The sequence below is a fragment of the Pteronotus mesoamericanus genome, unplaced genomic scaffold (assembly GCF_021234165.1).
Source record: "Pteronotus mesoamericanus isolate MK-2021 breed Mesoamerican mustached bat unplaced genomic scaffold, CSHL_Meso_final contig_42, whole genome shotgun sequence".
In the NCBI taxonomy this organism is placed as follows: Eukaryota; Metazoa; Chordata; class Mammalia; order Chiroptera; family Mormoopidae; genus Pteronotus; species Pteronotus mesoamericanus.
Genome location: NW_026555157.1, coordinates 1,210,443 through 1,332,338, shown reverse-complemented (window position 1 = coordinate 1,332,338; position 121,896 = coordinate 1,210,443). Strand labels below are relative to the sequence as shown.

General features: G+C 37.5%; 2 protein-coding genes and 1 pseudogene across 3 annotated transcripts; 1 reads left to right on the top strand and 2 right to left on the bottom strand.

The window, feature by feature from the left end:
- Window positions 1–1,067: 1,067 nt before the first annotated feature.
- On the bottom strand, window positions 1,068–27,592 carry NAA50 (N-alpha-acetyltransferase 50, NatE catalytic subunit). Of its 2 annotated transcripts, none has more exons than XM_054577290.1 (5): window positions 27,272–27,592; window positions 3,552–3,688; window positions 3,023–3,142; window positions 2,533–2,599; window positions 1,068–1,805 (listed from the first exon to the last, which is right to left on the bottom strand). In XM_054577290.1, exons 1-5 carry the CDS (start codon window positions 27,277–27,279, stop codon window positions 1,628–1,630), a joined length of 510 nt encoding a protein of 169 aa, XP_054433265.1. In that variant the 5' UTR covers window positions 27,280–27,592; the 3' UTR covers window positions 1,068–1,627. The 2 variants fall into 2 exon arrangements, with proteins under 2 accessions (XP_054433265.1, XP_054433266.1); XM_054577291.1 differs by having other exon boundaries at window positions 3,552–3,685.
- Window positions 27,593–28,357: 765 nt separating this feature from the next.
- Window positions 28,358–88,773, top strand: ATP6V1A (ATPase H+ transporting V1 subunit A). The gene is made up of 15 exons (XM_054577289.1): window positions 28,358–28,431; window positions 56,639–56,733; window positions 58,892–59,020; window positions 62,073–62,287; window positions 62,546–62,683; window positions 64,530–64,681; window positions 68,650–68,812; window positions 69,327–69,435; window positions 74,620–74,742; window positions 74,838–74,952; window positions 75,541–75,604; window positions 77,173–77,376; window positions 78,822–78,916; window positions 83,598–83,769; window positions 86,100–88,773. Exons 2-15 carry the CDS (start codon window positions 56,649–56,651, stop codon window positions 86,190–86,192), a joined length of 1,857 nt encoding a protein of 618 aa, XP_054433264.1. The 5' UTR covers window positions 28,358–28,431; window positions 56,639–56,648; the 3' UTR covers window positions 86,193–88,773.
- Window positions 88,774–99,985: 11,212 nt separating this feature from the next.
- LOC129073561 (ferritin, heavy subunit-like) lies at window positions 99,986–100,506 on the bottom strand (annotated as a pseudogene).
- Window positions 100,507–121,896: the final 21,390 nt, after the last annotated feature.

The window sequence follows — 121,896 nt, the reverse complement described above, 5'->3', positions numbered from 1 at the left end:
TGCCATTTAACATATTTGAAGAGATTAGACTTTCATAGCAGAAGTTACATAAGATAAATATTATGAATCAACCTTGTTTTTAAAGTCAAATGACAGAATCTTCAAACTCTGTGCATTGTTTTAAAGTCTAATGAGATCATTTGCTGAGCCACCAATATTGGCAAAGCAGAAAAATTTATATATTGGAGATGGGACTATGGAAGAAAACATGAGAATTTCAGTTGTCTCCTATCTTACAAAAAGTCATCAACCCATCAAAATCACTCCTTATTCATCAGAAAATGATCTGGCATAAACCAGTCCTGTCAGTGGAGGAGGTCACAGTGATATTTGCATTAGTAACACTTCTAGACTTTTACTTTTCCAAGAATAGAAATAATATGTTTAACAATTCTCCCTCCCCCAAATCCTTAAACTCAATATCATAGGCACAGAATGTAAGCGAATCTGGGATATTCTCTAACAGATAAGCAATAGCACAGCTATGTTATTCTCAAAAATACTGTCTATATATTCTTTTCTATATAATCAAATGCTCAGTGGCCACATTTTTAACAGCTTGCATTAGCTGATATTAAATGCATTTACTGTGCCACAAGTCCGTCTAAGCTTCCCTTTAGGTATATTTTACTATGTCCAAGAGACAACACCTGCGTCAGCATTCTTTAAGGGGACTCACCTATAAGAACATTAACTCCATTTTTAAAGTTAGACTAACTACTGTAGGTTTACTGAAGAAAAAGGACAGGGAGGGGAAAAAAGTAAATCACAGCAAACCTTTTTAGGTCAGTTAAAGGCCATTATCTCTAGCTGGGATATTAAAAAAAAATTAATTTCACCAGCTCACACTCTAGAAGTTAATGCCACTATTAACAATCAACAGCAGGAAAAATAAACCTGCTAACAACCAGCCAACTCATTATCAAAAAGCAGTTTAACTCAAATACTGAGACCAAAGTCTAATAACACTACCTCCCCAAACTATCCCACCCACCCTCAGCCACCAGTAAGGAAGGAAGGAATAACTGCTTTAAAAAAAAAAAAAAAAAAAAAAAAAAAAAGGCTTAGTATTTCTTACAAGGATAACAATGGTCCAACTCCTGAGATAGTACTTAGAAGGACAAAAGGTGGAGTTGAAGGCAATGTCTGGGGATTAGTATCCCACAAACAGTCTTGAGAAACCCAAAGTACCACAAACACACTAAACTTGTCTATGATTAGAGAACAAGATATTGCTGCTGCTTTTTTGTATTTTGATATATACAACATTTTGTAGGCTCTGCACTTCAATGTGAAAGCAGGACATAAAAACAAGCTAAAAATAAACTGAAATTAATACCCAAATTTTTGGGACCAAATATCATAACTGTGAAACTAAACAGATTTATATAGTCTCCTTCCTATAATCAACCCACCTCACAACAATGAGAGAACTAAAACAATCCAAACATGATTAATTTTGAAAGTCCTCGAAAGTATTAAAACTTTTAGAAGGGAAGGAAAAACAAGAACAAGAGTGGGAAAAGCTTTAAAAGAAACTGGGGGGCAGGAGGAGTGGGTTGGGAATCAATGGGCCTCTTTTTTATTTGGCGACAAGCAAGTGCAAGGAAGTCCATTTGTAATGTGTTCAGTTGTCTGTCTTTTGCATGTCTGCATTCTGGCCAGAAGGGACTTTGAGGTTTTTCTGCAGCACATGAGCATCTGCAGGCTCTATCCTTTTATAGTAGTTCTTCTTGGTCTCAATAATCTCAAAGCCAAACTTCCTGTAGAAATCAATTGCTGATTCATTGCTGATCTGGACATGCCTGAAATATGAGAGGATATCAGAAAACAAAACAAAAAAAGGTAAGATTTCTTCAGCTTTTATGCATTCTTCAGAGATAGCAGGGAAAAAAATATTTAAAAAAATTTAAAAATTCAGTCTCAAATGCCTGAATACATCCCTCTTTGTAACTTATATATAAAAACATGCTGTATTTTGAAAATAATTTGAACTTTCTCAATTACTCCTCAAATAGCATTATATAACTTAAATCTCTCCTGCTGTCAGAGTGAATATGAGAATTTTAATGTCTATGTTATAAACAATCCATTGTTATGACCTATCCTTAGCTCTTAATCTGGGCTCTCTTAAAATCAAAATATAACATCAGCCAGATAATCTCTGATTTCAATTATTGAACTCTGCTGCTAATGAGCACATTAACTACAAGACTTCAGCAAAACGCAGAGCGCAAACAGCACAGAAAAGTAATATTAATAGATTAATTCTTAAATTTAAGACTTGAGTTTTAATCTTGATTTCATCCCTATGACTTTGGAATCCCTTCACTCCAACATAGTAAACCAAAACAAGAATATTTTATCTCAGTTTCTTATCTATTATTAAAACGAGACAATAAAACATCATAACCATGACATCCATGTTGTTTCCAGAAGACAATGAAGTGACCAAAACTTGAAGATTCTGTAAAGGTTTCTATTGCCAACTTATTAAACTCTTTTGGTAATATTAAATATAATTTTACTTACAGATAGATGTTGTCAAAAGTGCCGTCTTTTTCACAGATGTTTAAGACATGATTTAACATTTTAGTTCCTATTAACAAGACAAACAAATAAGTAATCTTGTAAAGATCAATCTTTAAATTACACATCTAATGGCCATCTAAACACTTACTGAGTCCTTACAGAATTTGAGGTAAACACTAGACATCCTGCTTTTCCAAACATTTGTTCTCTCTATATTATGTTTATTTCAAACTGCTAGTAGAAAAGTAAACTTTATATACAAGACATTCCAGGTAGAATGAAAACTGAAAAAACAAAAGGGATATTAATAACAAAGCCATATAAGGCTTCCAAATGAATTATGTTAAAAAAATAATTACTTTCACCTTACATAACTCAGTAACCATTTCCCAGTATTCCTAAAAGAACTGATTTGATTTACTGGGTCAGGAATGGTAACAATGTGTTATGCTTCTTTGAAGAAATTTTTTAAAAAAATCAATAATTTTACCTATTCCTAGCCTTCGGTATGGTGCCAGGCATCCTAGTGTCATGATGTAAAGTCTCTTCTGATTCTGTGAATGATCCACCCTACAGCATACTGCACCTACTGCAATATCATTGAAATAGGCTGCCATGGAAAACAAAGATATAATGTTCAACAGACAGAGTAACACATTTTATTTTATCAAATCTTCCCCAGGCCCTCTATAAGGACTAAACTTGCTATCAGCATTAAATTTTTATCAGCTATTTTGAATATCAACAACCTCAAAAGCCCTCTACACCTTCTTAGGCATTTAATTCTCATTGAGAGTAAAGCTAAATATGTGAAAACACACAGAAGATTTAGCATTTCCTTTTAAAATTCAAATATTTTGTCTTGATTTCTGAGATTTTTCTCAGAACCTGGATTACACCCATTTCTTCACTTGTAAAATAAAGAGATTAAATTGGTTAACTCCTTCTGCTCTACAATTAACTAGAGGGACAAGAAAATGAATAAACAAATGAAGGAAGAAAAAGAAAACATATTATACCAAGTTTTGCTAGCTCGCCAACCTCCAGCACATCTTTGTAGAACTTGTCATTATAGCTGACTGGAAAGATGACCTGGTTTAATCTCTTCAGCTGCTTAATATTGTGTGGTGTTACATCTCCCAGCTCGATCCGGCTACTGGAACAAACCAAAAAGTACTCAGTAAAATATAATTAGCAGTATTTGTTAAGATGAATATATTAAAAGGGTATCTTTTAATATATCTTTTTTACATGATTGATAATCCCATTCCTTTCACCATAATTTTATATTCCTATGAAGATAACTATTTATAAGCAGATTTTGCCAGCCATTTCATCCAGATTCAACTTACAGTTTTCATAGACTTGTATACATTTAGAGACAAATACAGTAAACAATTACTAAGAAGTCCAGAATAATATGCTATACAAATGCCCAAATTTTCCATGTAATCTACAGTTCAGAAAATTAAAAACATCTATTACTAATCAAAAAGAATGATGATACCTCATAAGTTTGACAGGTGGTAACAAACGGGGTTCTTATACTCTGCTGGTGGGAATGTCGATGGATATATCTCTGGAAGACAATCTAGTGCTATGTATCAAAAAGCCTAAAAAGTGCATCTCCTTTGTTCAAATAATCCTACTCCAGAAATTTTTTCCTTAGAAAATAGCCCAATATATAAATATGCAAGACTATGTACAATTTATTCATTAAGCCAGGAACCAACTACAGAATCACACGTGGTATGTATTCAAGATACAGATTCTTGAACTCTACCCCACACATTAAGAAGCACAACCTCTAAAACTCAAACAAGAGAATCCACATTTTAAGAACAAAAAACAGCCCTCTCTGGTATGGGCTCAGTGGATTGAGCGCAGACCTGTGAACCAAAGGGTCGCCAGTTAGATTCCCAGTCAGGACACGTACCTGGGTTGCAGGCCAAGTCCCCAGTGGCAGGGGGGTGTGCGAGAGGCAACCACACATTGATGTTTCTCTCCTCTTTCCCCCTCCCTTCCCCTCTCTCTGAAAATAAATAAAATCTTAAAAAAAAATAAAACAAATTACCCCACTTTGAAAACTACAATTCAAAAAATTGGTTCCATGGAAAAAGAGATTAAAGTTAAAAAGTTTCAGATTCATAGTAACAAAGCTATTTTGCCTATAGAGCTATCAACAAAAGGAATTTTTAATAACAAGTCAATTTTACAATAAACTAAAGGTTGATCAATTGTGACATGACAAACCTGAATAGCATCTACATGCCATTAGCACTATTGTTAGTAGATTTTGCTTATATACAGTATTTGTCTTCTTAAAAATCTTAACAGGGGGTGATAAAAACATTAACCACCACCAAATAAAAATGAGTTCAAAAATAAAACAATCTGATGCCAACCAAGCAGCCAGAAAACTATGTAGGTCCTACTCTTTCAGCGCTCGTTCCAGATCACAACTAACATTGGTCAAAAGCAGGAAATACAAACAATATAGCATAATTAATCATTTGCAAAACAGGCACATAGGTTTTGATAACTGTTAAAGAAATGGCTAAACAAGAATGCTACTCATCACACTTTTATAAGAACAAAAAAGAAAAGAAAAATTTGAGTGTCCAATAGGGGACTGGTTAAATAAAGCATGATACGCTTATTAGCACAAAAAGACAGTGTTGATATATGGTTTTGTATATAAAAATTATGACCCAACTTTTGTTAACACATACGAAAATATTCAAAAGCATATTCCAAAAAGAAGTGGTAAAAATTGTAGGTAATTTTTAAAACAAAATCCTCTCAAATGTTAAAATTTAGATAATCAGAAAATAGGACACATTACAGTCCTTTAAAAAAATAAACCTGATTATAGACCATTATGTTCATTTGAGAGTATAGCCTTCCTGCCTCAATTATTTCATTTTATGCTATTTTTTTAATTATTTGTGACCAACTACTCTTAAACATCTTACATGTCTTCTTAGCAGTCACACAAAATTTTAAGATGCAAATATCTTATAAAAAATAGAGATTTCTGCCCTGGCTGATATAGCTTGAGTGCTGGCCTGCGCAGCAAGAGGTTGCCAGTTTGATTCCCAGTCAGGGCACATGTCTGGGTTTCAGGTCATGTCCCCAGTAGCGGGAGCATGAGAGGCAACCACACATTGATATTTCTCTCCCTCTTTTCCTCTCTAAAAATAAATTTTATTTTTAAAATTATATATAGTTTTATTTATATATCTATAAAGAGATTTCTTTTCCACTTTCTAGCCACAAGAGTGAATATGAGTAAACATGGCCTTCTCCCCAGTATCTGTCAAATGAAATAAGTTCCCTTCGTGATATTCATGTCTTCTTTAACTAGGTTACATCTCATTCAGAGTTTCCCTTCTCTTTATAGCACACTCTAACCCTGGCTTTCTGGTTTTTATGGCTAATAAAATGACATTTTACTTAAAACCTTCCCATGATTAAATCTAGTGGGTTCACATACCTACCACCCACTCACAGGTTTTTTATTGGCAGATATTAATTACACTGTAAAATACAGGATCCCTTAAAATACAGAAATCACACCTTACATAAATGTTTATTACTATTTTAAAGAATTCCTCCCATTTAATTAACGTATCTATCACCTCACATATTTATTATTTTGGGTGTATGGGAACATTTAAGTTCTACTCTCTTAGCAAATTTCAATTATACAATACAGTTTCCATGTTATGTATTAGATCCTCAGACCTTATACATTTCGTAGCCAAAAATTTGTACCCTTTTACCAATCTTTCCCCATTCCTCTGCCCTGGCAACCACTTTACGACTGTTTCTGAGCCTTTTTTTTTTAAGATTCCACATATAAATACCATGCAGCACACAGCTATTCTTTAATTTTGTATAGCACCACAAACTGGGTGCAGTAACTTAACCATAATATATCTTTATTAGTTATATTTAATAAAGTATTTCTAGTATCAGTTTATCATTAGTTATAATTAATATAATTATATCAACACCTAAAAAAACCAGTCGGTTGCACTTAAAAAAATTTAGTCTCTGTATGTGATCAAAAATTACATAATTAGGTCTAATACTAAACAACAATAAAAAGAACCTAAACAACCTAGAAGTCAAGCTTCTCAATTATAAGTTAAAGATTTGAATTTAAAAAACATTTTAAGAAGGGCCCTGACTACTGTGGCTCAGTGGGTTGGGCATCGTCCTGCAAACAGAAAGGTCGCAGGTTGATGCCTAGTCAGCGTACATACCTGGGTTGTGGGCGTGAGAGTGGCCATCAATCTATGTTTCTCTCCCTCCCTCCCCCTCTTTTAAAAAAACAAAATCTTAAAAAAAAAAAAAATTTAAGAATGCTTTCTATGTAATTACTGCACTTCAAGTATATTTGTAATTTTTAGAATGAAAATAACCAGGTATTTTTTGTTTTCATATAGAAGGAAAAGGTGGTTGTAGTGCAGTGTGCTATACTGAATCTAATAAAAGTTATTAACTACTAAAAAGGTTTCCATTAGGGTAGACAGATCAAGCCTAAATATAGAACACAATATTAAATCATTAGGGAATAGGCAACTTAATCTTTCCCTGCTTAATTTTAAAATATGCATGTCTTCCACCACAGAAATGACTTAGAATGTGAAAATATCCTGTAAGACATGACCAGAAGTAACTATGATATATAGTCTTCCAATATTTTTCTATGAACAGATATACATATTTTAGAACATAATTGGATACTATAAAATTATTTGTTAGCTATTTAAGAAAGGAATTAATCAAGTGTGATTATTAATGAACTGCCAGGATATGCTATAAACAGAATTTTAAAGTGTCCATTAAGTGTAACTGTCAGCAAATTTCATCTTCAAATACAGTTTCTCATGAACATGATATGTTTGATTGAAATGGAATACTTCTGTAATCCTGATCACTTAGCTCTGAATTATTTTAAGAAGTGGATATTCTAAATATATCAGAGTAATATCATCAACTTATAAATATAATTTAGCAAAGAACATGTAGCATCAAAAGCAAAGAGGGCTATGTAGAAATGTCAAGAAAATGAGAACATCACTTAACTGTAAACAACCAAAAAGCTATTAAAAGAAAAAAAAATTAAATTACAAGAATTCTATCGGTAAATCTAAAATGTTCTAGACCTCTTGTTAACATCAAAGTTGCTTATTCAAAACATAAATCAGTTATTTCAATATTTGAACACCTATCTGCTAACAAGCCTGAAATGCAAAGGACTTAACACCTACTAGGAAATACAGGTATATACAATACAATGTGCTAGTAATACTACATGCACACAAAGTGCAAAAATAATAGCAGAATAGAAGTGATACTGGGAAAGGTTGTGAAGCAGGACAAGGAGTTTGTTTTGTGGGAGGGTTAAGAAATGCATTCTAAGGAAAGGGTAGAACATGAACAATATAGCCAATGATGAATTCCCAAAACTACAGGCAATGTGATATGGTAAGACAAAGTGTGCTTTGTGGAGCTGGGGTTGGAGAGGAAGAGCCCATTTTATGAGGAGCTTGCATATCAAGACAATACTTGGTTGTCTTTTCGATCTACACTTACCTTGGTGACCTCAATCTCAGCCTATGGCTTTAATACTGCCAACTTCCAGATTTCTGTCCCTGGTCTATAGCAGGGGGTGTCCAATCTACAGCCCACAGGTCACATGAGGCTCATGATGGCTATGAATGCATTCCAACATAAAATCATAAATTTATTTAAAACAGTATGAGATTTCTTTGTGATTACGTGTCACAATGTAATGTGTGGCCCAAGAACATTCTTCTTCTTCCAGTATGGCCAAGAGATGCCAAAAGGTTGGACACCCCTGGTCTAGAGGAAAACTCCTAAACTCCAAAGAATCTCTAGTATACACCTCAAATTAAACATAGTTCAAAACTAGATTTGATCTTCCCTCTTAAATGTTTCACCTGCAAGTTTCCCTGTCAGGTCTCCACATCCTTGGTTGCAGGTTCTCCTCTTACCTCCTTAAGTCGTTGTTCAAATGATACCTCAGGAAGGGTCATTCTGACACACCTGTTTTACTGTCCTTGTAATATTCTTGATAGGCTTTCTTATCAATCAAGCTTATGTTGGCTTCAAAGAAAATTTAGAGATGTTCCTTCTTGCTCTTTAGTTCTGTCAGTGTTTGATTCATTTATGTTCAAGTTATGCTACTAAGAGCAAAAATATTTGAGGCTGTTGTGACTCGATCCTTTTATCATTTTACCTTTTTGCTATAATAATCTTCGTCTTAAAGACTACTTTGCTCATCAATACAGACATACCATTGTCTTCTAATCTATGTTCCACAGTGTATCTTTTACCATCCTTTTAACTCCTTTGTATGTCTTTTGTAAACAGCATATACTTGAGTCTTGTTCCTTTAATCTGACAATGGGGAGTATTTAGTCTGTTCAGATTTAATATAATTGTTGATGTCTTTTCAAGACCATCTGCAATTTTCTACTTATACTAATCAATAACTGTTCCTTGATTTTTCTAACCTATCTGGGGGATCCATTTTCTTAGCTTTTATTTTTCTTTTATTGATCATTTTTTATTTCCCAATTACGACTGACAAACATTGTATTAGTTTCAGGTATACACCCCAGTGACTAGAAATTATATAACTCATTAAGTAATCATGGTCATAAACCTCATACCTGACACCATAGCACAAAAGCTATTAAAATACTGATTACATTCCCTATGCTATACTTTACATCCCCATGACCATTCTGTTACCAATTTATACTTCTTAATCTCTTCCCCTTTTTCACCCAACCCCTTTCCCATCTGGCAACCATCAAAATGTTCTCTGTATCTATGTCAGTTTCTATTCTGCTTGTTTGTTCATTTTGCTTTCTTTTTTAGATTCAATTGATAGGTATGTATTTATTGTTCATACTTTTGATCTTTTTAAAATCTTTTTCTTAAAGACCCTTTAACATTTTAGGTAGTATTGGTTTGGTGGTGATGGACTCCTGTTAACTTTTTCCTGTATGGGAAATTCTGTATGTCCTTCCATTCTAACTAATAGCTTTGCTGAGTAGAGTATTCCTAGTTGTAGGTCCTTGCTCTTCATCACTTTGAATATTTCCTGCTAATCCCTTTCTGCTTTTCTCTTGCTGCTTTATGATTTTCTCACTGCTTTTAACTTTTTGTATTTTAACTACATGTTCACCATGTTTGGGACTTGCTGTGCTTCATGCACTTGTATGTCTATTCCCTTTGCCAGGCTGGGAAAGTTTTCTGTCATTATTTTTTTCAAATAGTTTTTCAATCCCATGCTCCCTCTCTTCTCCTTCTGGCCACCCCCATGATGCAAACATCGGTACACTTGAAGATGTCCCAGAGACTCCTTATAATACTTTTTTTTTTTTTGATCCTTTGTCCTTTTTGCTGTTCTAATTTGGTCTTTTTTGCTTCCTTATCTTCCAAATTGCTCTTTTTTTCTCAACTTCATGTATTCTGTCGATTCTCTGTAAATTATTCATTTCAGTTAATATATCCTTCATTTCTGACTGGTTCTTTCTTATGGTATCCCATGTCTTCTTATGCTGTTAAAGTTCTCCCTAAGTTCATCTACTCTTCCCTAATTTCACTGAGCATCCTTATAGCCATTGTTTTGAACTCTGCATCTAGTATACTGCTAGTCTCCGTTTGTCTAGTTCTTTTTCTGGAGCTATGTTCTGTTCTTTCATTTGGGATGCATTTGTCTCCTAATTTTGGCAGCCTCCCTGTGTTTGTTCCTGTGTAGGTAGCACTTGGCAGAGTGGCCTAATGTAGTAGGTGTCCTGTACAATCCAGTGGCACAGCCTCCCCATTCACCCAAGCTGGGTACTCCAGGTGCAACCTCTTGTGTGGACTGTGCCCACCCTCCTGTTGTAGTTGAGCCTTGATTGCTGCTGGCATGTGAATGGGAGGGATTTACAACCAGGCCAATCGGCTGCAAGGACTGTCTACGACCACTGTGAAGGATCAGCTGTGCAGGGGTCTACCATACAAAGTAGAACTCAGTTCACCAGGGCTTTGGTGCCCACTGAGTCTTCCCCTTGAGTATGTCACTTGTGGAAGTGGTTGGGTGGTGCTTCACCATGTTCTGAAGTTGTCCACTGGGTGCACTGGCTCTAGGTCAACCTCAGAGGTTCAGGCCAAGGTCAGCCACAGCCTGTGTTCTGCCTGGGGCCACCTGGCATGAGCTATACAGCAACCTGCAGATATCTGCTATTTGTGCTGGGCTTGTAGGTGCCCAGGAGACACAAACCAAGACCAGGTACTGCTAGTGCCTGTCTTGGGGCCACTTAGAGAGATAATGGGCAACACCACAGCCAGATGCTGCTTGTTTGAGAGATTTAGGCAAGTTTGAAGCATGAACCAAGAGCCAAGGTAGGCCATTTGCATGGAAAAAGCCACTGAAAACAGATTGGGTGGGCCCAAAAGTTGGTGAGGAGGGGTTTCAGGGAATCACCAGGTTTGGGCAACAATGATGGTCAGGTTGATGATGACTCAGATATGGCACCCACCTGCTGGCTCTATGGGGGAAGGACTCAGAAAAGGAAAAATGGCCTCTGTCAGCAATTCTGTCTGGGAGAAAGCTGCCCCTCCAGCACCTTGCCCTGATGCCAGGTAATTTACCTCACCCCCATATGTACCTGGTGTCTTTGGAGTTGCTGCCCCAGTGCTGGAACTCATAGGGAGTAATCCAAATAAGTCTGTGTATAAGCCCTTTAAGCCAAATGGCCTGGGACTCCTGCAGCCCTCCATCTCACTCAGCCACAATCCCTGCTGGTTTTTACAGTCAGAAGTTATGGGGAGTTTTCTTCCCAGTACTGGCACCCTTGGCTGGGGGTCCTGGTGTGGGCTGGAACCCCTCGACCTTCGGGGAAACCTTCCATAGCCAAGACATCCCTCCTGATTTTTATCGGCCACATGTACTTGTAGAAGCAGCCTGTTCTGCACCTCTTACTGGCCTCAGTACAGCTTTTTCTTTACATCCTTAGTTGTACAACGTCCATTAACCTAGGTTTTAGGTAGGTTCTGAATGATGTAAGGTAGTTTAGTTGTATTTTTGACGTGGCCTATGCAGGAGAATGCAAGTCAATTTTCCTAACTTTTAAAAACAATGAAGTTTTTTTGGTGTCTGAGACTTGATAAGCACGTACAATCATGTAACCACAAGTACCAAGGTAAAAGAATGCTTCCCATCATTCTAAAAGTCTCCCTCATGACCTTTAAAATTCAACTCTATACCACCACTCCCAAGCAACCATTAACCTGTCTCCCCACAGTTTTGTTTTTAGTATGTCACATAAACAGAATCACAAAATAACCATTTGCTTAGCTCCTTTTATTCGGCAGAGTGTCTTTTGAGATTCACCTTGCTTTTGTACCAATAGTTCATTCCTATTATTGCTGAATAGTATTCCATTATATGAATGTACCACAGTTTATCCTTTTGTGGAAAGGCATTTGGGTGGACTCCAGTTTTTGAAGATTATGAATGAAGAACCTGTACAGGCTCTTGTGCAAACTTGCTTTTATTTCTCAAGTAAACACCTAGGAGAGGGAATGCTGTGTCATAAGTGTATGAGAATTCCAGTTGCTCTACAATCAAACCAGTATTTGGCGCTGTTAACTTTTAAAATTTATGCCACTCTAATATGTGTGCAGTGATATTTCACTGTGGTTTTAATTTGCATGGTCCTAAGAAACACAATTTTGCACATCTTACTCCTTTATTTTGCCATCCATATATCTTCTTTTGTAAAAGAGCTGTTAAACTCTTTTGCCAGTTAAAAATTAAAAAAAATAAAAACTTGGTTCTCTTATTGCATTTAAGTGCTTTTGTGGAAAAATACATGTCCTTTGTAAGCTATGTATGTTGTCAATGATTTTTCCCAGTTTGTGGCTTTTTTCATTTTCCTAAGAGTTTTTCACAGATCAGAAATTTTACATTTTGATGAATTTCTTTCATGGGTCACGCTTTTTGGTGTCAGAAGAAATCTTTGCCTAAGCCACCATAACTAAGATTTATATTCTCTTCTAGAACTTTTACATTTAGGTGAAGAAGTCTGTCCCTACCCCTTTACATCCCTCTCATCTATTTTTCTTTTTTAACAGCCTTCTTGAGGTCTAATTTATTATACTGGGTTAACCAAAAAGTCTGTTTAGTTTTTTTCATAAAATAAGACACATTTTTCATTTTTACCAATAACTTTATTGTTTTAAATATTCTGAGTATGCCAGCTATCTCCAGCATAGTATAACACTGATTGTTCTCAATGTCTCAATTTGATTGTTATCAACTTCAACTAATCCACCTGACCATCATCAAGTGAGCATCGGGGAGCATCGTTTGGCAAGAAATCTTCAGCACAAAACTTTGTAAACCACTTTTTGACACATTTGATCAGCCAGAGCACCTTCTCCATACACTGTACAATTTTTTTTTTTTTTGCATTTCAGTTGCATTTTTACCTGTCTTGAAACAATAAAGTATAATATGCCAAAAATGGTTTTTTCTTCCATTTTCAATATTAAAATGGCTACATAAAAATGCACCAATTTTGGTAAGTTTTTTAAAAACGCACGTTGATATGAAAGCTGTCAAAATAAAATCTAACAGAATGGTTTCAAATGAAGTTTAAGACAACTAAGCGCCTCCAGAGCCACCTTACAGGAAAAAACAAACATTTTGGCCAACCCAATACCATAAAATCCCTGTTTCAATGATTTTTAGACTATCTATAAAGTTGTGCAACCATCATCTCAATTCAGCTTTAGAATGTTCACATCACACCTCAAAATTCCCATATGCACACCTGAAGTAAATCCCATTTCCTAACCAAAGCCAGCTACTGAATCTGCTTTCCACAGATTTGCCTTTTCTGGACATTTCATGTAAATAGGCTCACACATGTGATCTTTTGCAACAGACATCTTTCATAATTTTTAAAAGATTCATCCATGTTACAATGTGTGTCAGCAGTTGAATAGTATCCCATTTTATGGATATACCACATCTTGTTTATCCATTCACCACCCAATAGGCATTTTAACTGTATCTACCCCATGGCTATTATAAATAATGCTATAAATATTGCATACAAGTCTGTGTGTGGACATACGGTTTTATTTTTTTTGGTAGAAACTACCACAGGGATTGCTGGATTATGACAAATACGGTTAACTTTTTGAAGAAACTACCTGTAGTAGGCAGAATAATGGCCCACCAAGAATGTCCATGTTCTAATCCCAGGAACTTTTAATATGTTAATTCACATAGAAAATGGACTTGCAGATACGATTAAGTACTTGAGATGGGAAAATTAATCACACAAGTCCTTAAGAGTCAGAGAAGATAGGATAACAGAAGCAGGCAGGAGATTTGAAGATGCTATGCTACTGCCTTGGAAAATAAAGGGTTATGAACCAACCTGGCCTATAGCAGGGGTCCCAAACTTCCCTCCTCCCTGTCAATGGACACTGGCAGCATTACCACCTTAAGCTCCGCCTCCTGTCTCCAACCCTCAACCCCAGTCTGTGGAAAAATTGCCTTCCACAAAATTGGTCCTTGGTGCCAAAAAGGTTGGGGACCACTGGCCTATAGAAGCTGAGAAAAGAAGAAAACACTTTCCCATCTAGAACCTCTAGAAGAAACATAATTCTGTTGTTATTAGTTTCCTAGAACTGCCTTAACAAATTTAACACAAACTCATTTGTTTAAAACACAAATTTTAGTCTCTTGAAGTCCTGGAGGCTTGAAGCACAAAATCAGGATGTAAGCAGAACCATGCTCTCATGCTCTCGCAGGGTCAGAGCTCTTAGGCTCCAGAGAAGAATCTTTCCTTGACTCTGCCAGCCTCTAGTAGCCTCAGGTACTTCTTGGCTTGTGGCAGCACAACTCTAATTTAGTCTGCCTCCATCTTCGCATGGTCTTCTGTGCATGTATGTGTTCTCTTCTTAAAAGGACACTAGTCCTTTGATTTAGGGTCCATCCTAATTGAATATGACCTCATCTTAATGACTTCCTGCAAACACCCTATTTCTAAAGGTCACCTACTGAGATTCCAGGAAGACATGCATTTTGGGAGGATACTACTTAAAATCACTGTATCTACCAATACCCTGATTTTAGCCCACTGAAGCCCACTTCAGACTTTTGTCTCAAGAGTTAAGGTAACAGATGTGTTGTTTTAAGCCACTAAGTGTAGTAATTTGTTACAGCAGCAATGGAAAACTAATGTATTGTGAAACTGTTTTCCAAAGCATATGCACCATTTACATTTCCACCTGTGACATATTAGGATTCCTCTTCCCACACATCCTTGCCAACACTTTACTGCCTTTCTACCACCATTCTAGTGGTGTGAAGTCATACTTTCATTGAATTTGCATTTCTCTAATGATGCCAAGCATCTTTCTGTATGGTTATTAACCATTTGTACATATCGTTTGATGAAAGGTCTATTTAAATCTTTTGTCCATGGTTGAGGCCTGGGGATAAACCTAGAATTTTTACGTTAACTTGTAAGAAAAGAATTCCAATTTTTAAATTAGACTACGTATCTTACTGAGTTGCAAGAGTTCTTTATATATTCTGGATACAAGTAATTTAATATATACATATATAATTTGTAACTATTCTCTCCTAATTTGTGGCTTGTCTTTTCATCTTCTTAACAATGTACCATAGTAAGTAATGTAAGCTGTTATTAATAATGAAAACTGGAAACTCTCTATACTATCTTCACAAATGTAAATCTAAAACTTTAAAACTACTCTTAATTTAATGCTAAAGTAAGTTTATTGTCTTTTTTTAAAATGAGGAAGAACTATCAGAGTAAGAGATCATAAGACATTTCAGCCAATTGCAATATGTAAACCTTTTTGGATTCTGCATTTAACAAACCTGTTTTTTTAAAAACTTTTTTTAGACTTATGAGAAAAACCAAATATAGACTAGGTATCAGTTCATAATATGATATTTGGTATAAAAGTATTGTAGTTACTTTTTTTTTTTAAAGTCCTTCTATGATACAGATTCATACTGCAGGATTTACAGATAAAGTGGGATAGCACATACCGTGGAAATATTGTGAGTTCAGTCCCAGACCATCGCAGTAAAGCAAGTCACACAAATTTTTGGTTTCCCAGTACATTTAAAAGCTATGTTTCCACCACATGTAGTCTAGTAAGTGTGCAATAGCATTATGTCTATAAAAAAGTACCTGCCTTAATTTAAAAATACTATTAAAATTATGAACCATCATCTGAGCCTTCATCAAGTTGAGACATATGCTTTTTGCTGGTGGAGGGTCTTGCCTTGATGGCTGTTGACTGATCTGGGTGGTAGCTGCTGAAAGTTAAGGTTGCTGTACAAATTTCTTAAAACAAGACAATGCAGTTTTCTGAACGAGTGACTCCTCCTTTCACTATTTCTCTGTAGGACGCAATGCAGTATGACTGCATTTTATATCTAGTATTACTTCTTTCAAAATTGGACCCAATCCTCTCACACCCTACAGCTGCTTTCTCAACTGAGTTTATGTAATATTCCAGATCCTATGCATTTCAATCTTCTCAGCATTTTCACCAGAAGTAGATTCTATCTCAAGAAACCACTTTCTTTGCTCACCCATAAGAAGCAACTACTCTTCTAATTCTAGTTGCTGCTATTTCCGCCCTATCTGCAGTTACTTCCTCCACTAAAGTCCTGAGCCCGTCAAAGTCATCCATGAGGGCTGAAATAAACTTCTCCCAAACTCCTGTTAATGTTGATTGATATTTTGACCTCTTCCCATGAGTCACAAATGTTAATGACACCTAGAATGGTGAATCCTTTCCAAAAGGTTTCTATTTATTTTGCCCAGATTTATCAAATCGAAGGGATCACCATCCATGGGAGCTATAGCTTTACAAAATGTATTTCTTAAATAAGACTCGGAAGTCCAAATTACTCCTTGATCCATGGGCTGCAGAATGGATACTATGTTAGCAAGCATAAAAACAACATTAATCTTGTACATCTCCACCAGAGCACTTCCATGACCAGGTGCAATGTCAATGAGTAATATTTCAAAAATCTTTTTCTGAGCAGTAGGTCTCAATAGTGGGCCTAAAAGGTTCAGTAAACCACTGTGTAAACAGATGTGGTGTCGTCCAGGTTTTACTGTTCCATTTACAGAGCACAGCCGAGTAGAGTTTAACATAATTAATTCCTAAAGGCTCTAAGATTTTCAGAAGAGTAAATAAGCTGTGGCATCACCTTAAAGTCACCTATCATGAGAGTGAGTCTGCCTGTCCTTTGAAGACAGGCATTGACTTCTCTCTAGCTATGAAAGTCCTAGATGATATAATCTTCCAAATATAAGGCTGTTTCATGTATATTGAAAATCTGTTGTTTATCGTGTAGCCACCTTCATTAATTATCTTAGCTAAGTCTTCTGGATAACTTGCTGCTTCACTTTGCACTTTTGTGTTATAGACACTGCTTCTTTCCTTAAACTGCATGAACCACACTCTGCTAGCCTCAAGCTTCCCTTTGCAGCTTCTTCACCACTCTCAGCCTTCATGCAAGTGAAGAGAGTTAGTGCCTTCCTCTGGATCAGGCTTTGGTTTAAGAAAATATTGTGGCTGATTTGATTTTCAATCCAGACTACTAAAACTCTCCCATAATAGCAATAAGGCTGTTTTTCTTATCATTCATGTGTTCAGTGGAGTAGCACTTTTAATTTCTTTGTAGAACTTTTCCTTTACATTCACAACTTGGCTAACTGGTGGAAGATATGTAGCTTTCATTCTATCTCAGCTTTCCACATGCTCTCCTCACTAAGCTTAATCATTTCTAGCTTTTGACCTGGAGAGACATGCAATCTTCCTTTTTCATTTGAACACTTAATAGGCTCTTAGAAGATTAACTGGCCTAATTTCAATACTGTGTCTCAAGGATTATAAAGGCCTGAAGAGAGACATGGGATTTGCCATTTGGTGATGCAGTCAGAACACACATTAACATTTAATACTAAGTTCCCATCTTATATGGGTGTGGTTTAGGGCATGCCAAAACAATCACAACAGTAACATGAAAGATTACTGATCAGATTAACATGAAAGATCACCGATCCCAGATCACCATAACAAATGTAATAGTCATGAGTTTGAAATATTGTAAGAATTACCAAAATGTGACAGAGATAAAAAGTAGGCAAATGCTATTAGAAAAATGGCGCAGAAGGACCTGCTCAACCAGGATTGCCACAAACCTTCATTTTATAAAAATGCAGTACCTGTGAAGTACAATAAAACCAGTTATGCCTGCATATCAAGGATTTCCTTTGAAGTACTCCAGCAAAAAGGGAAAACAAAAAACAAATGGGTCAGGTGAAGATGAAATAACACCACAGGAATTCTGCTTAATGGAATTAGATGCACAATGGCCTACCATACAATTTCCTTTACTTTTGTCATGTGTTCGAAAATTTCCGTAACAAAAAGTAAAACAAGCAAATGTTAGTCATTCCAGAAAGCACTACAAACTACAGTATTTTGAAGTTACATTAAGTTTCACAGCAACTCTGGCTGGGAAAGAACAAAGATTTTATTTACTTGTTTATTTCCTCAACCAAAGACAGAAGGAATAGAGGACGAGAGAAAGACAAACATTAATGTACCCAGACCAGACATCCACGTCTGGACTGGGGATAAACCTGCAACCCAGGCATGTGCTCTAGCTGGGAATTGAATCCACAATCCTTCCTTTGCTGGACAATACTCCAATCACTAAGCCACACTGGCCAGGACACAAAGATGTTATTTTTGACATTAAAACTGATATTAAGAACATACCTGATGCCTCACTTACTCTTTACTATTTAAAAGAAAAAGTAAGAGGTGACAACTTCAAATCTTTAACAAACCACATTTTCTCAATTTCTAGCTGTACTTAGCCCTCAGTTTCTAGAGAAGGTGAATGAAAACTGGATGAGAATGAGCCTTCCATTTTGGTACAGACCTCCCCTTCTATATTCAGCTATATTCAGGATAGCCTGTCATTGCCTTCGCCTTTGATGTAAATGGCCACGTGTCCTGACTTCTAAATGTTACCTAATGTCACTGGAAGCGATGCGGGTGTTAAGTAGATAAAAATTTGATAGTAGAGGAAATGTGCCTTTTTACATTAGTTTAACTGTTAGATTTTACATTAGATCACATTAGATCTCATTTCATAAGAAAATAACCCCCCTTTTGTAACATGTCACTTTGAGAGTCATTTCCTGGAATATAAAAAAATGCATAATATATATCTTCTGACTATGGGAATACAACGCATTACCAAAAAATACCCATAGTGAGAACATACTAAAACAGGAACACTTGTACTTCAGGGGTAAAAGAACAGGAACCCATAAAGGTGTCCGAGAAACAATTTTCACAAGCGTAGGGAAAAAAATATGGAGAAGCAGTGTGCAAATCTAAGAACAAGTTCCAAACCCAGCTACACACCAGAATCATCTTGCCAGTTAAAAATTCTGATTCCCACACCTTACCTTAAAATCTTTAATTTTGTAATTAAGCTTGTTAAGTTAACCATACAAATTTAACACTCACCTAACTCAATAAACTTCTCACTGCATGTGTGTAAATTTCTAAATGTGAGGGTAATAGAGGCTACACATGTGCAGAGAAGTGGAATAGGTCACTGGAAAAAATATGCCATATGTTTAGAATGGATTTCACATGAAATGTTAATCGCTTCCCTTTAAGTAGTATAATATGTTAACAGTATATCTTTAATATGTGTGGCATAGCTAGTATTTTTTTTTGTTCAATTACATTTGTCCCAATTTTGCCTCGTTGCTCTCTCCTACCCTACCCCCACCCCACTCCCACAGTCAACCCCCACCCTATTATCCATGCCCATGGGTCCTTTATACATGTTCCTTGATAGACCCTTCTTCTTTCCCCCTCTCCAACTCTGTTCACTGTCAGTTTGTTCTTTATTGCCATGCCTCTGGTTCTATTCTGCTTGTTTATTTTGTTCATTAGGTTCCACTTACAGGTAAGATCATATGGTATTTGTCTTTTGCCACCTGGCTTATTTCACTTAGCATAACACTCTCCAATTCCATCCATCCTGTTGTGAAACATGGAAGTTCCTTTTTTCTGCTGTGTAGTATTCCATTGTGCATATGTACCACAGTTTTTTGACCCATTCACTTACTGACAGGCACTTAGGCTATTTCCAGCGCTTGACTACTGTACATAACACTGCTATGAACACTGGGATGCATCGGTTCTTCTGAACTAGTGTTTCAGGATTCTTACAGTATAATCCCATCAGTGGGATCACTGGATCAAAAGGCAGTTACATCTTTAGTTTTTTGAGGAAACTCCATACTGTTTTCCACAGTGGCTGCACCAGTGTGCATTCCCACCAACAGTGCACTAGGGTTGCCTTTTCTCTATATCCTCACCAGCACTTGTTTGTTGATTTGTTAATGGAGGTCATTCTGACCAGTGTGGAGTGGTATCTCACTCTGGTTTTAATTTGCATCCTGATGGCTAGTGATGTTGAACATTTTTTCTTTCATATGTCTATGGGCCCTCTGTATGTCCTCCTTGAAGAAGTATCTGTTCAGGTCCTTTGTCCAATTTTTTAATTGGATTGTTTGTCCTCCTGGTGTTGAGTCGTATGACTTCTTTATATATTTTGGAGCACAAACCCTTGTCCAAGGTATCATTGGCAAATATGTGTTACCATATGGTTGGTTCCATTTTCATTCTGCTGATGTTTTCTTTAGCCATGCAGAAGCTTTTTAATTTGATGTAGTCCCACTTGTTGATTCTTCCCTTTATATCCCGTGCCTTAGGAGATATATCAGCAAAAATATTGCTGCGTGGGATATCTGAAATTTTTCTGCCTAGGTTTTCCTCTAGTATTTTTATAATGTCATGGTTTATATTTAAGTCATTTATCCATTTTCATTTTATTTTTGTGTATGGTATAGCATAGCTAGCATTGAGGAGCTGTGACTCAAACTCAAACCAGCCTGACTCAAAACCTAGGTTGTTAATCACTGCACTGGCTGCTTACTTCAGAAAAAGATTTTAATGTAATTTAATAATGTAGACTAATCATTTATTAATTTAAGACCTCCACTCTGTAGACAACCCTCTAATTCTTGGCCTAAAGGTTCAATCGGCCATGTGATCACATCTAAGTGACTGAACAGGTTTAATCAGGTTGGATACTAATATTTAAGTAATAAGACTGTACACAAAGCTTACATTTTTTCTCATTTTACTCATTTACCTTATTCTCATTTACATTATTTGTTTTGTCCCAGGTTCCTACTGGCACTAGAGTTGATAACCCTAACTATAAAAATCTGAGGAGAGTGGTTATTAAAGACCTGAAAGACATGAAATTATTCTCCTCACTCAAGTAAATTCATGCAACGTTATTTTTTCTTGCTTTTCAAATTCACAACAAACCCCACAGCACTTCGTACCGAAAATGTCCACAGAAATGAGTATCAAGTCCTTAGATCTTGAAAATTTGCTACTTGCTTTCCACTTTATAAAAGCCATTAAAATTATGTTGTGCCAGCACCACAAGATCAGTGTGTTACTCCATTACATAATCTTTCAAGCTCAGAATATGGTAATTCTAGGAAACCATAGGTACTTCTTGGCTTATAAAAGAGCACTGTGATAAAACGAGATAATGCATGTTACGTATTCAGCACAGCAACATCAGATAATAAGCACTCAGATGTTTTTAGCGATTACAGGTAATGTTGATTATGCCCATAATTGTAAAAAACAAAATTCAGTGGCAATATTTTCCAAGGCCACAAGGTGGAGACATGACTACATGAAAGTGGGTCCTGCTCTACAAACTGACTTTTAAGGTCATATAGCAAAAAGAGAAAATGAAGTACAGAGAAAGCTATTACAGTCTGTTTTAATTTTAGGTAGGTATTAACTGCATCTTGGCACTAAAGTTTAACTGCTTGGTCACTTCTTGTACAGAGTGTTCGCTCTGCCGATGTCTACAAATTCCCAGTATAGTGCAAGATCAGCTACATAGTATTACATCCCTCAAAGGAGTAATCTTTACTTCTTAGGCCCTTAATATATTAATAACTAATGGGTTCTCTCATCTGAACCAGATTTTACAGCAGAGTTTCTCAATCTTGACACTCGTATTTTGGGTCTGGATAATTCTTTGTTGTACGGGGCTTTTTAGAGCACTGCAGGATATTTAGGCAGAAGCTCTAGCCTCTCTCCATCCCACCTCATGGTAACAACCAAAAATGTCTCCAACGACTACCAGATTTCTAGGATGGAGTAGAAGGTGTGTCCCTGGTTGAGAGTCACTGTTCTAGAGAGGTTTAGCAGGTATCAAAAAAGTGGGTGGATCAGCTCTGCAAGCTGTGTGACTACAAGTATTATGTGTATAAAATCAGCAATTATTTGGTCAGGTACTAGAAATGCTTAACACAGACATGCACACAATCTACTCAAGATTACAGCCTAAAAAGAATCAAATTATTCTTTGAAAAATTTTCCATGGCTATACATATGTTCAATTAGGAGAGCTCCTTCCCAGCTCTGGTTTTTTACTTACTCGTGTTTTTCTTCAAAATCCCTGAATCGAAACATATATTTCTGACTGCTTACTGGTTGTCTCCACAAGAATCTCAAATGCAACATATCAAAATCTGAATGCACCATTCTCTATACAAAATTTAAAAATCTACCTGTAACTGCTATCTTTATTAATAGCTCCACCATTCATCAAATACAGAAAATTTAATTTTAGTTGTACTCTTATGTCCCATTTTAATCCGTTAAGTCTGCTTCATAACCTGTGCCTATAGCTCATAATCTGTGCCTATAGCTTTTGAGCAGTATGGTTCAGGCCATCATTTCAATCCAAAATCTACAGCCTAATGAAGGGTAGTAAGAACAAAGCTAAGGAGAAAAAGTCATCACAATGCAGTCAGAATATTTTTCTAAAAATACAAATCCGAGACTTTACTTCTCTAGTTATAAAATTCTTCAAAGCCTACACACAACCTAACAAATGAACTTGAAAAGAGTCCTTTCATCTCCTAGCTGTGGCCACTGGCCTAACTTCTCCTCTCTCCTTCCCCGTTTTTTGGCCATAGAAAACTACTCAAAAATCCCAGAATCAACCATCTCTTTCCTTCTTGGTTCACCTCCCTAACTTTTTTTTATTAGACTATATATACTATACTTACAGCAGGTGTTTAAAAGTGAGGACATGTGAATTGCTACAAAGAGTAACCGTGCCATGAGGGGGAGGGATGGGAGAGCAAGTCTCAAAAGGCAGACACAAGAGCAAAATGAAGACAACAGCTTTAAAAAATCACAATTCAAACATGATTCTAAAGTTCTGTTTCTTGGTATCACATTGGGCTGACCAAAAAGTGTGTTTAGTTTCTTCTGAAAAGACATTTTTCATTTTCACCAATAACTTTATTGATTTGGATATTTTGAGTATGTCAGCTATCTTCCACTATTGGCTTCTAGTTAGGTGCTACCAGGAGTGCTGCTAAACATCTTCCAATGCATAAGAGAGCTCCAGAGGAAAGAACTACTTGGCCAAAATATCAATAGTACAAGAAACTTTGCAAATCACTTTTGACATGCTTGATCAGTCACAGCACCTTCTCCATACATTGTTTTTTGCATTTATTTGCATTTTTACCTTTCTTGAAATAACAAAGCATAATGTGCTGAAAACATATTTTCTTTCATCTTCAATATTAAAATGGCTGCACAAAAATTCACCAATTTTAAGTTTTTAAATAAATGCACACTGATATGACAGCTGTCACAATACCACTTAGCAAAATTGTTTCAAATGAAATTAAAAGCAACTAAGCACTACTAGAGTCACTGTATAGAAAAAACTAAATAAATTTTTTGGGCAACCCAATAGAAAGTTAGAAGTGACAGAGACCAGGGATGGCAAACATGTGACATAAGTGGCACAGTAGTCATGGCAGATAGTAATGATCAATAAGCCCTGACAGGTGTAGCTCAGTTGGTTGGGTGTTGTACCACAAAGCAAAAGGTCACTGCTTTGATTCCCAGTCAGGGCACACGCCTGGGTTGTAAGCCAGGCCCCTAGTAGGGGGCGCTTGAGAGGCAGCCACACATTCCTGTTTCCCTCCCTCTCTCCCTCCCTTCCTTTCTTTCTAAAAGTAAATAAATAAAATCTTAAAAAAAAAAAAAGGTGAAATCATTTCAACACATAATCAAAATAGCAATTATTACTATTGTCTATTTTACTTTTTCTGAAATCTTTTTTTTGTATGAAGTCTTAAAATCCAGCAGATAACGTTTCTAGCACATCTCTATTCACACATTATTTTCATTGGAAATATCTGATCTGTATTTTCATTTCATAAAATCTATAATAGATCCACACACCCAACTCTGAATATCACTTTTTTTAAATTAAAATTTTAATTAAAATTTAAAATCCAATTTTTCAGTAATACAAGCCACATTTCAACTACTCAAATATAACTGGGCACTATTGTATTGAAGAGGACAGGCCTAACCTTTTGCCACAAAGTTAGGCACTGAAAAAATGCAAACAGGATATGATGGAGAACAGGTCAAGAGAAAGCAGTGTTCTCTGATAGACAAATTATATAATTCTGTAGTTATTAAACTATAATACACACAATTCTCATTGTTGTAATAGAAAGGGAGTTTCTATTAGTCAGTACTGGTATTTTAATGGTTTCTGCAGACTATGCTTTAGAAAAAGAAAAGAAAAAAGGACAAACATTTAAATAATTGAGGTGTATCTTTTAGACTGAACCCACAACCCAGGCATGTGCCGTGACTGGTAATCAAACCAGTGACCTTGACTTTGCGGGACGATACCCAACCAACTGAGCCACAGTGCTCAGGGCAACTTTCCTTCTTTAGTTTGTGCACATGTATTCACATCCTGTTAGACGTTTTATTAGAACTAATTTTTACTACACCTCTTTACTACAGATAAAGGGTAAATAGGTTCAGTTTTACTTTCTATTATATCGACCAATTACACTGCCATCTCAGTCATGTCTGTGTATGGCACACCCTCATGCTTAAACTTCACCTACCCTAAGAGGAACAACAGGTTAAAAAAAAAAAATCAATTTACCAACGACAAATTCAACCTACAACATTGCTGGTTCATAACAACAAGCAACCTCAATACAAAAGTAACATACCGTAACATACCTAGAATTCCTAGATCATCGATACAAATACATGCAGTAGTTAACTGCAAGTGTATGTACTATGGAGAAAAGGCAAATACATGTCAACATAATGGAATGTCCTACTTCTATTAATAAAAACTAAATAATATAGGAAGAAAGGTAAAATAGTAACTAAAGTTTCAAAATGATATGCAATATAGGCAGTGATGTAAAATATTTAAACGAATTGATTTAGGGAAGTTCTGCACCTGTTTCCAATTTTATGTATTTCTATTCAACTTAGCAGTTCAACTAGTTTCCATATACAATAAAACACTTCAGCAAGTAAAATTTCATACAAAAATCATATAATCAAATCAGGACCACTGTTTCATTTCCCAGACCTTTTAACACTGACCACATGGTGCATGTTCATAGAAGTCTGTGAACTTGAGGACCTTAAAATATTTTAAACAATGTCTATTGTCTTCATTTGTTCAGTGGCTTAAATACAAGACTCAGAAGTAAAAAATAAAAAAAAGAAAAAAAATGTTTAAGTCCCATCTTACCTGGGAGTTATTTCATCTGTGACGTTAACGGGACTATTCCTATGAAATCAACTTCAAAGTTTATCGTTAAAACGATGATTTTAAGCTCCCAATCATATATAACACGAACTAGACTTAAGGACTCTTCATTTCAGGCACAGTTGATGGCACAAGATACAGATTCAATAACTAAAAAACTTCCTCTAAATTTGGCCAGTTCCTTTAAATTTCACTCCATCAGGTTGTTACCAATAAAAAATAATTGTCTCACTCATATATTAACTGAAGATAGACTGTGATTAATACCACTGTTTGACCCATTTCTACTGCCAAGTTGAGTATCAAAACATTACACCTTAGTGTGAGTGGAACCAAATATATAGAACAATTTCTTGGAGGTCTTCTTTTATAAATCCGTGCACAGTCTCAACACTGGGAACTCTTCCTCAGCCTCATTTTTATTATTAATATTTTAACAGAACAAGACAAATAAGTATTGAATGCCCAAGAAAATACAAAAATGAGTAGAAAACAGCATCCATACTCAAGAAAAAAAGAAAAATCTCGCCCAATTATATCGGATATCGAAGATACCCAAACTTCCTACATCATAATTCAAATGCAGTAAATACTTCTCATACCCCTCCAACTGGTATCCTGAGTGGAACGCTTTAGAACCGGATGTGAAACAGGAAAATTTCTTTGTGATTTTTAAAGTTTAATTACAAGACATATGAATTTCCAATATTTAAAACAAAATTGGAGTAAAGAATCACGTTATAGAGCTAAGGCCAAATTAAACTCTTGGACCTCTTCTGCAACCTCAAATACAGAAACGCGCCGAGATAACATTTAGTCCCTTGTTTTAGGCAGATTACTTACAATACTGACTTCTATTTCATCCTCAAAAGGGTTGCTGAATACTTGGAAAGGCTTCACTAACTCAAAACATAGTTACAATTCTTTAACTGACTTGCTATAATAGAAAACTCAGGAATCACAGAAAAGCTTTTAACATTGAGAAAGATTCCATTTCTTCCTCTGAGAGTAAATACAAGCTCTCAAACGGTCAATTTAGGCAATATTTTAACACACCGTATTATGTAATTACCATTTTAACAGTATGTAATTTAATAGTAGGTGATTATCTTATCCAAATGAAAACAGTCGAACCAAAATAATCCCTAATTGTATCCAAGAGAGAAACTATGAAATAATACTAAGACTCTGCCAATCATCTACAGAAAGTGTCGGAGTAACTAAGGACCCCCACAGTACAGGGGCAATACTAAACTACTGGAGCAACAGCTCCACCTACTGATCAACAATAGTTCCTTAAACATTTTGGCACCCCAAGTCTACAGTGCTCACGCTCTCTTCCCCCGCCCCCCACTCGGTCTGACCCAACCCAAATCCAGTTGAGTCACTAGCTCTAAATACTCGTCTCCCTCCTCTTTATTCCAAGTCCTTCCTCCACAAGGTCCTGCATAACTCTTAATTGTGAATAAAACTGAAAGATGACAAACACCAAGGCTCCCAGTGTGGAGCCTGGGTCTGAAGGGGACACTGAGACCACCCCACTCCGAGAGGCGGGCTGGGGATGTCTCTATCCTCCGTTTCTGGGTTAAAGACCGCAGTCACCTCACAAGAGCTTTCCCGGTTGCCACACTCAGTTACTATACTCCAGTCAACACACATTCGTCCTGTGGGCCGAGAACCTGGGTTGCCCGGATCTTGCCTCTGCTGGCCCTTTAGCGCGCTACGAGCCCGAGCCGAGCCTCCGCCCCCTCAGTGAGCTGAGAAACCCAGAAATCTCCCTCCCCGGGTCTTCGGCCCGTCTCTCCCCTCCTTCGCAATCTTTCTCTCCCGCCGGCCCGGCCCTGCCCGGCTTCCCTTCCTCACCCTTTCATCTTCCCCTCCTGCTGAGGCCGTTGTTACCACCGCTATCAACGCCGTCGTCGTCTCCGACCTGAGAGCTCTCAGTGTCCTCAGCTTGGGCCACTCAACCCTACTAGCCGACCTCCCAGCTTAGGGCAGGGAACTGAGCTGGTGACGAAGGCCGCGAGAGTGGAGCGCGGCTCTGCGTCTCGGGACGGAGCGGGAGCGTCTCCAGTCGGCGGGCTGGTACTGCCGCTTCTCCACACGTGCACACGGGGTACTCGGCTCCCGCCCGCCGCCGCCGCCAGCCAGACTCGCCGCCGCGTTGTGACCTTTCACCCCGCCCCCTCTACGCGCCGGCGCGTAGGCCGCTTCCCGCGCAGCCTCACTGCTGGCCTCCGCGCACCCTTCCCCCTACACTTTAGGATCTCCATCTTCCTACTGGGCTATGCCCTCTGGCGTCATCTTCCTCCTCCCAACCCTGACGACGCTACTTGTGAGGCTAGCCCGGCAGGCCTTGGCGGTAAAATCCGGATTTTTCCGCCCCTCCTTCGCCTCTCTCGCTTAAGTAAAATCAATATTCCCTGACCCTGGTTTTCCCGGTTGGTAGTCTTCCTGATGACTTTCGAACGCTCCTTTCTCGTAATAAGATTTCATAAAGTATGTTATTTATACAACGCTGTGGGAAACTCCAGTGAATAAGGTTTTTCTTTAGAAACAAACGTAATTAACAAATGGCTGTATAACTTGGCTTCAGTCCACCATATTTCAAGTTTTGAGATCATGTGATTGCCTCAAACCTTCAAGATTGGGATTTTACAGTCGGGTGCCAGAGGGACGGAACTCTTTGGCCATTTCCGGTCCGTAGATCGTGGCGTTAGTGTCACTTCCTTAGCAATGCATTTTTAACCCGTTCCACCTACTCCTTCTACATTGCACTTTGCAACATAATCTTTATGAAAGTTTTTTTTTCTTAAAATTTAATCGCAACAAAATTAATGTTCAAGCAATCTGCAAAAATACAGGGCCCTAAGGTGTACCGCCTCCAGCTGGTGACGGCAGGGCGGATCTCAGGGTCACGTGACCATCTAGGCCCGCCCTTGCGGTGGAAGACTTCCCATTCCTCAGTGACGGAGTCTGTGGGTCCGCGGTCTGCACGGTTTCTGCATCTCGCGCCCTGTCAGGTGAGCGGCGAATTGTAACCGGCGGCAGGTGGGAGTTAAAGAAGGGGTGGGAGGAGAAAGAGAAGGGAGAGTGTGAATGGTGACCTCCGCTATCCAGGGCTTCATTCGCGCTGTCATCCTGCACCGGCAAGGAGCTCATTTCTCCAGTTCTCCTGATCACCCCCCTCTCCGCTCTCAAACTGTTTTCGCCCCTGCGACGTAGGGGTTGAGACATCTACTTTTCCCAGGGTTGGGGGTGAGTGCAGCTATTACGGTTCCCCATTTGGAGTCTTTGGGCTTCTGGTAGTGGGATTAGTTCAGCCGTTCTTGGAGGTCTGCAATAGCCTCTAGATTCCAATTCCCAAAGCCCATTCTTTGTCAGAGGCTCTGCACTGTCTTTACCTTCATCCTGGTACCGGGGAGAGATGAAGTAAGAAAAACCCCGGAGGCGGAGGCGTCTCCGGTGAGACTGGCTTGGGAGGGAATGACACTGCTGTGGCCCTCACTGCGGAGTCACTGTAAAGCCTGCTTCAGAACGAGCTTTCTCAGTAATTCTGAGTGTTTAACTGATTTTCTTGCAAGAGGTGTTCTATGGATGTTCACATGCTTTGGATAAGACTGAAAGCGTAAAAGCGGGCCTTTTACCTTTCTCTGATTTTATGGTGCAGTGAGGGAAAAGATAATTGAAAGCATAAAGATGTAGTAGCTTCAAAACAGGAGGTATAAATACGACAATTTCGATTGAAAGGGAGGGGAGGCGTTGAAAGATGGTGTTACGTTGTCGTGATCTGCAGGAGACTGGCTAGTTTATGGGAAAGTGATTAGGTTTCACAGAGAGGGAACTAATTCTTCAGGAACTAATTGGGCTGGAATAAAATGGAACCAAATGTAATTCACCGTAAATTTAAAGGAAAGAAGGGTAAGTGGAGATATTGCTGACTTCGCGTTTTATGCCTCTGACATTTTCTTTTGCCCTTTTTCCCTAAAATCGCACTTGCCACTCCCAATCAATTCCTTGGCCAGTGGTAAATTCATTTTGAGTAGCACTTGTGCCCCTCCTTAGCTTTCCCCGTTTTTGAAACTCCAAGTGACCTCTTCAGATATTGATGAATAGTATGTTGTGAAAATACAGAGTGTTTTGTGTAGGTTTTTGCCCAACCCAGTGTACTCCCATTCCATTTGCAATGTAGTAACCAATGTTTTAACCCCAAACAATGTGCTATAGGGAAGAGTGTTTTTCAGTTTGGGGTTTAAACTCTTTTATTTGCACTGCAAACTTAGAAAGTCTCTTGGTTCTTTTAAATGGAAAGGCCCGACAAATCACAATTTTGATTTTGAAATGTAAATATTTAAGGTGAAAAATCATATTCATGGTTAAATCTTTTAGTTTTCTTACCAACATAATTGAAGAATCTGTTAAAAAGAGCTGAAAAAATGAAAGAGATGGAATCATCTTTGAGTGGTACATGTGACTGACTTAATTTAGTTTTTCTGTCTTCCAAATTCTCTACAATAAACTGGTCTTATTTTGTCGAGGCAAACAAAAAGTTAAATTCTAGAGTAATTGCAATTTAACAAGACTTCCCCTCCTGCTGTAACATTCCACCAGATTAGACAAATTCCTTAAGTGTGGTAGTGGTTCAAACCAGTCCTGTCTGGGCGAGACCAAAATGGGAAAGAGAAAACCAGCTGAAAAGCTGTGAGTACTAGGGTATAAATGTCAGTGTGAAAGAGGTTGAATGACTCTGCAGTTTTACTTCACTACTTCGCCCAATTTTAGAGAACTTAAGAAAGCAATGACTTAGGGCACTGAAGAAATCTGAAAGTTTAACAGCAGGAATTAGTGACTAAATTGCTATTAAAGTTGAATATGAAGAAGATCCTTAACATTATACACAATTTATACACCCAAACAAGAAATTTGAAGCTTGGAAGTCATTAGGCTAGTTTTATCAGTTTTTCAGTATTGCATGTAGAAATTTTTTTAATGTAAAGGTTATATGTATTTACTTTTAGACAGGGGAAGGGGAAAGAGAGGGAGAGAAGCATCACTGTAACTGCCTCTCGCGTGCCCCCTGCTGGGGACCTGGCCTACAACCCAGGCATATGCCCCCTGACTGGGAATTGAACCGGCAATCCTTTGATTCACAGGCTGGCGCTCAATCCACTGAGCCACACCAGCCAGGGCACATGTAGAAATCTTAACATACATTAGGGAACTGTGCTGTAGTCCAATATTAAATGGCACACAAGGATTTTTGTGTTAAAGTCCCCAATACCTCTTGTGTGTTTACTCTGAGGTGTTAACGTTTCACTGCCTTCATAGGTTATCACCATCATCAAGAATGCTTTCTTTCCCAATGGGCAGACAGCCTATAGATTATACACTAATACATAATATTTTCTATTCCTCTATTTTCACTTGTAGCACATTGTGTTTAGTTACTGTTTCCTAGGCTTTTCCTTAGTAAACTGTAAATCTAGCACTTCAAGGACAGTGTTTCTACTGTGTGTCTTAAGCACCAGGATGCTGAAGTACATGATAGCTACTCACTGAACTGTTTATTGAAAGAGTGTTAGACAACTGGACAAGGAAATTAAACTACCTCTAAAGCTCTTGCAAACCATAGCTCCTTCTAAGGTTTTGCACTAAGTATAAGCTTTCAAATATAAATCAGTAATAATAACCGTCCGAGTCATGGTCAATACAATAAATATAAACCTCAGGTGAACTTTATCAATGCATTGGCCACCTTATTTTCACAATATATTTGGATGATAGTGAAAGGAAGGGGAAAGGAGTGAGTTGTACTTAATGAAAAAGTGGCTTGTACAGGCAACGAGTGATACAGCCCTAGACTAAAAGTCAGAGGATCATCGTTCAGCTCTGCTACTTTAGTTACATGCTCTTAAGTAAAGTTGGAGGTGTGGATTAAAGTTTTTATACTTAGGAACTTTACTGTCAAGGTTACTGTAAATTCAATGAGATTAAACTGTAAATAACCTATGTGAAAGTATATAAAACCTAAGTGGTATTTCGATGTAAAGCAATATAATACAGACTTTATTAGAATAGATTAGAATAGATTGGGTTCATGTTCTGAACCTACCCCTTATTTAAGTTTTGTGACCTTGGACAGTTTACTTAAGCTAAGCTTAAATTTACTCATGTTTAAATCTATCCCATAGGTACTATTAAATTAGATCATGAATACAGAGGGCCTGGTACATACAGGGTGGGGCAAAAGTAGGTTTACAGTTGTGAGAGTATGCAAAACACAGAGTTTATTCTTGTATTATTATTTATTAATGATTGTATTAATTGTATGAATAAATGTAAGCCTACTTCTGCCCCACCAATATTTTGTAAAGGAGACTTAAGACATTTTATAAAATTCAGAAACAACTTTTAAATACGGAGAAAGGAGTAGAATTTGAAATGAGGTTTGGGGGTGTGAGGAAGAACTGCAATTTGTAATGAGATTATTCAAAAAAATAGAGGAGAAAAAGATGTACTTTACCAAAAATTCTAAAGCAGATTTATTAATAGGAGCTGAGAAATATCAACATAAAGCCCATTATTTTGGCAACTGCAATGACTTAATATTTCCTATAAAAAAAGATTTTCCAAAGCATATGATCATTAGTATGTAAGGAAGTAGTTGTTCTATGTCTAAATTATTATCCCTACAAAGGATTATAGAAATATATTAATATTGTACAGGTCTTCAGAACAGGAACTTTTGAGTTTATGCTTATGTCTAAAATATTTGCCTTTCATTTTAAATGTTTTTTATATCTTATTTTTATCCTCATGAAGGAGACATAGGAATGTAGAGAACCTAATGGAGAAATGAACTAGAAAAAAATTTTTCCCTTCCTAGATTGAGATGATTCACGAGGATTAGTGGGTTTGTTTTGGAAAATAGCAATAAATTAAACAATAATTGTGAAGTACAGCCATCATGAGTTGATGTTTCACCTTAATCCTGAGAAAAAAATTATTACTCATTTGTTCTAAGGAAGCATTTTATTAAGAGATTATTGAATATTCTCTTCAATGTCAAGTTCTCTATTATAGTAAAACTGTAGTCAATAACAGTATTTTCTATTTAACTTCTTTCTGTAGAAACTTTAAAAGTTTTACTATTCTCTTTTTTTTATAATGTGAAATGAAAGTGATTTTGGTTTAATAAGTGTATTCTCATATGTAGTATATTCATATTATATGCGTAGTAAACATATATTTAGTGTGTGTGTGCTTGTAAAGACAGCTGAAACAGGTGAACAGATTCATGGTAAGAAATTTTTATTTTTACCAGAAACTAATAAAGCCATGTTTAAAATTAGCTACAATTGTGAATAAAATTACCTAGTAATTATTTTAATTGATTTGAAATTCCCCCTTATATTTGTTCATTAACTTTAATAAATTTCTTTTTAATTTTTTTTAAGATTTTATTTACATATTTTTAGAGAGGAAAAGGGAGGAAGAAAGAGAGGGAGAGAAACATGAATGTGTGGTTGCCTCTCATGCACCCCCTACCAGGGACCTGGACTGCAACCCAGGCATGTGCCCTGAGTGGGAACTGAACTGGTGCTTTGGTGCACAGGCCAATGCTTTAATCCATTGAGCTACACCAGCCAGGGCTGTCTGACTTATTTTACTCAGGACAGTACGCTCTAGGTTCATCCATGTTGTTGCAGATGGCAAGATTTCATTCCTTTTTATGGCTGAATCATATTGCATTATATGTATGCCCTACTTTTTTTTAAAATATATATTTTATTGATTATGCTATTACAGTTGTCCCATTTTATTCTCCCCTTTATTCACCTCTGCCCTGCACCCCCGGTCCCACCAGCATTCCTCCCCTCTTAGTTCATGTCCATGGGTAGTACAAAAAAGTTATTTGGCTTCTCCATTCCCTATGCTATTCTTAACCTCCCCCAGTCTATTTTGTACCTAATATTTAGGCTGCTTATTCCCTGTACCTTTTCCCCCATTCTCCCTTCCCCCACCCCGCTGATCTCCATTTCTGTAATTCTGTTCCTGTTCTGGTTGTTTGCTTAGTTTGTTTTTGTCTTTGTTTTAGATTTAGTTGTTGATAGTTGGGAGTTTGTTGTCATTTTACTGTTCATAGTTTCTGATCTTCATCTTTTTCTTAGGTAAGTACCTTTAACATTTCATAAAATAAGGGCTTGGTGATGATGAACTCCTTTAACTTGACCTTATCTGGGAAGCACTTTATTTGCCCTTCCCTGTTAAATGATAGCTTTGGATAGAGTAATCTTGGGTGTATTCAAAGCCTTTCATGACTTTGAATACTTCTTACCTGCAAGATTTGTTTTGTGAAATCAGCTGATGGTCTTATGGGAACTCCTTTGTACGTGACTCTCTCCTTCTCTCTTGCTGCTTTTAAGATTCTCTTATCTTTAATCTTGGGTAATATAATTATGATTTGCCTTGGTGTGTGCTTCCTTGGGTCCAACTTCTTTGGGACTCTCAGTTGCCTGGATCTCCTGGAAGTCTATTTCCTTGGCCGGATTAAGGAAGTTCTCCTTCATTATTTTTTCTAATAAGTTTTCAAGTCCTTGGTCTTCCTCTTCTATCTTCTGGCACCCCTGTGATTCCTGTGATGCACCCCTATGATCCCTGTGATGTTGGAACATCAAAAGTTATCCCAGAGGTTCCTAAGCCTCTCCTCATTTTTTTGAAATTCTTGTTTCTTCATTCTGTTCTGGTTGAGTGTTTATCTCTTCCTTCTCCCAATTGTTGATTTGATGCCTGGTTTCCTTTCCCTTACTGTTGGTTCCTTGTATATTTTTCTTTATTTTACTTTGCATAGCCTTCGTTTTTTCCTTCATTTTGTGAGCATCCAAATTACCAGTGTTCTGAACTGTGCATCCGATAGGTTGGTTGTCTGTTCATCTATTAATTTTATTTTTGGAGCTTTGATCTGTTCTTTCATTTGGACCTTATTTCTTTGTCTCAGCATACCTGTTACATTGGAAGAGGTGGAGCCTTAGGTATTCACCAGAGGGGGGCAACCCAGGTCACTGTGTTGTGACACTGTATGTGGGGGAGGGGTCCAAGAGAGAACGATGCTGCTTGCTCGGCTCTTCGCTGGCTTTCAGTCACTTTCTCTGCTACCCACAAGAAAATTGGGCCCTTCTGGTGCTGATTCTCAGGTGGGTGTGTTTGTATTCGTTCTAGGACCCTGCGGGTCTCTCCAGTGAACTCTCCTGTGAGGCTGGGAGTTTATCCCACTGCTACATCCCCCACAGGTTTTTACACCCAGAGGTTTTGAGACTTCTTTTCCCACACTGGAACTGTGGGTTGTGCAGTCTGTCTTGCTCCCCAGTTGTTCTTCCCGGTTTATCCACACGCAGATGTGGGACCACCCAGTCTACCAGCTGCAGCCTTGCCCACCTGGCCTTCCAGCTGCTACCTTGTCACGCATCCTTTCCACCCTGGCTGCCCATCTCCATCTCTCCTCTCAGTCTAGATGAATGCTTCTTCTTTTACTCTTTGGTTGCTGGACTTTTACAGTTTGATTTTCTGGCAGTTGTGGTTATTTTTTGTTTTTAAATTTGTTGTCCTTTTGGTTGTGCAAAAAGGCAAAGTTTATCTACCTACACCTCTCTCTTGGCCAGAAGTCAACCTGCCCTACTTCTTTATTCATTCATCTATCGGTGGACAGTTAGGTTGCTTTCATATCTTGGCTGTTTTACATGATTCAGCAGTAAACATATGGGTATATATATCTTCTTGATTTAGTGTTTTGGGTTTAATTGGATAACTACCATGAAGTGGATTTGCTGGGTACTTTGTCGTCTCTTGTAGTAACTTTTTTTTTCCTTTTTAATTTTTTTATTGTATTTTTTCCATTACCATTTATCCCCTTTATTTCCCCTTACCCCCCTCCCCAGACTCGCCACACTCTTGTCTGTGTCCATGAGTCATCTTTCCTTTTAGTTCAATCTGTCCACCCCTAACCTCCCCTCAGAGCAGTCAGCCTGCTCTCTATTTATGAGTCTTTCTTTATTTTGCTTATTTGGTTTGTTCATTAGATTCCACATGTGAGCAAAAACATACAGTATTTGTTTTTCTCTGACTGGCTTTTTTCACTTAGCATAATGTTCTCCAGGTCCATCCGGCTGTCACAAACAGTAAAATTTTCTTCTTTTTTATAGCCATGTAGTTTCCCATTGTGTAAATGTTCCATAGTTATTTTAACCATTCATCTACTGATGGACCCTTGGGCTGCTTCCATATATCAGCAATTATAAATAATGCTGCAATGACATGGGGGTGCTTATGTTTTTTCAGATTAGTGTTTCAGGTTTCTTTGGATAAATTCCCAGAAGTGGAACAGTTGGGTCATAACATACAATCTTCCAAAACTAAATCAGGAAGAATCAGAGTTTGCATAGACAGATTATACCTGATGAAGTCAAAGCAGTAATTTTTTTAAAACTTCCTACAAACAAAAGCCCTGGACTGGATGGCTTCACATGTGAACTTTACCAAACATTCCAAGGAGAGCTAACATTTATCCTCAAACTATTTCAAAAAATTCAAGAGGAGGGAAGACTCCCAAGCTCACTTATGAGGCCAGCATTATCCTAATTCCAAAACCAGATAAATACACTACAAAAAGGAAAAGTATAGGCCTGTATCGCTGATGAACACAAATACTGAAATCCTCAACAAAATATTAGCAAACCTTTGTTTTAAAGTCTGTTTTTTCTGGTGTAAGTATTGCCACTCCAGCTTTTTTTTTTTTTTTTTTTAATTTCCATTTTCATAAAATATCTTTTTTTATCCCTTTCAGTCTATGTGTATCTTCACACCTGAAATGAGTCTTTTGTAGACAGCATATATAAAGGTCTTTTTTGGTATCCATTGAGCCACTATATGTTTTTTGATTAGAGCATTTAATCCATTTTCATTTTGTATTTATTGTCATTTTATTCATATTTTTTAATATCTTTTTTTCTTCTTCTAGAAGACCCTTGTAGTATTTTGATGGTCATGAACTCTTCTAGCTTTTCCTTGTCTGGGAAACTATCTATCCTGACATTCAAAATGAAAGCTTTGCTGAGTAATCTTGGTTGTGGATCCTTGCTTTTCATCACTTTGAATATGTTATGCCAGTACCTTCTGGCCTATAAAGTTTCTTTTTTTTTTTTTTTTTAAGATTTTATTTATTTTTAGGGGGGAGGGAGAAAGAGAGGGAGAAAAATATCAGTGTGTGGCTGTCTCTCAAGCGCCCCCACTGGGGACCTCATCTGCAACCCAGGTATGGATCCTGACTAGGAATCGGACCAACAACCCTTTGGTTCACAGGCCGGCGCTCATTCCACTGAGCCACACCAGCCAGGGCTTGGCCTGTAAAGTTTCTGATGAGAAATCAGCTGGCAGTCTTATGGCATTCCCTTATAAGTAACCCACTGCATTTTTCTTGCTGCTTTTTTCTCTTGGCCTTTAACATTTGGCATTTTAATTGTGATGTGTCTTGGTATGAGCCTCTTTGGGTTCATCTCTTTTGAGACACTATATGCTTCCTGGACTTGTATGTCTATTTCCCTCACCAAGTTAGGAGAAAGTTTTCTGTCATTATTTTTTCAAATAGCTTTTCAATTCCTTGGTCTCTCTTCTTCTTCCAGCACCCCCTTGATGCAAATGTTGGTAAGCTTGATGTTGTGTCTGAGGCTCCTTAAACTATCTCCAATTTTTTGTATTCTTTTTTCTTTTTATTTTTCTGATTGGATGTTTTCTGCTTCGCTGATTTGATCCTTGCTTATGTACCCTACTATTGATTCCCTGTAATATATTGTTCATTTCAGTTAGTCTATTCTTCATTTCTTACTGGTTCTTTTTTTTGTTTCCTGTCTGTATTTTTATTTTTTTAATCTCTTTGTTGAAGTTCTCACTAAGTTTTATCTATTCTTCTAAGTTCAGTGAGCATATCATGGAACCAGTGTTTTGAACTCTGCATCTGTTATTAGATTACTTGTCTTCATTTTGTTTAGTTCTTTTTCTGGAATTCTGTTCTATTCTTTTATTTGAGACATGTATCTTTGTCTCCTCATTTTGGCTGTTTGTTTCTATGTATTAAGTAAAGCTGCTACATTTCCCGGTCTTGGTAAAATGTTCTTATGTAGTAGGTGTCATGTAGGGCCCAGTTGTGCAGCCTCCTCAGTCACTAGAGCTGAGCACTTCAGGTGTACCTCCCGTTGTGGTCTGCATGCTTTTTCCTGTTGTAATTGATTTTGATTATTGTTGGGATATCAATGGGAGGCAATTTACCCCAACGCCCATTGGTTGTAATAACTGGCTGGGACCATAACAGAGTATCAGCTCTTTAGGGCCAACCCCGTGGAGAAGGACTTAATTCAGTGGGGCTCTGGTGCTCGCCAGTCTGCCACTTGTGGAAGTAATTTGTTGGTTCTCTGGTGTGGTCTGAAACTGTCCACTAGTTGTGCTAGCTCTGGGGCCTCCAGGGAGCGGAGGCCCAGGTCAGATGCTGCTTGTGCCCTGCCCCGGGCCACCTGGCATGAGCAACAAAGCTATCTGCAGATGGCTGCTACATTTGCCGGGCTTGGAGGAATCCAGGAGAGGCCAAACAGCAAACCAAGGCCAGCAGCTTTTGCTGCTGGTGGGCCTGGGATCACTTAGCAAGAGGTATGATGCACACAGAGGCCAGGCACTGCTTGTTTGGGGTTTGTGAACCTTTGAGAGATTAGGAAAGTATGCAGCAAGGACCAAGACTGGCCTTTTGTATGATACAGCCACTGAAAATGGCTTGGGTGGGTGTACAAGTTAGATAGGGTGGCATCTCAAGGAATCACTAGGTTTGGGGAACAGTGTTTGTCAGGTTGCTGGAGACTTTGTTGTGGGGAGGGCTCAGCAAACAACAGTAGCCTCTGCCAGCACTTCGATCTGGGAGAAAGGTACCTCCAGCCCTTGCTGGACGATTCATTTCTTCCGGACACCTTTTGAACTGCTGCCTCAGCACTTGAGCTCAGACTGAATGAGTACGAGGAAGTCCATATATACAAGCCCTTTAAAAGGAATGTCTCAGGTTCTAGGAGCATGAATTTCACTCAACCACAATTCCTGCTGGTTTCCATGGCCAGAAGTATGGGAACTTGTCTTCCTGGCATTGAAACCCTGGGCTGACAGGGGTGCCTGGAGTAGGCCTGGGACCCTTCACTCCTTAAGGTGGACGTGCACTATAGTAAGAACCTTCCCGACTATTTGTCTTTCTTTTTCTTTATTTGGCTACATTCAGCTGAATTCAGATGTACTGCCTGAATGATCCAGACATACCAAAACAAAAAACAAACGAACAAAAAAACCCATTCTTTCCCATTGGTTTTTAAAATAAAATCTTCACTTACAAAACTGAAACACTAAAGCATTAATATAGAGAACGCTTGTTTAACTTAATTCACAAAAGCATTAACAGATGAAGTGTCCCTCCTGTAACTATCTCAAGAAAAGCTGAGTTAACACTAACACCAATTGTAAGTACACAGTGGGATACCGAACTGTAAGAACTTAAAACTTTATTCAGATAAAGTTGTAATGGCAGCTAACAAAGCACTGAAGACACTGAGTCCCAACACAGCTTAATATGGGTCACAGAACAGGTCACAGTGACCAGCTTCACCTCACAACACAACAGCGTGGACAGGGTAGGGCAAGAGGACCCAGAGAGGCCTCAGGCGTGTTAACTGTGATGCATAAAACTGAATCTTACAACCTGCCCCATTTTTAAGCACTACAGGTAACTCAGGACCAGCCCATTCCAAGGCTCCGGCCCTCTTACCAGTCTCAATGTGGCTCTTTTATACCTTAGCCACAGGGCTTCTGTTCAACTAGATTTCAGGAGGTTTTGAATGATGAGAGTTCTCTATTTAATTGTATTTTGATGCGGTTGTGGGAGGATGCAAGTTCCAATTTACCTACTCCATCTTGACCAGGATTGTTCATATAAAGGAATTTAATATATGATGCAGTATATGAGGTCTGTCCAGAAAAAGTCCAGCCATTGTTAATATGATGAGAACAGGTTGTACAACATCAATGTAACCTGGCAGCCAAGGAGAAGAGACCAGAAGGTGCATGCATGAACAATGACAACTTCACTGTATGAGTCAGTGGTGGCAGTAGATGCCATTGAGTGAACATGTGTACTGTGTGGCCATTGCATTCAAAATGACTGTGTGAGGACAGCAACAGATCTGCATCAAATTTTGCATTAAGCTTGAAAATTCCTCCATGGAAACTATTCAGATGATTCAGTAGGCTACAGCTCTGGGCAACTGGTGATTGGCAGCTTCATCACAACAACATGCCCACTCATACATCATGTCTTGTGCAGAGTTTTTTGGCTAAACATCAAATCATCCAGATGACTCAGTCTCCCTAAAGCCCAGATTTGGTGCCCTGGGACTCCAGGTTTTACTCACAACTAAATTACCTTTGAAAGGGAAGAGATTTCAGACAGTTGATGAGATCCAGGAAAATACGTCAGGGCAGCTGATGGCGCTTGGGAGAACTGTGTGAGATCCCAAGGTGCCTACTTTGAAGGGGACCGAGGCATCATTGTCCTGTGTACAGTGTTTCTTATGTCTTGTATCTTCTCCAGTAAATGTCTCAATTTTTCATATTACATGGCTGGATTCTTCTGGGCAGACCTCATATATAAGTTTTATTGCTTGGCTTAATTATTTTAGTACTCAATGACTCAACAGTATTTTTAATTAAGTTGAATGAATAATGTACAGATACAATAAAATGATATATTCATACCTATGTATTTTCTCTCTCTCCCTCCATTCCTTTTTCTCCCATGCATTTGTTCATAAAGGTAGCACCTCTTCATATTATTGTGGACCTTAGGTTTTTCACTTACTGATATTATCTTGGAGATCATTCCACACTGATGCAACTAAAGCTGCCTGCCTCATTCTTTTTAATAATAATTGAGTATTCAGTTGTTAATGTGCTGTCATAATATGTAACATTCATTGAGAGATTCAGGCACTTTTCTTAATACTTTAGTTATATTAACTTATGAAAGCCTCATAACAACTTTGTGACATAAGTACTATTTGTATTCCCATTTAACAAATGAAGCAAATTAGACATGGTGTGGTCAGATGCCCACAAAGTCACACAGTTCATAAGTAACAGGACTTGGGATCTGAACACAGGTTGTTTCTTTCTAATGCATTGCTGTCTTAATACTACTAATTAGGCAGCTTCTCATATTACCCCAAGCTATTTAACTAGCCTCCATGTTAATGGACATTCCAGTCTTTTGCTATAAGAAAGTGTTATTTTAAAAAAAGTACTGCTATAATAAATATTTGTTAATAGGATATTTTTTACATATAAGGTAAATCCCTAAAAATGAAAGCTCTGGGTCAAAGGATACATACATTTTGAATTTTGGTGAGTACTGAAAAATTATTCTTTAATTTAGGAATGCCCTAAGGTTCAGGTTTATCTTCAGTATTTTGCTTAAATCTGCCATTTAGCTTGAGTCTTTGGAAAGCTGAATAGGTGAATGCCTTTAACATTTCTAGCAGGTCTGAATAACCTGTGATCTACTATCTTATCTAAGTCAGTGTAACAATGTTAGTATAAGAACAAGATTTTGTTCTTTTTACTTTCAAATACAGGAAGCATCCTAGATAGAACATGAAATGCTCCTTTTGTGATCTGTACATTGAAGTGTTTTATCAATTGAAGTTTGAATGCCTATATATTATTAAAAGAGTAAAGTGCTACAATTGTTAGTAATTGTGAAAATTGTTGATTTTATATCCCAGAACAATTATGTAAGACCTTTCAAACAGCTAAATATGGAATCAGGTAACCAATTACTGTAAACATTGTGATAGCTAGCCAAATGTAGGTGTAACTATATCTCATCTTGTGAAAAATGGGTTTTCAATAATCTATAGGTCCTAGTTTTAGCTAATGCAGAATTAGGCAGTTAAGGGCTTTATTCCGAAGAGTTACAACATCCCCAAATTCTTTGAAATACAACATTCTTCTGTTTAGTCTCCTCTTGTTTCATTTGTTTCAAGAAAGGAAAAAAAAATCTTATTGTTAATCCACAAAGCAGTCTGACACCAACCTTTTTTTTTCTTTTTAATAATTCATTTTTATTGTATTTTTCCCCATTACTGTTTATCCCCACATACCCTTTTCCACCTCCACCGACTCCCCTCCTCTCTGCAATCACCACCAGCACCAACCTCTTCAATGAGCCCAAGCATACACTTAAAATACAGAAACTTGCTCAGATCCCAGTTTGGTGTACCTACAATGCTTGAGTGTAACTTAATAGTACCTGGTATTGTTCAGTGGGGTGTGTGTTTTAGATATAACCTTATCCTCACCCAAAGATAACTGTTGGATAAGGAGGGTGGGGAAAGTACCTATGAATAGGCAGAGAGAAACAGACTATTGATTCTTAATTGTGAACTATTTCTACCTCAAATTAAAGCAGTATAGAACAGCAGACAATAACCCTCCCACTACTTCCACCCTCCAAATGAATCATTGAACTATAGCAACTTTGTTATCCAAAATGTTAGCCTGTGTCTTGGAAGACAGATTCTTCTATGCCTCACAGCTCAAAAGTTTATTCAAGATAGGGTTATGGTTTTCCTGAATTTTCAGCCAGGATACTTCCAGTAAGCCCTCTTCTGAAAACATAGATGAGTAAGTCCTTTAGATGCATATCTATCTGACTTACATACACCTGAGCTATTAAGGGACTATGGAAATTCCCAGGATTTGCTGAATTTGATGGAGCAAGACAGTGCCACACAGCCTTATCAAAAGCCATATAAATTCATTCTGAACAAACAGAAACCTATTTGGATGTTTTCAGCTGTTCGCCCTACAGTGCTTCTAGGGTTAAGGTCCTCTTATCAGCTTCGTAAGTCATCTTATAACTGTTGGTTGACAAGTAAAAACAAAAGTGAAATATTTAAAATATTTTAAAAGTGATGTATTTCGTGTGAGCATTATGCCGCTACAGGAATCATATTGTCAGTACTTCGTACTTTTTAAGAAAAGGTTTATCGAGGTGTCATTAACAGGCACATATTTAAAATATACAGTTTAATGTATATACACCTGTGAAGTCATTGCTATAGTCAATAGAGTGAACATTTCCATCACCCCCAAAAGAAGTTTCCTTGTGCCTCTTTGTAATCCCTTTATTCCATACCTCCTCACTGGCCATCCTCAAGCAACCACTGATATATTTTCCATCACTATAGGTTACTTTGCATTTTCTAGAATTTTATATAAATGGAACTATTATTTGTCTGTCTGCTTTTTACTTGGCATAATTATTTTGAGATTACTCCAGGTTGTTACATGTTTTAGTGATTTGTTATTGCTGTGCATTATTCCATTGTATGGATATACCATAATTTGTTTATCCATTTACTTGTTGATGGATATTGGGGTTGTGTTTCTATTCTTTGGCTATTGTGAATAGAGGTACTGTGAACATCCTTATAATAGTCTTTGTTTGGACATGAACATTCATTTCTTGTGGGTAAACTCCAAGAAACAATGTGATTGGATCATATGATAGGTGTATGTTTATCTTTGTAAGAAATTAAAAATTGTTTTCCAAAGTGGTTGTACCATTTTACATTCATACTAGCAGTGTATGATAGTTCTAGTTCTGCATCCTTACCAATACTTCCTACAGTCAGTCTTTTAAAATTTTAGCCATTCTAGGTGTGGAATGGCATGAGCCCTGGGAGTTCTTTATATTTATATTTTTATATATATATATATATATATATATATATATATATGTCCTTGACCAGATTTGTGCTTTTTAAATATATTTCCCAGTTCGTGACTTTTGGTTTGGTTTTGAAGAGCAAAAGTTTTTAATTTCGTGAAGTATAATTTATCTATTCTTTTATAGATTGTATTTTCCATACTGGCTCTAATAAATCTATCTAATCCAAGGTGACTTAAGGAAGTTTTATAATAAAGGTTTAGGTTTTGCATTTAGTTCTAGTGTTTGTTCTTATTTTTGTGGTGCAAGGTATGGATTGAAATACACTTTTCTGTGTTTACCTATTCACTTGTTTATCACCACTTGCTGAAAAACTATACTTTCTCCATTAAATTACCTTTGAGCATTTGTCAAAAGTCTGTCCATATATATGTCTCATTGTACAGCCTTTTTGAGCTGATATATGTTTGTAAAAATTTAAATAATAATACTGGACGGAATAATAGGTTCTTACCTATTCTTTGTAGAATTATTTGGTATTTTAGGATTTATAAGATTAAACAAAATAACCACTAAAATTATAACATTTTTAACTTTCAACAAAACTTTTTATTCTTTTATATCAGAAGGTCATTTTGTAATGATATTTGGCTTCAGCTTTGGCCTGAGATAAATACTGATTTTTAAAATCTTGGCTCTTAACAAAGGATGTGAAGAACCTGTATATACTGAAAACTACAAAGCATTATTAAAAGAGGTTGAAAAAAGACACAATGAAATGGAAAGATACTTTGTGTTGGGATGGGTTGGGAGAATCAGCATAGTTAAAATGGCCATATTACACAGAGCTATATACAGATTTAATGCAATCCCCATCAAAATCCAAATGTCATTTTTTAAAGAAATAGAAAAAAAAATCAGATTTGTATGGAACCACAAAAGACCCTAAATAAGCTACAGCAGTCCTGAGAAAGAACAACAAAGCTGGAGGTATCACTCCCTGGCATGAAATTTATACTACAGAGCAATAATAATCAAAACAGCATGGTACTGGCAGAAAAACAGACACAGACCATAATTGATGACCCAGAAATAAAACCACATGTATACAGGCAAATAATTGTTGACAAAGGAGCCAAAAAAGCACACAATGGAGAAAAGAAAGCCACTTCAATAAATGGTGTTGGGAAAATTGGAAAGCCACATGCAAAAGAATGAAACTAGATTACATTTTGTCCCCATGTACAAAATTAATTCAAAATGGATCAAAAATCAAATACAAGATCTAAAACAATAAATTCTGTAGGAGAAAACATAGTTACTAAACTTACGGATCTTGGTCTTAAAGAATATTTTATGAATTTAAAGGCAAAAATAAATGAGTGGGACTACATGAAACTAAAAACCCTCTGCCCAGCAAAAGAAACCTCCAGCAAAACAAAAAGGGAACAAACTGGATGGGATATGAAATGATATTTTGAAACAACAGCTTTAACAAGAGGTTAATATCCACAACGTATGAAGAATTCATCAGCTCTCACCAAAAAATAGTCCAGTTAAAAAATGGGCAGACTACTCCTTTGGCTGGTGTGGCTCAAATGGTTGGTCATCATTCTGCAGACTGAAAGGTCACTGGTTTGATTACCAGTCAGGGCACATGCCTGAGTTGCAGGTTTAGTCCCCAGTCAGCACATGCAAGAGGCAACTGATTGATGTTTCCCTCTCACATTGATGTTTCTCTCTCTCCCTCCTTTCCCCTTGCTCTGAAATCAATAAAAGGAAAAAAAATCTTTTTTAATGGGCAGAATACCTAAACAGACACCTCTCCCAAGAAGACATACAAATGGCCAACAGACATATGAAAAGATGTTCAACTTCACTCGCTATTAGGGAAATGCAACTCAAAATTGCATTGAGAGAACACCTTGCACCTGTTAGAATGGCTAGTATCAAGACAAGTAGTAACAAGTGTTGGAGAGGTTGTGGAGAAAAAAGAGCTCTCATTCACTGCTGGTGGGAATGTAAACTCTTTACAGATTCATGATGCCTTTCTCTAAGAAGGTAAGTGTGTCTACAAATAAGTACTTTGTTATAATCAACTAGAGTTTTCTTCATCTTTTAGCTATTATTTCCAAAAGTAGCTCTTAATCAACTGGATAGAATGTACTTTTTCAAGTGTTACATTAAAATAATACTTCAGTGTCAATGAAATGTCCCAGGAATTGTACATAAATATTGTCTTACAACCTTGGTATTTAGCTTTTATATAACACCTCACCCTTGCCCCCAACAGCTGTATCATCCAAGACTGGTAGTAAAAAGAATTATTTCTGGGATGAGATTACCAGCTATAGTACATTAACCAGTAGCAATTTGGAGTAGGCCTTGGAAAATGGAAGGAAAATAAAGACGGCCTCTGGTGTGCTGTGATTTGCCTCTGCAGTGTTCTGCGGCTTTTAAGGAGGGCAACTGATGACTCATTAGAGCAGATGGATGCCTGTGCTAACCTTCTGGATATTCCCTCTTCTACAGCAGGAGTTGGATTGTTTGGTTTATTTTTTTTCCCCCAATCTTTAAAAAATATGTGGGGGGAGACCCTTACAATTTGTGATTGTAAGAATCTTAGTTGTAAATTACAATAAATATCCTTGATGTAGGAGTCAACAGTTTAAGGCAAATTTTTGATGTAATCATTGAGTTGATTTCTCTGAGTGCAGCTGTGTGTACCACATTATTTTCATGAAAGCAACTATCATGCTTTTATTTTTTAAATGATTGAGAGCATCAAGAGCAGCTGTATATTCTGTTGGCAAGGAATAATTAAATAGCGTATAAAACTTCAGCATTAAATCACAGAACCATAGTTTGGACCTTATAGAGATTTAGGATAAGATTAACTTTCAGTATTATCTAACCTGCACTACAATTCTGTCACTGAAAGCTGGAATGTTTTGGGAGGTTGCTTTCTTAACATTTTTAAAAGCCTCTGCTTTTTCATACAGAGCAGGGATTTTTAATTGGTGTGCTGCAGGAATTTTTAAAACATAGAGTACCTATTTAGTCAGGGGCACTGACCTCTCTCTTTTGTACATCATCAAATTAAAAAATGACAACAGCCAACACAACAATATCCATCTGGTGTGAACAAATCAAAATTATACCTTTTTTTTTTTGTCAGATTGGCAAAAAATAAAATTTTTTTGGTGTGTCACAGAATTTTAGCAATTAGTTTGTGTGCCATGAGATGAAAAAGGTTGAAAATCATTGACACAGAGCCAGAAGCATTTAAGAGTGAAGCAGAAGATTTTAGTGGGGTAATTTTATTTTCACTGTTAATGTGTTATGACTATGCTTATCAAACTGCTATATTCCCAGCCCAATTCAGTCATGAGGTCAAGATATAATGCTTCTACTTAATGAATCCTGTGAGGAGGTAGCATATTTTTCCTCTTGAGACAGACATTGAATATGATGAAGTGGAGCATATGCAAGCAAGCATAAAACATAACAAAATGAATGCTTGTTCAGTGGAATCCTGTTGAAACACTGGCATTAGGAGAAAACAGTAGCATTTAATAAACCTTATATTCTACATTGAAAAAAAAAGAATATACAAGAGCATACAAAGAAATTTCCCTGCTTATGGTAGACTGCTGTAACATCCTATTCTCAATCAAAATTCTGGGGAGAAGAAGAGTAGGGGAGGTTATTTGTACACTTCAGTGTTTACTTGTTATTTTGCTGTTAGGGTGCTTTGGTGAAAAAAGGTTTAGAAATGTAATAGGAGCCTCTATTTTAGTGCTGTGGGAATTGCAGATTTTAATGTTTGGAGAGCCTATTACCTTGGACCAATCCTTGGACATTTCTCTAAGTGTTTAACTATTAAGAGGCTGGAGTCTGCTTTGCCTAGACCTAGGAAACCATATTTTCTAATTCTATCAAAATACATAGTACTAAGTTAAATAAACTTTATGAGTTGGGAGTTATTTTCCTGTAACTACTCTTGATGGGGCTCCATCTAAGATTTAAAAGATGAGGAGTAAGTTCCTTGTAGAAACTAAGGCTTTGGTTGTGTGGAAACTTGGCCTCTATGTCAGCTGCTTGATTTAGCCTGAGCATTGCCTTAAATGTCCTGCTTTCTAAACCCACTTTTGTATTTTCCACATTTTCACAAAATAACCAATTACTACACGATAACTAAGACTGAAAACAGGCCAAAAATTACATGTAGGGGTTTATGTGTGAGTCTTAAGTTTTAGTTGTCCCAAGAGTAACTGTTGAATACTATATTTTTTGAGCATTTGGAGCCTCTTGAAGAAGATGCCAAGAAAGAGTTTGATGTATAAGGTGTTTGTTAGGAATCAATTTGTGTGAAAGTAAAGTAGGCAGAAGCAGAGTTGGACAGAGGCAGCAGTTGAAATGCAATGCAAGTCCAACAAAAACCTCAGCCAAACTGGTGGGGAAATCTGGAGTGAAATATGCCTGTTACGATATCCCACATTGGGCTGATGTGACTGAGCCCTTATACCTCCACTTTTGCATAGTCACCAGGTACAGGTTGCTCTTGGAAGAAGTGAATTCAGCCTAGGCAGCTCTGTGCTTCCGAAGCCTATCCTGAAGGGCTGACAGCTGTTGGTTATCCACTGATCACAGTTTCCTGTCCTTCCAGGACCGGGAATCGGGGTGCTGCATCTCCCTGTCTAATCTGATAAAATTGCTACCTTAAGGCATACTGTTGTCACCTATACCTTATAGAATTGTTTAGATGCAAACACTAGAAAGCAGCCTAGTTATAGGTTTTGGAGTCAGACTGCCTTGGTTCAAATCCCACTTTACTGCTTGCTACTTTTGTGGTCTTGGTTCAAGTTACTTAAATCTCCATTCCTATAGTTTCCCTATTTGTTAAAGGGAAGTGGTATTAGGGAGATTTGAAGTTATTCAGTAAGTATTCACTGAGTACTTTTTTTTTTTTTTTGGACCTCGTGAAGCATGAATTCTATAGAGCGATAAAGATAGTAAACAAATACATGAAAAAGAATAACAATTATCTTTCAGTAGTTAAATAAAAGTGCTCCAAGGAAAATCAAGGTAAGAGGATTGAGGATGACAGTGGATGGAAGGGGAATATTTCATTGGAGTGAAGAATAAACATTTTAGGCAGTGGCACAGCAAGTATATAGCTGTGTGTTGCTGAAGCTGAGATTAAATTCAACTATATTAAAACACCAAAAGTGGACAAAAATGCTTGGAATTCCTTCATTTTATGCTTTAAAAATTGGTATTTTCATAATTTTCTTATTTTATCCTGGAAGATGTGTTCAGAGCTGGTTTGGGAATGTTTTTGCAACCACTTCTCTACATATAACACAGGAGTAGAGAAAGCTGAATTACTCATAGTCATCATATTTTTCTCCTCTAACACTGTCTTTTAAAGAAGTAGAATCATCTTGATTTCATATACATACAGTTGACCTTTGAACAAGCAGGTTTGAACTGTGCATCCACTTACACCAGGTCTGTCCAGAAAAAGTCCAGCCATTGTTAATATAATGAGAATAGTTTGCACAACATTGGCATAACCTGGCAGCCGAAGAGAGTGGACTGAAATTCTCGTGCGTGAACAATGACAACTTCACTATACTAGTCAGTGGGTGTGGTAAACACCATTGAATGAGCATGTGTACTGTGTGGCCATTGCATTCAAAATGACTGTGCGAAGACAGCAACAAATCTGCATCAAATGTTGTGTTAAGCTTGAACATTCCTGTGTGGAAACTATTTGAATGATTCAAAGGACCACAGCTCTGGGCAACTGGTGATTGGCAGCTTCATCACAATGCGCCTGCTCATGCATCACGGATCATGCAGAGTTTTGGGATGAAACAGCAAATCGCCCAGGTGACTCAGCCTCCTAATAGCCCAGAATTGGTGCCCTGCAACTCCCGATTTTCCCACAATTAAAATCACCTTTGAAAGGGAGATTTCAGACCATTGATGATATTCAGGAAAATACAGTGGGTCAACTGATGATGATTCCAACAAAGGATTTTGCAGAGTGTTTTATACAGTGGGAGAGATGCTGGGAGAACTGTGTGAGGTCCCAAGATGCCTACTTTGAAGGGGACTGAGGCATCATTGTCCTTTGTACAGTGGTTCTTTTATCTTCTTCAGTGTCTCTGTTTTTCATAGTACTTGGCTGCATACTTTATGGACAGATCTCAGGTGGATTTTTTTCACCCCCAGTAAATAGGTACAGATAATGTGAATGTACTTTTCCTTATGATTTTCTTTTTTATTTAATTAAATATTTTTTCACATTACCTTTTAGTCCCCTTATATCCCCTCCTCCCAGCAATCACCACACTGTTGACGATATCCCTGAGTCCTTTTTCCTTTTTGCTCAATCCCTCCACCCCCTAACCTCCCACCCCCCACTAGGTATCATCCTGCTCTTCATCTATGAGTCTGTCCCCATTTTCTTTGTTAGTTCAGTTTGTTCATTAGATTCCGCATAATGATTTTCTTAACGTTTTTATGTAGCTTTATTGTAAGAATATAGTGTATACTACATATAACATTTAGAATATGTGTTAATTAACTATGTTATCGGTAATATCTCTGCTAAATAGTAGGCTACTAGTAGTTAAGTTTTGAGGGAGTCGAAAGTTATATGTGGATTTTCAAGTATGTTGGGAGGTTGACATCCCATGTTCAAGTGTCAACTGTATAAGGGTATGAATCAGATCAATGCAAATTTGTGGAAAAGCATCTCTAGTAGTAAATCTGTAGAATTTTCACTTAGACTCTTGATTCTCTTATTCGTTTAATGTCATTGTTTCTGATGCTTGCTGTCTTTGGCATAAACTTAGCAGTATATTCTTATAAACAAAATGTTAAAAACCATAGAATCATCAGTTCTTATGGTGACTAGGATAATTCAGCTGCATCATGAACCCACAAGGCAGCTGAATCATGAGCAAACCCGTTTGATTTCCACTAACCATTGCTCACACTTTTGGAGGTACTCGCTGTTTTTTTTAAAGGAAAGTACATAAATACTTACATTAAAACATTAGCCCTAGTCAGATGGCTCAGTTGGTTGGAGTGTCATCCCATGCACCAAAAGGTTGCGGATTTGATTCCCTGTCAGGGCACATACCTAGGTTGTGGGTTCGATCCCCATTCAGGATGCATACAGGAGGCAACCAATCAGTATTTCTATCTTTCTCTCCCTTCCTCCCTCTCTAAAAGCAATAAAAAAATGTATCCTCAGGTGATGATTCTTTTAAAAATCAGAAAAGACCATTATTTTCTCATGAACACTCTAAACACCATTTTGAATCCTAGGAGATTTGGACCATCTATAAGGAAGCTATACTGTATAATCTAATGCCCTCTTGTTCATTTTTCAAGTCTCAGCTTAGCCTCTTCTAAGTCACTCCTGTCCTTCCCAATGCTAGGTTAAACGCCTGTGCTTTATGCTCTTCTAAAGCAGCATGCACTGCTCCAAGAGAGGACATACGTCACCTTATTGTAACTATCAGTTTGTCATTTTAGCCCACCGAGACAGAGCTCCTTGGGGACATTGTGTCTTACTCCATTATATTTTCAACTTACAGTACAGCACCTGGCACATCACTAATGCTTTAAAAAAATACAGTTTTGGAAAATAAAGTTATGCATAATAACTTTAATATAAAATAAAATATGCATAATAACTAAGAAAAAGCTAGCTAAGTGACTAGATTTGGTTTAAGCAACAAAGATGGATGATAAGAATGTATAGGTAGTTTTTAGAAATTAGACAATCTTAGCTTGCATTAACAGGATAACATTAGTAGTTATCAGTATTACTTTTCTAATAGACTTACTGTTAGGTGCCTAACAACAACCCCATTAGATTTTACAGGTGAAACTGAGGCTCATAAAGTTGAAAGAATTTGATCTGCCCAAGGACACAACTTTTAAATTCAAATTCAATTTGTCTGACTCAAAGCCTTGGTCTCTCTTGTAATATAAGAAGCATCCAGAACAAATTGAGGAGTACTCTTCAGTACTTACTTATACAATATCTAGAATACTGTTTTTATTTTGTTTGCTCTAGTTTAAAAGAAACATTGACATTGTGAAACACTTCCAGAAAAGGATAGCTTTAGAAATAAAGGATCTGAAAAAAGGTTATCTTTTGAGGAATAGTTGAAGGCACTAAAGAGAATTTACTTGGAGAGGGAACATATTTACTCTGGTGCTATAATACTTCTAAGAAACAGGATCAGAGGGGAGAAGGTGATTTGGATTAGATACAAGAGAATTCTCTTAAGAGGAGATTTCTAAAAGTAGAATGGGTTTTTCAAAATTGAGCCCCTGTTTAAATAGTATTATTACTGATAAAATTTTTATAAGCAGGTTACATTTCACAAGGAACATTTTAATAAATTTGTAATTTAATCAACTCAGGTAGGTGGTAAGAATTATTCCTACTTTACAAATGAACTTATTAAAAGATTTTAATTTGTAGCATGTGACTGGCCAGATAAGCTGTGTCCCAAGTCTGCTGACTCAATCAAGATGATGTGCCATTTCCACTTTAATAGACAGATGACTATGTATCATGAACGCCAAGGAGGAAATACCCATATTTGGGAAGGAAGTTAGACTATATGATTATCAGGTTCTCTTCTGACTTTCAAAATCTTTGATTTTAAAATTTGACCACATTTGCACCCTGGGCAGTGCAGCCCAGTTGATTGGAACATTGTCCATTGGACCAGACGGTCCCGGGTTCAATTCCTAGTCAGAGCACGTCTGGGAAGCCAATTGATGTTTCTGTCTCACATCAGTGTTTCCCTCTGTGTCTCTATTTCTCTCTCTGTCTCTAAAAGCAATGAAAAAATGTCCTCAGGTAAGGATAATTTTTTTTTCTTTGGCCTCATTTGCATGTTCACTACTTCTTTGAAGACTTTGCCCAACCCATTTCTCAAATAAGTGACCCTAAGATTTGGGGTTATTCCCTATTATCTAAGTGGTTTTTAGAAAAACTTGTTTTCATCTCTTTACATTCTAGTCTTTGCAGTCCCATACCTGCTTAATCCTTATCCCCTTCTTTAGGAAGCTGAAAATTCTGGTAAACCAGTTTCCCCTTTTTGTTACTTCCTCTCTCAACTGCCCTTCCAATGAATTTTCCTACTGAGGATCCCAAAATCCTTGTGACCTTTATTTTTTTAAATTGTTTTATTGTTGTTCAATTACAGTTGACCCTGCTTTTCCCCCATTACTCTCCCCTGCCCTGCCTACCTCCTGCCCCACATTCAGTCCTCTCCCCCACCCCCATTGTCCTTGTTCTTTATTGTGATATTTGTGACTGTCATGGTATCTGGTTTATTTTTTATTTCTAACATCACCAATATCATCTTCAAGTTCTTGATATTTTTCCTGCTCCTTAGATCATATTTGACTCACTTCTCTCCCATATCTCCATGTTTTTAATCTTTTTTTCACTCCTGCCTGTTTCTTTAATCACTCAATTTTAGCCCTGTCCACCATCTCCCTTCTGATGGCACTACTATGTCAAACCAGAAGTCCTCTGTCAATGACTTCATTGTTGTGTCGACCTCATCGATTTCTTGATATCTTCAATCAATGGACCTCATCGATTTCTTGATATCTTGTTTAATGGATTACAAATTGTGTTCCATGGAATATATGGTTCTACTGCTCCTCCAATAGCTCTCAAAAGACTGAAAAACATTCTTCATCCCACCAGAATTAATCCCCAAGGCTCAGGGTTTGGTTTTCCTCTCTTTGTGTATTCTTTGTGTCTGGACTCAACTCAGTCAGCCTCAAAAATCTCAAAATGTTCTTCACAGCTACCTGTGTTCTCTACTTCATCCACATGGATTAACACTTCTCCCACATCCAAATCATTTCTCCTCAGTTTTCAGTGTGTGGTCATTTTGAATACTTAAGCCATTGTGCTTTACAAAGTACAGTTGTTTAAAGCCAGTGAAAGTTCCTTTTATTCACAACTCTGATTCCCTACATTTAATCCAGTTCCTTTTCCTTGGTAGGAGTTCAATAGACATTTAATAAATTGAATTCCATTGACACTCAAGCCATAGCTATTTGTAGAGCTTTTCAATTCAGTCTGTTAAATTAACTAAACATCACTTTTCCCATAAAAGTTCTTCTCCAATCTTTGGTTATTTCCTATTGTTTGTAGAATCAAGTCTACTTGGCATTCATTTCAAGACCCACGAGGAAGGCTGTCTACCTTTGCATCATTATTTCTCACTTTTGTCCTATTGTAACCCGTTTATTCTGGTCAGGCTGGTCTGTTAACTTCCTGTAAATTTTCTCTCCATTCTTTTGTTCTTGTTATTTCCCCATTTGGAATGTCTTTACTACCCTTTTTTTTTCTATTTTTTCCAAATTGTACACCTTCAACATATCTCCCCTAAACATTCTAATCATTGAAGTTTTAGTAGGTAAGTTATATTACTTAACACTTTCTTACTTACTGATCTGTCATTTTCTATTTTATGGTTGGTTTGGGGGACATTATTTAACTTTTTATATGTACATGTGTTTTACCTACGTTATTAAACATCAGTAATTATTAAGTTAGACCAGTGGTTAAAAATAAACTTTCTACTGTCGGGTATTCCACCAATTTTCTATTTGGACTTGAATTGTTTAAACTGTTCTGTGCTCTGCTTAAAAAGAGAAAAGCAAAAAAAATGTTTTCAAAATTTTTAAAGAGGGATAATTAAAAAATTAAATGTAAGATATAATTTGTTTTCTTAATATATGTTATTGATTATGCTATACAGTTGTCCCACTTTTTTCTCCTCTTTATTCCCCTCTGCCCTGCACCACCCCCCTTCCACTAGCATTCCCCCTCCTTAGTTCATGTGCATGGGTCGTACACGTAAGTTCTTTGCCTTCTCCATTTCCTATACTCTTCTTAACCTCCCCCTGCCTATTTTGTACTTACTGTTTATGCTGCTTATTCCCTCTACCTTTTCCCCCATTTCCCCCCCACACCACTCTGATCTCCATTTCTGTGATTCTGTTCCTGTTCTAGTTGTTTGCTTAGTTTTTGTTTTTATTTCCTTTAGGTTCAGTTGCTGGTATTTCTGAGTTTGTTGTCATTTTACTGTTTATAGTTTTTTTTCTTATTCTTTTTCTTAGGTAAGTCCCTTTAACATTCATATAAAAAGGGCTTGGTGATGGTGAACTTTAACTTGACCTTATCTGGGAAGCACTTTATCTGCCCTTCCATTCTAAATGAGAGCTTGTCTGGATAGAGTAATCTTGGATGTAGGTCCTTGCTTTTCATGACTTTGAATACTTCTTTCCAGCTCCTTCTTGCCTGCAAGCTTTCTTCTGAGAAATCAGCTGATAGTCTTAAGGGAACTCCTTTGTAGGGAACTGTTTCCTTTTGTCTTGCTGCTTTTTAGATTCTCTCCTTATCTTTAATCTTGGGTAACTTAGTTACAATGTGCCTTGGTGAGTGCTTCCTTGGGTCCAACTTCTTTGGGACTCTGAGATTCCTGGATCTCCTGGAAGTCTATTTTATTTCCTGGTCAGATTGGGGAAGTTCTCCTTCATTCTTTTTCAATAAAGAATTGAAGATAATTATTATTACAGAAAATAAGAAATTTAAATAAGTTTTCAATTTCTTGCTCTTTCTCATCTCCTTCTGGCACCCCAGTGATTCAGACATTGGAACGTTTAAAGCCGTCCCAGAGATTCCTAATCCTCTCCTCATTTTTTTTCTTGTTTCTTCATTCTGATCCAGTTGCATGTTTATCTCTTCCTTCTCCCGATCGTTGATATGAGTCCCGGTTTCCGTCCCCTTACTATTGGTTCCCGGTATATTTTTCTTTATTTCATTTTGTATAGTCTTCGCTTTTTCCTCCACTTTGCGACCATACTCAACCAATTCAGTGAGCATCCTGATTACCAGTGTTCTGAACTGTGCATCTGATAGGTTGGCTATCTGTTGATCTTTTAGGTCTGTTTTTGGAGCTTTGATCTGTTTTTTCATTTGGGCCATCCTTCTTTGTCTCAGCTCTCCTGTTAGGTTGGGAGGGGCAGAGCCTTAGGTATTCGCCAGGGTGGAGCAACCCAGGTCCCTGTGTGGTGACTGATTCTGGGTGATGGAGGGGTCTGAGAGGGAACAATGCTGCTTGCTCGGCTCTCAGCCAGCTTTCAGTCACTTCCCCCGGCTACCCATGAGCAAATTGGGCCCTTCTGGTGCTGATTCCTGGGTGGGTGTGTCTATGGACATTCTAGGACCCTGTGGGTCTCTCCAAGGAACTCTCTTGTTTATGGACGTTCTAGGACCCTGTGGGTCTCTCCAAGAAACTCTCCTGTGAGTCTGGGAGTTCTTCCTGCTACAAAAAAACCCCACAGGTTTTTACCTCCAGAGAGTTTGAGGATTTCTTTTTCCTGCACTGGAACCCTGGATTGCACAATCTGTCTCACTCCCCAGCTGTTCCTCCTGGTTCATCTGCACACAGATGTGATATGCCAGCCGCTGCCTCACCTGCTTGGTCCTCCACCTTGCCAGGCGACCTCTTTGCCCTGGCTGCCCTTCTCCACCCCTCCGGCCGGTCTGGATGAATGTTTCTTCTTTAGTTCCTTGGTTGCCAGACTTCCATACAGTTCAATTTTCTGGCAGTTCTGGTTATTTTTTGTTTTTGAATTTGTTGTTGTCCTTTCAGTTGTGCAAGGAGGCAAAGTGTATCTACCTACGCCTCCAGCAAAATGTAATTTGTTAGATGGTGAAAAGTAAAGCAGTGAAAAAGGGAGGTAGTTGTGATTTTAAATAGGTGGGCAGAGAAGCCCATTAAAGTAGGGGACAGTTGAGTAAAGACCTGAAGGAGGTACAGGAGCAGATGTCTGTGAGAAGAGTACTCCAGGCTGAGTGAGCAACATGTACAAAGACCCTGAGGCAGAAATGTGTATGTGTTTTTGAGGAATGGCAGAGTTCATTGTGTACAGGGGTAGGCAAAAATAGGTTTACAGTTGTGAGTACCTGAAATAGTTTATGTTACTTATTAATTATTGTATTATTTATTTGTATTACAACTGTAAACCTAATTTTTTCCTCCCCTGTACTATGGGGAAAAGTAAATGAAGAGAATGTCAGAGATAATGGGAAAGGCAGGATGTAGGGATGGATAAACCACTGGGAAGACTTCACATTGTTATACTCCTTGGTATTTTTTAGGGAATACTTTTCATAGGGATACATAATTCTGAATTTTTGTAATTGTAGAGCATCTAGGAATTAAGTGTTTTGAATCAAATTTAAGAATTTTATATTTTACTTGAAAAATACACTGAAGATGAGAGTTGACTACCCATATTGGTTTTGCTTTAGGGTTTGTAATAACAACTCAATTTTTTTTTTACCATAGGTAACTTAACATGATGGATTTCTCCAAGCTACCAAAAATACTCGATGAAGATAAAGAAAGTGCATTTGGTTATGTGCATGGGGTCTCTGGACCTGGTAAGTCATGTATAATAATCTCAGTGATAAAGATTCCTAACTTTAGTTAATGTATTTTCAAGGTATTTTAGGTAGAAATATACAAGTTTCTATTCACTTACATAAATTTTGTCCTCAAAAGATTTTATGAGTGCAGCCCTGGCTGGGTGGCTCAGTTGGTTGGAGCATCATCCCCTGCATTGAAAGACTGCGGGTTCCATCCCTGGTCCAGGTGCATCCAGGAGGCAACTGATCTCTCTCTCTCTCTCTCTCTCTCTCTCTCTCTCTCTCTCTCTGTCTCTCTCGTTCTCACTCTCCCTCTCTCCCCATCCCCAGCCTCTACCGCCCGCCCCCTCCCCGCGCTTTCCCTAAAAAGCAATGGAAAAATTTCCTCAGGGTGAGGAAAAAGAAAACACTTTATAACTGCTATATAAGACTGAGGTAATACCTCCATCATAAGGGCTCATCTAACATTCATTATCTATATTTGATAATTATTGAGGTAGAATTTGTGATAACATTTATTGCATAAATATGTAATCACTGTTCAGAATTTTACCTATTTTTTGTTAAATCTGAGGTTAAAAAGCTATAAAGTTTATAGTTTTTAGTATGTAATACCTTGTAAATTATAAGTATTCAGTAAATATGTTAATTTGGTTCGAGCACTAATGTTTTCAGAGCATTTCTCAGCAATATCAATCCTATGTAAATCCTTCTGCATGGGAATTTCAAATATCACATAACCAACTAGCTGTGGAGGAGAAGTCTTATGACACTGATAATGGAAGCAGTTTTAAAGCTTATGTTCATTTTGTGAAATCTTGGGCTACTTCTGTATTTTAAATAATTTTAAATGTGGGGCACTCCAAATGCAGCCGCACATTGATATCTGTTTCTCTCTTTTTCTCCTTCCCTTCCCCTCTCAAAATAAAAAAAAAAATCTTAATAAAAAAAGAGGTTAGGTGTGGCTCAGCAGAATGAGGGGTTGCTGATTGATTCCTGGTCAGGGCACATGCCTACATTATTGATACCCCCTCAGGGCACATATGAGAGGCAACCAATGGGTGTTTCTCTCCCTCTGTCACCCTTCCCCTCTCTCTCTAAAAATAAAATATTTCTCACTAAGAAAAAAGAGTTTAGGTAAAAATATTTGTCTGAAACTTGTAAATTCCTGAAACCTATTTATAATCCTTAAGTACTTAATAGGATAAAGAAATGGCATACCTTTGATTTATGAAATATTTAAAATTTTAGTTATTCCTGGTACTTCAGTGCATCTTAATTCTTATATAGTAAGTATAGAGGTAAATATTTATGAAATTAATAAATCTTCATTGTTCTAACAAAAGTTAATGAAATAGTTTTCACTTCAATATTGCCTAATACATAGCTCTAATCAATTATAGCAGAAGGCTAAATATTAAACGTAGATTTATTCCTATACCTCTCTGAAAATTTGCAACCTTCCTTCCCTGCCAGAAAAATAACTTTGGTGTACTAGACAACGTAGTCCAAGTAGTAAGTACAAATTCTGGTTCAGTAATGATAAGAACTATGGATTTTTAGTCAAGACTTCACCCAGTGGTGGTAACTGCTTATATATATCCCTAATGTGTATGAAAAAAAGTTTGTAGATGCATATGTACATCTAGGTTTTTCTAGGAAGAACTGTCATTAGTTTGTGAAAAATGTCCCTGTCCCAGAAGTTAAGAACCACTGATAAAAAGTGTTAGAAAGTAAAGATGTTGTTTCAGATATTGTCTCTCAAAGGGATGGTGACAACACAGCAAACTGATTGTGTGGCATTCTGTGATGCTACTAGCCAAAGTTTCTGTTCCAATTTTAGTTTTAAAGTTTTTATTATTGTCCCCAAGCCCATCATTTCATGTATTTTAGCAACCTGGGTTGATTAAAACCCATATTTATATTATGAGTTATTATGGATTATTATGGGTATATTATGTAAATGAATAATCTTTAGTCTAATTTAGTTTCTCTATATATTATATTCTAAAACTGCATCTTTTTGTGAAACTATATATGTAGTTCCATAGGGGATATTTTATTTTTCTTATGAATATATGAGAGAGCTGTTTTATTGGATTTACTAGTTTTAATTATCTATAACTATTCACAGTGTCTTAAAGTTACCACAATACTCAAATGTTCTTTTCAGTCGTTACAGCCTGTGACATGGCAGGTGCAGCCATGTATGAGCTGGTGAGAGTGGGCCACAGCGAGTTGGTGGGAGAGATTATCCGATTGGAGGGTGACATGGCTACTATCCAGGTGTATGAAGAAACCTGTATCCTTTTTGGTTCAAAATTCATCCACTTGCTACAAGTCATATTTCAAGAATTTATGGCATAAGTAGAAGCAGCAACAACCAGCAGTACAGAAACATGAGCTGTCGGTATTAGAAATCTGGTTTATATAGGAGGATATTGAAGAAAGTTACTAGGAATTAGTGCCCTTAAGAAATTAGTGCTCTTCTATCACCCTGGCTGCTGTGGTTCAGTAGATTGAGCACTGGCCTGTAAACCGAAAGGTTTGATTCCAGATCAGGGCATATGCTTGGGTTGCAGACCGGGTCCCCAGTAGGGGGCGTGTGAGAGGCAACTGATTGCTATTTCTCTCCCTCTCTTTCTCCTACCTTCCCCCTCTTTCTAAAAATAAATAAAAGAGAAATTAGTATTATCTTTTGAACTTTCATTACCCTTAATATTTCATTAGTTCACAAACATTAGCGGAAACCAATTAGAGGGAGACATATTGTGGAAGAAACCATAAACAGAATAACAGCATCAGTTTGCATGGTTAAAATTGTCCAGTCATTTCTGTTTAAAATAGTAATTCCATAAATAAATTAGTCTCTACTTAATTTTTTTCCTAATAAATAAGGCTGTGTGATCTGTCACATTATACTTTTAGCACTGTAAGTCTTTACCATTTGTTTGGTTACTATAATTTTGGCTTTTAAATATAGCATTTTCAATTTTCTATAAAAAAACGAAGGGATAAAAGGATATGCCTTGAGAAAAACCTTTTTTTTTTCCCTTCTGTTTCATTTGTATGTTTTACTTAGATTGGTTCTCAAGATCAGCATTAATTCTTTGGCTATTTAAGATTTATTTGGTACAATAAATCTCTGCTCCTCTCCCATAATAAAATACTTGCTTGCCAATAATTGTTCTGTCTGTGTGAGTACTGGGGTGCTAATTCAAAACAAACTCATCTGAAAAATGAAGCTGTGCTATTTACCAAAGCCAAGATTTGGAAACAGCCTAAGTACCCATCAATAAATGAGTGGATTAAAAAACTGGTATATTTACATATTGGAATACTAGAAAACAGTAAAAAAACAAACAAAAAGAAGGAATTCCTACCTTTTGCAACAGCATGGATGGAACTAGAGACTATTGCGATAAGTGAAGTAAAACAGTCGGTCAAAGACAAATACCACATGATCTTACTTGTAAATGCAATCTCAGGGACAAAACAGACTAATGAGCAAAATAGAACCAAAGGCATAGAATCATGGAATAGACTGACAGCTGCAAGAGGGAGGGGTGAGGTGGGAACTGATTGAAAGAAGGTGAAGGGATTAGTCAGAGAACATGCATGCATGACCCATGGGCATGGACAATGGTGTGGGGATTGACTGGAAGTGGGGACAGGCTGGGGTTGAGGGGGGCAAAGGCAGAAAAATTGGTACAACTATAATAGCATAAACTAAAATATTAAAAAACGAAATAATAAAATAACAATATGATACTGAAAATAAACTGTAATGGAAAAATTGAAAATGGTAAAAAATGTCATTTGAAAAATTTAAATAAAATGGAAACTTTGTCTCTATGAAATCATACCTAGTCAAAAGGATTTTTTTCTATTGTTACCTTTATCTTTTATTTAATCTTTTACATGGTTTGCAGATCTAAAACCAATGAACATGTACGCAGTGACAGTCCGCCCCACATTGGCCATCCTGTATCTGGCCAGCTTTCAGAATACACGCATGCATGCATGCAGCCATTTTTATTAGTTTTTTTTATTATTTTATATCCATCTGGTTTGTTAACTGCATATATGAACCAGTATAAATATGTATTTCTCTTCCCTTTTTTCCTAAAAGCATATTATATGCACTTAGAAATAAATGTATAGGTATGTGATAAATATAGTAAAATGTTAATAGTAGAATCTGACTAGTGGATGGAGTTCACAGTAAAATTGAACTGTGCTCTAGGCTTAAAATTTCTTGAATAAAATATTAGAAATGAAAATATATTTTGGAGACCTTTCTAGAACAATTCATAGAAGCTCCTATTTCTTTTTTAAGATACATAGAATTTCATCATATGAATATACATAATTTATTAATCACTCTCTTAATGATAGAAATTTTAGTTGTTTCTAGTCATTTATTCTTAAACAGTATTACATATAAATAGAATGAATTCACAGAAGTTGGATTTTTAGGCCAAGGTTTATGCATTTTAATTGTAATAGATATTGCTAAATTTTCAATAAAAGTTGTATTGATTTTACTCCTATGAACAAGTAAATGAGCAGCGGGAATTCAGTGTTTATTTGCAGGTTTTATTCTTTTCCTTTTTAACCCCACTTTTTAATTCTTAAGATTTTAAGGTTTTCTTAGGTACTCATATCCTTTTTAGGGGACTGATGTTCTTGAGTAGTTGTATAATGAAACAGTGTATTAAGGAGAGGATTTTGCTTCTATTTCTAGTTCTGTGGTTTACCACACTGCACCAAAGCACTCTGGGCAGCTGCAGCAAACTCCTGTGCGCCCCAGGATATTTTAAATTTTTGAGGTTAACACAAGAATATTAGAAATCTTGTCAGACACAGTGTGATCTAGCAGCTTGGGATAATAAACAGTTTCATTACTTGGCTACACTGTATTGTTGTTGATGATGTCATGTGTTTACAAAGCTGGGTTTTTGGTGATCACTAAGCTAAAAAGCAAGTATTATGTATAAATGAATATGGATCAGGTATTCAGTCTGATTCCAAGGTTTGATAACTGTAAAATGCCTGACAGGCACATATGTCCCATTTGTAAGAACTGAGGTTATTTAAGAATGAAATTAAAATATATTGTTTTCTTTGTGTATTTTTCAAAGTGCTCCTCAGTCGTTTGGACATATATATTTATTAAGTTGTTTGGACATCAAACTAATAAATGGAATTACTAGACAGGAGTTTTGTCATAGGTCACTACGAAAAAGTCACTAAAACACTAAGGATGTTGTGAAGTGAGGAAGTTTGTTGTATTTCCTTTTTACAGTATCTCTAAACTTTAATAGTGAGTTTTCCTCAACTGCTCTTTCTAGCTGGTGTGTCTGTTGGAGATCCTGTACTCCGCACTGGTAAACCGCTCTCAGTAGAGCTTGGTCCTGGCATTATGGGAGCCATTTTTGATGGTATTCAAAGACCTTTGTCGGATATCAGCAGTCAGACCCAAAGTATCTACATTCCCCGAGGTGTGAATGTGTCTGCTCTTAGCAGAGATATCAAATGGGATTTTACACCTTGCAAAAACCTACGGGTATGTCTTGTAACCAAGATTTCTAAAGTTCATGAAAGTATGAAATGGAGATTTAGTGAATTATTGTACACTCTTAGTTCAAAGAAAAATAGACCATAGAAGCATAGCTTAAATTGTTCTTTAAATCCACTAGGATTATAGAACTAGTATGTTTTATTAGTAAGTGAGACAAATGATTTGAATAAATGATTTAATAATAAGGTTGCGTCTACTTCATGTTTCTTTGGACATTAAACAACAAACGCATGTGTTCTCTAGGTTGGTAGTCACATCACTGGTGGAGATATTTATGGAATTGTCAATGAGAATTCACTCATCAAACACAAAATCATGTTACCCCCAAGAAACAGAGGAACTGTAACTTACATAGCTCCACCTGGAAATTACGATACCTCTGTAAGTATCATAAAAACTTTACCTCAAAGGGTGGCCCTTACTCAAATATGCTAGTTGCCCAGTTTTAGTGCCCTAGTTATAGAATTGTTATTTAAAGTGTAGGTTTTAAGTAATATTCATAGTATTTTTTTATTTAACTTTTTTAAATTTAAACTTGGGCTTGAAATACAGAAACATGGTTTTAAAAAAAATTGTTCAAGATGGTTGGCATATAATATTGTATTAGGTTCAGGAGTACAAGAGAGGAATATCTAGTACAATATTTTCCTATCTGGTTAACTTATGCTACATTATTTAAAGTCGTGATTCTTTAGACATAGAATATACTCTGATTTTAATTGTCAGTCTCTAGTCACATGATTAGTTGCATGATGAATTATGGTTTATGAATTCTTGGATGAGTCATTTAAAACTTAGCCCTTTAGTATTATTGATAGTTACATCATATCAATACACTAAATCCCTAATAGTCTTTATGGTATGAAGATAACTGTCACAAGAGAGACCTGAGTTAGGGGGCTCCCCCTCCTCAGTTCTTGCCTTGATCACAACAGAAGAATTCAAGCAAGAAGCAACACATATATTGGAAATTAGGTTAGTTTATTTATGAAACACACTTCAGCACAAAGCTGCAAGCCGGCACCCAGCTAGTCTGAGTGCCTCAACTATTAGGATCTTAAGGGTTTTATGCTTGTAGCCAGCTTCTAGTTTTCCCTTCCTGCTCCCCTCCAGACTTTGGGATGAATACACAGTTTCAAAGGCTGTCTTTTCCCAACTAGTGGAAACATAGAGGACTTTAGGGGCTCCTCTCCTCCTCAACCGTCATGCTTTTTCTTCCGATTTTCAGAATACCTGGTAGTCTTACTGGACCAGGCCCAGGACTGTTGGGTTAATGAGTGAGACATGTCTCCCTCCCCCTCCTTGCCTTGGTTTATTATCTATCCTGCCTAACATTGCATAATGGACTATAGTATGTGAATTCTTGGTTGAGCCATTTAAAGGATTAAAACTTAATCCTTTAATGTTATTGATAGTTGCATCATTAAAATACACTAGATTCCTAACAGTCTTTGTGGATGTGAAGATAACTATTGAGAAGACCATTGTAACATACCATTTTTCCCAATAAAATGTGATGAAAGATAATTTTCTAATATTTCAGAAGAATAAGTCTGTGTGCTATAACAGAGAATAAGAATTAAGATTGGGATTCTGGGCAGTTAGCCTTAACTCACTAGTTTAGAGACTCATTCTCTCGTGTGGAAAAACAATTCTCATGTGGCTCATGTATCAACAAAATTTCTCTAGGTGTGTAGACTTTGGGATTGCTTTTGAATAGTTGAAATCATGCCAGTATTCATAAATATAAGAGTATTACTCATCTTTTTGCTTTTGTAAATATTTAAACTTATTAAATATTTTAGGGTTCTTTAATAGATGTGTTTTTCTTTAAAGCAGTATAGGAGCATTATAATAAAGTAAAATAAACAAAGAATAGAAAGTAATTTGTGGAGACATTTATTTTTCCTCTCAGTCCCAGGGGTATCTTCTTTATCCTTCAAAATTTCTCCCTATGTTTATCCACATAATTTACCTATTGCTCTGTTACTTGAGATGCCTCATTCTCAGAAACTCCTAAACTGTTTTTAATAATTAAGACAATAATCACACCTGATTTTAAAAGTTAGAACTGAATATAAAGGTTTACAATAAAAAATATGAATCTCCCTCCCCACTTCCACATAACACTTCTCTACCCACAGAAAAAATCAGCAATTATGTTAATTTTAGAGGAGTAAATATTCATAAATGTGACTGTACGTCAAACCCTGATGTATTTTTATAGGATGTTGTCTTGGAGCTTGAATTTGAAGGTATAAAGGAGAAGTTCAGCATGGTCCAGGTATGGCCTGTACGTCAAGTTCGACCTGTCACTGAGAAGCTGCCAGCTAATCATCCTTTGTTGACTGGCCAGAGAGTCCTTGATGCCCTTTTCCCGTAAGTTTGAGCTGTGTCCCAGTTTTCACTCAGTCATTGTATATGCTTATTGTTTCACTTTTTATAGGTAAAGGTTTTATGTGCTAGCCTATAATAAGTTTTATCTAGAGCCCTGACCGGTGTGGCTCAGTTGGTTGGGCATTAGCCCACAAAGCAAAAGGTTGCTGGTTCGATTTCCTGTCAAGGCACATGCCTGGGTTGTGGATTTGGTGTCCCCAGTCAGTGTGTGTACAAGAGGCAACTGATCAATGTTTCTCTCACACATCAATGTTTCTTTCCCTGTCTTTCTCCCTCCATGTCTTCCTCTCTCTCTAAAAATAAAGTCTTTTAAAAAAATTATCTAGAGAAATAATAGTGAATTAATTAAATACATTTATATATTGCCAGTGTTTTCTTAAGTTATCCTAGATCTCCCTTCTTCCCGCTCTCTATAAAAATAAATAAATAAAAAGTCTTTTTAAAAAATTTATTGAGAGAAATAATATTGAATTAGTTAAATACATGTATATATCGCCAGTGCTTTTTCTTAAGTTATCCTAGAATTAGTAGATTGGTGCCGCTATACATTGACAATTGTTACAATAAACGGGGCTTTCTCTGCTTCCCAGCAATCTGCTTTTTGCCATTTTCTTCATCAACTACTCAAAAACCTCCTTTCTCATTAAATCTCAGCTTTTATCATACCCTGCTTTACTTTCAATAAATGACTTCATTTAATTTCACAGAAAAGACTGAATCTGTGATACAGTAACTCCCTCAGCCTCTAACCACCAAACCCATATATATCCCCCACTTAGCCTTCAGCCTCTAACCCTTCAGTCCTACTCTTGGAATTGTTCTGTTACTCTCTCATTCTTATTAGTCAGCACCTCGTATTTCTGTATCCTTCACTGTTCATCTTAAATTTAATAACCTATCACTTTTAAAAATATTTGCTAGTATATTAAACTTTATTGTTCCATTGTCTTCTGCCACATCTACCTAGTGAAATTTCAACTATGAATCAGTTCAGTTATCTCCTTCTCCCAAGTAAATACACAGGTTGCTAAGAAAAGAAAATAAGATGATAATCTTGTTGCAGCATAGCAATCCTGCTACAATCCCCTAATCATCATTCTCCTGATTCCATTAGAAGCCTCTCCACTTCCCTCAGATCTTCAACTTCACTCTTGTTTCTCCTGTATTCTCAACAAATGATTGTACTAGGTCCGTCAGAGAAATTAGAGACCATTAGATTTGGAACTCCCTCAGTTTCCTGCCACCAGGCTGACTTAACATCCATTCCTGTTCATCCCTTCTTTGTCTCTTTCTGGAGCTTATTCTGCCTCTTGTCTCCTCAGAGACCTCCCTCTGTCAGTTATCTTTCCTTTATTGCCTAAGGGGTAGGGGGAGGTGGGGGGAGACACAGGAACCTATCATTTTACCCTTTTCCCCTTTTCCCCTTCCACAATTTCCTCATTTTCACAACCACACCTGTGGAAGGAATGAGTAGTTGTTTCCACTTTTCCCACTCTAATTCACCATACTTACTCTGCTCCACCGCTCAGTTGAAACTACTCTCACTAAGTCGCTCCCATGCTGATAATTCAAAAAATAAGTTTTAGTATGTTCTTGATTCCTATAATGTTAGATATTTCTTTCTACTTATTCCTCCTTGAAACACATTGTTTCTTTGTTCTTCCTGTTAGCTTCTGTCCACAAATTCTAATTCTTCGTTGCAGTTTTATTCTCCCTTAATTTTTATATTTCTTAGAGTTTGTCCTCTTTTAGGGCCTTCTTTCTCATCATTATGTATCTTACCTTCTGTGGATGACTTCATCCACTCTCATGACTTTAATATTCATCTCTATATATGAGGACTCCAAAATCTGCTTCTTCATCCCAAATTTCTTATGAGTTCCAGACTCATATATAAAATACTTCTGATTATATCTCTCCTTTTGAGTATCCTACAGATGCCTCAGAGTCAGTATGTTCAAAACTAAAATAATCATCTTAATCACCACTTCATTCCTTGAAACTTGCTCATCTTTCTTTGTTGCTGCTCTCAACAAATGTCATTCTCATCCATCCAATGAATGCCTAATCTAAAATCTGTTATTTCTCTCAAGGATTTTTCTTACCCTTCCACATCTAATTATTGAAATGCTTTTATTCTGTTTCCTAAATATTTTTTATCTACATCTTTCATCCCTACTCCATGATCCTACTTAAGGCTCTTACCCTAATTCCTTAGGGTAATTCCTTAGCCTAATCACATTTAATCAGACTTACCATCTCCAGTCTTGCCTTCTTTCTAAGTAGTTGTCCATATTACATAGTGACCCATTTAAAGCACATGCCTGATCCTGCACCATTTCATTTGAAATCCTTAAGTGTTCTTCATTACTTTTAAATACATACTCCTTAACTCCTTACATAACCACCCATAGTGTGGCCATTGCTTACCTTTCAATATTGTCTCAGCCACTTAACTTCTCAGCTGCTTCCTTCTATACCATCTTCCAGGCATACTGAGGGCTATCCATTTCTCAAGCAATGCTCCCTCTTCAGTCTTTGGCCATGCTGTTCCCTCTGTTGAAAATGTGACTTGACTTTATCTGGCTAATATGTTTCCTTTCAGGTCTTCAGGTCTCAGCTTCTTTCTGGGAGACTTTCCTAACCCCACTCCAATCCATTATTAGACCTTGTGTTCCTTCCTGTGTACTCCCACAACACTTTGGTTGTTTTCTATGGTAGCACTTTTCACATTGGATTACTAAGCTTCCATACTGAGGCACACTTAGCCCAGCCTCCCCTCCCCAGGTTAATAGTGATTTGAAAGAGGTACATAAAGCCATAGGATGAGTGGGCATGCCTTGTCAATTTATCAGTCACTGAAAGGTTTGGAGGAGAAAAGATTTTAAGGCTTGTTATTTTATATTGGAAAAAAGTCTTACTAAATCTTACTAAGGATGCAATGTTTTACTGAATTTTTATGACAAAGCACAATATTAACAAAGAAATTCCCCTTAGTGTTAAGTTTCATTTCTCCTGCCCATACCCTCCAGGCCCACACATACACATACTGCAACATTTACTTTCCTCTGCACTCTCCACTGCCACTGTTTTTTGTTTTGTTTTGTTTTTTTTTAAGATTTTATTTATTTATTTTTTAGGGAAGGAGGGGGGAAGAGAGGGAGAGAAACATCAATGTGTGGTTGCCTCTTGTGCATCCCCTACTGAGGGCCTGACCCGCAACCCAGGCATGTGCTCTGACTGGGAATTGAACCAGTAACCATTTGGTTCTCAGGTTGGCACTCAATCCCCTGAGCCATACGAGCCAGGGCTCCACTGCTACTTTTTAGGGAAAGTTGGAAAATAGCTGCTAAATAGTACTGTAATCACCAACTGACGGCAGTTTACCCCACTGGAATGTGAGCACTCTGAGTACAGAAATATGGTTATCTTATTGACTGTTGTCTTTCTCACATTTCCAAGCACAGTTTTTAGTGCCCAGGAAATACTGTGTAAATAGATATTGGATGGATGAAAGGGGATTGACTTCACATTTTGCCAAAAGTCTTTGTTCATTCACATGATTGGAATTTTAGGTTTTATTTTTTTCTTCCTCAGGAGACAACTTTCAAAAGTTGTTTATATTTTTATTTTAGCTTTAATTCATATATTGTCCTTTCATGAACTAATTTTATTTATCTTATTTTTTTGTATCCCTCTTCCTAAGGTATCTTGTGGAATATGCTTTCATTTTTCAGCTATTAAAGATGATAGAGATGGATGATTAGTGATTTAGAAAAGAAACATTATTATAGGTACAAATCAGGGGAGCAATATATCTATGTATATTTATAGATACAGATGAAAATATTTCAAAGTGCTTTAACTTACATTTCTGTGCCACTTACCTGTTTAATTTACTAGTATTTATTAGCCAGTAAAGTAATTCACACTTTGTTTTCTTTGATTAGATGTGTGCAGGGAGGAACTACTGCAATCCCTGGGGCTTTTGGCTGTGGAAAGACAGTGATATCGCAGTCGCTATCCAAGTATTCCAACAGTGATGTAATCATCTATGTAGGATGTGGTGAGAGAGGAAATGAGATGTCTGAAGTCCTCCGTGACTTTCCAGAGGTCTGTATCTGTAGGGTTTCAAATAAATCTTAGAGAAAATATTACTAATCACCTTTCACTGGCAACTAATACTGCTTTGTGTTCAGATCTGGAGCATTGCCCTCATTCGTCAAGGGTCTTTTAAGAAATTTTCTAATTATATTTGTGATTCAATTTGTATATTCAAGGAAAGGAATTTGAGTTTTTTAGCCCGACACTTGAAAGTTTCTTTTTGTGCTCTGGTGGTTTTCAGTAATTGGGAGAAAGATAAAATAGACAATAGGCTTTATATGATTTACTAGGTTACTGTAGTAATATTCCTTTTTCCATAAAATAATGGATTTTATATAGGAAATGGAAATAATGGGTATTGTGTTTTTACAGCACAGTGGGACAGGGAAAAGAGGTTAGAATGATTGGGAATATTACTTTGCCAACACTGATTAGAAGAGAGATTAAATATAGACAAGTTGTAAAAAAGAATACAATGTTCTATTTAGAAATTAGAGGATCACTAATAGATGTTTGCCTCTAGCTTACAATGGAAGTTGATGGTAAGGTGGAGTCAATTATGAAGAGGACAGCTTTGGTAGCCAATACCTCCAACATGCCTGTGGCTGCTAGAGAAGCCTCTATTTATACTGGTGAGTATATGAAATTGGAATAAAAGCAGTTAACATTTGTTCTTAAGTTTAAAGCTAAAAACAAACATTTTCTTTTCCAAAGAACTTCCCTTTCATTCTAAAGTAGCTCTGTACCTACAATTATATCCCTAGTTTTTAAAAAATATTTTACTTATTATATCTTAAGAATATATCAATATGAGACATTTATAAAGCTGCCTCAGTCTTTTTAATGACTATAAAATGATGTATCTTCTATCACTGTGTTTTTTCCTTATACTTTTTGCCATCAACCTATCTCTGAATATACCTGTATCTCTATAACTTGAATCATCAGCTTTGAATTACTATATTTTGACTCCTGGATATGAAAAATAAGAGTATCAGTGTGTTTATATAGTACCATTGATCTTTGCTTCCTCTTCCATCCCAGCTTTTGATACTTTTATTTCTACATTTTCAGGATTTATAATATTTACCTACTGTTCTGTAACCATAAATCCAGTATCTGGAGTAGTCTTAGACCTGTAGTAAAATGGAGTCAGTGCTCACCATCAGTCCTTTGGCTACAATTTCTCCATTTGCTTTGTGGTTAACCAAACTTTTTGGAATTTTCTTCAAGAAAGACTTTGGAAACTACCCTATTTTGCCATGTGCTCTCATTTATCGTGCGTACCCACATTTTTGGCTCAAACTGTCAGGAAAAATATCTTTCGTTTTAATTTTTTAATTCAATTTTTTATTTAATTTTGAAACAAAACCAGTTGCATTCTGGGGTATTGTTTTGCATCCGTATATCATTATTGCTTTCTAGAGTTATACTTTAGTACCTAAGCATAAATAAAAGATTTTAAAATATTTTTATAGATACAGAATTAGTACTACCCATGTATAATGTGCATCCTTATTTTTCCCTCAAAAATTTGGGCAAAAAAGTGTTCATTATACATGGCAAAATACAGTATATTCCCTGAGTTCTTATTACTCTATAAGTTTGGGTTTGGTTTGGGTTTTTTTTCTATTGCCTTTAAATTTTTAAGAATAGTTTGGCTGAGCATAAAATTTTTGGATCATATTTCTTTCCTTGAGAATTCTTAGCATTCAACACTGAGGAGATCTGAGTCTGGCCTACTTTTTTTCCTTTTATACATGATTTTTTCTTTTTTCCCAAAAGCATTGCTCTTTAATTTGAAAGCACAACCTTTATTAGGATATATTCAGTACGGATAGTTTTGATAATTTTTTCCTGAGTGTTCTTTTACCTATGAATATGTTTTTTATTTTTGGAAAATTTTTGACAGTTGTGTCTGAAACTTTTTCTTTTCCATTGCAGTTATCTACTTCAAACCAGTCATACTGGATCTCCTTCATCTCTTTCTGTCTATATTATTTCCTCTCTAATTCTTTTTATTTAGCCTTTTGTCCCTAAGTTCACAAGATAATGATGTTTATTTTTTATGTTGCTTCTAATGAAAGTTCATTTTCTTCCAGCTCTTTGTCAAATTCTGCTAATTCATGAAACATCTTTTCTTCTCTTACTGTATGTTACTTCAGATTTTACTTTGTGGTAGGATTCATTAAGATTTTCTTTTATTAATTAATTGTAGTCTCAGTTTTCATCTGTTCCTTTGCCGGCATTGTATTTTGCTCTTCTGTTTTCTCCTTGTGGTGTGTTTATTTGTTTGTTTTGTTGTTCTACTGATGTTATTAATGCTGTTATTCGCCCTTTTTTTTTTCAGAAGTCTTTTTTTAAAAAGATTTTATTTATTTATTCTGAGAGAGAAGGGAAGGGAGGAGAAAGGAGAGAGAAACATTGATCGGTTGCCTCTTACACACGCCCTGACCATGGACTGGGCCTATATCCCAGGCATGTGTCCTGACTGGGAATCGAACCGGTGGCCTTTTGCTTTGCGGGACAACACCCAAACAAGCTATACTGTCAGGGCCTATTATTCATCTTTGCAGGAGATGGGAGGGGGTGGCTTTTGGGATGGTTTAGAGTAGCAGGAATTCTTCATGGTAATCTGTGAAGTTTGTTATTGCATGGAACTGTGTAAGATATTTTTCATTTTTCCTCTCCTGTCAAAATTTGTAGCTGTAAGGTCACTTATAATTATTCCTTTCTCTTCCAACCTGCCTCATACCCACTTACTGGAAAGTAGGGGTGCCTACCTATGTTTTATTTGTCCCCACTTTCTTGTTCTCCTTGACTCCATACTGGCAGGGCTGTCCAACCTTCTGGCATCTCTGGGCCACACTGGCAGAAGAGGGAGTTTTCTTGGGCCACACATTAAATACATTGTGACACATAATCACAAAAAAATCTCATCATGTTTTAAGTAAATTTACGATTTTGTGTTGGGCCTCATTCATAGCCATCCTGGACCTCTTGCAGCCCATAGGCCACCGGTTGGACACCCTTGCTGGGTCCAAAAAGTCCTGCCACTACCGCTGAATATCTTTTGCAGAATCCCAAACAAAGGGCTCTTGGTTTTTCCCCTGAGGAGGTGTCTCCTAGCTTCTAGAAGCTTAATTTGAGATGTGCAGCCTCAGATGAATTTTTTTGTGTGTCTTCCCATACCCTTGTTTGTTTTTTACTTCATTTGGGTGGCTTTTCTCATTATTTTGTTCTGGAGTTAAATATTACCCCTAGTTTTTGATGATGAAATTTGTTTTTCTCTATTTCCTGTTCTCCTTGTTTAGTGGTTACTTTTATGAGAAAAAAGAGAAAGTAACATTTATCTATTATTTTAAGACAGTAAGTCTATACATGGCTTCATAGTGTCCCTTTGTATGGATATATCATACTCTATTTAACTGGCATCCTCTTGGTGGATTCTTGGATTATTGGTCTTTTTTGTTTCTTTTTGTTTTGTTTTTTTGCTATGACACAGTTCACATTGCTAAAACATTTTTTTAGTAAGATTTTCTTGAGCCAAATTGATGACAACGCCAGGAAGCAAGACCTTAAATGGTCTCACTAAAACATTTTTATGCATATTTTTTGCGCTTTTCCTTTGCATGTTTTGTTTGTACAGTTTTGGTATATTTTTTTGTAAGATGAGCTCCTAGGAGCAAAACTGTTAAAAGTACAGCTGTTAATGTAGATTTTAGATTCTGATAGCCCTTCAAAAGGAATAACTATGGAGAAGAGGTCTCTTTCTCCACATCTTTACCAATGCTGGTTTTACAGTGCTTTCTTATGAAAGTTATCAAACCCATAGAAAAGTTGAAAGAATATTACTATGAATACCCATGTATCCAGCACCTAGATTTAACGATCAACCTATTACTATTCCTCCTTTATTAGATGCCTGGTTAGTCTTTTTTTCCTTAACAGTGAGCTATCGTCATTCCTGTGTATATTAATCATTTGAAAACTGCCTTCTGTCTATTTAACTTTTGGATGGTAGTTGTTTTTCATACTGATTTGTATGAAATAAGCTCTTTAAAATAAGTCTTTTATCTCTCATGAGTTGCAGATGTTTTTCCAGTTTATTCATCTTTTGTTTTGTCTGAGTTCCTCCCCCCGCCCCATAGGCGCTGATCTTTATTTCGGTCAATGAAACTTCTTTGAGGTTTACTCATGTGTATCTGTCTCTACTACCAAGTCTTTCTAATATATACACTGAAGTATTAGTGAATGTCATCATAGAAACTTAAAAACAGCCATGCTTGTATAAGAGAGGATCTGATCCTATCATCAGATTGAAATATGTAATAATTATTGTGTTCTTAAATTAATACTTCTTAAAGACTTTGTTCATGGAACCATTTTTTTGAATCCTCAGAAATTAGTATTTTTTTAATTCTGAAATAAGTATTATGATAAATAGTTAAGTGCTGAATTTTCCAGCACCTATTTTGTTTTACCTAATATAAGCCTTTGTTTCTTTGCTGGTAAAATAAAGAAATTACAGACATAGATTTTGAGACTCTTATAATGTAGCAACAACTATACATTTCTAATATCTTAGAGTTGCACAGTTCTTTGTGCTTTTCAGAGGGCATTTATGTGTATCATTTAATCTGATGTATACAGGTAGATAGAGTAAGGGTTTTTCCATTTTAACATATTAAGAAACTACACTGGGAAATGAAGTCACTTTGCTAGGATAATGACAGAACAGGAACTAGAATCCAGGACTTCTTTCTGTATATTAGCATCTTCTAAGTGGTTTATAGCAGCTGTCCCCAACCTTTTTGGCACCAGGGACCAGTTTTGTGGAAGACAATTTTTCCACAGATGTGGGGGAGCGGGGCAGAAGGTGGAGCTCAAGCCGTAATTTGAGGGTGTCCATGGACAGGAAGAGGGAGGTTGGGAACCTCTGATTTACAGGATAGGACCTGATCTGCATAGCAGAACGATCTGAATGATTAAGACATTACCCATGTAAATAACATAAGCTACTTTTGAAAAATAACCAAACAAGCTAATTAGTTAAGGGTTTTGAGTACCTAAGTGTGTGATCTATAGACAAAAGCTATATTGGAAATTAATTTCAAACTTAATTCTATTAATAGGGATAAGAATAGAGAAAAAAGCCTTTTTCTGATTTTTAAAATGTATATTACATTAAGGTAAACTAGGCTATGGCAACAAATAAACCCAAATATAATTACTCAATATAATAGGTGTCTATTTAAAATGGTCAGGGGACTCTTTATGCTGCCATTCTGGGCTGGGATCTAGGCGGAAAAGAACTTTTTTTTTTAATTGTTTATGCTATTACAGTTGTTCCATTTTACCCTCTTTGCCCCCTCCACCAGCCTGCCCCCACTTCCACAGTCAATCCCCACACTATTGTCTATATCCATGGGTCCTTCATGTATGCTCTTTGACTAATCTCTTCACCTTCTTGAAAAGAACACTTTCATTGCAGCACATGCCTTCCAGAGCTCCTAGGAGCTCTCTCCCTCTCAGTAAGCCAGAGGAAGAAGGAACATGGAAGGTTGTGTGGCTTGCCTAGCAGTGGAACATATTACTTTGACTTATACTCCATTAACTATAGGTCAGTTACATGGTGATATCTAAATGCAAAGGAGGCTAGGAAATATAATTCAGCTGTGTGGCCAAAAGAGGAACAGATTTTGGTAAAAGAGCATTCTATCTCATGTACTTAGTGCTTTAAAGTTTTCTCAAGCATAAAAATGCCAGGATTATACATTATAGTATTATTACTTGTAATTTTCTTCCCAATTTAGGAATTACACTGTCAGAATATTTCCGTGACATGGGTTATAACGTCAGTATGATGGCTGACTCTACCTCTAGATGGGCTGAAGCCCTTAGAGAAATTTCTGGCCGCTTAGCCGAAATGCCTGCAGGTAAGTCTTTGTATTACTTATTATTTAAGCAAAACTGATAGGTTTTGGGGGGCTGCCCTAGAACCTCTCTCTTTAAATTTTTTTTCATTTTTCAGATAGTGGATATCCTGCATATCTTGGTGCCCGTCTGGCCTCTTTCTATGAGCGAGCAGGCAGGGTGAAATGTCTTGGAAATCCTGAAAGAGAAGGGAGTGTCAGCATTGTAGGAGCGTAAGCACCTAATTGTTTACTTTTTCAAAGGAAAAAAGAGTCTTTTAGTTTAAGGAGAAAGCTATTTAGCCCCCTCCCAGGGCAGTGATTCTTACCCAGGTTGCACTCCAGAGTCGCCCGCACAGCTCTTTAGGTCATCTCTATATGTTCTGGTTCCAAAAATGTAACTTGAGTGATTTATTACATTTTAAGTCACAATATCCTGGGAACGATGTAGAAAGTTATATACATGTGAAGGTAAAATTATATCATGAAAAAAAACTGCAGATTCATAATCACTACATAAAGCCATTCTTCTCAAGAGCTTTTCCTTCCTACTTCAAGTATCTGTTTAGCATAATGAAACTGCTTATAATTAATATGTCTCATTTCTCATACTAGAGGGTGTTCAATTGTTATTGTACATTAGTACTGGTTTCTATTGAAGATTTCTATATAAGATTTTCTTTCAAAGGTCATTACTGAAGTTATTTTTATTTTAAAAAAAGTCATTTACAATAAAATTGACTTTCATGTACAAGTTATTTTTCATAACCATTTCTTTTTTTTTAAATATCTCTAATGACTATTTTGTTCTTTTAAATTTAGAGTTTCTCCACCTGGTGGTGATTTTTCTGACCCAGTTACATCTGCTACTCTTGGTATTGTTCAGGTACATCTTTTCTAGTGTTGTCAACCTCTGAGCTCCTCCCCTTCCCCTACTCCTACGGGCTGTTCTAATGTTATCCAAATCATCATAAAGTATTTAATTTAAGAGTAAGCAATGGTATATTTTGTTTTAGTAACGTTCTTATCACTGGGAGCCTTTACTGCTGTCTGTTCTTTCTTAGCTCTTTACCTAGAATTTATTATAAACAGTATCTGTAAGTGGGAAATATATTCAGAGTAGCAAAATTTTATTGATGTGAATGATGCTACCCTTTAAGTAGAGTAATCCTAGTTATAAAAACAAATGGGCCCAAAAATGTGTAATGGCAAAACCTCAATAAGTTTTTTTCTCCTCATGGTATGGTCCAAGGCATAGGTGATCCTATCAGAAGGCAGCTCTTTTCCATTCAGTAGTAATTTATGGCTCCTTCCTTTTGGTGGCTTTGCTGTCTCCTAGCTTGGTAATCATCTGCATCTGGCTGGCACAAAGGGAAACTGGAGAAGGCACATCTGCTCTCGGAACCTTTGGCTCAGACCCAGTACTCCATTCATCCTATTAACTAAACCAGATGAAAGCGAAGCTGGAGAAATGTTGTTTCTGCCTAGTCAGCTGCTTCCCAGTGACAAGGCTTAAATGTTAGTAGATAGTTAGCCAACTTTGCCATTTAAAGAAGCCTAATTGAAAAATATATACAAATAGGGATATAGTAAGAAAAAAAAAAAAAGGAGATGTATTCATAAGTATATGTATTATTCATGTGGGAAAAATAAAATACTTGCTTATTTTTCTGTCAGTATTATATTAAAGGAAATGGCAGAGGCTACATTTACAACTCTCATGGTTTTTTACTTTGGCTAAATATTTGAGTTTTAAATTGTAGGGAAAAGGGGAGCAAAGTTAGGGATATATAAAATGCATGTGAATGTTCGGCCTCAGAAAAATAACTGTCAGGTCTCACTGGATTGGCCCTCTGTGATAGGAAACTGCATTAATCAGAACATTTAGAGGGTTTAAAAAAAAAAGTATTTATTTATTTTCAAAGAGGCAGGGAGGGAGAAAGAGGGAAAGAAACATTGGTGTGGAAGAGAATCCACCTGTTGCCTCTCTCACAGCCCCAGCTGGGGATCTGGCCAGTAACCCAGGCATGTGCCCTGACTGGGAATTGAACCAGCAACTGAACATTTAGAAGTTTTTTTAATCAAAGTGAAGTGTTTCTTCTATCTCAGTAGGCATTTTTTGGTTCATCTGTTTATATTGCACCATAATAATCTTTAAAACAGTCAATCAGTTTTTCTTTTTGGTGTCTGACTTGACATACTATTAAGGAAATTCAGATAAATTTTGAATTTGATGTGTAGATACTACCCATTCTGAATTGAAAGGAATGTATTTTTTTAATTGCAAGTTTTATTCTATTTCAATTATATTTGCATGCACTGAAAGGGTACATTATTTGATCAAAAAATATATAGAATAACATATTTCAGACACTAAAATACACCTCAGTACTTTTTAATTTTTATTTTGTAAGAAAAATTACTGGGTTTTCATTTGTTTTGTTTTTGAATCAGGTGTTCTGGGGCTTAGATAAGAAATTAGCTCAACGTAAGCATTTTCCCTCTGTCAACTGGCTAATCAGCTACAGCAAGTATATGCGTGCCTTGGATGAGTACTATGATAAACACTTCACAGAGTTTGTTCCTCTGAGAACCAAAGCTAAAGAGATTCTGCAGGAAGAGGAAGATCTGGCAGAAATTGTACAGCTTGTGGGAAAGGTGAGTTGTAAAATCCCACTGGAGTGCCGTGAGGACAGATAGAACCGTAGATATGCAGATTCTGCCTAGCAAAATGAGCATTTATTAAATATTTTTAAAATAATAGGACTATAAATTATTCCTTTATCTAGCAGATATTTGAGAGACCTACATGTATTGTGAAAAGTAAAAGGTGATTATTTTTATTTTCTATTAATGAGTAGCAAATCACTGTGACACTTAGTGGCTTAAAAGTGTTTTATTGCTCATGGTTTTGGTTTATTGCTCCCCCTTGTTGGTCCACAAATATTTGTCACAAAAAGAAGTATACTGTCTGATTCCATTTACATAAGGTATCTAAAGTAGTGAAATTCATAGAAGAGGCTGGGAGATGGGTTCAGTTGGGCATTCTTGTTTAGGATCCACATACGGTTGCAGTCATATAATGGCTTAGACTAGCGTTATTTGAAAATTTCTTCCCTCACATGTCTGGTGCCTGGGCTGGGATGGCTGGAACCAGGTAAGTGTTGGCTGGGCATTTTGGTCTCTATGTGGCATGTCCCCATAGCAGTTCAGGGCTATCAAAGTGGGTTATAAAGGAAGGAAGAAAGAAAGTGGAAACCACAAACTTCTTAAGCCAGGGTCCCAAAACTAGTGTCACATCATTTCTGTCTTAATTGTTTTGGTCAGAGCAGTTACAGAGCTTGCCCACATTGAAAAGGAAGGGCCTTTACTCCAGAATGGTCAGTTAAAAGAAGTAACTAAATATGGCCTTTGTATTTTTTCAATCATTTGTAGCACTTAATATGGTCCTGGTTTTATTGTACATGAGAAAGAAACTCTAGACTTATTTTTATTTCTCTAAGTAGAATGTACCTGTCTCCAATCAAATTAGAGCGGGTAGAGGTAGGTCTATTAAAATAACATGTTTTCAGGAGCACTAAGGCTAAGGAGGGTTGGATTCACCCACCATGACCTTCCCAGTTAGAAATCTATGCTCAGATCACCCTTTAAGGTAACTTTCGGTCACTGAATATGTATATACACCCCCTTGTTTGTGCACAAGTATTTGTCACAAAAAGAAAAATACAATATGATTCCATTTATATAAGGTATCTAAAGTAGTAAAATTCATAGAAAGAAGAGGCTGGGAGGTGGATGGAAAAGGGAGTTGTTGAATGAGTATAGAGTTTCAGATTTGCAAGACAAAAAATTATGAAAATCTGTTTCACAGCAATGTGAATATACTGAACACTACTGAACTACACTTAAAAATGGTTAAGATGATAAATTTTACTTTATTTTTCTTACCACAATAAAAAAGAACATCAATCAAAAAGTAGTTGTGAAGTGAATTTATAAATGGTAGGTGGCTGTGGTGTTAGTTTCTGCTTCCTTGTGGATTACAACCATGGTCTCACATTGTGGAAATAAATTTCTAAAATTATGTAATTTTTCTCTTCTAGGCTTCTCTAGCAGAAACAGATAAAATCACTCTGGAGGTAGCTAAACTTATCAAAGATGATTTCCTACAGCAAAATGGATATACTCCTTATGACAGGTAACCTATCCTGCTATTCCTTTTTTTTCTTTCTCTTTTTAATAATGTTTTGTTTTTCAATTACAGTTGATGTACAATGCTATATTAGCTTCAGATGTACAACCCAGTGATCAGACTTTTATATCACTTACAAAGTGATCACCTTGATAATTCTAGTACCCATCTGACACCATACATAATTATTATAATATTACTTGACTATAGTCCCAATTGATTTACATCACCGTGACTGTTCTGTGCTACTGATCTTGTTGTACTTCTTAATCTCTTCACCTTTTCCACCCAACCCCCTCCCTCCCATCTGGCAACCTTTAAAATGTTCTCTGTATCTGAGTCTGTTGTTTGTTTATTTTGTTTTTTAGTGAAATCATGTGACATTTGTCTTTCTCTGTCTGACTTACTTCATTCAGCACAATACCCTCTAGGTTCATTCTTGTTGTTTCAAATGGGATTTCATTCTTTTTTTATGGCTGTCATATTCCATTGTATATTAGCCACATCCTGTTTATTCATCCATCTATTGATGGACAGTTAGGTTGTTTCATATGGCTATTGTAAATAATGCTGCAGTGAACATATGAATATACTCATATATCTTTTAAACTTAGTGTCAATTGCTGGGTCCTTTGTTGTCTCTTGTTATAGGCTTTGGTTTTTTTTGTTTTTGTCGGTTTTTGAAGATTCTATTTATTTATGATTCTATTTATTTATTTTTAGAGAGGGGAAGAGAGGGAGAAAGTGAGGGAGAGAAATATCAGTGTATGTTTGCATCACATGCACCCCATACTGGGGACTTGTCCCACAATCCAGGCATGTGTGTTGACAGGGAATCGAACTGGCGACCCTTTGGTTTGCAGGCCAGCCTTCAGTCCACTGAGCCACATCAGCCAGGGCTGTCCTTTGTTTTAAAGTCTATTTTGTCTGTTAGAGTATTGCTACCCCCATTTTTTTTTCTCATTTTTATTTTCATGAAATTTTTTTTCTGTCTGTTTCCTTTCAGTGTGTGTGTGTGTGTGTCTTTCAATCTGAAGTGAGTCTCATGTAGACAGTATATGTAAGGGTCTTGTTTGGTTATCCACTCAGCCACTGTATGTCTTTTGATTAGAGCATTTGATCTGTTTGCATTTAAAGTATTTGCTGATTGATAAGTATTTATTGCCATTTTATTATTTATATTTTTAATCTTTTTTTCTTCTTAAAAAAGACCCTTTAACATTTCTTGTAATACTGGTTTGGTGGTAATGAACTCCATTAACTTTTTCTTGTCTGGGAAACTCTTTATCTGTCTTTTGATTCTAAATGATAAATTTACTTGATAGAATAATTTTGATTGTAGGTCCTTGCTTTTTATCACTTTGAATATTTTGTGCCAGTCCTGGCCTGCAAAGTTTCTGTTGAGAAGTCAGCTGATAGTCTTATGGGAGAGTTCTTGAGGATAACTAACTGCTTTTTTCTTAGTGCTTTTAAGATTCTATCTGTCTTTACCATTTGGCATTTTAATCATAATGTGTCTTGGAATGGGCTTTTTTGGGTTCCTCTTGTTTGGGACCCTCTGCTTCTTGGACTTGTATGTCTCTATCCTTCACCAGGTTAGGGAAGTTTTCTATCATTATTATTTTAATAGCTTTTCAATTCCTCACTCCCTCCCTTCTTCCAGCCCCAATGATGTGAATGTTGGTATGCTTAAAGTTACCCCAGAGGCTCCTTAAACTATCCTCAATTCTTTGGATTCTTTGTTCTTTTTGCTTTTATGATTGGATGCTTTCTGCTTTTCAAATCACTGATTTGTTCCTTTGCTTCATGTACTCTATTGATTCCCTGTAATGTATTCTTCATTTCAGTTAGTGCATTCTTCATTTCTTACTGGTTCTTTCTTATGTTTTCTATCTCTTTGTTGAAGTTCTAAGTTCGTTGAGCATCCTTATAACCAGTGTTTTGAACTCTGTGTCTGGTAGATTGTCTCCATTTTGTTTAGTTTTTTCCTGGAGTTTAGTTCTGTTCTTTGATTTGGGACATGTTTCATTGTCTCCTCATTTTGGCTGCCTCTCTGTGTTTGTTTCTCTATTAGATAACGCTGCTACATCTCCGAGTCTTGGTAGAGTGACCTTATGTAGTAGGTGTCCTGTGAGGCCCAGTGATGCAGCCTTCTCATTCACCCGAGCTGTGCACTTCAGGTGCAGCCCCATGTGGACTGTGTGCACCCTTCTGTTGCAGTTGAGTCTTGATTGCTCTTGGCATATCAGTGGGAGAAATTTACTCCCAGGCCTATTGTCCAGGATGACTGGCTGTGATTACAGCAGAGGAGCTACTGCATCATCTCACCCCATGGAGCAGGAATCATTTCAGCAGGGCTCTGGCCCCTGATGCGTTTGCCCCTTGAGTGTGTAGCACATGGAAGTGATTGGCTGGTGCTCCAGTGTAGTCTGAAGCTGTTTGCTGGGTGTGCTGGCTCTGGGGCCTCCTGGCAGATGCAGGCTAAGTTCAGCTGCTACCTGTTTCCTGCCCAAGGCTACCTGGCAGGAGCTAAAAAGTGATCTGCAGATGGCTGCTACCTGTGCTGAGCTTGGAGGTGCCTGGGAGAGGCCAAGCTGGGAACCCAGGCTGGCTGCTGCTAATGCCAGGCCTGGAGCCACTAAGTAAGAAATATGGACACGCTGAGGCTAGATACTAGTTGTTTGGGATTTGTGAACATTTGAAAGATCTTGCTGAGATTGTGACATGAGCCAAGACAGACCATTTGTATGGAAAAGCCACTGAAGGTGGGTGGGTAGACCCGCAAGTTGGGTGGGTTAGGGTGTTAGGGAATCACTAAGTTGGGTGAAGAGCACAAGCCAGGTTGATGGAGGCTCAGTTTTGGCACCCACTTGCCAGCTCTGTGGGGAAAGGGCTTAGCAGGGCCACAGTGGCCACTGCCAGCACTTCTTTTTAGGAGAAAGCTGCCCCTCCAGCCCTCACCCTGAATCCAGACAATTCAGTTCCTTCCCGTATGTCCCAGGCATCTTTCAAACTGCTGTCCCAGTGCTGGAGCTCAGAGCAGGTGAATCCGAGTAAGTCTGTGTGCAGGCCCTTTAAGAGAAATGCCGGGGATTCCAGGAACCCTCTCTCTCCCTCAGTCAGAATCCCTGCTGATTTTCACAGCCAACAATTATGGGAACTTCTCTTTTCAGAACAGGAACCCTTGCCTGGGGGTCCTGGCGTGGAGCTGGGACCCCTTGCTCTTCTGAGAGGCCCTCCGCACCAGAAATATCCCTCCAATTTTTATCCCACACAATGTGGTGTATATGCCCCTCCCACCATTCTCTGCATGGCTTCTTTAGATCCTTAGTTGTAGGACTTCCCATTCAGCTAGATTTCAGGTGGTTCTGAATAATGATTGTTCTGTAGTTTAGCTGTAACTGTGATGTGGTTATGGCAGGATGTACCACATTTACCTACTCCACCATCTTGGCTAGAAACACTGCTATCCTTTTTAATTTGAGAATTTTCTATCAAGTTTTGTAAAAGGCACTGCCTACATTTAAAACCATTTTTATTTTTATAGCAGACATGTCACAATCTAGTATGTCCTTTCATCTTGATTTTGCTGTATTTTTCCAGCTATGACAAATAAGCAAAAAACTCATTATACAACCATCTTTAATTAGATTGTGGCTTAGTGTGCAGGGCCTGGGTGGGGAGTCATTGTCTCCCTCAGGAACTTTTCTCACTACATCTTAGCACGTCCTTTGCCTCCTCTACTTTTTTCCTAAATAGCATTTTACTTTCCTGCCTTATTTCACACAAGTCTATTATCTTTCTACCAAAGTCCCTGATAGATGCCCTCCAGCCCCTGCTACTCCTGCTCAGTGCTTGCTTTTTTAATTTTTGTTTCTGCTATTAACATGGCTTATTAAGTGTTTCCATTTCTTTAAATCTTTAATAAATTGGCCCATTCCCTACAGGCTATCTTTTCCCCCCCGAATCATATTTGACCTTATATAAGACTGAAGAGGAAACTGAACAAATAGAAGAATTTCCAACATGTAGGACAAGCAGAAAATAAGACAGTATAATCAGTAAGCCTCAAAAAGCTATATTGGAAACTTAAGAAGCTCTAGCAACTATCCAAACATAACTCAACAAGGGGAAAATTCTTTGGAAAGAGTGTGATAAGAGTATGCATAAAATTGTATATGCAAATGTGTTAAATGAAAGTTGGCAAGAATGTGTATGAATATAGTTGAATTTTTGTTTGCCAGTCTTCATTATTAAAAGATATGGGTAGATGAAAATGAACTCAATGTAGAAAAGGGCTTACTTACTGTTAACTTCAGGAAATTGCTATCCCCTATTCTCTTAGTCATTATATCTTAACATGCTATATCACAATGGAATCTTTACACTCAGTTATCAATATTTTACCATTTGGGTTACTCCTTTAACGTCATGTACAAAAGTAAGTCCTCAGAGAAAATAGATTATAACAGTACTGTTTCATTGTTCCTGAAACATAAACATCACCCTTAATATAAAAAAAGAATATATTTCTCCATCTACCATTCATTCTTTATATAATCATCCAAAATATATAAGTAGTCTTCATATTTAAATAGAAGCTAATGCTCTCACATTTTATAAAGTTTTATATAAAGTATGAACCTGCTCTGGATTTTGTTAATTATTTTGGCTTTTTTAACTCTAGGTTCTGCCCATTCTACAAGACAGTAGGGATGCTGTCCAACATGATTGCGTTTTATGATATGGCTCGCAGAGCTGTTGAGACCACTGCCCAGAGTGACAATAAAATCACATGGTCCATTATCCGTGAGCACATGGGGGAGATCCTCTATAAACTTTCCTCCATGAAATTTAAGGTATAGTAATTTCTGCTGTAACTTATTTTAGTAGGAAATGTTTCTTTTTAATTTTTTATCTATTTGAGTACTGAACCTGGAGTGTGACACATGCCTTTTGCATTTTCACATGTGCTCAGGTTATGTAAAACCAGGACAGATCTCAAAGTTATGTTCAAATGGGAATTCTTGTAACAAAAGTTATAGTATGTCATGTCTAAAATAAATGCTGATATATTTTCCCTTTTGTTTTAACTGCCAGGCAGTTTAATGCTAAAAACAGCAATGATTTTAGCATTAAACTGATAAAATCAACTGCTAAAAACAGCAGTTACCTTACCTCAGCTGCCTGTTAACATCCAAACCCTATGCTCATCTGAAATGCCTTCTGCTGTTTACTCTTTTTAAGTATCCTGTTCCATAATATCTTTAACCTTTAAGTGGGCTGTAATTTTTTGAAAGTACACTGACATTAGTAGATGATTAAATTATCAGTAGAAACTCAAATATGTAAGTTTGTTTTTAAACATTTTATCAGTTGAATTATATTTATTTCTAAGTCGTAATATCCAAGTATATGTGCTAATTACCTATTGAGAAATTTAGAATGGTTATGTGAATGTATGTTGTATATTTATCAGTATATCTATCACCATGTGTGTGTGTGTATGATAGATAGATATATATGGTTGTTTGAACTATAGGTTGTAAGTAAACCTGTACAATGGGTAATCACTGCTATCATTTAGAATCAAAGGGCAGAGAAAGTGCTTCCCAGATAAGGTCAAGTTAAAGGAGTTCATCATCACCAAGCCCTTATTATATGAAATGTTAAAAGGACTTATCCAAGAAAAAGATGATGATCAAAAATATAAACAGTAAAATGGTAACAAACTCACAGCTATTATAACTGAACCTATTTATTAAATAAATAAACAAACAAACAAACACCTAGAACAGGAAGCAATCACAGAAATGGAGATCTCATGGAGGGTTATCAGCGGGGAGGGGGTGGGGGGAGAATGCGGGGAAGGTGCAGGGAATAAGAAGCATAAATGGTAGGTACAAAATAGGGGGACGTTAAGAATAGTATAGGAAATGGAGAAGCCAAAGAACTTATGTGTATGACCCATGTACATGAACTGGGGGAAAATGCTAGTGGGAAGGGGGTGGTGCAGGGCAGAGGGGGATAAAGGGGAGGAAAAATGGGACAACTGTAATAGCATAATCAATAAAATATATGTTTAAAAAAATTTTTAATTGCCATACTCGAGTCCTGTCATTCTGCTTCAAAGCATACAGCCCAAGGAAATAATCAGATTTTCGTGTGGAGATAGATAGATATCTATATATCTATCTATATATAATATAATATTATCTCTATATATAATATAGATATATATCTATATATATAATGTTGTTTATTAAACTTCCTAAATGTCACCCAAGAGTGAACAGTACATTACATGTGCATTATGACAAGATTATTATGAAAGCATTTTTTTTTCCAAGGAATATTGAAATACATGGGGAAGTACTTATGGTATAATGAGGGGAAAAAACCAGGTTGCAAATAAATTCTATATGTAATTGATTCAGATTTTTTCAAAAATTAAATATTTATAAGAACAGGATAAAAATATATGTAATAATAGTGATGTGGTATTGTGATTAAAGATAGCTGTTTTCTATTTACATGCACATGATATAAAATTAACATCACAGTTGCTTTTTAATGTCATTAAATTTCATCTGTTGCATTATTTTATTGGTGGAGAGTGATATTTTCTTATTCTTAGGCACTTAGGAAATTTCCGGTGGTGGTATGGACAGTTTTGTTTATGTAGTTGGTTTTGTGACCTTTCCTAGTATACATTCTCAGAAGTGGAATGATTGTGAGCTTTAATATTTTAACGTCTCTTTTATATGTTACTCATTTAAGTTGCTTTTGCATAGGGATTTTAAATGTTGTGCATTTTAAGATTGTTTTAGAAATTTTACTCCCCTATCTCAATGTGATACTATCAGACATTGAATAGTAAATTCTAATCATACTCATATACATGCAGTGACAAGCATCTAATAATGTAGTGCTGTATAATTTCCCAATATTTTGCATATTGTTGAGGATAAATCCGTTGGTCATTGAATGCAGTTAGCAGGCAAAACACATAAGTGAAATTTTTTCTTTTTGTTTGGTCGGGGTGTTATTCCATTGACACCTTTCTACCCTTAAAGGAACCAGTGTACCTCAATTAACCTAGGATTCAAAATATATTATATATAAGTAACTTACATGTTCTGAAAGTTATTTTCCAAAGGTAAGTTGAATTCTGTAATTTTTTTTTCAGGATCCAGTGAAAGATGGTGAGGCAAAGATCAAGGCCGACTATGCGCAACTTCTTGAAGACATGCAGAATGCATTCCGTAGCCTTGAAGATTAGAACTGTGATCTAATATGTGCAGGCTCTCATGTGTATATTTTCCTAAACTTCCCATCTCAAATCCTTTGCTTCTTTATTGGGCGGCTTTGAGACTAGTGCCTAAGTGTTGTTATCATTTTTTCCCCTGTTTATTTGGTAGGTCATATATAAAACGAACATTCCTTTGTTCCGGTGTTTGAAGGACTTCCTGATCTTTTCTCTGAAGTGGTAAATGTAGTAGATACGATATACACTAACTGCTCTGCTGTAAACTTGTGTGTAGGGTGACATCCCTCCTTGTCCTAGGTTTACCCTTTCCTAGTCTCCATTAAATTGTAAACAAGACTACTGCATGTGTTCTCTTTGCAGTGGATTTGGGATGCAAGGCCAGATTTCTATACATTTTGACAGGTACTTTGTGAAATGACTTGATATCTATCTACATGGCAAAGTTATTTGCAACTTAGCATTTTGCTAAGTAACTGCTTTGCTACAGGAAATATTTGCTTTTTAAAAAACATGAATGATTAATGTCCCAACTCGGCATTGCTTCCCCAGTATAAATAAGGAATATTTATGGGAAACTGTTGGGAACTGTACTGTTTTTAAAACAGGCATTTGTGGGGCTCAGTACAATATACGAATCAGCACCCTCTAACCCAGTGGAAAAGGAGCCACAGGTCATATTTAGATTAACATTATTTTGTTAAAGCTTATTTTGTTTCAGGAAAAATTCAGTAGCAAGGACTATTCTGCATTACTAGGAAATTCCTTTTCTCAAACATCTCAGAAGCCTAAGCTTCTAAGAATCATGTGGCAGTATGGTGAGCTGTAAAATGTCACAAAGAAGATATTTAGTAGTAGTTAAAGGCTGTTTGCACATTTAAGGACCAGCTGGGCTATAGTGATTCTTGGGACCAGAGTGGCATTATATTTTTACAAGATAATGATGTGTCACATGTTTGTATATTTGTTTGCCTATTGAGTTTTTGAACAACCAGTTTACCAATTATAGAAAGTAATATTTTCTTTCATGTGGGTTTTGATTCATCAGCTCAAAAAAGTTCTCAGAATACTGTAGCCATAGAAGCATAATGGTTTCCATTCGGTTTAATAGGGATGAAATTAATACTGGTATCTGCTGATAGCAGAATCTGGGTCATGTGAAAAAAGATCATTTCATCCTGTCTTTTAAGTTTATGTTTTAAACTAATAGTTTCTGTGTTTGTATTGTACAATAAGGCACACCACAGAACAGCTGTGAGAGCAACAGTTTCCCATTTTCTCTTTCTGACCATTAAGTGCTGGCACCATTGCTTCCTCTTTGGGAAGAGGAAAAGGCATGTGAGCATGCCAGCAATCTCAAATACCCAAATGTAATAGCATAAGTAAAGTATTTATTTTATGCCTTAATATGTTAAATTTTTAGGGAATGTATTTCTTTTGGTCTGTTAAGGATCTAAGATGAGGTCAGTAGAGAATTCAGTTATAGTTTATTTAAATCCTTGCAAATTGCATGTTCGTACAGTGGCCTGCTCCTCAGAGAGATGTTCTTCCACACTTTTTGTAACCTTTCAGAATACTGGAAGATAGAAATTTTGCAGTGCTTTGTAGAGATGTGGACTTAATGATGCTGCTTAATCAGTTTGCATCCAATGTGGCTTCCTACCAGAGGCCCTAAGGCCAGTAGATATTAAAAGAATTTGAAAAACTTTCTATTTGTACCTTAAACTTACCAGCAAACTAAGATGGTGGTGGGAATGAATGATATGATGGAAAAGTTGGAATAGTTTTTCTGTAGTTCTGAATTTGCAGTATACATTCTTACTCCTTTTTCGGAATGTTGATGTATGGATGTGAAAATGCTAGAGAAAGTATGCTCAGATGTTCATTTTAAGTTCCCTTCACTTATATGTTGTAGAATTTCAGATTGGTCACTGATCATATTTCTTCAGTAAGAAAGTGTTAAAATTTCAAGTCTTATAAAAAAGATGCAACTCTATATTTATTGTGCTTCACCTGGTCCTAAGTGAATCCAGTTAAATAAGTTTCATGTGTATTTTTCCAGTGCTAAGTCTCACATTGTACCCTTTGGAAATTTCCTTCCACCCTAAAAAATGAATAGGAGGGACTGTGTGTGTGTGTGTGTGTGTGTGTGTGTGTGTGTGTGTGTGTCTCTCTCTCTCTCTCTCTCTCTCTCCCCCCCCCCATCCTGGAAATTTCATTCTCTTTATGTGAAAAGTTGTGTATAATTGTTAAAATCTATGAAAGAATAAAATGTGGATTTAAATTAACATTATTTTATTTGTGTGTGTGTATGGGTCAAGATCTGCTAGAAAACATGCCACCTTGTTGTATTTTGACTTGAGGTTTTCAGTACGATTTTCAAATTTTTTATTTCTCCCTTTCTTTACAGATTGTTATTTAAGACCATGAAATTGAATCGGGACCCTCACTGTAGACTGCACAAAGTTCTATAATCACATACACTGTGATTTGGAAATGTAATACACAGCATCCCATGCCATTCTGAATATTATTTTAAATTGAAGAAGTAAATGATTTGTAAAAATACACTTATAAATGAAAGGATATCAGTGGTACTCACTTGTGGTTTTGGTAAATGAATTAAAAGCCTTGTAATTCATAATTTTGCAAGCCTAATTACTTATGATTCAATGTAGCAACGTGTTACTTGGAACATTTATTCTTCTTTACATGTATTTTTTAACAATTTCCAAGGAAGTAAGGAAGCAGTGTGAAACGAACAATTCTATTACTATTGAAGGCCAAGTTTATGTAGAGAAATATTTAAAAATTCATGGGAAAGCTTATTATAGAATGTTTGGGTTATATTTAATCCATTTGGTAGTATCCTAGTATCTTAGTTTTTATGTATTGCTACAACATAAGCACAAAGAAGAGAACCAGCTTCCCCAAGTGCAGTGTGATAAAATGCTGCCAAAGTTGTTCTAAGGACCACCTCGCCTTGTCTTGAGTTCCCCCATGTGTTGACTCTGAGACAGTAATTACTGTAATTGCTGTGTATAATGCACACCCACGTTTTTGGCCCAAACTTTCATGAAAAAACCTGTCATTTTAACTTTTTAATTCAATTTTTTACTTATATTTAGATAACTTTGTTTTTTGTATTTTAAAGGGATTTTAGCATTTATTTTTGAACATATTATGGTACAAGAAATTTTATGTAACAAATAATTACAAAACACAAGAACAGATACAAAGGTATTTCACGTACTACCCATGTATAATGCACATCTTTATTCTTCCCTCAAAAATTTGGGCAAAAATGTGCACTTTATACGCGGCAAAATACGATATTTGAAGGCAGGCAGTTTATTTAGGAGGTGATCCTAGGAAACACCAGTAGAGTAGTAGCAAATTGGCACAGAATTGAAAGAAGCCAGTAAAAGTGTTCTATTGAGCAAGTACTGACTATTGAACAGGTCAGTGCTTTGGACTATTGAGTATAATCCTGCCATGGATTTCTAGGCACAGGTGAAGAACATGCACTCAGTTATCCCGCCTGGGATAGCTGCAAGGGAACTAGAGTGCTTTGATCAGTCATTGACTGCCAGCTCCTGCCAGCTCCTGCCAATCATCCATGGAAGGCTGTTCCCACAAAGACAAAGAGTCAAGACCCAGCATATGCATAGGTAGATCAGGCACTAGTGGCTACAGAAAACCCTCTGCAACTGGGTACAAGCTGGTGTGCACTGAGATGGTAGTAACACCCAAGGAGATTTATGTAGGGCACTACTAGCAACTGCTTCTGGTTCCTTAACAAGTAAGGGTTAGGGATGACATTCAATCAGTAACTAACTGAAAAGCTATTCTGCAAAATAGGGAAGCACTATATAAAAGGATCAGGGCACTCTTTGAAAAGACTTCTTTTTTTTAAGACTTTTATTTTTAGAGAGGGGTTGAGGGGAGTGGGAGAAAACAGGTTAGGTGCCTCTCCCAGGCCCTTAACCAGGGGCCCAGCCCACAATCCAGGCATGTGCTCCGACTGGAAACTGAACCAGCAATCTTTCCATCTACAGGCGGCACTCAATCCACTGAGCCACACCAGCCAGAGCTGAAAAGACATATTTTTAAAAAGAGAATCCCTTTCTAAAGAGATTCTTTTTTTCAAGTGCAAAGAGTACATAAACCAACTATGGTTCTAAATAGGCAGATGCGGGATTTAATGATCCTGAAAGTAAAGCACTTTCTTAGATTAATGGGGATTTTGATCATTTATTCCAACCCCTTAATACAGAACAAGAAGTTGAAGTCCAGAGACATTTGCCCAGTGTCACACAGCTACCTCATATCAGAATGCAGGCCTTCTGATTTCTAGTGTCTCTGTACTAAATCTTGTACATCTCTTCCTTGTATATGTACTTAGCGCTCAGAACCAAGAAGTTGGGCTGAATAAATGTTGAGATAGGCGAAGTAACCAGAAGAAAAGTAGGGAGAAAAGACTGGCTAGACAAGATAGTTGTGGGCAGTATGATGATGACTCACTTATTCTAAGATGACAAGTATGACTGAGAAGCAGTCTGAGCTAGAGTTTAGGAAGCTGAATCTAAAATAGCCTTTTTAAAGTCATAATTATATGGAAGTGGAGGAACAAGAATATAAGCAGTAATATCTTACAAAGGACTTATATCCAGACTATGTAAAGTACTATAAGTCAAAAAAAGACAATAGATGAATGGGTGAAGACTTGAACAGGTACCTAACAAAATGACCAATTAACGTGAAAAAGTTGCTCAGCTTCTAGTTATCAGGGAAATGCAAATTAAAATTACAATGTGATGCCATTTCATACACATTAAAAGGACTAAAATGGAAAGGACAGAGAATACAAAGTGTTGGTGAGGATGTGGAGCAACTAGAACTGTCATACATTTTTGATCAGAGTGTTAATTTGTATAACCACTTTGGAGGACTATACTGGGAGTATCTACAAAGCTGAATTAGGAATGCCTAGGGATGTAGGAATCCCATTCCTGGGTCTATACACAATAGAAATAAACATACACAAACACACACACATATCAAAAGACAAACCAGAATGTTCATAGCAGCACTATTTGTAATGCCTCAAGCTGGGAACTACCTAATGGTAGTTTGGAGGAATGGATGAGTAAATTATATGAAGTACTATATAAAAATGAGTTAACATAACAACATGTATAAATTGCACAATGTTTAGTAAGAGAAGCCAAACAAAATACATACTATATGAGTCCATTTATATACAATTCAAAAACAAAACTAATATATGGTGTTTGAAGTCAGGTTAGTAGTTACACATGGGTGGGGAAGGGGATGTTAACAACAGGACAGCAGTATATGGGGGACTTCCGGGGAGCTGGCGGTGTCCTGATTCTTCACAGGAGTCCTGCTTCCGTGGGCGTGTTCATCTTGGAAACGCACACATGATTCAAGCATTTTTCTGTATGTATGTCATATTTAAATAACTTTACAAAAAAAATTACACCTAAGGTATTTGTTTAAAGTAGTTTTGCACTAAGAATTTTTATATATATATATAAAAAATGTATATAATATATTTTAGATATAGTTTATATATTTAATACATAATATATGAATTTATATATTTAATAAGTATACATTTACTATATTTATATATGTATAATATACATAAAATATATATTTTTTAAATGCTTTCAAATTTTACTAAGTAAAATCAAGTTTTTGTTTAATTATTGAACACACTTTTTTAGCAGGGGTGATAGATTTTAATTATTTTTTTTTCACACTAGTTTAAGAGTTCCTTGCTATTTTTTTTAATTTAAATTTCTTTTTTCAATTACAGTGTAATTCAATATTACTTTGTATTAGTTTCAGGTGTAAGCATAGTGGTTAGACAATCATACTTTACAAAGTGTTCCCCCCAATATTTTCAGTATCCACCTGGCAGCATACATAGTTATTACAATGTTATCAACTATATTTTCCCTATGCTGTACTTTACATCCCCGTGACTATTTTGTAACTGCCAATCTACTTTTCAATCCCTTCACCTTTTTCATCCAGTCCTGCAACCCCCCTCACCTTTTGCAACCATCAGTCTCTTCTCTGTATCTGAGTCTGTTTCTGTTGCTTATTTCTTTATATTCTTTAGATTCCACAAATAAGTGAAATCATATGGTAATTGTCTTTCTCTGACTGACTTCACTTAGCATAATACTCTCTAGGTGCATCTATGCTGTCACAAATAGTAAGATTTCACTGTTTTTCATGGCCCAGCAATATTTAATTGTATATATGTACTGCAGCTTTTTTTATCCACTCATCTATTGATGGACATTTGGGTTGCTTCCATAGCTTGGATGTGCCACTTGTGGAGCTAATTGCATCCTGCTCTGATGTTGTCTGAAGCCTGCCACTTGTTGTGTTTGTTCTAGGGCATCTTGGGAGGGACTCTATTGTAGGTCCATGTCAGATGCTGTCTATGACTGGTCCTGGGCAACCCGTTTCAATCTACAAAGTGATCCACAGTTTGTGGATACCTCTGCTGGGCCTGGATATGCATGGGAAGGGCCAAGCTCTGCCCCACGACCAGCTTCCACCAGCACTGAGCCCAGGAGCAGGTTAGCAAACAGCACAAGGCACCCTCAGATTCCCCTTTATCTGCCTCCATCTGCCAGCTGCTTGTTAGGCCCAGTCACACTGAGAGAGCCTCTGGCAATACGCAAGTTACGTAAGGTAGGTTCTCAGTGAGTCACCAGGTAGGGGCAAGTAGTGTTTGCCAGACTCATACAGAGTCAAACACAGTACCAGTGCTGGGTCTGAGGCCTCTCATTAAAAGTACCAGGGTACACCAAAGCCAGCTGCCACCCACGAGGTGCCCACACACCTTTGTGGTGGAGTGGAGTTTCAGAGAGTTTTCAAGATGAAGCTAGCGGACTCTATCAAATCCAAACTGAGATTTGGCCATGTGAAGAGAGGGCTCTGCGCTGTTTGGATGTTACAAGGGAAAATTACCCTGCCCTAGAGTCACACAACTCAGTCTGTCCCTCATTCTTCCCAGACCTGGAGAGCCTCAGCTCAGCAGGGCAGGGCAATAAGGAGTCAGGAGGGTGGGCCTACTGCATTCCCCCAGGCTGCTGCTGTATAGAGAGTAGTGCTCAACCCAAGAAAGATGGCATTTGTGGGCAGTGTGGGAGAGTCAGCACAGGAACCCTGGTGCTTGTCCCTTCAGCTCTCTTTCCAGAGTTACACAACACAGTCTCTCCTCACATGACTCTAGCTTGCTCTGAGCCACCTTCCCTCCACCAGAGTCCAGGGTGAGTGGCTGCAAACGAGAATTCGTGTGTTGGTCCGTTAAGAGGCACCTGGGTTTCTAACAGATTCCCACATATCTATAGCGGACATAATCTTCACTGCTTCACAGCCAGATGTTATGTGGGCTCCTCTTCCCAGCTCTTGTGCTCAGGGCTGAAGAGCCTGTCAGGGACTGAGACCCCCCCACACTCCCAAGAGGGCACCTTTGCAGCTGGAATATTCATCTGGATTCTCAGCCACCACACATGGTTGAGGAGCCAGCCCTTTTCACATTTCCACCCTTCCTACTAGTCTTAATGTGGTTAAAAGACTTCTGTTCAGCTAGTCTTCAGCTGGTTATTCAGGTTGATTGTTCTATATTTTAATTGTAATTCCAGTTTGGTCCTGGGAGGAAGTTGGTGTAACTTACACCTACTCCTCAACCATCTTGGAACATCTTCTATTTGGATTTTTCAACTCAGGAATTCTTAGTGCTCTTTGCAACCAATACTTTCCTCTCAGACAGCTGACCAGGATCTCGGGAATAGTGTGATCTTGGAAGAGAGTGAAACTAACCAGACCACAGAGTCATAGAATGTCATTTGCAAATTAACTGTGCTATAGCCAGTCACATATAAATATGTAGTCAGGTATCTGTGAGTACATATTGTTACTGTACAGCCACATGGGGTTCTGCTGCCCGCTGCCCATAAACTCTGGAGGCAGAGGTTTGGTGAAAAAGGAAAGGAGTTTCTGTTTGTTTTTAAAGGGTATACACTCTTGGAAGAATACCAGACTTCTGCCTCAAAACCCATTCCCTTTATTTAAAACACCCAAAGGTAAATAACCCCCACCACTTGCCAGCTCAGTTCAAGGATGCTCCTGGAATCCCTTCTCCCATTTAAAAATACCGTCCTTTGGGAAATACAGGTGGCTTACATGGCTCCCAGTCACAGCTGAGCTTCGGGCGTCTTTTGGAGTCAATATGCACTGGCATCCTACTCATTGCACATCGCTCTTTCCTCTGGCCATTGCCCGCTGGCCCAGCACTTGTGTCCCATCCCTCCAGTCGAAGGCTGGCACATCCCTGCACCTGGCCAAGCAGGGCCACACAGTGTCGCGCCAGCTGCCAGTGCTGCACCGCTTCCCACGCAAGGTGGGGCATGGGGATTATAGCCTGGCCATGCAGTCTAGAGCCCACTGGCCAGGGAATTCTCTGGCCTCCAACCCCCAACCAGGCTAGTGAATGGGAGGAAAGAGAGCAAGTGTCTCCTCGTGCTCCATTTTTAAAGTCCTAGCCCAAAATCCCACCTGCAAAGGAAGCACATAGGTGTTTTTCCCTGCTCAGACATTTCACTAGCTAGGTGCATGGGCACCATGTCTGCCCAGGGCTGGGCAGCCTTCAGCAGGCTCTGTGCAAACTTCCTTCTGCTGTGTCACCTCACTCTGCTCATTGCCAGGACAGTGCACACTGGCACTAGTTTGTTTACTGTTGCCTGGGCAATATGGAATCACACTTGCTGCTTCAATCTGCATTCTTGGGGTTTCCTCCCACCCCTCTCTTCTCCAGGAAGTGCAGCCTCTCACACTGGATTGGGACTCCCCCACTCCCCAGCGATCTGGTCAGACCTCTCTGTTACGATGCCACAGTCCTCAAGACAGCAATAAATAACTGTTAAAAGCAGATTTGATGTTTTCAAAATTATACATCTTAATTAGCTGTTCCTCAAATTTGTTAGAATGTGAGAAACATATAGGACCGCATTAATGATAAAGGTTCCCAGACCTGCACCAAATCAAACTGAATTGGAATCTATTCTGGAAGAAGGATATGAGTCACTTTATCAAACATCCCAGGCGATTCCTACTATGGCGCATGTTTGGAGAAATAAGTATCTTTAGTCAATGCTTAGATATGAAACGTAACACAAGAGACTTAAATTTAAATAAGCATTCTCTAAATGTTAACTAGTTTTATCACAATCTCCGTATTATAAGAGTTTCCTGAATCACTTATTCTTTAAGAAATGTCCCATTACTGACCTTAAACAGTGCTCTGCTGATTCACATGGATTCTGACTGACTGCAATTCAAAGTAGTCCAGCAGAAGGACAAAGTTTTCCTAAATCACAAAATGTGAGCTGTAATAATTGTTATACCTATGGATTTCAAAAAGGATTCTGTTACAGTAGTTTCAGGTATTTACTGTATGGACCAGCAGTTTATTTTCTATTTCTTTATGTGCAGGTGATTTCAAAAAGGAATAAAAATTCTGTGACATATTTGAATTTTGTCACACACAGGCTTAGTTTGTGGTTGTAAACATAAAAGAATATAATTTAGGCCTTGGCCAGTGTGGCTCAGTTGGTTGGAGTGTTGTCCTATAAACTGACAGGTCGCTGATTTGATTCCAGTCAGGTCACATACTTAAGTTGCAGATTTGGTCCCTGGTCAGGGTGCATGCAGCTGATCAATGTTCCTCTCCCTCTCTTTTTCTCCCTCCATTCCCCTCTCTCTAAAATCAGTAAGCATATCCTCAAGCGATGTTTTTTTTAAAAGAATATGGTTAGTTCCATTTTAAAAAAACAGCATTTGTACTGGAATTCAAAATTTCTTTTTCTTTAATCCATTAAGATAATATTTTGATTTTCTACCATCATCTGAGTAGCTCTTGAATTGTCACAACTCCCAAATAGCTAATACATCTAGCATTTCCAATGACTTAAAGTGGTACTAAGAGTTTTGAACACATTTTATAAAAGTAAATCACATAAAAAAGTACTTATGGGTTTTGCTAGATTCAGGACAAAAACAACTTCATTACTTCATTCATTTTTCTGGGTTCCTTGGACATTGGTCTGATAATTCTTACTATCTTGTTAGCTGTCTTATGATTTGCAGAAGATTTTTGAAAACTGTAACCATGCTTCTATAGTTACTCTCAGTGGGAAGGTTTTTCCAGTCATGTGGCCCACCCTATCACCGGAACTAGAAATGGAAGCCCATCTCATATTCTTTAAACCTTACACCTCACAACATCTCTACGAAAGAGTTACTATTGTCATACTCCTCTTTATTCTAGATAAAAAGGCAGGTGAGAAGCATAGAAGAATCTTGCAAACAGTCACACAGCTAAGGTACATTGGAGCCAGATTTTAAATCCACTTCTATTTTATTAAAAGACGTTTCCCTTAACCACCCAATTATATGCCTTAATTAGATTGAAGATTTTCAGGGACTTTTATGAAAATTAACTTAAACCTTTTATTTTGCTTTTTAAAGTTATTAGGTAACAATTAACCCAGATGCTAAATAAAAAGGTGTTTAAATATTAGAGAGACAAATGCCATATGATCTCACTTCCATGTGAATTCTAATGAACAAAATAAACTGACAAACAAAAAAACCCGTCTCATGGATACATGGAACAGACTAACAGCTGTCAGAGGGAAGCGGGAAGTGGGGCCTGGATGAAAGAAGGTGAGGGGATTAGCCAAAGAGCATTTATGCATGACCCACAGACACAGACCGCAGTGTGGTGATGGCCGGGGGGGGGGGGGGGGGCATGGGCGCGGGGGGCTGGGTGGAGGTGGGCAAAGAGGGGAAAATGGAGACATCTGTAATAATGTCAACAACAAAAAAAATAAAGATAAAATAAGTAAATAAATAATAGAATGCATTTTTATTTTTTATGATTACTACCAGAAATGTTCTAGAGTTAAAATATGCAATTAAGGTAAATGGTGAGGTGTCAGGATAGAATCAAAAAGATTGCAGATAAAAGTATTACCTGAAGTTGTCCCTGATGGTGAACTCCCTGTAGCTAGCTGCTGTACCAGTCCAGTTCATCCGCCCTCCAGTTCAGTGTTTGCTGCTAAGAACTCACAGCAGTACATTCAGACTGAAACTAGCCCTAAACCAATAGGAGGTGCCATATCTGGCAATATCTGAAAGGTTAAGCTGTCTGTGTCTGCCCCCTATACTTGTTATTGGTCACAAGACAATATGAGGGTATCAGTGACCAGTTCTCTTGCCTCAAGGTGTGACAAGTTTGTAATGACATTCAGGCTGAGGACAAATTTCAGCTGCATCCACATCAGTACCTACTCTTTCTTCCCTCCCTCCCTTGCAAGTTTCACCTGAACAGCACTTCCTCAGTAAGTCACTTTCACCAGAATCTCTTTCTCAGGCTCACCTTCTAGGGAACTGAACAGGACACATTACTGTCTACTTCTTCCCTTTGTACTGTTTTCTCCAGGAGTTGTACTTTGTTTTAAATGCACCATTGTGTGGTCCAACACAAGATATTCACTGACATTAGTATTCTCTCCTTTGTTTTAAACCAACATAGCTACATAAAAATACTACATATTTTACAATTTATATATATTTAGCATTGAGTTTTACTCACAATGAGCACAATTTTTATTCTTATCTTTAGAAGGCAGAATTAGAGCACTTATCCATGAATTATAACTGCTAAATTGTAAATGACCTCACTAAAGATTCTTAAAAAATAATACTCTTGTGGCCTATTAGATTCAATAAATGGATAAGTAGTTTCTAAATAAGTCTAATTTCCAGGAAGAGTATTATATAAAGGAAAACATTGTCTTAACCTGTTTAATGATCTCTGAATTTAATTATACTATCAACAGTTTATTAGAAAACATTGGCTTATATCTTTGTAAAAGCAAAGGATTTGTACTTCAAATAGCAATGCTAAAAGTGTGAGGTTAATAAATATCATTAAGAAAAAGGGATGGGGAGGGGTCAAACTTGGGTATGTTTATTTATTTAACACCATAGGTTATAGTGCTACATTAGATAATACAGTATAAGACATTCCATTTTAGAAATTGGTTCAAGGTGGATTTAAATAATTCACAATTTAATGAAATAAAATCTAGAAACTGAATACCTTTAGCAAATGAATTAGAATTCTCTCAGCTTGCACCTCTGTCTTTTTACCCCATCGCCAGCTTCTACTTCCCATGCATCCTCAGCTTTTATGAGTCTCTAAAGTTGTTCTATCTACTGGATTTCATCCTGCTTTTCCAGGAAGTCTTACCCATTTATTTTGGACCTGTTTTTCTCTTTCCTACTCTACCTGCACTGAAACTTTGTGCAACTTCAGAAGAACACACACCTCTGCAGGTTACTTTAACTTTGTTTTTTGGTTTTTGACAGGTTATATTAGTTCATAATCATTTGAAGTAAGTTGTAAAAAATAGTATAAAGGCTACCCATATATCCTTTACTCAGCTCCCCCAATTATTAGCATTTCCTTGTTTGTTTTGTTTTATTATTCTCTCTGCATAAAATTATTTTCTCAATCATTTGAGAGTCAGTTAAACCTAACTACCTCAGTTAAACCTAAGTAAATATACATCCATATGTATATTTTCTAAAACAAGGACATTCTCATACCTAGCCATAGCATAATTATCAAAAACAATATAATCGACATTGAATAAACCTATAATCTAATCTGCAGACCTTATTTGAAGTTTTCCAGCTGTCCCAATAATATTGTTTATGGCAAAAAAATAAAAGAAAGAAAAAGAAAGAAAGAAAGAAAGAAAGAAAGAAAGAAAGAAAGAAAGAAAGAAAGAGAAAGAAAGAAAGGAAGAAAAAACTTTTTTTCTGATTTAGGGTTCAGTTCAAAATTACACACATTGTTTTTAGTTGCTATATGTCTTTTGTCTCCTTTAACATGTAGCAATGCTTTAGTATTTTTAATGGCTTTCATGAGCTTGATTTTTCTGAAGAATTCAAGTCAATTATTTTGTAGGACCATTCAATTTGAATTTCATTGATGTTTCCTTATGATTAGAATCATAGTATGCATTTTTGGAGCTTTTTGCACATAGTTTGCACTTTGCTTTTGTTATTTAACAACATGTTTTGCAGATCCTTCCATCTCAGTACAAAGAATTTCCCGGGTTTTTTTTTGTTTGTTTGTTTGGTTATTATTTCTTCAAATAGCCTTTCGGTCCCTTTCTCTCCTCTCCTTCTGGGACTTCCATTATGTGTATATTAGTACACTTGATGCTGTTACACAGATCTATTGTGCTCATTTATTTTGTTTTAAAAGTTTATTTATTTATTTTTAGAGAGAGGTAAAGGGAAGAAGAAAGAAAGGAAGAGAAATCTCAGTTGGGTTGCCTTTTACATGCCCCCAACCTGAGGCCTGGCCCACATATGTGCCCTGGCTGGGAATCAAACTGGTTACCGTTCGCTTTTCAGGACAACACCCAACCCACTGAGTCACGATGGCCAGGGTTCTGTTCATTTTATTTATTTATTTAAATTTCTACTCCTTAGGTATGATAACCTCAGTTAAACTATCTTCAAGTTTGCCTGCTCAGACTTTCTATTGAACCCCTCTAGTGAAATTTTAATTTCAGTTATCATACATTTTTTTCCTTTCGTAATGCAGATTAAGATTCTTAAGTAGCTGATTTTGGGATTTACTGCAGTGGGAAGACTTGCTTTGTTACCTTCCAATGTTAGTCTTTATCTGACACTTCAGCAGGCTTTTTAAACAGGTCTTCCTGCTGGGCCTGTTTTTCTAATCCCTTATGATGTACAAACTGGTGTTCCAGAAAGCTTGTGTTCCTCTTCTGTTTATCTAGGTACTTTCCCATGAAGGGTAAGAGATCCTTATCACTGTTGTCAGACACCACAGTCTCCAGCTCTTGCACAAGCTCCATTAACCTGTTCTCTATCTCCAGAGCAGACTCTAGAGCCTTTACGCCTGTCCCCAGTTATCTATATCAGGCCTCTTAACCACTGGAAGGCAGATTTTACCTTCACATCTTCTTAGATATCTTAGCAACTCCTTCCCATGTTCCCTCTTCACCTAAGTTTCGTCTTCAAAGAATACAGCAAAGAGAGGTGCGCCTGTGTTTTCATTGTAATAACAGGCTGTAGCTAAATAAGCATCACTGATATGCAGCTCATAAGATGCCCCATGATTAATAGTAACCTGACTCTCTTCAGAGATGAGTTTCTGGACCTGGGAAGCCATCTCAGCTTTAGAGAAAACCAGGCACAAACAGTGCTCCAGTTATTGCAACTTTCAACTCCAGAATTCCTATGTGGCTCCTCTGATAATTTCTTTATTGATATTTTCTATTTGGTGAGACGTTGTTCTCATGGCTTCCATTTCTGTGCATGGTTTCCTTTTGCTCTTTGAGCATGTAAAAATTTAAAGTTGTATCTGTTTGATGTCTGAGCTTCATTAAGTTTCTATTAATCACAGTTTCTATTAATTTTTCCCTTGTATGTGGGCCATATTTCCTTATTTCCTTCAAGCCTAATAATTTTTGTTGAAAAACAGGACATTGAATATTATAACGGAACTCTGGATATCAGATTGTCCCCCTTCCCAGGGCTTGTTGTTGCTGCTTGTTCTGGTATTTGTTGTTTGTTTAGTAAATTTTATGAACTATTTTTTAAAAAGATTTTATTTACTTACTTTTAGAGAGAGAGGAAGGAAGGGAGAAATGTCGGACTGCGCAGCAGCTACAGGGGCGCGCTGCCACGGGGGAGCGCCGCAGAGAGCGCACCGCTCCCTGAACCTGAGGGAAACGGGCGGGGGGCCCAGGTGAGGGGGGAGCAGGGCTCTGAAACCTGCAGAGCTTGTCCCGGGTTGTCTCGGATGAGAGGGACAAACACAAAACATCGCAAACACTTCTCTGTTTGCGGGGAGAGCAGACAGGGGCACTTCCCTCTAGTGGGGAAGGCCCCGTTGCCCTTTGTTCCAAGGCTTTTATTGAAAATCTTATCAGTGGGCTAGGTAACAGGAATGCATATGTTATCATATTACATCAGTATGGTAAGTTTCACAGTGAATATATGATGCTTTTAAGAAGACAAGTGACAGGAGTTCACTGATTTACATGGGTCCAAGAGGAGACTAGAATCAACAATAGAGACTATAGATAAGGGGAAAGTAGAATTAAAGGCGCCTTAAAGATATAAGTAAGAGGTGTAAATAAAGTAAATGTCTTAACGATACAAGGTAAGGAGTGTAAATAGAGCAAATGTCTTAACAAGGTAAGGGGTGTAAATAAATGTCCTTCGCAGCATGGGCTAACCAGAGACCAGAGGGAGAAACAGAACACACTCTAGAGAATCTACTTTTAGGACTGATTACCCTGGGACCCGCCAGATCTGATTTAGGGCTGTTTTTCTGCACTGTTTCAAGCCTGAGCCAGGCAGGGGGAGGGAGCCGCCAAGGGATACGGAGACTGCTTCTCAGCTACAATGAGGACTCTGGCCATGTCCAAGCCAAGCCAAGAGGTTCAGGGGCCTTTTTGCCCCTTCTCCGTGTCCCCCAATTTCTTGTCTGCTGCCAATACTGGCCAATACCTGTCTTAGGTTGTTTACCTCAGTGTGAGGTAATTTACCCGTCATTGGCTATTGGCCCTCAATGGCAAAGCAGAGAGGCAGGGGCTATGCCCCTGCCAGCGGGGGACAGGCCAAGTCTCCTTAGGAGCCTGCTTTCCCAAGGCCTCCTGATTATTTCCAGCCTTGGGGCCCTCCAGTCTGTTGGCAGGGTTACAGCTCCTGAAACCAGGCCAGGTGTTTCCCAACAGAGAAAGAGAGGGAGAGAAACATCAATTGGTTGCCTCTTGTTCACCCCCCAATCAGGACCTGGCCCACAACCCAGGCATGTGCCCTGACAGGGGATCAAATCAGTGACCCCCTTAGTTCGTAGGCTGGCACTCAGTCCACTGAGCCTCACCAGCCAGGGCTGAACTATTATTTTTTATTGTGGTAAAACATGCATAACAAAATTTACAATTTTATCCATTTTGAGTGTACAGTTCAGTGGCATAAGTGCATTCATATTCCTGTGCAACCATCACCATCATCCACCTTCAGCACTTGTTCATCGTTCCAAACTGAAATTCTATACTCATTAAACATTAGCTCCTCGTTCTGGGCTCCTCCCCCAGCCCCTTGACACTACCACTGTACTCTGTTCTTAATGAATTTGACTACGCTAGATAACTCATAAATTGAATGAATTTTGTAAAGTTTATATTCTGCTAAGCTAATAGAAATCTCTGTTAGTTTAGTGATCAGCTAATGATTTAACAGATTTCCTTAAACTCCTGGAACCGGAGAAAGGAAAGAATGAAAGGAGGGAAGAAGGGAAAGGAGGGGGGAGGGGGAAAGAAGGATCTTCCAGTCTTTGCAGATGGCTTGTGTGTATATGTGTTTTATCATGCCTTTAACACCCAGGAAGGCAATTTACAACTATGACTTAGCTTGCCCTTTCCGCTTGTGCAAAGTCTGAATATATAGTAAGAGCTTAGGGCCTTCTTACCTCTTATCTGTGCATGCATCCTGTGTTTCAGGCTGTCTAGACCGGGCAGGTCCACTTGAGATTCAGGCAGATGGAAGAAAATGTGCAGAGCCATGGGGATGTTTGACATGCCTTTATTCAAGTGTGGGTGAGCCACGCAGGCTACAGCTGTCTGCTCACACACTGAGAAGCCCCTACCTTCTTAAGTATTATAATGAACAAAGCCAGCAACAGGCCAAACTGTTAGGTAATATAGCATGATTCTGCACATGCAAACCCACTTCACGTTATGGGAACTATTTATCGGACCCAGTCTCAAGGCTATGAGACCCAGACTCAAGGCTATGAGAACACTATTTTATCAGACCTCTTCTTCAAGACTGGGAGAAACTGCTTCCCTTAGTTACCCAGACACCTGGGTAAGGAAGCCAGACTGCCTCCATTTACCCTATACACCTAAATATGGGCACATTTGTGTTTTTCTAGATTTCCAGGAATTTGTGGAAGGTTTTCAAAGCCTTTATTTCCCCAGACATCTCATTCTCCAGCCTTTCCTCACAAGCTTTTCATGTTGTCTCTTGTTTGCTTCAACTGTTTTCCCTTGCCTCAAGTTAGTGTCTAATAATATGCCTTCAAATATTTTCAAATAATGCTTCTTATACTTCCCCCCTCACCTGCCACCACCATTATGTGGACTGTCCCAATGCTGTGAAAGTTCTGGTTTAGGTAAAATAAAGGCAAATCCCTGAGCTGGTCTTCCAGGGAGCCACCCAACAGATCAAAGCAACCAACCACAATTTTTTGAGAATAAGTTCTATACTGCTTCCTCCTATAATACTTGGAACCAACACCAGGGATGTAGACTATTGTGGAGTAGGGGATGGTAACAGGGTGAACTGAAATGTCACCAGCTCTTTTACTGAGACTTAGCTGTTTTTTCTTAATTAAGCTTTCCTTTGACTGTTGTAAGTTTTTGACTGGATTCCAGAGTTCTGAAAAAGTTGGCCCTGACAAATTTTGTCAGTTTATTTGTTGCTTTTGTGAAAGTACAGAATTTCAGTATTCCCTACTTCTGCCATTTTTGTTGATCTCACTCCCTCTTATGATTAAAAAAAAAAAGTACAGCATAGAATTCCAATTAATGGATGTACATAGTTTATTTAACCAGGCCTTCACTCATGAACATTTGTTTCCAATTTTTGCTAATGCAAACAATTCTCCAATGAGTTGCACTGCATCTTGTTTTGCATGTATGTAATTAAATTTATAGGAAAAACTCCAGAAGTGGAATTTCTGTAAGAGTATATGCATTTTAGTAATTTTTATAGCTATTGCCAAAGTGTATGCCCCTTTACATTCCCACTGAGAGCTCCTGTATCCCCAATAGCCTTGTCAATAGGGTGTGTTATCAAATTTCTGTGCTTTTGTAATCAAGTAGGTAAAAAATGAGATTTAAGAGTGTTTTTTAAAATTTAAATCATTGTTTTTCAATTAGAGTTGACATACAGTATTATATTAGTTTCAAGTGTACACCCCAGTGATTAGACATTGTATAACTTACTAAGTGATAAATCTTGTACCCATCTGACACCATACATAGTTATTAGAATATTACTTACTATATCCCCTTATTGTACTTTACATCCCTATGATTATTCTGTAATAGCCAACTTGTACTTCTTTTTATTTTTATTTTATTGATTTTAGAAAGAGAAAGGAAGGTGGGGGAGGGAGAGAGAAACACTGATTTGTTGTTCCACTTATTTATGCATTCATTGGTTGATTCTTGTATGTGCCCTGACCAGAGATCAAACCCAAAACCTTGGCGTTTTGGGATGATACGCTAACCAGTTGAGCTACCCAGACAGAGCCCAATTTGTACTTCTGAATCCCTTCACCTTTTTTGCCCATATTCCTAACCCCGCCTCCCCAATCTGGCAACCATAAAAATGTTCTCTGTACCTATGGGTCTGTTTCTCATCCTGTTGTTCATTTATTTTGTTTTTTAGATTCAATTGTTGATAGATATGTATTTATTGCCATTTCATTGTTCAAATTTTATCTTTTTCTTTTTTTCTTATGTAAATACTTCTTAGCAGTTTTGTTTTTTTAATTTACATTTCCTTTTGTTTATGCTATTATGGTTGTCCCAATTTTCCCCATTTTCTCCTTCTCCTTCTTCTTCTTATATAAGACCCTTTTAACCCTGGTTGGTGTGACTCACTGGATTGAGCACAGGCCTATGAACTGAAAGGTCGCTGGTTTGATACTCTGTTAGGGCACATGCCTGGGAAGCAGGCCAGGTCCCCAGTCAGGGGCAACCAAACCAAAAGACAACCAATTGATGTTTTTCCCACAGGTAGACGTTTCTCTCTCTGTCTTTCTCCCTCCCTTCTCCTATCTCTGAAAATAAATAAATAAAAATCTTAAAAAAAACAAAACCCTTTTACATTTCATGTAATACTGGTTTGGTGGTAATGAACTCTTTCAGTTTTTTTCTGCCTGGGAAGTTATTATCTCTTTTGATTTTAAATGATAGCTTTGCTGGATAGAGCAATCTTCGTTGTAGGTCATTGTTTTTCATCACTTTGAATATTTCTTGCCAATTCCTTCTGTCATACAAAGTTTCTGTTGAGAAATCAGCTGATAGTCTTGTGGGAGCTCCCTTGTAGGTAACTAACTGCTTTTCTGTTGCTGCTTTTAAGATTCTCTTTGTTTTTAACATTTGGCATTTTAATTATGATGTTTCTTGGTGTGGGCCTTTGTTTCTTTGTGTTCATTATGTTTCTTTGTGTTTAATTATGATGTTTCTTGGTGGGGCTTGATATTTCTTTATGTTCATCTTGTTCAGGACTCTGTGCTTCTAGGACTTGAGGGTGGTACCCCATCCTGCAGAGTCCCCCAGGCCACCGCAGATGAAGAAATAAACTGTACCAGACACAATTTGCCTGTCAGGAGAGGGGGTGGCAGTGGAGAATGCTCTGAGGTTTTCTTTTCAAATGGCTTTTAGTGAGAATGATATGCTCAGTGGTATACAGTATTACATACAAAGCTTATCAATCAATGCCTGAAAGCTACATTTACAGAAAAACAGATAAAGATAACAATTGAAGGAAAACAGAGATTTGCCTCAGGTCAGGATCTGGTAGACAGGGTGACCTCTATTCAGCCTTAAAACCTGGAAAAATAAACAAACCTTATGCTCATACCCCAAACACCAGAACTCATTCACTCAAGAGCATTCTTAGCAAAGTAGGTTTCATAGGATTTAATGTATTCCTTTTACAGGCCTAACTGTCCCCGGGAACCATCTGATCCAGATCAGGGTTGTATCTGCTGCTAGTATTCTTTCAAACTGGAATCAGGCAGGTGGAACAGAGCAGCCAAGAGATAAGGAGACTTCTTTCAGATAGAATGAGGACTCTGGCCATGACAAAGCCAAGGGGTGAGGATCTTTTGTCCCTTATCCAGGTCCCCCAAGTCCTTCCCTGATGGCCCCTAAGTGACTGGGCCTGTCTTAGGTTGCCCCTGCCATTGAGGGGTCTTACCTGTCATTTACTAACCAGCCATCCTCCAGGGCCAAGCAGGGAGATGTGAGGGAGGCAGGGGTTGCACCCCTGCCTGGGGGACAGGTTTTGTCTCCTCAGTAGCCTATTTTCCCGAGGCCCCCTTGCTCGACACCAGTCTTGGGACCCTCTCACCTGTCGGCAAGGCTAGAGTCCCTGAAACCAGGTGGGATGGTTCCCAGCATGGACTCATATCCTTCATCAGGTTAGGGAAGTTTTCTGTCATTATTTTTTAAATAGGTTTTCAATTTTGGGGGCTCTCTCTTCTCCTTATGGCACCCCAATGATGTGAATGTTGGTACACTTGACGTTGCCCCAGAAGCTCCTTACGTTTTCCTCATAATTTTGTATTATTTTTTCTTTGCTTCTCTGATTTGGTGTCTGTTGCTTTCTTATATTCCAAATTGCTGATTTGGTTCTTGGCTTTTTCTACTCTACTGTTGATAACCTGTAAATTATTCTTCATTTCAGTCAGTGTATCATTCATTCCTGATTCGTTCTTTTATTGACTGATATATTTGTTTATTTATTTGTTTTTCTTTTTTATTGAATTTATTAGATGATGCTGGTTAAAATTATACAGGATTCAAGTACAGTTCTACAACACATCATCTGTACACCATATTGTGTGTCATCACCCCAAGTCAAATCTCCATCTATCACCACTTATCTTCACCATAGCCTCCTCCACTACCCCTACTCTCCTCTCCCAGCAATAACCACACTGTTGTCTGCATCCATGAATATTTTATTTTTTGATGAATCTTTCCCACCCCACCCCTCCTTGACAACTATCAGTCTGCTTTCTGACTATAAGACTGTCTCTATTTTGCTTGATAGCTTTTCTTTCTTCATTAGATTCCACATATGAGTGAAATCATATGGCACTCATCTTTCTTTGACTGGCTTATTTCACCTAACATAATGATTTCCAGGTCCATCCATGCTGTTGCAAAAGTTAAGATTTTCTTCTCTTTTACAGCTGAGTAATATTCCTTTGTGTAAATGTACCACAACTTTTTTATCCAGTCACCTACTTATGAGTGTCCCATTTTGAATTTTATTTAAATATTTTATTTATTTATTTTTTAGAGAGGGGGAAGGGAGGGTGAAAGAGAGGGACAGGAATATCATTGTGAGAGAGAAATATCGATCAGTTGCCTCTCACACATGCCTTGACTGGGAACTGAACCCACAACCCAGGCATGCACCCTGATGAGGAATCAAACCAGTGACCTTTTGCTCTGCAGGACCACACCCAACCAACTGAGACACACCAGTCAGAGCTCCATTTTTAAGTTTTTGAGGAACCTCCATACTGCTTTCCACAGAGGTGGGACCAATCAGCTTTCCTCTGAATGGTGCATGAGGGTTCCCTTTCCCTTTTCTCCACATCCTCAGCAACATTTTTTTATTTATTAATTTACTGATAATAGCCATTCTGGGAGGTTTGAAGTGATATTTCATTGTGGTTTTAAAGCATTTTTCTGATTATTAGTGATGTTGAGCCTCTTTTCATATGTCTATTGGCCACCTGCGTGTCCTCTTTGGAGAAGTGTCTTTTGACAATTTTTTATTTGGATTGTTTGTTTTTTGGGGGTTGAGTTGTATAAATTCTTTATAAATTTTGGATATTAACTCCTTATCAGATGTGTCATTGATGAATTTGATCTCCCATTCAATGGATTGTCTTTTCATTTCATTGATGGTTTTCTGTTGTGTAAAACCTTTTTAGTTTAATGTAAACCCATTTGTTTATTTTTTCTTTTGTCTCCCTTGCTCAGGAAGATATATCAGAAAAAAATATAGTTATGAAAAATATTTGACAATTTACTGCTTGCATTTTCCTCTAAAATTTTTATGTTTTCAAGTCTAACATTTAAGTCTTTAATCCATCTTGAGTTTATTCTTGTGTATGGTGTAAAAAGGTAGACTGGTTCCATTTTTTTTGCACATATCTGTCCAATATTCCCAACACCATTTGTTGAACAAACTGTCTTTACTCCATTGTATGTTTTTGCCTCCTTTGTCAAATATTAATTGAACTATAAAGGTGTGGGTTTATTTCTGGGCTTTCTATGCTGTTCCAATGATCTATATGTCTGTTTTTATGCCAGTACTATGCTGTTTTGATTACTATGGCTTTGTAGTATAATTTGATATCAGATATCATTATTCCTCCAACTTTGTTCTTTTTTTCTCAAGATCTCTTTCTATTTGGAGTCTTTTGTGGTTTTATACAAATTTTTTGGATTATTTGTTTAGTTTTTTGAAATACATCATTGGTATCTCGATAGGTATTGTATTGAATCTATAGATTGCTTTGGGTGGTATGGATATTTTAATAACGTTAATTCTTCCTACCCACAAATTGGTATATGCTTTCACTTATTTGTATCTTCTTCAGTTTCTTTCTTTAGTTTCTTATAATTTTCCAAGTACAGGTCTTTTACACTCTTGGTTAAATTTATTCCTAGATTTTTTTTTTTAAGCCGTTGTGAATGGCATGGTTTTCTTAGTTTCTGATATTTCATTATTGGTGTGTAAGAATGCAACTTTTCCACATATTTATTTTGTATCCTGCTACTTCACTTAATTCATTTACAAGGTCTAGTAGTTTTTTTTTGTTTTTTTGTTTTTTTTGTGGAATCCTTAGGATTCTCTATATACAGTATCATGTCATCTGTAAATAATGACAGGTTTACTTCTTACTTTCCAATTTGTATGTTTTTTATTTTTTTCTTCTTGTCTGATTGTTATGGTTAAGATTTCAGAACACAGTTATTTTTTCTTTTTTTTTTTTGTTTTCTATGCTCTTTTTTATGTTTTTGAAATTCTCACTAAGTTCCATGAGCATCCTTACAATCAGTGCTTTGAATTCTGCATCTAGTAGATTGCTCTTCATTTTGTTCTTTTCTGGAGTTCTTTTTCTGGAGGTTTTTTTTTGTTGTTGTTTCAATTGGGACATGTTTTCTTGTATCCTCATTTTGGCAGCCTTCCTGTGTTTTTTCCTATGTATAACATAGAGCTGCTATGTCTCCTGGGCTTGGTAGAGTGGCCTTATGTACTAGGTGTTCTATAGCATCCAGTGGCACAGCCTCCCCATCACCCAAATTGGGCACCATGTGGGCAGTGTATACGCTCTTGTTGTAGTTAAACCTTGACTGCCATTGGCAGATTAATGGGAGAGATTTACCTCCTCCCCACCCCCCGGCTGATCAGCTGCAAGGACTGGCTGTGACCACCACGGAGGATTAACTGTGCAGTTTCCCATCTCACAGAGCAGGATTTTCTTCAGGAGCGCTCTGATTCCTGCTGAGTCTGCCCCTTGAGTGTGTCACTTGTGGAGGTGGTCGGGTGGTGCTTTGACGTGGTCTGAAGCTGTCCACTCTGTGTGCTGGCTCTGAGGCTTCCTGGGAGGTTCAGTCAAAGGTCAGCCATTACCCATGTTCTGCCTAGGGCCACCTGGCATGAGCTACAAAGTGATCCGTGGATGGCTGCTACTTGTCCTGGGCCTGGGGGTGCCCAGGCAAGACCAAGCTGTGATCCAAGGTCAGTTGCTACTAGAGCCAATCCTGGGGCTACTTAGCAGAGGTATGGAGCATTCTGAAGGAAGATGCTAGTTTTAGAGATTTTAGGAAAGTCTGAAACATAAGTCAAGCCAGGCAAATCTCATGGAAAAGCCACTGGAAACAGCTTTGTTGGGCCTGCAATTTGGGTGAAGCAGGGTCTTAGGAAATCACCAGGTTTGGACAAACATTGTGAGTAGGTTGATGACAGCTCAGATATGGTGCCCACCTGACTGGTATGTTGTGGAGTTGGCTCAGAAAAGAAAAAAATGGCCTACGCCAGCACTTTCATCTTGTAGAAAGCTGCTCTTCCAGGCTCACACTGATGCCAGACAATTCAGTTCCTCCCCATATGTACTTGGTGTCCTTTGATCTGCTGCCCCAGTGCTGGAACTCAGAGCCAGTGAGTCTGAGGTCTTTTACGAGGAACTGCCTGGTACTCCAGAGCCCTCTGTCTTTCTCAGCCAGAATATCCATTCTTTTTTACAGCCAGAAGTTATGGGACCTTGTCTTCCCTGAACTGGAACCCTGGGTTGGCCAGCCTAGAGTGGGGTTGAAGCCCCTTGCTCCTCAGGGAGGACCTCTGCAGCCGAGGAATCCCTTCTGATTCCTGCCACGAGTGTGTGTGGGACCAGCTTCTTCTGTGTCTCTACCCCTCTTACCAGTCTCAGTGTGGCTTCTTTAAATTCCCAGTTGTAGGACTTTCATTCAGCTAGATTTCAGGTGGTTCTGAATAATGGTTGTTCTGTAGTTTAGTTGTAATTTTTGTGTGGTTTTGGAAGGATGTGAGTATTCCATTTGTCTATGATGCCATCTTGACTGGAAATTACTTGTGGTTTAATTTCCATTCCTTTTATTCTGAGTAAAATTGAGCATTTTTTTCTACTTTTTACTTCTATTTTTTTCTGTATGTATTTTTTCTTGTATTTTTTCCATTACTGTTTATCCCCCACTCTTTCTATTTTTTAAAGAGACACTTGTATTTCATTTTCTGTGAACTTTCTGACACATACTTTAACAATTTTTTATTTGACTGCGGTTTTTCTGTATCAGTTTTTAGGAACTCTTTATATATATTAGTGCGATCTCACTTTACATGTCCATGAATCTTAGTTAGGAATTGGTGTCCCCCAGCAATCCTTCTGTTTCCCTAATACATTTGCCCATTAATTTTCTTGTGGTCCCAAGAAAGTATTTCAAATTTTTCCTTTCTCCTCAAACTTCCAACAACTTATCCTCCATATTCACTTTCAGGCTTCTTTTACTAAGAAATATCAATGCCCTCAGCCAAGACCACTAGGAACATACCTGTAGTTGAACAACAGTGGGTTTGTTGACTAATTGCAATGAGGGTGAAAGCACACCATGGGGAACCATGTGGACATCTCAGTTAAATGGTATCGGAAAGGTTTTATTATAGAATTTGGGTTTGTGTTAGTTAATTTTTGGGGGAAAGATTCAACAAGTGGGGCTTTCTCTGGGATTATATGTCATCAAAAGCTGCAGTAATTCTATGATTGAGTGTGTTAATAAGTTAATCTTATTTACAAGGTGGGAGGAACAAAATGATGCTGAAGTTGTGACTGGAAAAAAAGCAGAAGTCATTCATATTAGCCAGCATAGAGGGATATGAGGCCTCTTTTATAGTTTGAACTATGTCCACACTTTTGTGTCTGTTTAGACATGATTATGGAGTGGCCTTGGTTTTTGTTTTACTCTATCATGGTCACAGAGTGGCTTTTTTTTTTTTTTTTAACATTGCTGTTGTATGAAATGTGTGTGTATGTGAAATTTTTTATGTTCAACAGAACACCATGGCTTGGCTGTGAGTGCCAAGTGATTTCCTGGCTGTCAGGAGCTGCTTTGGAGCAATTAAAAGGGATCTTCCACAAACTTGCCTTACCACATCTATTAAAGTACCTGCACTTGTGCACCTATTTTGTTTCTTGATACTAAGGGTTAACAATTCATGTTTCTTTGCAAGTCCAGCTCATCTACTTGCATAGTAGACACTAACCATTTTCCCATTCATGTTCTTCATTTCTTTCTTATCCTATATCAGTAATTTTACCTCTCATGAACATTCTCATGAATATTCAAACATGCTATTGCTATTCCCATCTTAAAAAACACAAAAATTTGAAAACAAGACAAAACAAAATAAAACTGCAAACCCTCTTTTGACTCTGCTACCCCCTCTAGCTACTTTTCTATTTCACTGCAAAACTTACAGCTAGTTGTTTCTACATGCTGCCTTACACTCCTTTTTCTTTCTCTTGAATCTGCTCCCTACTGAAATTGCTATGTCAAGGTCACCAATAACATCCAGATTGCTAAATTCAGAGTAACACAGACCTAGTCTCAGTTCTCATCTTACTTGATATATTAATAATATTTGACATCTTTGATTTTCTGTTTTCCTTGAAATGCTTTCTTTGGCTTCAGGGTAAAGTCCTCTATCTCATTGACCATTCCTTCTCATTGTCTTTGCTGTTTCCTCTTCAGGTCCTCAACTACAATTTCTTGGAGTGTTCCAGGAACAAGTCATTGGACGTTTTCACTATCTACATTTACTCACCTGGTTATCTCACTACTTTTCATAGCTTAAAAAACCATTCATATTCTGATAATTTCCAAATTTATATCCTCTGAACTTCAGGCTTATATATACAACTTCCCACTCTACATTTCCACTTGGACATCTAACTGGCATCTCAAACTTAACATATATAAAACTCATAGCTCTCCAAATTGTTCTTTTTTGAGGCTCTTATCTCAGTAAATAGCTGCACCATCCTTTTAGTTGTTCAGGCAAATAGCTTTAGAGTTAACCTTAACTTTGTTCTCTCATACTACAAAACCAATTCACTGGAAAATCTTTTTAATTCTTCCTTCAAAATGCTGTATATGCAGCATCTGACCATTTCTCACCACTGCTATCATTACCACACTGCTCCAAATCATTGTCTCATCTGAGGTATTGCGGTAACCTTCAAATTGGTCTATTTGATTCTATTATAACCCCTTTTAAAATTCCTGCTTCTAGCATTTGTTGAGCTTGGGCCAAGAATAAAAATGGATGCCCATATTGCAAACATTTTTTAAAATTATAAATCAAAAACTTAAATATCTTCTTTCCTGTCTTGACAAATATACATCTACAAAGACCTGAGAGACCAGTACAAATTTGGAATTCTTGGGCTCCTCAGAGTTCTATGCCAGGAAAGCAGTAATATGGAGATAACTTTCTTGTCCACTAGCCTACAGCCTGTTCTTCTTATGTTCCCAGCTCTGGTTCCATTCCTTACTGCAAAGAGCACTGTTTTCATGCATATGGACACTGCAGTCCACATGTCCATACTCCATCCACACCCATTACAAATAGCCACCTATTGGTAATTCCACAGCCTGAGGGTATGCACACCAGTGATATTATCCACTCTTGGAAGAACAAACCAATAAGGTATGCACTTTGAAGTTCCTGGAAGTGGACTTGGGGCAGGTTTGGGAAAGGAATTCCAGGGTTCTGGCTATTGGGAGTGTGATCTAGAAAGGGAGATTGTTGGCAGAGGAGGCCCAGAGTAGAGCCCTCAAAAATAGTTCAAGCCAGGAGCCTTTCTTATTTGGATGTCAGACCACACTCCCCTTTACTCTCCGTAAGGAGGAAGGACAGAAGCCAGGAGACCAGTCAGGAGGATACAGTAGCCAGAGTGGTTCTTTGACATTTTAAGTCATGTCACTCTTATTCTCAGAAAGCTCCACTGGCTTCCATCTCATGCAGAGGAAAAACAAGTCTTTACAATACCTTAAAGGCTCTGTGAGACCTGACTTGTCCTCATCCACCTTGTCTGATTGATAGAATTTACTCTACCCTTCCTCTTTCTTACTTGTCTCTGTCCACACTGGCCTCCCTTGTTGCTCTTCAAACAGACCAGGCACTCTCCTACCCCAGAGACCTTTGAATTCAGTCATCCCTCTCTTTGAAACTCCCTCATCCCAGATATCTATGGGGTATATTCCCTTCTTCCCTTAACATTGCCTTCCCAGTGAAGCTTTCCATGACCTCTTTATGTTTTTTTTAAATAATGTGCTTTTTAAAAATTTTTAAATATTTATTTATTTATTTCTAGAGAGAGGGGAAGGGTATGAGAAAGATAGGGAGAGAAACACCAATGTGGGAGAGACGCATTGATTGGTTGCCTCTTGAATGTGTCCCGCTTTGGGACCAAACCCGTAACCCAGGAATGTGCCCTGACTGGGAATTGAACCAGCGATCCTTTGCTTTTCAGGACATCACCCAATCAACTGAGCCACACTTGTCAGGGCCATGACCTCCTTATTCCAAATCTTTCTGTCCCTGTCCTATTTTATTTGTTTCCACAGCTATCATCACCATCTCACATAGATGTAATTTTACCTATCACCTGTCTCCCTACTTTAGAATATAAGCTCTCTGTGGATTGAGATTTTTATCTATTTATTTATTTATGCATCTCAGTTTATAGCCCATACAAGGAGCTCAATGTATAATTTTGAATTAATGATTACAAAATGTTTTCAGTCTCTTTATTCCAATACAGTGATGCATAGAGACCCAAAGTAATGTGTCACAGCTTATTAATATAGTAACAATTTTGTGGCTGATTAAACAGAAATAAATTAGCATGAAGTCAAGCTCAGCCCTATAAAAATCTCATTCTCATATTTTTATATAGATGCCTATCTTCATTTTTATATTTTAAGTTTAGGAAATTTAAGTTTTTAATTCTGCCAAAATCAAAACAGTGACTTACAGATGGTAAGTTTGGAACATATAGTGGCTTCGTAAGTTCCCAGTGAGTAAATATACCATAATTTCCTTAATGCCATTTTCATATCTTTATTTTTTGGATATTTACTTCCTAATATTTTGCAAATATTATTTGTAATATTTTGGTTAATCTTTTCAGAGAACATTTTGGTGAATAAAAGATTATTCCTTTAGTAGTATAGATTCCCAGAAAATGACTTATTACATACCAACTTATACTATCATACAACTGAGATATAAAAATCATTTCTCATATTATTTTTTTATTTTTTAGATTTATTTATTTATTTAGTTAGTTAGTTAGTTAGTTATGTGAAAGGGGAAGACAGGGAGAAAGAGAAGGAGAGAAACATTGATGTGCCATAGAAACATTCATTGGTTGCCTCTTGCATGCCCTTAACTGGAGACCTGGCTCACAGCCCAGTCAGTTTGTAGGCTGGCACTCAATCTCCTGAGCTACACAAGTTGGGGCTGGTTTCTCATTTTAAATTTGTCTTTAAAATTTTTTTTAGTTATTGATTTAGAGAGAGATAAGAAAGAAGACAGAGAGAAACATTAATTTGTTGTTCTACTTATTTACGCATTCATTAGTTGCTTCTTATATATGCCCTGATAGGGGACTGAATCTATAATCTTGATGTATTGGGATGATGCTCTAACCAACTGAGCTACCCAGCCAGGGCCTAAATATGCATGAAAAAAAAATTTTTTAAAGATTTTATGCACGTCCCAACTGGGGACCTGGCCCATAACCTAGGCATGTGCCTTGACCCGGCATTGAACTGGTGACCTTTTGGTTTGCAGGCTGGCATTCAATCCACTGAGCCACACCAGCCACAGCTATGCATTTTTTTTGATTATCATATATTAAAAAGAGCAACATGGTCACTGAAAATTTCCTCTATACTAGAGGCTGTGCTATTTTATATAGAAATCACATTTGAGCCCATCATTACTTAGTACTTATGGACTGAATGTTTGTGTCCTGTCTAAATTAATATGCTAAAAGCCTCACCCTCTGTGTGGCTCTATTTAAAGTCAGGAAGTACTTAGGCTTAAATGAGGTCATAAGGTTGAGTTCTCATCCAATAGGATTAGTGTCTTTATAAGAAGAGGCATCAAAGAGCATACCGTGTGAGGACATGGCACGAAAGCACCACCTGCCCTCCAGGAAGAGTCCCTTACCAGAAATCAAATTGGCCTTGCACATCTGGCCTCTATAGAACTGTGAGAAAATAAATTTCTGTTAAGACACCCAGTCTGTCTCACTAGCCATCTAATACTGTACTGTAGCTATTTCTTTGTAACAAATGAGGACACAGGCAAAAAGACATTAGGTGAGTTGCTAATATGTAGCAGAGCCAAAACTTGAACTCATACAATTTTTACTCTATTTGTTCTGTGTAACCAACAAGATTGTCTACTCATGTCCTTTGTTCATTTTCTCAATGAAGGATCTTATCTTAAAAGTTACTTTTACTGAATATTGAATAGATGGAATAATTACATAATAGAATAAATATAAAACATATAGAAGGTTTCCACAATGGCTATATAACAAACAACTTTATATCCATGGTCTGGTTTGAAGTTCTCTAGAAACCTCCCTGATTCTAATCTCTTTCTCTCTTAAAGGGATATTTGTGTTTCTCACTTTTTGCATCTCCTTATAGTTTTATTATATTCATATTTTTAACTGCATTTGCAGTATAATGTTTGGTTTTATGTATTTTGAAATTTTATAAAATGAATTTTACTGCATTTTTTGTGACTCACTTTTTACTCAACATTATGTTCTTGAGATCCATCCATGTTATTGTGTGTCTTAAATTGTTTAATAAATTTCTATGTATTTAAAGATACCAAATGCTTAAAAGCATTTTTAAAATGCTTTTTTTGCCTTTGGAATTTATCATTTTTGTAGAAATCATTAATTTTTCTTTTGTGATATCTTCTATTGCTTTTAACATAAGCCATCCTTACTTTTTCAGAGATTTGATATTCAATTCTATTATCCACTTCTTTTGCTTAAAAATTAGATTATTAAGAACATTGTCATTCATTGTAAATTGAATCTAAAATCAGAATAGTGATTTGCTCAGCCTTACCTCTGAATATTCCTTTATCAGATAATTTTAATCTTCTCAGCTTTTTACAAATAATTTAAACTATTTAGTAGGAGTGGCATTCAGAGGTGTTTAAGAATCTGAGTGGAATGAGGAGGGTGTAGAATGCAGGGACTGTGATGGCTGGGCAAGAGGTGTTAAGGTAGGATGGATGAAGAGCGAGTCTGCCCAGGATGTAGCGCTTAATATTGCACTCTGAAGAAGATATGGCAACTAACTGTAATGTGATTTGGGGTTAGATTCTTTTGTTATAAAGGACATTATCAGGATAGTTGGTAGAATTTTACTGGGATGTGAGAATTAGAAGGTAGTGAAATAATGTTAATTTCCCAATTTTGGTCATATTTTAATTTTTTATATATTTTAATTTATTTGTATATTAGGAAAATGTCCGTGTATGTAGAAAATGTTTACTAATGTATTCGGAGTTGAGAGGGGATAATGTTGATAGTTTGCTCTCATCTGGTTTGAGGAAAAGATTCTTGCAACGCATCTGCAACTTTTGTAAGTCTGAACTTGTTTCAAATTAAAAAAAAAGTTGAAATGTTTTTAAAATACTGTACATAATGACCACATTCATCTTGAACCATTAAAAAGAACTGGCAATATTAAATTCTTTCAATTCAAAGTGTAACAGAACTCTTGGTATAGTTTCCTGTTCAAAGAATAATTAGTCATTTTTTCTTCAGCCTGTTCTTGTATACAACAGTGAAGAACAACAATACAGTATATGCTCAGTTTTGCAAGACAAGGACAAGAACCTATCATTTCTTGAATATCTTATTAGGTAATTTGTCACTTAGCATGTAATATATATTTTTAAAATATACTTCATATCTGACTTTTTATGGAACTGCATTTGACTTTCTTCCTCCCCTTCATTACATTATTATTTTCAAGCATACAAAAACAGAAAAAATCATTGAACAGTGGCATTCTTTCTATCTGTCTATCATCATCATCATCAATCTATCTAATCTTAGTCTATTCAGGCTGGTACACAAAAAATACCATAGATTGGGTGGTTTAAACAACAAACATGTATTACTCTGGATTCTGGAATCCGGAAGTCTGAGATCAAGACACCAGCAGATTCAGTGACTGGTGAGCACCATGCGCTATTTGTAGAATGCAGTCTTCTCACTGTTTCTTCACGTGGAGAAAGGGGATTATGTGTCTACATAGGAATACCCGGGGGCGGGGGTAAAGGGGTGGTGGTGCGTGTCACATTCAGTCTATCACATCTATCGTTGTTGAAGCATTTGCCATCAAGTTGCGGACATCATAATACTTCACTCATGTACTTGAGCACAAATTTTCTAATAATATATTCTCCAACATAACCACAAAGTACTAATTATCCACAAAGGCATTATCTATGTATTTATCCATAGGTCATTAATTATTCCATAAAACCAACTTTAATATACATTTCATATTTGATCTTCCCCAATTGTTCTAGAATGTGTTTTATAGCTGCATTTCAGGGAATCAGGATTAGCAATATTTTTTGTCAGTAAATTCAAGGAAGGGATTAAAGGAACAAGATTTCGTCGTGCAACTCACTTTTGCACCCTTTGGAGCAGGGTATGTATTGGAGAAGAGAACCGTCTCTGTGAGGAGAGATTTGTGCCTGGAAGCCATTGCACGGTAGGTACAGCAACTTCAGGTTGGTAGGGAGGTAAAGGACAGGCTCACCCAGATCCCCCAGACTGACTTTCAGGCTAACAAATCAGCAGTAGTACATCAGGATCTGGCCAAAGGTAAGGGTCCTCAGCTGCCGCCAGAGGGCGCGAGGCACGCGGGCAGGAACCGAGGTGGCCTTCGGAGGCCGGCGGCCGCGGCGCGACGGGGGTGGGTGCGCGACTCACGGTTAGCAGCCCCCTCCCCTCAGGGGGCGCGCGTGCGCGGTACCGCGGCGGGCGGCTGAGGGAGCCGCGATGGAGGGCCCTCTGACTGTCCGCCAGGTAAGTGGCGCCTCGCTGGGTTGGGATCCCAAACGGGGGTTTACCAGTTTTCTTCGCGACGGTTGTTTGAACCCTTTCACATTATGGTAACTAATTTCTTCATTTCCTTTTCGTGGTGCTTTTTGGAGTAATGTGGAAAGTTGTTACCGAGAAAACTTTCCTGTGCTTCCTGCGAGCCTGTGCCCTCTGGGCCACGGTGGGAAGGTCTGCACTTCTGGGTACGTGGAGTGCAGGAATTTGGTCCTGACCTGCCTTATTCCAGATGTCTCAGCCTCGGATCCCATTGACTCAGGCATGACTCTGACCGATATCACGTTGGTCCAGTGGTCCAGCTCACCCACTTTCCTGAACTATCAGCTCTTGAATTAAAGGGTTCAGACCAGCGAGTTTAAATCACTGTGCTGTCAACCACGTCTTTGTGTACTACCTTCTTTGGTAAACGGAAGAACTTGCTGATTAATCATCAGAGTGAAAGCCTACATTTGTTGCAGGAGTACCTGAATTTCTGAACCCAATCTTCACTATTTTTACATAGGTTTTGTGTATATATTTTACTTTTAGAGAATTGCGATCAGTGCAATTCCCTTTGAGTAGCATTTTACAGTTTGCAAAACAGTGGAGACACTCAAATAATTGTTGAATGAACAAATATTGAATGCACTGTTTCAGTTGATTCTCAACACATTACTATGATATAGGCAAGATAGATATTCATGAACCTAATCAGTTACTCATTCAACTTCAGGGGTGGGCAAAATCAAATTAAATTACTCACCATCATTACCTAAAAGATAAATAATAAGTAAGGCTATGAAATAATAACAATAATAATAAGACAAGTAATACAAATATATAATACAATAATAAATAAATATGTAAGAATGAACTGTTTCATGTACTCACAATTGTAAACCTATTTTCACCCACCCTGGTATGTCTCTGACACTGGTGTTTGGGTGTTTGGGATAAGAGGTTGAGCAACGCAAACATGACATGTTCTCCGTGGACTTATTGTCTAGACTAGAGAGAATTATTACCCCTGCCATAGAGTGGAGAGAAGAAATTTAGAGAGATTGAGTGACAGCCAATGACCACACAGCTAAATAAGTTAGAGAGACAGGATTCTGTGGTGGCCACTCTACAAAGGCAGAATGGACCCCCATTCAAAATTTGTTTTGGATATAGAAAGTGATGATCACACACACACACACACACACACCCCACAAAGATATGAAGAGGTTTATTACTTATATATAAAAGCTTATTACTTACATACTCACATAATGAAAAGAGAAGAACAGGGCAGTCTTCCCACACAGATCCAAAATGACTTGAAAGGGCAAGGAAAGGAGGCTGGCCCCACGTTTTTATTGTGGTTAGGAGGCGGGGTCAGTGTGAGGGTTGTTGTGAGTGGAGAGAGCTTGCTCGGTTTGACTCTCCTACCCACACCAAAGGGAAGAGCACCCAGGCCTTCTTACCAACATGCCCATTTGATGGACAGAAGAGGGGTGAGGCTTAAAAGCTATCTGCAGGCAAACATAAACAAAAATCGAATGAGACTCCTTACTATAATTCACCCCTCATGTTTGATGACAGAAGTATACCATTTTTTATTTAGTTGAATTTGAATTTGTTTAAGTAAGCCGTCATGGCTCTCTGTGAGGCCTGCAGCCTGAAGGTAGTAAGGAAGATGAAAGTTCCATTGAATGCCTTGTTCAAGATCCCAGTGATGATTTTGAGAAATAAAATGAGTGCTTTGGTCACTATGAGTAATCTTTGGAACTCTGGTGGGGATAAGAAGTGTCTTGGCAACAGCTTTTATTATGGCTTTAATATATAGAGAGATATGTGTGACCTTGGTTTATATTTTGAGTATCTGGGAAGCACCAGGGTTCTTACCCGAGAGGGTGCAACTCTTGGGCAATGGCCCAAGGGTCTATAAAAATGTCTGTCGAGTCCGCATATGGCTGCAGTTGTTGTCCAGAGCATTCATTGTTAAGATGGCTGTGGGGAGTTCAGCCAGTTGTGCTGACTGTTGGGTTCTTTCCTTTATCAGGGACATCTGGTTAAGAGATAAAAAGCAGTGAGTCTCCAGTGAGTTTCATCATGTGTCATGGTGGTGATGCTGTCCACCAAACAGCAAGTTTGTCCATTAAACTTCAAACAGGAGTTTCAAGAGTACAAACTGCTATTGCTATTTACTCAGTTGAACCCAAGTTGCTCCCCAGGTAATCAAGAGGTTTAGAAAAGAGGTGACCTCGTCCAACACCTTGACATCTGATAAGGGAATGAGGGCCTTGGCTGATGTGGCTTAGTGGATTGAGCGCTGGCCTGCAAACCAAAAGGTCGCCAGTTTGATTCCCAGTCAGGGTAAATGCCTGGGTTGTGGGCCAGGTCCCCAGTTGGGAGTGTGTGAGAGGCAACCACACATTCATGTTTCTCTCCCTCTCTTTCTCCCTCCCTTTCTCTGAAAAAAATAAAATCTTAAGTAAGGGAATGAGGACAAGGAAGGCCATGTCCTCCTGCAGGCAGGATATGCCAAAAGGCCCAGATTTGGTTCTGTTCTATAGAAAGGAGGTGTTTTCTATAGAATGGAGGCCTTGCTGGCTGTGCTGAGCTTGCAAGGTGTTGCTTTCAGGATGTAAGGCATAACTAGCTTCTAGGGATTTACAGGCTTTATTTTCCACAGAGTCCAGTATGCTGGCAGTACTTGCTGTCCTAATGGCATTTAGTATGGAGCTGAAGAGAGAGTTTCTTTCATCAGAAGCCTGTGGACAACTTATGAATATCATGGGTTAGTTGCTTCCCATGCCAGTGGTTACTCTGTAGAGTTTAAGAACCCCAAGACTAAGTCGAATTTGAATTAACCCTTTGCTGTGTCACACAGGTGCCGTGGGAGCTTTTCCCTGTAACCCTGATGATCAGAATTTTTGTTAAACAGAGGAATAGGTGGCAGCAGCAGCAGCAGCAGCAGAGGTATCTGCTATGTGCTCTTATCTTGGCTGCTCACCCTCCACCTCTACACCTCCCCTTCTGCTCCTCTTTTTTTTTTTTTTTTTTTTG

What these genes read in the sequence shown, in the direction of transcription:
- ATP6V1A (XM_054577289.1), top strand. Translation starts at nt 56,649, where the DNA reads ATGATGGATTTCTCCAAGCTACCAAAAATACTCGATGAAGATAAAGAA. An exon ending in GCATGGGGTCTCTGGACCTG is followed by an intron (nt 56,734 to 58,891) that starts GTAAGTCATGTA and finishes TGTTCTTTTCAG; the next exon opens with TCGTTACAGCCTGTGACATG. An exon ending in AGTGTCAGCATTGTAGGAGC is followed by an intron (nt 74,953 to 75,540) that starts GTAAGCACCTAA and finishes TTTTAAATTTAG; the next exon opens with AGTTTCTCCACCTGGTGGTG.
- NAA50 (XM_054577290.1), bottom strand. An exon ending in TGGCGAGCTAGCAAAACTTG is followed by an intron (nt 3,143 to 3,551) that starts GTATAATATGTT and finishes TTTCCATGGCAG; the next exon opens with CCTATTTCAATGATATTGCA. An exon ending in ACTTTTGACAACATCTATCT is followed by an intron (nt 1,806 to 2,532) that starts GTAAGTAAAATT and finishes CTCATATTTCAG; the next exon opens with GCATGTCCAGATCAGCAATG.